Here is a 124,906-nt window from a genome sequence, read left to right as displayed (position 1 = left end):
CGGTACTGGCAGTTGTGTTGGACAGCGCTCATACAGAACATATCCACTACAGTTAAGTTCTATGGGGGCAGTGCTGTACTAGAGCTTGTGTCTAAGCTCTTGGGAATGATGTGATAGAAAGGGAGACAGGCAACCCTTGTAAAGAAAAATCAGACGGGCTCCAAGGGGCAAATGGAGGCCTTAGATGACCTAAAAATTTTTTAGGAGACAGGGGTGCCTGTGTGGCCCAGTTGGTTAAGCTCTTGGTTTTGGCTCAGGTTGGTGGGGAGTATGCTTGAGATTCTCTCCTCTCTCTTTGCCCCCCCCCATGCATACACTTTCTCTCTCTCTTTCTCTATCTCATTGGAGGGACGCCTGGGTGGCTCAGTTGGTTAAGCAGCTGCCTTCGGCTCAGGTCATGATCCCAGCGTCCTGGGATCGAGTCCCACATCGGGCTCCTTGCTCCGCAGGGAGCCTGCTTCTCCATCTGACTCTGTCTTCCACTCTGTCTGCCTGTGCTCGCTCTCTCTCTGACAAATAAATAAATAAAATCTTAAAAAAAAAATAAATAAAGTGCTCATTGGAGTAAGTCACTGAGTAACCAGTGAGTAACCAACTCATATGAAAATAATTCACTACTTTAACCACCAATACTGGTCTTGCTAATTGAGTGTTGGTTACACATCAGCCTTGCCTTATAGAATCTTCATAATGCTGTGACATTAGTACTGTCATTTTGCAGGTGAAGAAACAGCCAGAAAATGAAAGTATTTTGTTCAAGACCGTATAGGCAGTAGATAACAATGTCGAATTCAAACTTGGTGTATACGGCTTTAAATCTGCATTCTTTCTAACAATACAGACTCCTTATATGATAAAAAGTGCCATATTGGGGCACCTGGTGGCTCAGTGGGTTAAAGCCTCTGCCGTTAGGCTCGGGTCATGATCTCAGGGTCTTGGATTGAGCCCCACATCCGGCTCTCTGCTCAGCGGGGAGCCTGCTTCCTCCTCTCTCTCTGCCTCTCCGCCTGCTTGTGATCTGTCTGTCAAATAAATAAATAAAATCTTTAAAAAAAAGTGCCATATTCACAAAAGCCCTTCAAAGTTAGTTCTATTACAGATGAAAAGACTGATCTCATAAAGACATATAACAAGTGCTATCCTCGAAACGCACTCCTACCCATATGTGTTTATTTATCATTTAAGTATCTTAGGTCTTTGGGGCATATATTCAGTGTATGCATATTATCTCCAGGATATAGCTATGTTCCTAGTGAACTCTATAGGAGCTTAAAAAATAGAGCCTTGTCACCACTTATCTGTCCTATTTATCATAATTGCCCTTTAGAGATAGATCAGCTGTTCCCATTCTTTCATTTTCCCATTCTTGACCGACCAGACATACCTCTGCTGGTATGTGCCATTCATTTTTCAGGATTCCGCTCAGATTTTACCTCCTTCAGTAAGCTCTCTCTAAATTCCCAAGACTGGGTTAGATGCCCCTTTTTTGTTCTTCTACACATATCACTACCACCCATACACACTTACTCCTTCCCTCCTTTACTTCTGTTGTCTTACTGTGGTATGTTGTGTATCTCCACACTGGATTTAAAACTTCTGGAAGGAAGACATTATGTCTGATTACTTTTTGTACAGCATGATTCACTCTCTTAAAGGTACTCCAAGGTCCTTGGAAGATTTAGACTACTTTGGTTGCTGCCACTCAAGTTTTTCTTATGTTGGTTTTTGGTGGCTACATCTCTGCAATTACAAAAACACCTTTCTTGAGTATACTTAGGAACCAGTTTCTAGGCTTAGTCTGGGTGATGAAGCAAAGACATGGCATGTGGTAGCATTGGAAGGGGGCGGGGGCGGCAGGTCATACCCTTTGCATTCGGGCCTTTGTAGCCATCTATTATATTGTGATCTATTTCCTGGAAGGATGCTTGGTGCATTACATCACCTGATGCTTAATAGAGTTTCTAAAATGAAGATTCCTGTTACTTAGATTTGCATATTTGCATATTAGATCTCCTCTTTTATCAAAGAACCTCTTATCAAAGATTCTGAGAACATTTGTTAAAGGAAACATGGTCTTTAAAAGAACTGATATAGGGTGCCTGGGTGGCTCAGTTGGCTGGGCATCTGCCTTTGGCTCTGGTGGTGACCCCCGGGTCCTGGGATGGAGCCCTGCTTCGGGCTCCCTGCTTCTGTGGAAAGCCTGCTCTCCCTCTCCCACTTCCCCCTGCCTGTGTTCCCTCTCTCTCGCTGTATCTCTCTTTGTCAAACAAATAAATAAAATCTAAAAAAGAAAAAAAAAAAGAGCTGATAGGGTAAATCTGACAACAGGCAATATGCCTAACCTTTTGGGAGTGTGTCAGCTGAGTTCATTCAGGTCTATACTGCAGAACAGCAGGCTGAACAGTGAAGGGAGATTGTCTTTGACAGGTCTTACAGTGTGTTTGCTTATTAACTCTGCAAACATGGGTAGAATGGTTAGACCTATAATTTCCTCGCCTGCAAAATCAAGATGATGTTACATCAACTCAGGTAAGCAAATACTTGTAGAGAATTTACCTATGTGTCTTATTTTGTCATTCCTGTCTTCATTCCAAACAATTGAAGCTTTTTAAAAAATAAGTAAAATAAGGGGCATCTGGCTGGTTCAGTGGGCAGAGCATGTGATATGACTCTTGATCTTGAGGTCATTAGTTTGAGCCCTGCAATGGGTGTAGAGATTACAAAAAAAGAAAAAAAAAAGGTAAAATAAGTTGACACATCAATTGTTGTATTTACCTCTCCCAAGCAGATTAAGAGTCTCAAAGGAATTTTACCCAAATTGACAGCTTAACAACCCCCCTAAACGATATGATATTTCTTAAAAGCAAACCTACGGTTGTTTTTAAAGAGCAGCAGGCTAGCTGAGCTCAGAAGTGTAAACAGAGAAAGGGAAAATTGGTATTTGGAGAAATTGAGTAACAAAGCTCAGAACTAATTCCAACTTCCCTGTTCCTGGTAATAACAATATCTCTTTAATTCCTTCAGCCAGGCTACTAGCAGGCGTGCTAGGATTTATGACATCAAACATTTATCCAGGTTAATCATAAAGACTATGTCATGTGGACAGGAACTGAAAGGGAATAAGGAAAAATGAGAACAACTGATGTGTTAAGATGTAGAATTTGGGGTGAACGTTTCTCTTTACAATTTTTTTCTTGTTATAGCATTGAGCAACAAACGTGCATTTTTTTCCTCAAAGATTTATTTATTTATTTTACAGAGAGAGACACAGGGAGAGAGTGAACACAAGCAGGGAGAGTGGGAGAGGGAGAAGCAGGCCTCCTGCTGAGCTGGGAGCCCTATGCAGGCTCTATCCCAGGACCCTGGGATCATGACCTGGGCCGAAGGCAGATGATTAATGACTGAGCTACCCAGGTGCCCCAAACTTGTGCATTTTTTAAAAGTATGCCATACTAGAAACAACCCTTTGTGAAGCAAATTAAAGCACTTGCAAAATTGAAAAGTATGGCTGGTCGCTTTTCTTTGTAGGGACCCATAACCAGAGCAATTCCAAAATGTCCTGAAATGATATAAATTTTAGAAAATGGGGATCAGGGGTGCCTGGGTGGCTCAGTGGGTTAAAGCCTCTGTCTTCGGCTCAGGTCATGATCTCAGGGTCCTGGGATTGAGCCCCGCATCGGGCTCTCTGCTCAGCAGAGAGTGGGCTTCCTCCTCTCTCTTTGCCTGCCTGCCTGCCTGTCAGCCTACTTGTGATCTATCTCTCTCTGTGTGTCAAAAAAATAAATAAAATATTTAAAAAAAAAGAAAATGGGGATCAAAGAAGAGATAAAAAGAATAGTATTTGTTCAGTCTATTTAAATTGCCTGCAATCTAAAAATAATTCATATTTGCTTTGGATAATTACCTCTTGTTATCCCACTTTTAAAACTGTGCCTTCCTTATTCTGTTTGTCAGATCCTTTCAGTTCCCTGTGCCATCAAGCCAAGGCTTAGTGTGCAGTAGGTCCTTGGTATAGCATTTGTAGATTTTATTTCACTAAGCCTATTCACTGATTTAACAAATCAATTCCCTTAATCTCTATGAATGTGTTGGTCATTTATTAACACTGTCAATTGTCAATACACCTGGACAAATAATAATATATGGGTACTCTTTTAATTAAGTTTAATTAACTTTCACGTTCATTAACTCTTTTCTGTAATAACGTGCAATAGGCAAATGAGGAAAGTCAATCTTAGAGAAATAAATGGCAGGGTTGAGGCCAGCTCCTCAAAGCCAGTGCTTGTTACATTATAACATAATTCAAAAAGTGTTCTCAATATCTCGAGAACTAGGCCCTTTAGACACCTCTAAGCTGTTCTAACTATGAGGCTGAGTCATTCCAATCCTAAAATGAAGTCAGTAATTACCTTTCTGTTCATTTAATTCAAATATATCTGATTTATGCATATCATTAAGTGTATATTCTGCTTAGGAATCCAGTGGTAATAAGATGTTTAATTGGAGACTTATTGGCGTCTGTCTTATTAGGCATCTGTCTTCAGCTCATGACATGATCCTGGGGTCCTGGGATCGAGCCCCACCTGGGCTTCCTGCTTGGTGGGGAGCCTGCCTCTCCCTCTCCCACTCCTCCTGCTTGTGTTCCATGTCTCGCTGTATCTCTCTCTGTCAATAAAAAAATAAAATCTTTAACAAACAAAATTGGAGTCTTACCTATATTCGAGTTCTTATTAAGCAAAAAGAAGACATCTTATTTTATTCTTGTTGCTTAAAAAGTTAGCATATGTTTCAACTCTCCTCCTCCCCCTTCCTTTTTTTTTAAGTAGACTTTATTTTTAGAACAGTTCTAGATTTATAGAAAAATTAAGAACTTAGTACAGAGTTCTCATATACCCCCCCCACAGAGTTTCCCCTTATTATTAACATCTTATATTTAGTATGGTACATTTGTTACAATTAATTAACCAATATTGGTACATTATTATTAATTAAAGTCCATAGTTTATTTAGTTTTCTTAGTTTGTTGTTTTTGTTTTTGTTTTGTTTATTTTGAGAGAGAGAGAGCACATGCGCATGAGGTTGGGGAGGAGGAGAAGAGGGAAAGGGTGAGAGAGAATCTTAAACAAGCTCCACTGTCACAGAGCTTGATCTCATGACCCTGAGATCATGACCCGAGCTGAAATCAATAGTTGGACCTTTGACTGAGCCACCAAGGCGGCCCTAGATTTTCTTAGTTTTTAACCTAGTGTCATTTTTCTGTTCCATTATTACATCCATAATGCTACATTTCGTTGTCATCTCTCTTTAGGCTCCTCCCAGCTAGTTTCTCAGACTTGCCTTGTTTCTGATAACCTTGGCTATTTTTTGAGGTCAGGTATTTTATAGGATTCCCACTATTAGAATTTATCCAGTGTTTTTCTCAGGATAAGACTTGGTCTTTAGTTTACTGAAAGGAAGACCACAAAGGTAAAGTGCCGTTTTTATTTTTATTTATTTATTTTTTAAAGGATTTTATTTATTTATTTGACAGAGAGATAGAGGGAACACAAGCAGAGGGAGTGGAAGAGGCAAAAGCAGGCGCCTCGCTGAGTAGGCAGCCCGATGCGGGGCTCGATCCCAGGATCCTGGGATCATGACCTGAGCTAAAGGCAGATGCTTAACGACTGAGCCACCCAGGCGCCCCTAAAGTGCCATTTTTAACACAGCATGTCCAATGTACATACTATCAACATCACTTATGACTATTTAATGTTGGCCTTGATCACTTGGCTGAAGTAGCTTTGGTCAAGTTTCTCCAGTGTATAGTTACTCTTTCCTCTCCTCCTTTCCATGCTGTACACTATTGCTTACCCAACAGGGATAGGGAGTTATATGTTATGTTCATCCTTTCCTTTTTGTCTAATATCATCTTACATCTTTCTTTCAGATATCTTAAAGAGGTTCTAAAGAAAACTATAAATCATGAGGGTCCCACCCAAAGTCCCTTTCTTTTACATCCTAAATTCAATTTCTAATCAAATCATGTTTACTTTACCTTCCAAGTCTATCTAGAATCCAACCACCTCTCACCACGTCCTTTGCTACCACTCTGGTTTAAACCACCATCAGTGTCTAGGTCATTACAATAGCTTGCAGTAGCTTTCTAACTGGTCTCCTTTCTTCTCCTTTCCCCTACAGTTTATTCTCAAGGTAGCAACCACAATAAACCTTCTAAAACCTAACGTCAGATCATGTTAGCCCCCTGTTTAAAATATTCCTGTGGTTGGGGCACCTGGCTGGCTTAGTTGATAGAGCCTGTGACCCTTAATCTCAGGGTTTTTAGTTCAAGCCCCACATTGGGCAGGGAGCTTACTTGAAAAATAAATTAATTTAAAAATAAAATAAAATATTCTGATGGCTTCCTATCTAACTCAAAAGAGCAGTCAAATCCTTATCATGGCCTCTAAGGCCCTGTATGGTCTACCAACAACATTTCCCTCTTCAACCCTTAATATTCTCCTCACTCTGCTAAGGACATACTGGGTTCCTTGGTCTTCCTTGAAGATGTCAGGGAGTTCCCTCCCCAGAGCCTTTGCACTTAATGCAACTCATGACATCCATTGACATGTGTCACTTGGATCTTTCTCCAGAAAGATCATGCCAGTCAGCTGCAAAGCACACACTTCGCTAACAGTCTCTTGCTGTTGCCTTTAGGATCTACCTTAGCTTGGTTCTTGCTTTTTCTGAGAAGCCCCAGGCAATGGCTAAGCACAGCAGAGATTCTACCCATTTCTACCTGATGTGGGACTCTTCTAATGGGCAATCGTTGTTCCAGAGCCCCCTCTTGGGTTGGCCAACACTTGTCAGACATGCATCACTGTCTGAGGCTCTTTGTACATGCACACCAGAGCCGAGGAACTCACCATCATTTCTCTTAAAAATGTGTGCTTTACATTCTAATAATTTTTTCAGGAAAGCAGAGAATTACATTCTATAGGACATATCTCTCTTGGCTAGGTTTTTTTGTTTTTGTTTTTAAAGATTTATGTGTTTATTTTCAAGAGAAATAGAAAGCACTTGCGCACCACTGGAGCAGGTGAAGAGGGAGAGGGAGGAGAAAAATCTGAAGCAGACCCCCTGCTGAGTGCGAAGCCCCCCCCCCCCCCCCCCCCCGCCTGGGATGATTTTAGGACCCCAGATCATTATCTGAGCTGAAATCTGGAGTCGATTGCTCAACCAATTGAACCACCCAGACGCCCTTCTCTTGGCTAGTTTTATACATTTTTCAGGATAGTGTTTTAGGGACACCTGGGTGGCTTGGTCCACTAAACGTCTGCCTTTGGCCAAGGTCTTGATCCCAGCGCCCTGGGATCCAGTCTCCCAGTGGGGCTCCTTGTTCAGTGGGGAGCCTGCTTCTTCTTTGCCTGCTGCTGTGCTTGCGCGCTCTGACAAATCTTTTTTTTAAAAGTATTTTAACTCCCTCAAAAGAGTGGACGCTTATTCAGAACAATACAACCTGTAGATGCATCTCACACTTTGACGCTCCCATATTGCTCAGGAAACTAACATAAGTTAAATATAGTGGAAAGGTAGGTGCCATTTCAAATCATCACTCTGCACTAACTAGCTGTGTGATTTCTAACATTTCCTCCCTTGTTGAATAGGGATAATAATACCCACTTTGGCTGTTGGAGGACAATCATATAAAATAATGGTGGAGAAAGCTCAATTACTAACATTAGTTGTAGAAACTAAGAATAAATTATTTATAAATTTAAATCACGTTTCTTTTTTACTCAACGGTAAGGAACTAAAACTTTTTGTTGTTATTGAGAGGAGAGGAGTCTTCTTCGTTAAGAAACTAGAAGGAATCGAACTTCCCTCCCTTTTGTCCATTTAAGTAGAAAGTTTTGTCCGCTTTTAATCGCCCGGCGACAATCTGGAAAAGAGCACTTCCGACTTCCTCTGGCACCCCACCATCCACCAGCTTGGGCTTGTCATTGCGCGTGCGCAAGGTCCACCCCACCCCGGAACTTAACCGTTGACCAAAATGTAGTGTTTAAATCCTCCGGTATTGATCCCGGAGAACGGGTGGCGCACTCTTTTCTCCAATGAGGCTTGGCATTGGCCAAGCGCCGGATTGGTGCGGAGAGCTGATTGGCTGGTGTAGCATCACGTCGGCGGCGACCGTGCGTGTTGCTTCTGGCACCGCCCCTGCCCCTGACGGGTCGGATTTCTGACCAGTCAGTAGGCGCGGCGCGGGCTTCGGTTTCGCGAGGCTGTTTGCCGCCTCGGTTCCCGCGACCCCAACGTCCCGGAGGCGGGGCGGAGGCGGCGGAGGCGCTCCTTGGAGGCGACCGCTGTTCCGGCCCAACAAACAGACCCGGCTGGGCGGAGGAAGCAGTGAGTGGGGCTTTGTGTTCTGGATTCTCTCGAAGGGCGGCAGCGGAACTAGGAGGACGGTGGGAACTTTCAGGGCCCTTTGGTGGATTCAGCCCTCCTGGAGCCTGGGGCCGATGACGTGAAGGGAAACTAGTGGGAGAAATCAGTCAAGCGGACCACGAATTCCCTAGGAACGATTCCTAAGGAATCGTTAGGTATGTGAAAGAGGTTTGCCGTCGATAACGTGGCGTTTAAAGGTGAAAGTTTGACAGCCGACGTGTGCTCGTTCCTGCATTCCTCACTTTCCGCTCATGTGGCTACGTAGTGAAGGGGTCAGTTCAAGTTTGAAGTCCGTGGTCTCCTGGGAATAGTGTGTCAACAATACAGTGTGAAAATGCTATGTGTGGACGCAGGCAGTGGTCACATCACTATGGTGTCCAGGAGATGGTTTTTACAGAGCAAAGGACATTCGATTGGGATTGTGAAGGATGATGATTTGTCAGGGCATTCCAAGTCAGGGCAACAGGCTGTGCAAAGGTGCTCAAACTGGGGGAACTGTAAGTAGTTCAATTTGGTTGGAATGTGGGATAAAGGGGGGGGGGGGTAATAAGGTGGACCAGACTGTGAAGGTGCTTTCTTCTGTATATAAAGAAGAGCCATCAGCGCAGTTTTGTTTGTTTGTTTGTTTTGTTTTGTTTTGTTTTTAGGATTTTATTATTGGATAAAGACATGGAGACAGGGAACACACACAGGGGAGTGGGAGAGGGGGAGGCAGGCGCCCTGCTGAGCAGGCAGCCCGATTTTGGGGCTCCATCCCAGGACCCTGAGACCACGACCTGAGCTGAAGGCAGACGCCTAACGACTGAGCCACCCAGGCGCCCTGAGCCATCAGCTTTTTCAGAAGGGAAAATAATGTCAGATATGCACAAATACCCTTCTGGGAACACTCTGGGACCTTTCAGTAAATCTGGTGAGTCAGGAAATAAGGTCCTAGAGATGTTAAAACAGAATATATATCGGGAAACAGGGAGAAAGGGGAGGTAAGGATAACTTGAGGGTTTCCATCTTGATAAAGGATGATGCCATTATCTGAGGAGGGTATGTTTTGCTAGGTATAGGTGTTATGTGGTTTTAGTTTCACTGACTTTAATTGCTTGCGTGATGCTGTCAGAATAAACTCATGTATTCTTTTAAAATGAGAAATAGATCAACATCATCTTTTTATCCTCATACATAAAGGAAGAAGAGACAAATTTGGAGCTTTAAGACTCTTTCATTTATTGAAGTAAAATGGCATTTTATATACTTCTTGGAGTTACAGTTATTGATCTGAATACTATTATGCGTGACAACCAAATGACATAGAAAGGCTTTCAAGATTAAAGCCTTCATTCCATAGATGATGCATGAAGTCCAGATATCTCCAAGAGAGACTTTTTAGTCAACCTTACAAGAGCACTTTAAACAAGATTTTCTTCTAGTCAATAATTTCAGCCTCTGGCTTTATCTGAAAAATCTCTTCTGCACATGCATTAATAACTCTTTCCTCCCTTATCTTGCTTCAGACAGTTCCTTCTTGCTAGAATTGAAGGGCCTAAAGAAGGCTAAGACCTAATAAAATAGTAAAGGAAATACTGAACAGTAAAGAAAAGACTATGAGCTCTGTATTTTCCTTTGATAATATTTAGATGGAGCTATCCAGTGGGCACTTTAAAATACAGGTTTGAAACTGAGAAGAGAGGTGAAAACTGAGTTTGCTTTGTACAGTATAATGGGAATGGATGAGAAGTACCCAGAGAGGGCATGTGAGACCAAAAAAGGACCACCAATTCTGTAGGGAAACAAGTCTGTTTGTAGGGATTCAGTATTTGTCTTCCATGTCCAGAAGATTTAAGGTTTGTTAACTACATTACAGATTCAATAAATATCTAGTTTGTTGTTCCTATGTACTGTTCTGCAGTTTTCTAAATATTATGAGGCTTTCGGCCAAAATTTCATATATTAAAAACTGTGCTGCCCAGATTAATATTAACATTAGTTTATAGGCAGAATGACTATAAAGTATGAAAATGATCAGAATCCACAACCATTTTCTCTTACTAATCTATAGATGAAGGTACTTCATACAAGTAACCATTTTTTTTTTTACAAGTAACCTAATTTTGTCTGTACTGTTAATATGTGGTTAAATCAGGTTTCTTCTTATTTTTTTTAATCATTCATTAGTAACATTCTCTTTACTTTTTTAGGATTCTGAGTATTTGAAATCGAATACATAATTCACCAACTGTCATGGAGCCTACATCTTCTCTTGCAGGGCCCCAGATGAATACCAGGTATAGAAGCATTTTTACAAAATGTTTTTTTCACTGCTTCTCATAACTTGGGAAGATAGGTTGGAATAGAAACAAAACAAAATAAAACTTTCAAATCAGGAAAATCCGGATCCACATCCCATCTGTACCACTTGGTAGGTGGGTGACCTTGATCAGGTTAATTAACTTCTGTAAGCCTCAGTTTTCTCATCTGTAAATGGGAGATAGTAATCTCTATGTAACAGAAATTATTGTGAAGGATTAAGTAAGATGACTAAGGTAAAGGATCTGGCACACAGTAAGCGCTTGGTAATGTTAGTTTTATTCCTACCTTCCCTTTTCTGGTTTCACAGAGCATCTTTATTAATGGGAAATAGAACCTGAGCTCTTGAGGCTAAAAATCATATACATATTTATTTACCTCCTAGACAAATGAGAAAGTGGTTGGGTTCCTTCCCTTGTCTAAACCCTAATCCTCGATGGAAGATTTCACACTGGATATACCAAGTTTCTTTAAATGTCCCTAAGCTTTTCCCCACTCATGTAGAATGGGAAGGAGGAGCTTGCCACCTGTCCTCTAATTTTCTCAGTCTGTCAGTACTGTAGGGATAAGGCAGATTGGCTTGTGTTATTTAGCTGTTTGGATCATTTATCGTTTCTTTCTTTTCCCTCGAGAAAGGGACAATTATTGCTGACATGTGAATTTTTTTTCTTCTAAGCTATAATTATATCCGTGAGTTTCCTTCATTCTCTGTACTTTTCTTTTGTACCAGATGTTTTTGATGAAGACAATGGGAAACGTGACCCAAAGAGGCTATCATATTTCTTTTGCTTAATTTTAGCCCTTCTGTTTTATCCTATTAGTACTTCTTATTCTTTGAAAATTTGTCAACTTCTTTTCTTTGAAGGAACTTGTTGCATTTGCAACAAGTCAATTACATTATCTTTTCTATTTTATTTTTGGGTCAAATTCATTCCTTACATTCTAGGGAGGATAATATACTCATGTAATTTAAATTGATTATTTCTGATATATCCAACTTAGTTTTTTTACTTATTTAATGATTTTTGGTTTTCTTTTTTTTTTTTTTTTAAAGTGAGAGAGAGAGAGAAAGCACAAGGAGGAAAGAGGGAGAGGGAGAAACAGACTCCCCACTGAGGGGGGAGCCTGACCTGGGGCTTGATCCCAGGATCATGACCTAAGCATGACGCAGACCGTTAACTGACCATCGTTAACTTAGTTAACTGACCGTTAACTAAGCCACCCAGGTGCCCCGACCTCTGGTTTTCAAAAATCTCTGGGCTGAGAGCAACAGTTCTGAATAACTTAGGGGTTGCAGACCACTTTGAATATCTGAAAGCATGAATCCCCCTTTTATATGATAAAATTTTTGCCACATTTCAAGATGTTTCTATTTCCCCTGCCTCTAAAGTCTACTGTGTACCTTAGTTTAAGAAAACGACTAATAACAACATTTATTGTTCATGTGTCAGGTGCTGTGCTAAGCACATTATGTGCATTATTCTTATTTAATCCTTATAACAAACCTATGAGGTATAGGTACTATTATTATCTTCATCCCCCTGCCTTTTTTTTTTTTTAATGAAGAAACTGACATAGAGAGATTAACCAATTCAAAATTATATGGTTGGTAAGTGATACGGGGCAGGATTTAAACCTGATGTGACTTCTACTTTAAACCCTTTACATATATGGACTCATTTAATATTCAGTGTAACTGCCTGGAGATACAGATACAAGTATTACTTGTTTAACAGATGAGGAAACTGAGGCACAGAGACATTTAATAATGTGAGAAAGGTCACAGAGCTAGCAGATTTTGAAGCGAGTTTTCAGACCTAAGCAACTGATTTCCAGACATTTTGCCTTCCCCACCTCATTATGCTGCCTCTCACCAACTGTTAAGTGATAAATATATTAAATATAGAAACAGATAAACTCACAAGTTTTGTGACCTTGAACAGATTTCTCAATCTCAGACTATGTCCTCATTTCAAAAAAGGGAGATTAAAGAACCTTCTTATAGATATTATGAGCTCAGATCAGACATGGGATCAGACATGGATTTGAAAGCACACAGCTAGGAGTAGTGGAGTCAGAAATAGAACCCAGGTTTTAAATCTCTATACCATTCAGCTTCTGGAAGTATAAGTTTTGAAATCAGCCACACTTAGATTTAGAGCCCACCTTTGCTACTTTAATTATTGTATAAAGTTAGGAAAGTTACTGCTTGCTATCTATAAAATGGATAATAAAGTGGTTCTGGAGGAGTTTTAGTGAGAAATTTTGTGTATGTAAAGTGCCTGCTGGGATGCCTGGTACATAGTAGGTGACCAGTAAACAGTCTAGTTTTATAGTTGAGAAGCTTCATTAGATGATATAAGAAAGTAAGATTTAGAATGAGATATTCTTAAAACATGATATGATAAATAATCTTTCAGTTCAGCTTTTGTGAATAGTCTACTACCATGCAAATATATTGGTGTAGTTAACTCCCTGTCAGAGCTTTCTTGCTTTAATTACATGGGACTTTGGCTGATATCTTTTCCTCAGTTCTTTCTCTCCATTGTTTCTTATGGTTTTCTCATGTTGCTCACTTACGTAAAATAAAAACTTTATGATTGTGTTCTGTATGACTTAACATTGAAACCTTGCTTTACGCTGTATCTAGGATGTTTGCTTAAGGAATTACTTATTATGCTGTCCTTTTGATGCTTCGGTAACAATTAAACTGAAGTGATAGGTCCCAAGTTTAGAAACACTGAAAAATTAAGACTATATTAAGTTCTTGTGCTTTTCATAATTTTATTGGATATTATCTAGGAATTAGTTCAGAAGGATAGAATTTTAAATTTAAATTTTAATGTCATTTCATGGTTTATACTTTTTCTCTGTTACTTAATGAAGATATTATAGGATTGATTCTTATCTTTTTTTTTTTTTTGAAGATTTTATTTATTTATTTGACAGATCACAAGTAGGCAGAGAGGCAGGCAGAGAGAGAGGAGGAAGCAGGCTCCCTGCTGAGCAGAGAGCCCGATGTGGGACTCGATCCCAGGACCCTGAGATCATGAAGGCAGCGGCTTAACCCACTGAGCCACCCAGGAGCCCCGATTCTTATCTATTTATTTACTTATGTATTCATTCATTCATTCATTCGTCTATTGTCTTTTTTTTTTTAAAGGTCAATCCTGAATTAGCTATATAACCCCCAAAATGAAGTTTTTATTTATTTATTTTTTATTTTTTTATTTTTAAGATTTTGTTTATTTGACAGAGAGAGATCACAAGTAGACAGAGAGGCAGGCAGAGAGAGGAAGGGAAGCAGGTTCCCTGCTGAGCACAGAGCCCGATGCGGGGCTCGGTCCCAGGACCCCGAGATCATGACCTGAGCCAAAGGCAGCGGCCTAACCCACTGAGCCACCCAGGCACCCCCATCTATTGTCTTTTTATTTTAAGTAGCTTCCATGCCCAATATGGGGCTTGAATTCACAACTGTGAGATCAGGGGTCACGTGCTCTACCAACTGAGCCAGCTAGGTGCCTTTTCCCACTCTTTTTAAGAAACGTGTGTATGTAAATTTATGTAAGCATAGGGAAAAAAAAAAAGGACAGGAAAAAGCTATACCTAAATTTTGAGTGCTTCTTTTCTTTACTTTCTCTTTTTTTTGTTTTTTTTTTAAAGATTATTTATTTATTTATTTGACAGACAGAGATCACAAGTAGGCAGAGAGAGGAAGGGAAGCAGGCTCCCTGCTGAGCAGAGAGCCCAATACGGGGCTCGATCATGGATAGATCAGGATCATGACCTGAGCTGAAGGCAGAGGCTTTAACCTAACACTGATCCACCCAGGCACCCCGAGTGCTTATTTTCTTAATAGTATATTTACAAGGATTTTTCTTTTCTTTCTTTCTTTTTTTTTTTAACTTCCTAAAAATATTTTTAAGTTTAAAAAAAACTAACATAAGTAGTTTGAAAAGCTTCATCATTTAATGTTAAACTGCTTCTTATAAAATTTCTGCTAAGTTTGCTTTTCATTGTGTTTTGATTTAAACATTTTTTTGTTTAAGGTTTCCTTCAAGCAGGATGGTGCCTTTCTACTTTCCTCCATCAAAATATGCACTTTGGAACCCAATACCAATTGGAGATTTCATCTACTTACACCTCAATTACTACAGGTATGTTTCTCTTTTCAAATCAAACCAGTAGAAACAGGAATCAAAAGGATGTGTAAGCTTTGAAAATATGGAGCTACAACCTATATAAAACCATCATCATACTAATAGAATAAAGTACAATAATGATGTACAGATGAAAGAATGGGTTTTAGAAAATATATTAATATTTTTGCATTTTTGATCACCACATTAAATTATTTGAAATATTTAAAAAAAAAAAGGATGTGTAAGGCAAAGTTGATTACTATAACTAATTCCTTTTTTTTAAAACTTTTCCATTCAGAAACTCTGCTCAAACTATCTCTTACTGCTTCTTAGATCTATTTCTTGTGCTTTTGAGAAGTAATCTTAATTTCACTGTTAAAATGGTCTGCAAGTCTAAATTTCTAAGTATTATAGAAATTCAAGAGACAAACTATAATAAAAACTGGAAGGGTTTTTGATCGTGCTTTAGCATGCTGTCTTTGTAAAACATTGAGAAGACTGAACTTACTTTAAGTGAATAGATCATGTTAGAAAGAATATAAATCATGGTTAGGGCAGGATCTTGAAAGAAAGATATAAAAACTTAAGCTTAAAGAAATAGAAAATAGAGATCCACTATGATTTTGTGTATAAGGGAGTTATTTGTTGAAAGCAGAATTCTAAGAAGGATAAGTCATAATGGGGAAAACCTGGAGTTAACTTAGCTGTGAGATGGTTTTCTGTAATCTAAGCAACATCGATTTATGCCCTAGTGGTTTGTTTAAAGTGCTGTAACTGGAGTCAAACTGCCTGGAGGGTCAAATCCTGATTCTATCACTTCTTATTTATGCAACTTCAGTAAAGTAGGCAGGGATCAGTTTCTTTATTTAGAAAATGGAATAATGATACCTGTTTCGTAGCACTCTTGTTGGGATTAAATGAGACAGGCTCTGTAAAGAAGCAGTTGGCATGGTGCCTGGAACATAGGAAGCATTCAATAAATGGTTGCTATTATCAGGGTTTGGAGCAATGTAGCAGTATTAAGATCAAAAGGAAAGAATGAAACAAGGCTTTTTAAAGAAATAGCTTATAGTATTCGATGATGGATTCAGTGGAACTAAAGGAGAGATACAAGTCAAAACATACTGAAGTTCTAAACCAGTTGGCAGAGAAGGATAGTATCACTGATTAAAAAAAAAAAACAAAATAGTCTTGTGGGAGTGCATGGGTGGCTCAGTTCGTTAAGCATCTTCGGCTCTGGTCACGGTTTCAGGGTCCTGGGATGGAACCACACACATCAGGCTTTCTGCCCAGCAGGGAGTCTCCTCCCTTTCTCTGCTCACACTCTGTCTCTCTCAAATAAATAAATAAAATCTTTTTTTTTTTTTTTAAGATTTTACATATTTATTTGACAGAGATGCAGCGACTGAGGGAACACGAGCAGGGGGAGTGGGAGAGGGAGAAGCAGGCTTCCCGCTGAGCAGGGAGCCCAATGTGGGGCTCATTCCCAGGAGCCTGGGATCATGACCTGAGCCTAAGGCAGACACTTAACAAGTGAGCCACCCAGGGGCCCCAATAAATAAATCTTTTTTTTTTTTTAAGATTTTATTTATTTACCTGAGAGAGAGAGTGAGAGATAGAGCATGACAAAAGGAGAGAGTCAGAGGGGGAAGCAGACTCCCCACTGAGCAGGGATCCCGATGAGGGAAATGATCCTGGGACTCCAGGATCATGACCTGAGCTGAAGGCAGTGGCTTAACCAACTGAGCCACCCAGGCGCCCCCAATAAATAAAATCTTAAAAAAAAAAAAAAAAACAAAACCAATAGTCTTGTGGAAGTTTAATTAAATATTTCTTAGACTTGTTCATTCTTTTCTTGATGTCTCTTGACCTTTTACATTTTCTATTGTTATCTTTCTGAGCTACAATGTGGGTGATTTTTTTCTTCAACTCTACTAATTTTCTCTTTAGGTGTACTTAGCCATCTAACCTGTATGTTTGGGTTTTTTTACATGTTGGAAGTATTCCATATATATCAAAGATTGTTTATAATATATATGCAGAATTTATAGGATAATAAAAATTCATGTACCTATCCCCTGTTCATTATATTGATTTTTAAATTGATTATATTTTTATTTCTGCAAGTTCTTTGTGGTTCTTTTTCAAATTTGCCTCATCTTTTTTTTTTTTTTTTTTTTTTAAGATTTTATTTATTTATTTGCCAGAGAGAGAGAGAGCGCGCGCACAGGCAGGCCGAGTGGCAGCAGAGGCAGAGGGAGAAGCAGGCTCCCTGCCAAGCAAGGAGCCCGATGCGGGACTCGATCCCAGGATGCTGGGATCATGACCTGAGCCGAAAGCAGCTGCTCAACCAACTGAGCCATCCAGGCATCCCTGCCTCAACTTTTTTGATAGTATCTAGTTCCTTGCTCATATATTGGAGTCCCTTTTATATATCTTTACACCTTCTTTTTCTTTTATTTAAAGATTTTATTTATTTATTTGACAGAGATCACAAGTAGGCAGAGAGTCAGGCAGAGAGAGGAAGGGAAGCAGGTTGCCCGCTGAGCAGAGAGCCCGATGCAGGGCTCGATCCCAGGACCCTGAGATCATGACCTGTGTAGAAGGCAGAGGCTTTAACCCACTGAGCCACCCAGGTGCTCTACACATTTTAATCATAGTTTTATATATTCTACATTCAATAATATTAGAATCCAAAGTCCATAGACCATATGTAAACAAACAGATGTGGTATTGCAACCAAATCTTATAGAAACAGGAGGTTAGCCTCATAGTTTCTTAAACCTTGCTCTGGTTTGTGAAGTTAAGCAAAAGCTCAGAGAACGACTATAACTTCAGTGTCTGCTTAACTTCAGTTCTGGTTTCCAGGCAGCTCTCCCTACACACCCCGAACTCCTGCCCATCTTTGACCCTAGGATTTCTCAACAGTGATTTTTCTGTACATATTAAAAAATGTGTGTTATATTTTAGGCAGCATTTCATGGCAGGAGGGTTTTTTAGGATATCAGACCTACCATATTCATAAAAGGCTTTTGTTATTTTTCAGAAATCCAAAGCTTGTAGTAACTGAAAAGACCGTCCGACTTGCTTGTCGTCATGCTAAGCAGAATAAAAAAAGCCTGCCATGCTTTTTACTTGGTTCTCTCATAGTAGATGAAGGTAATATACTTTAAAAAAATATTTTTGTAACTATAATAGAATTTGTGTTTCAAATTCAGCCGATTGTTATAATGTTCTTTATACTAATTTTCTTTGCAATAGACCAAGTTTATAAAGGTAAGTAAAACTTCATACTATCTATCACAGACTTCACTGGTCAGGTAGAAGAATATGTATGGGAGCCATTTTTTAAAATAAGAGCTTAGTGTACTATTAGTATGAACAAAATACTTTGTTATAATAGTAGGCTTACTTGGTTGATTTCAAATTTTTATTGTCATGTCATAATTTTTATTTATAATAACTGCTGTTTTGTTCTTCAGATGAAGAAAGTGTGACATTGACAGTAGATCGTTTTGATCCTGGTAGAGAAGTACCTGAATGCTTAGAGAGAACCCCTACTGCTTCTCTTCCTGGGGACTTTGTGATTCCATGCAAAATTCATACTCATGGACTTTGTTCAAAAGAATTAATAGTCCATGATGCAGATGACTTCAGTTCAGCTTTTAAGGTGAGATACACTGATAACTTGATTATTCTTAACTGAACCCAAGTATCAAATTATGGGTATTATGTTGTATTTCAATAAACCCATATTTAACAAGTATTTTTAATTAATTTCTGATTGAATGATTGTTGCTAAAATATGATTAAATATGGTTTCTGAAAGCAAGAATTCTAGGGAGGTAATATGTATGGGTAGTTTTCCAGAAGGGAAGGTAATATGATCAAGATAACAAAATGCAAGATGTGCTCAAGGTAATATTAAGGGTATAGATTTTTGCTGCATTTGTGGATAATCAGACTGGACTATTAGTTTGGCCAGATTGTAGAGCCTTGTCTGCCAGGCTAAGGAATTTGAACTTTGTTATATGGGCTATGTAGAGTTATTGAAAGTTTCTGAAAGAGAAAATGCTATTAAATCAAGGATAGTTAATCGATAGGGCAGCCTGACTGAAGTTAGAGTAGGTAGGCCAAGTCTGTAGTCAAACGTGTGTTCGAGAATGTGTATTAGCCTGGAGTAGAGTGGTAGCAGAATGTCTAGGAAGGACACAGTGGGCCTGAGCAACTATGCAGGAAGAACTGACTTGACAATTTGTGGAAATAAGAAAATAATTAAAGAAGAATGGACTTTAGATTTTCTTAGTTGAGTTGGAGTTAGTTTACATCTGTTTTTTTCATGTGATGAATGTTTGCTGAAAGTGACATTCTCTAATAAGAATTTTAAATGCTGCTGGGACATCTAAGTTGGCAATATGTAATGGAACTTGGTATATTAAATCTTACTTCGTTTGACATAATTATTCATGTAACTTTTTGGTCACATGGAAAAAAATCAGAATTGAAATGTTACAAATCAGAAATTGTTTAATTTTATTAGATCAAGATGTATATATGTTGTACCAGTATGAAGCAGAACATTCAGAGATACGGACAAATTTCAAAGTTTTAAAGTAATTATATAATATTGATTCCTCAGGCTCTGCAGCACCATGTATGTAGCAAAGATTCCTTGGATTGTGGTAAACTGCTTTCCCTAAGAGCTCATATCACTTCCAGGGAAAGTTTGGACATTGTGGATTTGGATTTGCATTGGGCAGCAGTAACTCTGGCAAACACCTTTAAGTGCACACCTATAAAGCCCATCCCCATTATTCCAACAGCTCTGGCAAGAAACTTGAGTAGTAATCTGAATATTTCTCAAGTTCAAGGTACCTATAAATCTGGGTAAGTAAGAGATAAATTAATTTTAAATATTGGTTAAATTAGTATGTTTTCATGGTATTCACATCATATGAAATATTTGTGCATTCAGTTTATATGCCAAAGATCTGTGGTGGCTAGATAAATATCCAAGGAAAATGAAAAAAGAAGTTGTTCAGTTTATTTGAATATAGTTCAGAGTTGTGGGCTTATCATCCCCGGAAAAATAAATGGTAAAATTTATATTTAAAATTGATTGTATTTTGTGATTTGAAATTAGGAGGCATTATCCTCTGTGTCATTTTGCCCTTTGTATTTTGCCTACGTTTGGGTTGTTGTCTGTCTTTTTTTTTTTTTTTTAAAGACTATGAGCCTACAGAGGCTGAAAATTTTTTTATTACTTGCTTGTTTTATTACTTGTTTTAATTGTGAATAATGAGCATGGCAGAGAGAGAAAGGAGATAGCTAAATAAAATTCGTAGTACTCTTGCTTAGCAAATTGTCAACCACTTGAGGGTGGAGTTCCCCCACACAGCTGGAGCAGCATCCTCTCCAGCTTTCTGTCACCACTCTTAGTTTCTTAGGACGTGGAAGCCAAATTGCATGCTTTCTGACCCTCAGCAGGGCTGCTTCCCTGAATCCTCATCCACTTTCTTTATCTATTGTCTACTGAGCTAGATTAACAATGGAAGCACCCTCCGCTTTAAAGTCTAAGCAACTCACTTCTGGTTTCCTTTCCCACTGACTCCACCCTAGTTCCTGTTAGGTCTCTAGAGCTGAAAATGTTTGCCAAGATACACTCAACTGCAAGTCCAGTCCTCTAAAAATGTCTCTTCAAAAGAGGAAAAGAAAAAGAGAGGGTTTTCTTTTCAGAGGGTCCCTGGAATAGCAAGAAAAGTCCTATTTTTGAGTCCTGCATGCTGACCAGAGCAACGTTCTGGTTGGAGTGGTACAAAGGGAAAAGTGTGTATGTTCCAATATCATGGCCTGGTCAAAGGTATTATTGATCAAGTGTTTGAATTAAGTGAAACATTTAATTCTCTAGGAGTAATAAGTGCTATTCAGTTGGGACATGGGAATTTTTTTAAAAAATTAACCAAAAAATTAGTTTTTCTTAGTACCCATGCCCATCTACTAGTGAAGTATGAATTTATCCTTCTTTAAATTTTCCTTCTGTGACCCCTTGGCGTGTTAGCAGTAACCCAAGATGTTCAATATTCTATCTAATTACCTGTCTTCCTTGCCCCTTCTTACCTAGAATTATCTAATTTGTGACATTGTCCTTTTCCTTGACCACTTTCATTCATTTACCTTGACAGTTTTTAGGATCCATTATAGAAGAGGTATTGTGTTAGACACTGGAATTAAATAGATAAAAACTATATTTGTTGTCCATAAAGTATATTAATATATAAACATGATGCAGATAAATATAATGGGAGTTTTTATACAGTGCAGGGAAAGCGGGAAGGTGTGTCCAAACTTCCTGGGAAAGTCATGGAAAGCTTGAGCTAGTTCTTTTAAAGAATAGGAATTTATCAGATGGTCAAGGCAGAAGAGCTTTCAGAGCAGGTTTTTTGGTTTTTTTTTCTTAAGTAATCTCCACACCCAATGAGGGACTCTAATAACTCAACCTTGAGATCAAGAGTCAGGTGCTCTTCTGACTGGGCCAGCCAGGTGCCCCAGATGTCATTTTTTTTTTTCTAAGATATTATTTTTAAGGAATCTTTACACACAACATGGTCTTGAACCCACAACCCCAAAATTAAGAGTTGTATGCTCTATCAACTAAACCAGATAGGTGGCCCTAAGTATCATTATTGATCCATAAATCTCCCTGCCAACTCAGGCTTAATCATCTTGTCACATGGTCTGATACATTCTTTATCTTTGTGTTTTAGGGTTATTATAGCAATAAAATATATCCTCAGTGGTACTATTAAGACTGTATATCACTAATAGCATCATTTTGAAGTACAAGTATTTGTGCATCATTGAAGCACAAGTATTGGAACTAGCAAACTTTCTAACCTTTTCATTTTTGTGTTTTAAAGCCATAATGATGAAATTAACCTTTTTTTTTTTTTTGAGAGAGTGAGTGAGATACGGGGGTTGGTGTGTGGGAGTGTGAGGGGCAGAGGAAGAGGGAGGGATAGAGGAGAGAATCGTAAGCAGGTTCCATGCCTACGTGGAGCCTGGAGCCTGATGCAGGGCTCAATCTCACAGCCCTGAGATCATGACCTGAGCTGGTATCTAGAGTCCCAACACTTAAGTGACTGAGCCATTGAGGCACCCAAACTCTTGACAATTCTATAGTTTTTCATATTCTTAAAACTTATTGTCAATAATAGGGGCAACTAGCTGGCTCAGTTGGTGGAGTATATGACTCTTGATCTTGGGGTCTTGAGTTCAAACCTCACACTGAGTGTGGCGATTACTTAAAAAATTAACTTTAAGCTACTGTCAATAATAAATGTAATAACAAAGTTTAAATGTGATATAATGTCCTTTTAGGAAAAAGTGAATTTTGGCGTCTCTCATAATGGTTCCAACGTTCTTTGATAGTGGTTGGAAGAGTATAGTGCATGGAAAATTGAATATATCTCACATAATTTAGCTTTGTTAGTGAGAAGTCACATCTGTTGCAGTCTTTTCAAGTCACCGAGATGCTTGAACACTTCTAGTAACAGGAAATTCACTTCTCCCTGGGAAACCTATTTGAATATGAAATTGCCTTGATTTTAATATTCCTGATTAAAATAAGTGGATACCTTTTTTTTTTAAAGATTTTATTTATTTATTTGACAGACAGAGATCACAAGTAGGCAGAGAGGCAGGCAGAGAGAGAGAGAGAGAGGAGTAAACAGATTCACTGCAGAGTAGAGAGCCTGATGTGGGGCTTGATCCCAGGACCCTGGGATCATGACCTGAGCTGAAGGCAGAGGCTTTAACACACTGAGCCACCCAGGTGCCCCAATAAGTGGATACTTTTAGAGCAAAACTTTTTTAAAAAAGGTGTATGGTCGTCAATTACTGTTTTAGTAGAAATTTTAAGATATTAAATCTCTTCAATCTCTTCCTCTTACTGGATTCTTTTTTTACATTTTGACCTATTTTCTCTGTGTGTGTGTGTGTGTGTGTGTGTGTGTGAAAACATTCATTTGAATCATTCCCTGCCTAAAATATGCTTCTCCAAGCCCTCAGATTATCTCTTTTAGGTAAAAAGTACATACTCTTAATTGTTTTTTTACATGAATATCTTCTGTTTAGGTATCTCACCATGGATGAAACACGCAAATTGTTACTTTTGCTGGAATCAGATCCCAAGGTTTGTTCTCTACCATTAGTGGGAATGTAAGTATTATATATGAAAACTTTTCCAGCCACATATGTATTCAAATGTATATAATAAGCATGTTAATTAGTTTTACTATGAATAAATACTTAATATTTAGGTCAGCTTATAAAGCTACAAAGGCCAGTGATTTTTAAGCTTTCTTATTCTCATAGAAGAATCAGTTAAAACCAGATTTTGCTCAATCTTAGGAAGAACTCCAGTAAATAAAACATATAAAGTTGAATTCTTCTGATTGAAGTTGAAACCTTAGAACCCTGTTTCTTTAATCTTCATCACTATCCCCTGTCCTTAAAACACCTTGAAGAACACAGGGCTCAGAATAACACTTCAAAATATACTTCCAGGCAGTTTTGTGGTAATTCCCTTTGGTGTTAATGGCTTTCTCTTTAGAGTTCATGGTTAATGACATTTAGACAGATTATTCAGTCAGAAATTTATGTTCTTTGAGTATTTATTGAGTGCTTACACTGTGCATAGCACTATATTTGGTACTGTGTTAGGATTTAAAGCTCTCCAAGAAATTTATAATCAAGGTGGAGCAACCAAATATATGTATATTCACAAGTAGGAAAATAATAAGGAAGTATATGATTTATTATAAAATGAGCAATATAGACAGTGAGCATTATTAGTATTCATTAGAGGGATTATAAGGGACATTTCCTTAAAAAAAGCAAACTTGAGGGCGCCTGGGTGGCTCAGTGGGTTAAGCTGCTGCCTTCGGCTCAGGTCATGATCTTAGGGTCCTGGGATCGAGTCCCGCGTCGCCCCCGTCGGGCTCTCTGCTCAACAGGGAGCCTGCTTCCCTCTCTCTCTCTCTCTCTCTGCCTGCCTCTCTGTCTACTTGTGATCTCTGTCTGTCAAATAAATAAATAAAATCTTAAAGAAGAAGAAAGAAAAAAAAAAAGCAAACTTGAGCTGGACCTTAAAGATTTTTGGATCATAGGAGGGAGGGGTCTGGTGGTATGTGCAGTTAAACAATGAGAATGTACAAATTTTCTGCAGACAACAAAGTCTTACAGTCTTTTTCCTATGGTCCTTGTATTGGCTATGAGTTATACCAAGTGAAGAGCCTTGGGTGTTTGGGGCTACATATGTATGTTACAGCATTTAATCCTCTCAATAACGCTATAGTTTTAAGGCTGCGTTAGCATTCTCCTCTAATTTAGCCCATTCTTCTAGTTCAGACTAGTTTATTCTAATTGATTTTTGGTTTCATCTTTGTTATTAACCATTTTGTCTCCCACCATTTTCTTGTCCTCTCAAGTGGAAGAGGGCAGAGAGAAATATCTCTCTGTCTATATCTATATCTATATTCCTTTTAATTATTAGCATGGTCTAGTGTCCATAGATTTCTTATTTATGAGCTGTTTAATGTGTTGCTGGTGAATACCAAGACACTGTTATATCACCTTGAGAAGAATGTAATCTAACACACAGTAAGTATTAATTTGTAAGTGACTATACCTTTTAATTTGTATTTTTTCTTTTAGTTGGCTATCTGGAATTATACATATCTATAGTCCTCAGGTATGGGCTTGCTGCTTACGATACATGTTTAGTTCTTCTATTCAAGAAAGGCAAGTGATATTTTATATTTTATTTTGATCTTCTCCCTTTCATGTTTTATTGGTCTTGTTTAAAATTCATGCAGTGCCTTAACCTTTTATAATACTTACAGAATGGTAGAATAAGCACACTAAGAAAAACAAATCTTACATTAAATGGGAATAAAATCAGACAGAAAAGAAAAGGTTGCAGTATACATGGAAATGTGAAGAAATTCACTTGTCTAATCATAGTACTATAAGACAGAAGATACACTTTTCAGGTGTGGCGGGGTGGGGGGGTACCTAGAAATCATCTACTATAGCATCCTATTTTATAAATAAAGAGATTAATTTTTAGTGAAGTGATTGAAAATGAGTTTGAATTTGTTGCCTTATATGTGTTTTATTAAGTTACACAGTGCTAATACTAGTACCATAAGAAATATTTGAGAAGAGATATTTAATTTTCTTTCCGGAAGTGAAGCACAATTATTGGAACTAGCAAAGAAATTTTCTAACTTCAACTCCTCATTTAATCTTATTATTTTGTATGTGATACCACCGTTTGCCTCTTAGCTTTTCATCTATTAAAATTTCCAGGCCTGTTTGTATCTACCTTGGGTAGCTATAATACCCATTTTTTTTGTTTGTTTGCTTTTTTTTTTTTTAAGATTTTATTTATTAATTTGATAGAGAGAAATCACAAGTAGATGGAGAGGCAGCCAGAGAGAGAGAGATAGGGAAGCAGGCTCCCTGCCGAGCAGAGAGCCCGATGCGGGACTCGATCCCAGGACCCTGAGATCATGACCTGAGCCGAAGGCAGCGGCTTAACCCACTGAGCCACCCAGGCGCCCTACCCGTTTTTTTGTTTTGTTTTTTAAAGATTTTATGTATTTATTTGACACAAAGGGAGAGAGCACATGCATGCACAAGCAGGGGGAGAGGCAGGCAGAGGGAGAGGGAGAAGCAGGCTCCCTGACTGAGTCACCCAGGTGCCTCTATAATATACTTAAAAAAAAAACAACTTTTTTTTTTTCAACTTTTTGAAAAGGTGGTACAAGTCTATGGCAATAAATCAAATATATGTAAAGATACTTAAGTTTCTCTTCTTCCCCCATATCTGCAGACCCTATTCCCAGAGACAGTCAGTATTAAATGTTAAATAGTGTCTTGTGCTTCTTTCCTAAAATATCAGTGTGTAGACAGATATCACACTCTCCTATCACAAATAGGAGCATAGTGTTCTTTTCTGTATGTTGCTTTTTTTCTTTCTATCATTATACCTTAGAGGTCATTACATCTTGGCACATACAAATTTAGTCATATTATTTGACAGTTGAATAGAAAGTAAGATGTATTGGGATGCCTGGGTGACTCGGTCTGTTAAGCATCTGCCTTTGGCTCAGGCTATGATCCCAGGGTCCTCGGATCAAGTCCCACATTGGACTCCTTGCTCAGCAGGGAGCCTGCTTTCCCTCTGTTGGATGCTCCCTCTGCTTGTGCTTTCTTTTTCTGTCTCTCTGACAAATAAATAAATAAATAAATCTTTAAAAAAAATAAAGACTATGTAATATCTTAAAAACTAGTCCTTTTGCCTTTGCAGCAATTTTGTATATACATCTTTGTATACATATACATACACATATGTACATATATTAGCATATTTGTAGAATAAATTCCTAAAAGTGGTTTTTCTATGTCAAAAAATATGTAATTAAAATTTTTTTTCTTTTGGGGGCGCCTGGGTGGCCCAGTGGGTTAAACCTCTGCCTTCGGCTCAGGTCATGATCTCAGGGTCCTGGGATCGAGCCCCACATCGGGCTCTCTGCTCAGCAGGGAGCCTGCTTTCTCCTCTCTCTCTCTCTCTCTCTCTGCCTATCTCTCCACCTACTTGTGATCTCTCTCTGTCAAATAAATAAACAAAATCTTTGAAAAAAAATTTTTTTTTGTAATTTAAATTTTTATAGATATTGGCCTTCAAAGACTGCCAGTTTATAATCATTCCAACATTGTTTGAGAGTGCCTGTTTTCTCCATCCCCTCACTAGCACTGTTGGACAAAATATTTATTGAGCACCTACTGTATACCAAGCACTGTTCATGATATTGGGGATAAGCAGTAAACAAAGACCCTGCAAAGATAGGCAGTAAACAGAATAAGTAAAATAAGTAGTATTTTATAAGGTGATGAGTGCTGTGTAGAAAAATAAGCAGAGGAGGTAGATGTTGTGTGTCTGGATGGTAGTGATAGGTAAAGAGTTGAAATTTTGTTTTATTTATTTATTTTTTAAAGATTTAAAAAAAATTTTTTTTAAGTAATCTTTACACCCAAATTGGGGCTAGAACTTACAACCCCGAGATGAAGTGTCACATGCTCTACCGAAAAGAGTTGGTATTTTATTTTATTTGTTTTTTTAAAGACTTTATTTATCTACTTGACAGACAAGAGATCACAAGTAGGCAAAGAGGCAGGCAAAGAGAGCGAGGAGGAAGCCGGCTCCCCGCGGAGCAGAGAGCCCGATGTGGGGCTTGATCCCAGGACCCTGAGATCATGACCTGAGCCGAAGGCAGAGGCCTTAACCCACTGAGCCACCCAGGCACCCCAAGAGTTGATATTTTAAATAAGGTGATCAGGGAAGCAAAGGTTTGAGGGGAGGAGGTAAGCCATGTGGCCATCTGCAACAGTGTCCCAGTCAGAGGATACATTAAGTGCAAAGACTGTGGGTGAAAGATCACTTTGCATCTTCAAGAGACAGCAAGGAGGTTATGTCTGAGAGGAAGAAGGGGAGGGGAAAGTAGCAAACCTCAGAGAGGTAACTTTTGATCTTTACAAACCTGGTAAATGGGAAATCGTCTTTTCTGATTTTTATAACCTCTTCTGGGATCTTTACATTCATGTCTCTGGCCATTCTATTGGATTATGCATCTTTTTCACATTGCTTTGTAGTAGCTCTATTTCTCTTTCTCATTCTCTATATACATATATAGTATGTAAAGCACAGAAATGTACATTTATAAAAATGGGTGTGTGTATGTATGGTAGAGGTTATATAAATACAAAAATTTATGTGTATATGTATATGGCAAAGATTTTTTCCCCCAGACTGCCATTTTATTTAATTTTGGTTAACGATATTTTCCCAAACTTAACTTCTAAGTCAGATTATCGGTCTTCTTTTTCAGTCTTAGAAAGTAATTGCCCACTCAGGAATATTTATTGAAATAAAAAATCTCTTGTGTTTTCTTCAGGTACTTTTTGAAGTTCTACTTTTTATATTTTGTTTCACCTTTTCAAGATAATTAGTTTTATTTGCAATAAAACAAATATTCATTTTAGTATATTAGTACAACTGAGTTTTATTATCAGTGACTGGTCTTACTTTTAACTATTGACAGTAAATGCTAGATAAAATTAGTTTTGAAACTCTGTTAGTCTGTGTTCAGTCTGAAGCATTAGGCAATTTCTTTGATACCTGAACTCTTTAATTACTGCCAACTCTGTGAACCAAAGTGAAGTCAGCACTGCTCAGCATAGCTTAGGTTGGTGCTTTGCAACATTCTGAACAGTGGGCTTGTATGACCCAAAAGAGGAGCTGAGCAGAACAGACATTCTGCCTCTACGACCCTCATTGCCCTGTTTTATTAATGTTGTAACGTATCCCCAAATTATCTTTCATTCGGTGTTTTACAAAGGAGAGACAACTCTTAAAAGGGTTTTATTTATTTTAAGGTTTTACTTGTTTGTTAGAGAGTACATGCAAGTGCGTGTATTGGGGGGAAGGGGAGAGGGAGAGAGACTCTCAAGCAGGCTCCGTGCTGAGCCCTTAGCCCAAAGCAGGGCTCCATCTCACAACCCAAAGATCACGATCTGAACCGAAATCAAGAGTCAGATGCTCAGCGAGCTGAGCCACCAGGTGCTCCTTTATTTATTTAAAAAAATTTTTTTTCTTAAAGTATTTTTAAATACAGTTTCCTTCCCCCACCCCATCTGAAAGAACAGAGCGCTCCTATGAAATCTTTTGTAAGCCGAAATGACAAAGCCAAGAACCAACTACCATTAATTTATATGGAAAATTTTTTCATTGTTCTTAGACTGAGAAAATAGCCTCTCAGGCTTTTCTGACATCTTAGGACATGTCTTACTAATGGATGCACAAAATAAATTGAGGTAAAACATAGTACTCACAGACACAGTTCAGAGCTATGGCTGCTTGATGCTGAGATGCTGAGTGTAGTTCCTGAAGAAGGAGCCCGGCAGGGCTACTCTTGGTTTTGATGCATGCTACCCCTATAATGGCTCATGGAGCACAAATGCTGAACATTATTTTCAATTTTGCCTTTTTTTTTTTAATAAAAGCAAAAATCCTCTTTGGATTTCTCAGTTAGTGAAAGCTGGTTTTAATGTAGGTCTATAAAAGTGAAGTGGCCTAATGTGAACTTTTGAAAAGAGGATATCTCTTGTTGGTTTTAGTATGCATTTTAAGGATTCTTGATGACTTTACAAATATTTGTTGAGCCATTCATTGAATAATAAAATGAATGTTTTTATCCATGCTTATAATAATGAAATATTATAAATAATTAAAATACCCACTTTTAGAAGTCTAGGTGAATAATGGCACATCTGTAAATTATAATACTTAGTAGTCACTAAAAAAGAATAAAGAGGTAGTAACATGGGAAGAAATCCAAGACAGTCAACTGAAAATAGCAATTACTAATACAGTTGACCTTTGAACAATGCAGGTGGTGGGATACTCGGTCAGAAATATAGGGGTACCTGACTGGTTCAGTCGGGCAAGCATGTGACTCTTGATCTCTGGGTCATGAGTTTAAGCCCCACATTGGACGTAACATTCACTTAAAAAAAAAAAAAAAAAACATACTTGCATACAACTCGATTCCCCCAAAACTTACATTAATAGCCTATTGACTAGAAGCCTTATAGATAACCTGGTTAACACATATTTTGTATGTTATATGTATTATATACTTTAAATATTCTTGCAATATTACAAGTATTCTTCAATAAAGCAAGCTGGAGAAAAAATGTTATTAAAATCATAAGGAAGAGTAAATACACTTACAGTACTGTGCTGTATTTATTGACAAAAATTTACATATGCTGCACCTTGGTGGCTCAGTTGTTAAGCATCTGCCTTCGACTCAGGTCATGATCCTGTGGTCTTGGGATTGAGGCCCACATCGGGCTCCCTACTCAGTGGGGAGCCTGCTTCTCCCTCTCCCACTCACCCTGGTTGTGTTCCCTGACTTGCTGTATCTCTGTCAAATAAATAAATAAAATCTTAAAAAAAAAAAAATTCACGTGTAAGTAGACTTGCATAGTTCAAACCCATGTTGTTCAAGGGTCAACTGTAGTATATATGGTACAGCCTCATTTTTGTTAGATTGTATAAAATGTTTTTGTATGCCAAGGAGAAAATTATGGAGTTGTATATACTAAACCAGAGAGTGAGGTGGTTTTCATTTTGTTTTACATATCCCTGTCTTGCTTGAAGTTTTTATAAGGAATATGTATTTCAACATAAAATGTATTTTATTTTATTTTTTTAAGATTTTATTTACTAATTTGACAGAAATCACAAGTAGACGGAGAGGCAGCCAGAGACAGAGAGAGATAGGGAAGCTGGCTCCCTGCTGAGCAGAGAGCCTGATACAGGACTCGATCCCAGGACCCTGAGATCATGACCTGAGCCGAAGGCAATGGCTTAACCCGCTGAGCCACCCAGGTGCCCCTAAAATGTTTTTTAAAAAATAAAAATCAGTAACACTAAAAAGTAAGCACATTTGCTCCCTAGTTTTTTCTTTTCTTTTTTTTTTTTTAAGACTTTATTTGAGAGAGGAAGAGAGTGCCTGGGACGTGGGGAGGAGAGGGAGAAGGAGAGGGACAAGCAACCCCCCGCCAAGCACGGAGCTGGATACAGGCCTGATCCCCAGACCCTGAGATCACAGCCGGAGCCAAAGTCTGTTGTTCAACTGACTGAGCCACCCAATCATCCTGCTCCCTGGTTTTCTTCCCAAAATTAGACTGCTTAAGTAGTTTATTAACTAGGTTGACAGATTTATATAGAGTTGTTAGAATATACTCTTAGTATCCTCAGTAAATTTTAATTAAATGGCTTTTTTTGTCCAGGGTTTTTTCTGAATCTGGAAATTTCATTATAGTTCTATATTCTGTGACACATAAGGATCCTGAATTTTATGAATGCCTCCCGTGTGATGGCAGGTCATCTGACCTTCAGTTCCAGCTACTAACCAGCAAGGAAACATTACGTCTTTTCAAAGTAAGTGATTTGATTAAGTAGCGTTTTTTTTTTTTTTTTTAAGATTTTATTTATTTGACAGAGATCACAAGTAGAGAGAGAGAGGAGGAAGCAGGCTCCCTGCCTAGCAGAGATCCTGATGTGGGACTTGATCCCAGGACCCCAAGATCATGACCTGAGCTGAAGGTAGAGGCTTAACCCACTGAGCCACCCAGGCAGCCTGATTAAGTAGCATATTAATTACTGTTTAGGGTTGCATGTTGGCAGTTTAAACCCAATGGTCTTTTCCCTTTAAAACAGTAACTCAAACTCTTAGGTTTTGTTTATAATTATTATTGAATATTAACTTTATTCATTTGTGGTTAGTGTCATTTTATAAATGTTAGATCATATCTCTAGGACCAAATTATAATACAGGATCAGAGCTTTTCCACAAAATAACTTACTCATGTTCTAAAGCCTTTGAAGAATATTAAGAATTTATATGTTTGTATCATTTTATGATATTGAGAGTTAATTTGTGATCTTAGTATTTGTTTTCCCTGTTGTTTTTTATTATTTATTTATTTGTTGAAAGATTTTGTTTTTATTTATTTTGATAGAGATCACAAGTAAGCTGATAGCCAAGCAGGGGAAGCAGGCTCCTCGATGAGCAGAGAGCTCAATGCAGGGCACATCCCAGAATCCTGGGATCATGACCTGAGCCAAAGGCAGAGGCTTTAATCCACTGAGCCACCCAGGCGCCCCTCCCTGTTGATTTTTTAAAAGTAGATACAACAAATGGTTTCTCACATTTGAAAGTTTTTATGTCTAATCCTAGGAATCAGAATAGATTGTTCTGTATCTCATAAAATACATAAAAAATACGTAGGTGATGGTCACAGAAAAAGTAGATATTTGAAACCGTAAGTGTAGTTATGTGAAAACATTCAGAGACTACTTTTCAGTAAAATGATTGATCGTCCTGTGTCTCAGACTAATAATTAAAAAATTCTCAAGGTGCCTGGCTGGCTCATTTGAGTGTGTGACTCTTGATTTCCAGGTCATGAGCTGAAGCCTCATGCTGGGTACAGAGCTTACTTACAGAAATAAAACTTTTTTTAAAATTCTGTATTTTAATTATAAATATAATTATCTTAATTGAGGTCTAATAATTTATTTCCATTTTAGAGACATATATCACTTATTTTTAGATCATGTTCTCAGTTCATAGTTCTTATTTTCACCGAATCCCTGGTAATTGAGTGAGTTACATAATGCAGGTAATTAAGTTTTCACTTTTGTTTATGTGGTAGGGAAATGGACAGTTTAAAAAAGGTTATATAGGGCACCTGGGTGGCTCAGTTGGTTAAGCAACTGCCTTCAGCTCAGGTCATGATCCTGGAGTCCCGGGATCGAGTCCCACATTGGGTTCCCTGCTTGTCAGGGAGTCGCTTCTCCCTCTGACCCTCCCCCTTCTCATGCTCTCCCTCTCCTTCTCTCTCTCTCATAAATAAATAAATAAATAAATAAATAAATAAATAAATAAAAGTCTTTTTAAAAAAAGGTTATATAAAAATAGAACTAACGTATGTTTAAGCAGTTCCACTTCTGGATATTTATCTAAAGGAAACAAAAACACAGACTTCAAAAGATATTTGTACCTCCATGTTGATTGCAGCACTGTTTACAATAGCCAAGACATGGAAGCAACCTAAGTATCCATTGATGGGTGAATGGGTAAAGAAAATGTGGTATATGTATAAAATGTGGTGTGTGTGTGTGTGTGTGTTTATACACATATATACACATACATATATGTATGTGTGTGTGTATATATATATGTATATGTATATATAGTAGAATGTTATTCAGTCATTAAAAAAAGAAGAAATCTGTCATTTGTGACAACATGAATGGACCTTAAGGGCTAAAGAAGTCAGAGAAGGCCAAATACCTTATGATCTTACTTATGGGTGAAATCTAAAAAACCCAATCAAACTGAACTCATAGATAAAGAACACAGACTGGTGGAGCATTGGGGGAGGGCAGGAGGGTGAAGGGAGTCTAAAGGTACAAACTGTCAGTTATAAGACCTGAGGATGTAATGTATAGTATAGCATGGTGACTATAATTAATAATATCTTTATGAGTTGCTAAGACAATATTTTCTCAACACAAGGGGAAAGAATTATAAGTCTGTATGTATGGTAATGGATGTTAACTAGACTTATTGTGATGAGCATTTTGCAGTATACGCAAATATTGCATCACTATGTCGCACACCTGAAACTAATGTAATATGAGATGTCCGTTATATCTCAATTTTAAAAATGATTTTTTAAGAAAGGTTATAGTAGTAGAAATGTCTCCCTCCTCTCAGTGTTTCAGAGCCACTTTTCATCTACATAGAATTTTAAGTCAGCTCTCAAAGTACAACCTACTTTATTTCAGAATGTTGAACCTTCTGACAAGAACTCACTCCATTTTGAGCTGACTGCTGAAAGCCAAAATGCAGAAACAGAGTTTTTCAACAAGGTTTCCAAGCATCTTTCAACTGAAAGGTAAAAGATGTTTTTGTTATCATGTATACTTTTAAAATTATATTTACTAGTTTTTGATGAGTAATAAAGTAACTCCCCAATCTGATGAAGCTAATTACGTATCTTAGATACCATAAGATGTCCTTGCTTTAAATGTATTACTTCATACTCAGCATACTCAGATGTTGGATGATAATTTTTTTTTTTTTTTTTTAATTTCGTCAGAGAGAGAGAGATACAGAGCACAAGCAAGGGGAGCTGCAGGCAGTGGGACTCCATCCCAGGACCCTGGGATCAATGCCCTGAGCCAAAGGCAGCCGCTTAACCAACTGAGCCACCCAGGCATGCCGTTAGATGATAATTTTAATGAGGTGACAACTTTAATATGGTTGTCATTTGAGTTGCTTTATTACATTGGAAGAAAAAGTGTCAAGAAATTATCTTGCTTAGGAAGAAGCATCTTGTTTTTGTTTAGTTTGCCTTCTATTCTTTTTCTTGTAGTTTTAAACCTGAGCTTATCAAAGAGACTACTGTAAAATATAACTTCTTTACCTAAAAAGGAAGATGCACTTGGGGAATAGTAATTAAATAATGACTGGCTTTTTGGGTCTGTATATACCTCTTCTGGTAAAAAAGATATTCCTTCATAGTAGGGTTCTCTAGAGAAACAGAAACAGCAAGATGGAGAGAAAGATTTATCTTATGGAATTGGCTCATGCAATTCAGTGAAGGCTGAGAAGAGTTGTAGTTAGAGAGTTAGAGTCCTAAGGTGATCTGCTAGCAGAAGTGCTTCTTCTTCTTTTTTTTTTTAATTAAAGATTTTATTTATTTATTTGACAGAGAGAGACACACTGAGAGGATACACAAGCTGGGGGAGTGGGAGAGAGAAGCAGGCTTCCCGCTGAGCAGGGAGCCTGATTCAGGGCTTGATCCCAGGACCCTGGGATCATGACTAGAGCCGAGGGCAGATGCTTAACCACTGAGCCACCCAGGCACACCCTGAAGTCCTTGGGGGTGGTAATGCTTTGTTCTATTAAGGGCTTCAGCTGACTGGATGAGACCTGTCCTTATTGTGGAGGATAATTTGATTTACTCAGAGTCTACTGATTTTAATATTAATCTTATCTAAAAATACCTTCACAAAGAGGCATCTAGGTGGCTTAGTCAGTTATGCATCTGACTCTTGATTTGGCTCTGGTCCTGGTCTCAGGCTTGTGAGATTGAGCGCAGCAGCATCAAGCTCCACACAGGGCATGGAGCCTGCTTAAGATTCTCTCTCTCTTTCACTCTGCCCCATTCTCCTCCTTCTCCTCCAGCCCCCAAAAAATATCTCCACAGAAACATCTAGAATAATAATTGACCAAATATCTGGTTACCATGGCCTAGCCAAGTTGACACATTAAATTAACCCTTCAGATCCGTATTCCATCTTTCTCATTTGTTCTACGATATGCCAAAGGCTGGGGATATGGTGGTATTAAAAACAGTTGTAGACATGTTTTCTTCCCTCATGGAATTTACAGTCCACTGATGAAGTGTGTTCAGTGTTCTCCGTATTATTGGAGAGGTCCACTAATGTAAGTTAGTAATTTGCCAAATGTTTAATAACCTCATTTTAAAGTTACTTTGGGGTGCTGGTTTATTCTTGATGCTGTGGGTCTGAAACTATTGTTTTTTATTTTTTAGTAAACTCTGCACCCAATGTAGGGCTCTAACTCAGGCCTCTGAGATCAAAAGTTGTTTGCTCAACTAACTGAGCCAGCCATGGGGCCCCCAAAACTATTGTTATTTTAACTAGCCCTAGCAGTTAATTTGTCCTTTTCTCAACTTTTTGACTATGGCCTTAACTTGTCTAAGGACTGCTTTAATACTGTCTGTTTAATGTCTCGCATGAGGAATAGGAGGTATAAGGTTCATTGTAGTTTATTGCAATTATTGAGAAAATGGCCTGACTTTTTTTATAGCATTCATTCATCTGTCCTTAACACTTGATTCTGTAGGGAGAAATTAACTGTGGTACAATTTTAAAATAAATGCCAACTATATGAACTGTTTATAGTGGGCACAACGTAATAGTTGTGAGCTCAATTTGGTATAAGATATCTGCATTCAAGTTCTGGTTCTAAACATCATTATTCCATCTGTAAAATGGGAGTTATGATTGAATCTGTATTAGTTTCTGGTTGTTGCTCTGACAAATTACCACAAACTTGTTGACTTAAAAACAATAAAATTTATTGTCTTCTAGCTTTGGACATCAGAAGTCTAAAATGGTCTTTGAGGTTAAAGTCAAAGTGATGATAAGGCTGCATTCCTTCCAGAAACTTTAGAATCCATTTTATTCTCTTTTCCAGCTTCTGGAGGCCATGTGCATTCCTTTTCTGGTCGCCCCTCACTCTTTCTTCAAAGCTAGCTTCTGACTTCTGCTGCTAATCCTCACATCTCCTTCTCTGACTCTGACCTTTTTGCCTCCATTTTATAAAGACCCTTATGATTACATTGAGCCTACCTGGGTAATCGAGGATAATCTCTACATCACAGGTTCCTTAACTTAATCACATCTGCACACTCCTTTTTACCAAGTGCAGTAAACATAGTCACAGTTTCTGAGGTTTAGAAAATTATCTAAAGTATACTGTCTCCATCTTTGGACATTTTAAGTTATCCTTGATATAGATTAGATCACCAGAAAACTATGTTCTTACAGCTTTTCAGGAACACCTTCACTGTCTTTTTAAGTATTTATTCAACGTTTTATTAAATATTTATGGAAGAAAAGACTAGATTAAGGAACATAATCTCTTTAACATTATTTTTGAAAATTTTGCCAATATTCAATTCTGATCAAAGCTTTAGTAACCATCAGTCACTTTTTAATTTTTATTTATTTTATTTTATTTTTTTAAAGATTTTATTTATTTAACAGAGTGAGAGAGATCACAAGTAGGCAGAGCAACAGGCAGAAAGAGAAGGGGAAGCAGGCTCCCTGCTGAGCAGAGAGCCCGGATGTGGGGCTTAATCTCAGGACCCTAAGATCATGTTCTGGGCCAAAGGCAGAGACTTAACTCACCAAGCCACCCAGGCGCCCCCACTTTTAGATTTTTAGTAAAATGTTTGTCTCACCTAAAGAACTGATGTTATAATTATACAACATAAGGTTTTTTTCTTTTTGCCTTGGCTGCTATAAAAGCTCATAAATGCATCTTACTGCTCGATGTCAGAAATTTTATGTGTGTTTTTATATATGTTTGTGTTATCATAAGTAAGCATATAGCAAATTTTAATTCCTGGGGCTCCTGGGTGGCTCAGTTGGTTCAGCGTTTGCCTTCAGCTCAGGTCATGATCCCAGGGTCCTGGGATAGAGCCCTGCATCAGGCTCCCTGCTCAGTGGAGAGTCTGCTTCTCCCTCTGCTTTTGTTCTCTCCCTCTCAAATAACTAAATAAAATCTTTAAAAAATATATTAATTCCTGCCACAAACGGGTTAAAAAAAACGTAACTTTTTTTCTTTTTAAAAGTAATTGAACTTGATTTATAATTTGACTGCCCAGTTGTTATAGAAACCAAATTTCAGTCAGTTCAAGATCTGCTTATCTTCTTTTCTGTGAGGTTATATACAATTTGGAAAACTTAATGCTGTGCCAGTTGTGATGATGTGGGAGGGCATGATTATGATCCAGCCATGCTGCCATCTGCTCAGGTGTTTTCATTTGCATCTGGTCTTTGGCAGTAGATTTGTGTGGGCCTCTGCTATGACCTCCTTACTCTAGTCATGTCACTGGCTGTCTGTCACGTCCATGCTACAGTACAGGGGGTATAATAATATTCTCCATGTCACTCTTGGGTGCTGGGGGAGAACTCTGTGGGGCCGAGTGCAGACCCTGATGCTTAAACACACCGTGCAGACATCCTGATTATTTCTTTGCAGCCCCTTGACTCAGAAGGACCTCTGTGTTTGCTTCTCAGACCCATCAGGGTCTAGGACAAAGGTCTCTCAGACCTTCCAAATCCACCTGGGGGTTTCTTTTGTGCTCGCTGCCAGGGTGACAGGATGTGGGACCCTTTCTTAGGGATTCTGTTAATGTCTACACTCTTTTAGCTTCCTTCTGGCTCTTCTTTTCTCTTCCCTGAACTCATCCTCCTGAGACTTTATCTAGGATGCAAAAAAACCCAGTGCATATCATCTTCCAAATTTTAATCTTAAACTCTCAGCTTTTGAAACTCTGTACCAGAACTCAAAATTGGTCTCTGTTCTATTAGAGCAGGCTGCTGTGACACAATGATGACAATTGATTCAGTAGGAAGAAGCACCTCAGTTAATGTCTCAGTTTCCCATCACAGATATAAGTGTTAAGGAAAATGGAGTAGTTCCTTATCGAGTTCTCTTTTTAACAGTGTTTAATGAGTGTTGAATGCAGTGAGTGTACAGCTTTATCACCAGTTTATAATTTTTTTATGGCAAGCACTGTGCCTTATTTATGACTGTGTTCCTCAAAGTGGTTAATCAGAAGATGCTCAGTAACTGTTGATATTTTGTGACTTTAAGAATAACTAGGTTAAACTTCCCATGATCAGGCAAAGGGAGGTATTTTATTAAGCATGAATCTGACTGGACCAGCTTTTCTAGGCAGCTAACACTGGCCTGAAAAACAAAATAATCTGTGATTTTCAGATACCAAATTAAATGATCCAGATACTACTGGGACTTATTAAAGGGTTTTTTTCAGTTTCAAAAAGAAAGAACAAATAAACAGATTACTGAAGACTTTTCCTTACTCTCCTGTATCCTTTAGGTCCTCCCAAAAGTTATCTCCAGGAAAAATGCCAATAAATGATCGTGATTCTGGTGTTGAAGATGAAGATTTTTCTCCAAGACCAATTCCTAGTCCTCACCCTGTGAGTCAGAAGGTATCACTGATCTTATAAAGAACCCACCTATGTGTTTAGAAACCTAAAATCTCTTCATGTTAAAGCATTCAGTAGTATTACTGAAACTTATTCAAGTTTTATTCAAAGATATATCTAGGTATATATCTAATGGCTATATCTGTATATACAGATACAGATGTTTTTCATGTAACTATTATATGTTATATATATGATGATACATATGTATATATGTGTACATATTATATTATATCGCTTCCAGAGAAAACTGAGGCACAGATTAGTTAAGTTGCCTGCCCAGTTTGTACTAGTAAGAGAAGAGTAGAATTCAGGAGGTTTGAAATTCAGTAAACCTAGTAATTCAGAAGGTTTGGTTTCAGAACTTGGTGCCTTTAACCCATATAGACTCAACATTCTTAACCTTCTCTAGAACTTGACGTTGTTATTACCAAATCTGAGAAAACACGGTACTTGCTTTTGGAGATTGCTAAATCTCTAATCTGTTATATAATTTTTTGATTATACAGGTAACCAGTGGGATATTGTGGAGTTGTTGTGCCTTAATTGGACCAATTACTTACTAGAAAAAAAAGGAATAGGAAAGATTTTTAAAAATTAATATCAAATTATAACCAAATTCACAACAGCAAATATTTAGTTTATTTTTTCCTGCTCTCTTCCAACTTTTAGTTGGTATTGGCAGTGAATAATTTCACTTAATAGAAAAATATTCTGAAATACTTATCAGAAGATCTTTTGTTACTGAAGAGGCAGAAACATTATTTGCTATAAGATCTATTGAAACATTTTGCCAATGACACGTTTTTTGCAGAGAGAGGGTAAAAAAGTATTATAAAACAGTTTCCTATATTGTGATTTAAGCAACATAAATCAGTATTCCAATAAAGGGAGTTCCATTGTTAAGTAATGTTTGTGAAGGCAAAGACCTTGTTTATTTTACTACAGTTGTATTCCTAGTGCTAGCACATAGAAGATGCCCAGAAAATATGTGTCAACTGTCTAAAGAATAAACACTTTTAAATAAGTAATTGGATATAGTTTGGAAACTATTAGTCTAAAGAAAATGGAACATCCAAAAATACTTTTCCTCTTTCATTTCTTTCCCATTTATAGGTTTCTAAGATCCAGCCATCAGTTCCTGAACTTTCCCTTGTTTTGGATGGCAATTTCATAGAATCAAATCCTTTGCCTAAGCCATTGGAAATGGTAAATAATGAAAATCCTTCTTTGTTGATTAACCACTCTGAACACTTGGAGCCATTGCAACCCCAGGTTTACGATGACAAAAGCAGCCTGGAAGCTGAAGCTGGAGAGCTTTCCTTGAAAGGGTCACCAAATCAATTAACCCAGAGCACTGTTCCTTTGAGACACAGCAAAGTAAGACAGCCATCTACCTGTAAGAATGGGAACACCCATATCAAGAACAGTATTAAAGCATCTTCTCTTAATAGACCACCTTCTGATTCAAATGTACACAAAGAAGAATATCCTGTAAGATCCTCCACATTAAATTCCAAGCAGTCTTCTCTTGCCTCAGGGTCTCACCCACACAATTTGGTTTTTTCATCCCATAATTCAGGAAGACCAATGGAACTTCACATACCTACTCTACCACCGTCTTACTGTCCTATGAATGTTTGCAGTTGTTGTCAACATCATGCCCACGTGCAGTATAGTCCAATAAATTCTTGGCAAGGAGTGAATACAGTAGGGTCTGTTCAAGACCTCCAGTCTGAAGCCATTCACAAGCATTCATTAGTTCACCTAGGTGGATGTCCAGCTCTGTACCCTAATGCATTCTGTTCTTCAAGTAGTCCTGTAGCCTTGAGACCTCAGGGAAACATGGGTGGTTGCTCTCCCCACAACAATGTAGAACCATCGCCTGTGGCAAGACAGCCTTCATATGTGGACTCCTGTAACCCACCGCCTTGTGCAGTATGCATGCACACACCCAGGACTGGCTCAGATAATGGAATGATGGGACTGTCTCCAGATGCATATAGGTTCCTCACAGAACAAGACAGACAGCTAAGACTGCTTCAGGCACAGGTTTGTGAGCTTTCTTAGTTCTTTTAAATTGATGGTATTAATATGGTTGCTTACAAATAACTGGCAGTTCTTCAATAACTACATTTTATGGAATAAAATTGTAGAATATCAAAACTAGAAAAAACCTTGGAAAATGAATTCTGGTTTCTTTTGTTTTACTGATAAGTAAAAAGAGGATTAGAGAGAGAAAATAATTTACCCAATGACACATTGCCAGTTAGGAGTAGAACTGGGACTAGAAAGTAAACCTTCCTTCTCTGCCTTGTGCATATCCTAATCTACAACATAACTACATTTTTCTTCCATTTGTTGCCTCTAACAGAAAAGACTGTATAGTTTAGTAAACCTTGGTATATAACTAGATATAAAACATGCAGAATAGATTCTGATGCAGCTCTTATTTGTCAAAACCATGTAGTATATTTAGTACTTTTAGCCAGTGTGCCTTTAGAGAATATTTCTAGAACCTCTTCTGTGTATCTGTACTAGATATGTTTCACTCATTTTATTATGAAATGCTTCCTTTCTTTAGGCCTTTATGGCAGTTTTTAGTATTTTAGTTATATCCTTACACCATTCAGTCTTGTACCTTTTTTTTTTCCTTTTCTTATTGGTACCCTTCTTCCACATACCTACCACAAATCCCCTACCTATGGCATGAATGAAAACAACCTGAAATGCATTCTTCAATATTTTGCCCATGATCCTATAACTATGCAAATATATGTGAAATGGACATTATATACATGTACAATTAAAAAAAAAACACTTTGTTTTATAAAACTGGAGTCATAGTGTTTGCATTTTGCAAAAACACAAAAAGACAATTTAAAACTTCTGCTTAGGAGCACCTGGGTAGCTCAGTCAGTTAAGCTGTGTTTGCCTTTAGCTTGGGTATGATCCCAGGGTCCTGAGTTCAAGCCCTATGGCTGCTCCCTATTTAGCAGAGGATCTGCTTCTCCCTTTCCCTCTGCCCTTGCTTGCACACTCATGTTCTCTGTCTCTGTCCCTCTCCCAAATAAATAAAAAATCTTAAAAAAAAAAAAAAACAACCCAAAACTTTAAAAAACCCCTTCTGCTTTAAAATGCTATAGATAGGACACCTGAGAAGAATATAGTTTCGCTGTTTTTTAGACCTAGTAAATTCTTTGAAGTTGTAAAATACAAGTTTGATTTTTACAAATCCTTACAAATATTAGACACTCGTTTTAATGTAGCTAAATATTTCACATTGAAAAGAAATAGTTCTAAAAAAAAGAAAAGAAATAGTTCTTATATATTTCTTGTTTTGTTTTTTAAAAAAGGCAGGCTAAAAAGATCTTTTAAACAGAAATCTTAGTTACTTGGGATTAAAATAGACTAGTGAGCACATTATCTGAATCATATTTGGAGAATACCAAAAAATGATGTAGAAAATGCTTTTATGATAAATACACACACTTTTATTTTGCTCATGTGAATTTTTTTGGGAAGATTTTATTTATTTATTTATTTGGCAGAGAGAGAGAGAACACAAGAAGGGGAGCAGCAGAGAGGGAGAGGCAGGCTTTCCGCTGAGCTGAGAGGCAGATGCAGGGCTTGACTCCAGGACCTTGGGATCATGACCCGAGCAGAAGGCAGGCGCCTAATCAACTGAGCTACCCAGGCGCCCCAACTCGTGTGAATTTTTTTAGACTTTGTTTTAGGTACCATTTTATTTACATGTAAAAACTATCTTAACACATTTTCTGTATAAGAATATATAGAACTATCTTATTCTGTATAGGATTTTGTTAAAGTAATGTACAACAAATTTTCTAATTAGTCTCCTGTTCCACAGTTTGAAGTTTCTGCTATTGCAAACAGTGCAGCAGTCAGTATCCCTGTGCTTGGCATTGCCCTGCATGTGTGCACATATCTCTGTAGCATAGATCCCTAGAAGTAAAAGTATGAAGTTGAAGGGAACACACATTTTAAGTGTTCAAAGATAGCCAGACTTGTTCCAGTTCTAATGGAGACTTGTTTCAAGTCTCATTTTGGTATAGTAGTGAAGGGATGGCACCAGCCTCCTTGGGTTCTGGTCCAGTTTCAGTGTAAAATAAAGTAATGCAATCTTGGGCAAATTACTTCACCTCTCAAACTTCGGTTTTCTCATTCACAAAATAAGAATGTACCTAAGTGTATGGAGTTCTAAGGACTGAATGAGTTACTAGAGAGAATTGGCTTAGAATAGTGCCTGGCATATAGTTAGTGCTCAGTACCTGTTAACTATTACTGTTATCATTATTAGTTCAGTTAATGACATCACTTCTCATCCTGTTGCTCAGGCAAAAATCCTGGGTATCAGAAACCCAGGTTTTACTTTCTAGGTGTATCTTGAACTTAACTGTTTCTTAACCATCTTTCCTGCCACCTCCCTAATTGAAACCATCTTCTTTTCTTATCCAACCATGCTACTTCCAGTACTGTCCCCAATTTTCCTTGGAAACAATAGAAACATGACAGCCATCTTTTTTTTTTTTTTTTGAGTTTAAAGGTTTTATTTATTTATTTCATAGATTGAGATCACAAGTAGGCAGAGAGGCTGGCAGAGAGAGAGAGGAGGAAGCAGGCTCCCTGCTGAGCAGAGAGCCCGATGTGGGGTCCATCCCAGAACCGTTGGAATCATGACCCAAGCCGAAGGCAGAGGCTTTAACCCTCTGAGCCACCCAGGCGCCCGACACCCATCTTCTTAAAGCTCAAGTCAGATCATAGGGCTTTGCTCTCAGTGGTTTTCATTTGCAGTTAGAAAATCCAGATTCCTTACTCTGACCCTTGAAACCTTGTCATTTGGCTCTGTGTGCCTCCTCTTCTAGCTCATCTCTTGCTACCATCTTCTGTATTCACTACACTTGAGTTGCAGGATGTGCTTTTTGTTCTTCAAAAACATGAACTTGTTTGTTTCTACTTTAGATTCTTGAGCTTGCCCCTCTGCCTATACCTTCTAATGGCTCACTCCTTCTTAAGGGTCAGGCCTTAATTATGAGTTTTTGGGTTTTGTCTCTAGGGAGCTGTAGGGAGGGAGCTTACAAGATTCATCACTGTATTTTTTTAAAAAGCACCTTGAGTAGTACTTTACTTATAATAGTTACTTAATACATACTTTGTAACTTGAATGAGAATGGCCACCCAAAAACATTGTGCCAGTTTAATACTCCAAAGTTGTTTTTCCACATCTCCAGTATTGTGCATATAAAACTAGTAAAATTAGTATCAGTCTTACAAAAAGACACTGTTTTAATTTGCATTGTATTATCATAATCCAGATTGATCATTTTATTATTTATTGGCCGTTTATATTTTCTTCGTGTAAAGTCCATCATTTATCCATTTTAGGTCCTTTTCTAATTAATTTGTAAGAGCTCATTGTAAATTAGGAGATGGTTTTTATCATATATATGTGGTAAGCGTTCTTATAGTTTGTCTTAAATGTTTTTTGTTTTAACCATTTGTTTTGTGCAGAATATTCCAATTTAAATATAATTAGGTTTATTGGTGATTTTCTTTCTGCATGTTAATTATGTTTAGAAAAGCCTTCTTCAAGATGATAAAAAAAATCTATTCTTAGGGCACCTACGTGGCTCAGTGGGTTAAGCCTCTGCCTTTAGTTCAGGTCATGATCTTAGGGTCCTGGGATCAAGCCCCACATTTGACTCTCTGCTCAGCAGGGAGCCTGCTCCCCATCCCCCTACCCCTGCCTGCCTACTTGTGATCTCTCTCTCTCTCTCTTTCAAATAAATAAATAAAATCTTTAAAAAAAAATCTATTCTTCATCTTCCCTCCCCCTTCAGGGTTATTTTGTTATAAATGAGATAAGAGGTTTTTCCATTTTAATCCTCAGATAACTGGCCTCATACATTTATTGAAATATATCTTTTTAATGATTTGGAAATACTTTTTTTATGGTATAATGGAAGTATCATGTGTTTGTATCTACTTCTATACTATATTCTCCATTGATTTGCTTGTCTGTTCTAACACCAGTACCATTCGATTAATCACTATAGCTTTATTGAGTGCTTCCTGTGTGATCGCTAAACCTCACTCTTCTCATCTGTAAATTAGGAGCAGTGATTGGTATTATATGTAGATTGGATGGTTTAATGAGTTTATGTGTATGTGTGTGTGTCTATATGTATATGTATATATAAAGTGGTTAGTGTAGGTCCTGGCTATAGTAAACATACAAAAAGTTACAATTCTTTTGTCTCTCTCTCTTTTTTTTTTTTTTTTAAGAGATTTTATTTATTTATTTGACAGAGATCACAAGCAGGCAGAGAGGCAAGTGGGGGCAGGGTGGGGGGTGCGGCGTGGTGAAGCAGGCTCCCTGCTGAGCAGAGAGCCCGATGTGGGTCTTGATCCCCGGACCCTGAGATCATGACCCTAGCCAAAGGCAGAGGCCCAACCCACTGATCCACCCAGGCACCTCAATTTTGTCTCTTAATCCTTACAACTACTTTAATTTTAAGTGATACTGAGGCTCATTGTGGTTAAATAGCTCATCCTAAAAGGTAGTAGAGTGGGATTTAAACTTATATCCTCATGATACCAGAGTCCACACTGTAAACCACTATAAATACATATGCCATTTTGTATTATTAGTGCAAGTTTTATTTCTACTGATCTTAATAATTTATTGATAATTTATATTTTCCTGTATTAGTAAAGGTAATTTGCTCAAATTAATGAGACAAATTGAACACAATGGTATAATTTTTTTTTAAGATTTTATTTGTCAGAGAGAGAGAGTGTGTGTGCGCTTACAAGTAGGGGGAGTGGCAGGCAGAAGGAGAAGCAGACTCCCTGCTGTGCATTGAGCCGGATGAGAGACTTGATCCCAGGACACTAAGATATGATCTTAGCCAAAGGCTAAGCCACCCACCTGAGCCACCCAAGCATCCCCACAATTGTATAATTTATAGGGAAATAGAAAATCACAGTTTAAAAAGGGAGGCTCTTCTATTCCTAAGTATATACCCAAGAGAAATGAAAAAATATGCTCACATAAAAACTTGTACATAAATGTTCATAGCAACATTATCTATGATAGCCAAAAGTGAAAACAGTCCAATGTCCATCAGCTCATGAATGGGTAGATACAATGTGACATATCTGTACAATGGGTTATTATTCAACCATAAAGTGCTGATAGGTACAACAAGGATGAACTTTGAAAATGTTATGCTGAGTGAAAGAAGCAAGATACAAGGCCACATACTGTGTGGTTTCATTTATGTAAAGTGTCCAGAATAGGCAAATCTGTAGAGACAGAAAGCAGATTAGTGGTTGCCAGAGGCTGGGTGTGGGCAATGGAAAGTGACCACTAGTGGGTATAGGTTTTTTCAGGGGATTAATGAAAATGTTCTAGAATTAGATGGCTGTGGTCGTTGCAAACTTTGTGGTGAATTTGCTAAAAACCACTGACTTGTATACTATAAAGGGATGAATTTAATGGTTTGTGAGTTATATTTCTGTTTTAAAAGCACGGGAAACTTGGTGTTTGAACCTCAGCTTTGCTACTGGTTAGTAGCAAATAATGTTGATTTCTCAACTTTTCTTATCTGTAAAGTGTGTTTAATAGTAGTACACTTCTGGGGTGCCTGAGTGGCTCAGTGGGTTAAGCCTCTGCCTTCGGCTTGGGTCATGATCTCAGGGTCCTGGGATCAAGTCCCGCATCGGGCTCTCTGCTCGGCGGGGAATCTGCTTCCCTCTCTCTCTGCCTGCCTCTCTGCTTACTTGTGATCTCTGTCTGTCAAATACATAAATAAAATCTAAAAAAAAAAAAAAAACTATTAAAAAATAGTAGTACATTCCTAATGGGTTGGATTATAATAATCATACATAGAAGCTCTCACCATAGTGTCTTATAAAACAGGACGCACTCAGTAATTGTTTGCTACTGTTATTAATAATTCCAGTTTTAGCATGGCCAAACATGGACTATTCTGATTACCTTTTATAAGAAGAACCTTGTGCAGAAATGTTCACTATCTGGTAAGGAGTTAGATTATAGCTCTTACCTTGATTTTGATTTGTAAGTGGAAGAGGAATGAAATACTGATTTGAAGTGTTAACATTCAGGCTTTTTTACACAAGTGTCAATTTATAAATGCCAGTTTAAATGCCTTTATGTTTTTACTTTTAAACTTACACTTAGCTATGGGACACCTGGCTGGCTCAGTCAGTAGAACACGCAACTCTTGATCTCAGGGTTCTAAAAGCCCCACATAAGGCATAGACTTTACTTTTTTTTCCCTTAAAGATTATTTACTTGACAGAGAGAGACACAACAAGAGAGGGAACACAAGCATGGGGAGTGGGAAAGGGAGAAGCAGGCTTCCAGCTGAGAAGGGATCCCTGTACGGGGCTCGATTCCAGGACCCTGGGATCATGACCTGAGCGAAGGCAGATGCTTAACGACTGAGTCACCCAGGTGCCCCTAGAGTTTACTTTAAAAAAAATAAAATAAAATTTGCACTTAGCCTACTTAAGTGCTTCTTAATAATGAAAGATAGTGATTTCTGCATTGAATAAGTTTTATGGTATGATCTAACTGAATTGTGAGAGAATAGAGTTAAAAGTATGATTGGGGCACTTTGTAATTCATTTTTAAACTCTACCGCCAATTTGGTTGATTACTTCACTGCCAGTTTAAAATGTGTTTTTAACTGATACAGATTCAGCGTTTGTTGGAAGCACAGTCTCTACAGCCCTGTTCCCCTAAGACAACCTCTGCTGAAGACATGGTGCAAGCTGCAAGACAGATGGAGCTGGTTTCCATGGAAGCACAGTCTTCCCCTGGCTTGCACATGAGAAAAAGTGTAAGCATTGCTGTGAGCACAGGTAATTTCCTTCTCTTTTAATTTGTAAGGAATTAAAAAAAATTCTTTTCATATCACTTTTAAATTTTTTGCTTTGAAATTGGTGCATGGTACAAACAGAACCAAAACCAAGGTGGAGAGAGTATCACTTATTTAAGTCTTTGTGTAATTTTACTCTTTATGATAAAGAACTATATCAGAAAACAAATGGGAGACCACATGACATGATACTTTGTTTTTGCTTCTTTTCTAGACTGGACCCAGTTCTTTTTTTTTAAAGAGTTTATTTATTTATTTGACAGACACAGTGAGAGAGGGAACACAAGCAGGGGTAGTGGGAGAGGGAGAAGCAGGTTCCTGCTGAGCAGGGAGCCCGACTCAGGGCTCAATCCCAAAACCCTGGTATTGTAACCCGAGCCAGAGGCAGATGCTTAATGACTGAGCCACCCAAGTGTCCCTGGACACAGTTCTTATAAGAATAGTCATCTGTGGTTTGAGGGATCAGGGAAGGTTTGTTTTATCTATTGCAGTGGTATTGATTCTGGGCCTTGAAGGATGTGTAGGGTTTTAGGAGGTAGAATGGAGAGATGGCAGGATAGGATGGGTAGGGAAAACAGTAGGGGCACAGGGAGAAAACACAGAGCTCTGAATTGTCTAGTAACAAAGGAGAGCCTTTATTACATCTTTCAAAAAGGAATGTCTGCTTTATTCGGTAAGCAACATTAAAGGCCTTTAAAAAATCAATTAATAATGTAATGGCCTATATTTGTTCACATGTTTGATCACCACCAGACCATGAGATCTTCAGGAATGTCCCCAAGATCTAGCAAGATGCCTAGTACATAGGGTGATGGTGGTAAGAATGAAGAAAAAGAGTTGTGTAGGGTGTTGGTAAGATTTGGTTAACTAGTTGGATGTGGCAGTTGGAATAGGTAGGATTCTGAAGTTACTTGTTTAGATCCTGGAACAGAAAAAAGGACATTAGTGAAAAAAATCAGTGAAATCCAAATAAAGTCTGGAGATTTAGTTAATTGTAATGCACCAATATTAGTTTCTTGATTTTGAAAAATGTGCCATGGTAATGTAAGATATTAATGTCAGATGAAACTGGTTAGGAGTATATAGGAACTCTTTCTTATCTTCTCTATAAATCTAGAATTATTCTAACATTAAAAGTTTATTAAAAATAAAAATAAAAGTTATCCAGGATTTTCAGCTTAGAGGACCTAGGGAAGGAAAGTTAGAGAAAAAGCAAAAGAGAGAGGATGAGTTCCGTCTAAATATCTATTGCATTTGAGCTTCTTTGGGAAATGAAGATGGTGAAACCCAAACATTTGAGGAGTGGAGATGGGATGATGACCTAAGACTTGTAGAAGTAACAGATGAAGATTTGAACCTAGAGAATAAATATTTGAGAGGGAGAAAAGGAAAGAAGGCAGATTTCTATGTTCTATCTCTGAACCCATTTGTTAACTGCCCATGAAGAGGGGAACAAGGAAGGAGAGAAGGAAGAACCCCTTGTACATTTATAAGTCAGATATTACTGAGTATTAGTCAAGATTCTTTGGCTGCAAGTAATGTAAACCACTTTGAAATAATTTAAGTAAGGAAGGGGAATTTACTGGAAGGATATGAAGTTGTTTCATGAGAACCAAGGCCAAGAGTGGGGCTGACTTCAGGAAAAAACTAGAACTAAAGACTAGAATACCATTAGGGCTATCCAACTATATGGCTGTTTTACTCAGTTTTTCTACTCAGTTTTTGTAGCTCACCCAAAGCTCCAAAGTGTATGTGTCACACAGTTTTAGCCATGTAAACAAACCAAGTTACTCTCCTTCCGTCTTGTTTCAAATTGCAGAGAACCTGAAGGGTCTTGTTTGGATTAGGGTTTAATCCCTGGTTCAGTGGTGATGGGGTTGAGAAGCATGTAAAGGGACATATCTGCTGGAGTCTCACCTTTGTTAATTGCGGGGGTGACAGTCTCCAGGGGAAGTTTGTGTATGTTGTAGAGGGGTGGCAGACAAGGAGCTGTGGGTATTATGAGCTAACCAAACATACCAAAAAAGTGCAGTTTCCTCCTATAAACTGTGCTTTTATTATATTATAGTTGCTTCTCATCTGTATCTGTTCCTAGACTACAAGCTTTTAGGATGTTGAACATTGCCTTATTCCACAATTGTATGTCATTAGCTAACATGATGCCTTAATCATAATGTGTGCTGAATAAAAAATAATTGAATAAAGTCATTTACATGTTTAAGCTGATATTCTGAAATTATTTTGAAACCTCATAGATTCATATTCAGTTATTCAACTTGGATGACCTGGGGTAGTTATTACTTATATGCAGAAAAAAGCATTATTAATAACTGTTAGAACTAAATGGCTTTTAAAACACGTTTATTCTACAATGTTACTTAATTTCCTGAGGGTATGTATTGGTAAATATTCCAGAAGAGTAGCAGCACTTACATAACTTTGTCATAATTGTCCTTTCTTTTTCTTTCTTTCTTTTTTTTTTTTTAAGATTTTAAAAATTTATTTGAGAGAGAGAGCACATGTGCATGTGAGTTTTGGGGGTGTGGTGGAGGGAGAGGGAGAGAGAGTCTCAAGCAGGCTTTTCACTGAGTACTGTCAGTCATGGGACTCCATCTCATGACCTGAGCCAAAACCAAGAGTTGGATGCTTAATTGACTGTGCCAACCAGAGCACCCAACATTTGATTTTTAAATAATTGCTGATATTACATATGTCCGATATATCCCTGAATATTCTCATAAATATTGTATTTAAAGATAGAAATCAGAGAGCCTAGGGACTCATTATTTTTTATGTTTTCCCTTGTTTTTCAGAAGAGCAATTTTCTGTACACACATAAACCTAAATCGTATTCAGAACCTTTATATAAGAAACACATCATTTGAGAGCCACACCTCTTGAAGAGACAGAGCCCAGAATGTCCCCTATTCCATTTGTCCCAAGTTGTTTTTTGTTTTTTTTTTGTTGTTTATTCTTTTTCAAGTAGGCTCCGCGCCCAGTATAGAGCGCGATATCCTTGAGCTCCTGACCCTGATCTCATGATCTGAGCTGAAACCAAGAGTCAGACAGTTAGCCAGCTGAGCCACTGAGGCTCCACCTTGTACACCAGTCCTCTGGCTTTTCACCTTACCTCTTTATGGCATTTCTGAGAAGAGATAATCTGCAAACATTTCTAGGTAATTGTGTTAATATAGTTAGTCTTACTTAGAGGTTTGTCGGAGGATTATTTTTATAGTAGGATATTTGTTTCAGTATGTGCTTAATCATTTAACTTCCAGGTGCCAGCTTGTTTTGGAATGCAGCAGGCGATGATCGAGAGCCTGAATCTCAGCTGAGGCAAGATGATACCAAGATTTCCAGTGAGGACATGAATTTTTCTGTTGATATTAATAATGAAGTTACAAGTCCACCAGGTAGCGTGTCTTCATTGAAAGCAGTTGATATTCCCAGCTTTGAAGAAAGCAACATTGCTGTGGAAGAATTTAATCAACCACTTTCTGTATCCAAGTAAGGTGTCTTTGATTCCGCATTCATCCTCCTTTTTTTCTTTTTAGGTTCTAATATTCTTTTGGTGTTTTAACTCAGAAACTGTTTGTTTTGTAAATGGTATTTTCAGTAGTGTCTTTCCTGATATAGTTTTTACATAACTGACAATTGTGGTTCTCCTAGAACTGTTCCCAAATGTCAGTCATTGGTTTGTTACAGTCTAGCTGAATCAGAGCATCTGAAGAAAATTTTGGATATACATATGCTTACCTGACTGTAGAGATTCTGAAACTAGGCCCTAGATGGAGATGGGGCCCTGAATTTTGTAAATTTTTAAAGATTCTCCAAATTGCAATTATACATATATAAGAATTTATTTCTGAGATTTACTTCAAAGTAACCCGGTGAGAAAAAAAATAGCTGGTGGGAGATGAAATGACTAGAGGTGTAATTGGAGTAAGACTGATTATAAGTAGGTAATTTTTATTTTAAAGATTTCCTCATTTATTTTAGAGCAAGAATGCGTGTGAGGAGGGTGGGGTCGGGGGAGGCTTGGGGCAGAGAGAGAGAGAGAAAGAGAGAGAAAGAGAACCCCAAGGTGATTCCATGCTAAGTGCAGAGTCCTACATGGGGCTTGATTCCAGGACGCTGAGATCATGACCTGAGCCAAAGTCAAGAATCGGCTGCTCAACTGACTGAGCTACCCAGGTACCCAATTTAAAAATTAGGTAATTTTTAAAACTGTGTATAATGGTTTGTTACACTGTTTTTGCCTGTGTTTGAAATTTTTCCTGAAGATTATTTATTTATTTATATTTTTTTATTTTTTAAGGTTTTTTTTTTTTTTAAGATTTTATTTATTTATTTGACAGACAGAGATCACAAGTAGGCAGAGAGGCAGAGAAAGAGGAGGAAGCAGGCTCCCTGCTGAGCAGAGAGCCTGATGCGGGGCTTGATCCCAGGACCCCGGGATCATGACCTGAGCCGAAGGCAGAGGCTTTAACCCACTGAGCCACCCAGGTGCCCCAAGGTTTTTTTTTATTAAACAAGGATTTCAAAGTAATTTAGATCTTCAAGAAATAAGGAAAGAAATTCAAATATCTTTGAGCTTCTAATAAAAGCTGCCACAGAATTAGGCCCTAGAGATTGAGTAGTAGGTTAGAAAAAGCTGCTAACTTCATGAAATTTCCATGACTTGTTCCCATGACAAATAATAACCATATAAATAACAAATAATTTAATTTTATGTAATGACAGCTGCTCTGAAGAAAATAAACCAGGGTGATCAAATGGAGTCTAACCAGTTGGTAGCATGGGAGTGAAGGATATATTAAGTAGAGGATGGTAAAGGAAGACTTCCCTGAGCTGGTAACATTTGAGCAGTGACTAGAATGATGAGAAGGAGGCAGTTCTGAGAAAATCTGAAGAGTGTTCCTGGTAGAAGAAATGGCATGTATAGACCCTAAGTTGTGCAGAAGTGTGACAGTTCAGGAAACAATTAGGAAAGCCATTGTGGCTAGAAACAGTGACAGAGAGGGAGGCGGGGGTTGGGGGAGTGCGGGTTGGAGAGAGAGAAAGTGCTCAAGAGAGCATGCTTATAGGAGATGGGGTCAGGGATATAGGCAGAAGCCAAATTATGTGGGAGCTTTGTAGGATGTAGAAAGGAGCTTTGAATTTATTCTATGCTCATTAAATCTAGGGAGAATTTTAGAAAAAAGAGTGATGTAATCTGATTTTTCATTTTTTAAATAGCTGTTCTGTGGCAAATGAACGGAAGGAGTTTAGAGTGGAAGTAGGGAAACTGGTTAGTATAGGAAAAGCCAACCCAAGTGAGATGAAGGAGCTTGGACTTGTAGAAGTGCTAAAAGGAATCAGGTGCAGAATAAATAGAATAAATTTGAAGGTAGAGGAATGATGTAGTGTAAAACACCATAGGTAACAGTTAAAAGACGTGAATTTGGTGGTGGGGTGGCATGGGCCAGACAACTGATTTTTTTTTTTTTTATAAAACTTGTGATAATATTTGACTCTTTTTTTTTTGCCTGATACTTTATAGGTGCATTTTATTTTTATTTATTTTTTTAATGTAAAGTTTAGGTAGTTAACATTCAATGCAATATTGATTTCTGGAGAAGAATTCAGTGATTCATCGCTTATATACAACACCCAGTGCTCATCACAGCAAGTGTCCTCCTTAATACGCATCACCCATCTAGCCCATCCCCCACCTACACACCTCCATCAGCCCTCACTTTGTTCTCTGTTGTTAAGAGTCTCTCAGGGCTCATTTCCCTCTCTCCTTTTTTCTTTTCATCCTTCCCATATATTCATCTGCTTTCTTTCTTCCTTCCTTCCTTTCTTTCTTTCTTTTTTTAAGATTTTATTTATTTGACAGAGACACAGCAAGAGAGGGAACAGAAGCAAGAGTAAGTGGAGAGGGAGAAGCAGGCTTCCTGCTGAGCAGGGAGCGCAATGCGGGGCTCGATCCTAGGACCCTGGGATCATAACCCAAGCTGAAGGCAGCCGCCTAAAGACTGAGCCACGCAGGTGCCCCTCATCTGTTTTCTTTCTTAAATCCCACATATGAGTAAGATCATATAGTATTTGTCTTTCTCTGGCTGAATTATTTCACGTACCATAATACACTCTAGATCCATCTATGTCACTGCAAATGGCAAGATTTCATTCTTTTTGATGGCTGAATAATGTGTGTGTGTGTACCACATTTTTATCCATTCATCAGTCAATCTCTATAGTTTGGCTGTTGTTGATAATGCTGCCGTAAACATTGGGGTGCATATACCCCTTCAAATCTGTATTTTTTTATCCTTTGGGTGAATACCTGGTAATGCTATTTCTTGATCATAGGGTAGTTCTATTTTTTTTTTAAAGATTTTATTTGTTTATTTGACAGACAGAGATCACAAGTAGGCAGAGGGTCAGGCAGAGTGAGAGCGGGAAGCAGGTTCCACAGGACTCTGAGATTATGACCTGAGCCAAAGGCAGAGGCTTAACCCACTGAGCCACCCAGGCGCTTCAGGGTAGTTCTGTTTTTAACATTTTGAAGAGCCTTCATACTGTTCTCCAGAGGGGTGGCACCAGTTTGCATTCCCACCAACAGTGCAAGAGGGTTCCCCTTTCTCCACATCCTTGCCAACACCTATTATTTCTTGTGTTATTAATTTTAGCCATTCTGACAGGTGTGAGGTGGTATCCTGGTTTTGATTTGTCTTTCCCCATGATAGGTATTATTATCGAGCATCCTTTCATGTGTTTTAGCTATCTGGATGTCTTTTTTGGAAAAGTGTCTGTTCATATCTTCTGTCCATTTCTTAACTTGGTTATTTTGTTTTTTGGGTGTTGAGTTTGATAAATTCTTTGTATATTTTGGATGCTAACCTTTATCTGATATGTCATCTGCAAATATCTTCTCCCATTCCATAGGCTGCCTTTTAGTTTCGTTGATTGTTTCCTTTGCTGTGCAGAAGCTATTTATCTTGATGAACTCTGAATGGTTCATTTTTGCTTTTATTTCCTTGCCTGTGGTGATGTGTCTAGGAAGAAGTTGCTATGGCCGAGGTCAAAAAAGTTTTTGCCTGTGTTCTCCTCTAGGATTTTGATCGCTTCCTGTCTTAGATTTAGGTCTTTCATTCATCTTGAATTTCTTTTTGTGTCTGGTGTAAGAAAGTGGTCCAATTTCATTCTTCTGCATGTTGCCATCCTGTTTTCCCAATACCATTTGTTGAAGAGACTGTCTTTTCCATCTATGATAGTCTTTCCTGCTTTCTCAAAGATTAGTTTACTATATAGTTGTGGGTCTATTTCTGGGCTCTCTATTCTGTTCCATTGATATATGTGTCTGTTTTTGTGCCAGTACTATGCTGTCTTGATGACTGCTGCTAGCTTGAAATCCAAAATCACGATGCCTCCAGTTTTGTTTTTCTTTTTCAGAATTTCTTTGGCTATTCAGGATCTGTTGTAGTTCCATACAGATTTTAGGGTTATTTGGTCTAGCTCTGTGAGAATTACTGGTGGTATATTGACAGGGATCGCATTAAATGTGTAGATTACTCTGAGTAGTATGGACATTTTAACAATGTTTGTTCTCCCAATCCATGAGCATGAACTACTTTTCTATTTCTTTGTGCCTCTAATATTTGTCATTTTTAATTATTCTGTTTACCATAGTGATTAAAACAATAAACATGTTCCTTCAGAAAACTAGAAACATTTATCCCCTTTGCTCAGTATAGTATATGTTTTAATCATATAATTCTCATAGTATGTACCACAATGTATTAAAAAAGTTATGTAAATATGTCTCCCCCATTAAATTGGATTCCTATAGGACAGGGATCTTATTCGTTTCTGTATCTTTAGAATGCGACCCAGGGTAGGGTCCCATGTTACCTATTTCATATGAGTTCAATGCAAGGAAGAGCAATTTAAGGTGAGCCCCAGGATAAGTCCATATTTTATTTGGAATAATTTTAGAAACTGAGAAAGAGTGCCTGGCTGGCTCGGTCAGAAGAACATGTTACTGTTGATCTTGGAGTTGTGAATTTGAGCCCCACACTGAGTGTAGAGATTACTTAAATAAATTTTTAAAAATTTAAAAAATAGTAGAGAACAAAGAGGAACTAACTATGGTTATTCTTATTTATCCTTCTTGACTTCTGTAAACTGTAGACTTCTTTCTAGAATTATGGGGGTTTCCCCCTGAAATAGTTTCTAAGTGAGAACTTAAACATCTCCAGTCCATTGTGGTTTTTAATTGAGAAACCTGAGTTAATTGGTAGAATGTAGTTGATTGCTTTTTCGGGGCACCTAGCTCTATTGATCCCAACACATAACTAGTTGTAAATCTGATCTTCAGCATAATGTACTGATTTGGACTAAATACCGTCTTCATTGTTGTCTACAGTGTTTTTAGGGCTTCTATAGGATTCTTCCCAAATATGTGATTTTTAAAAATTAATATATAATGTATTATTTGCCCAGGGATACAGGTCTGTGAATTATTAGGTTACACATTTCACAGCACTCACCATAGCACATACACTCCCCAATGTCTGGCAAGCTAGGCACCCGCGCATCTGACAATGTGATCTGACTCATGCTGTGCCTCCCACTGCTGAGTGTTTATACATGGCACCTAGCCACCTGGGTTCCCTGTCTCCCTTGGATAGTCTTCCTGAATCTTCTTTCTGATGTTAAAGCAGTCTGTGAGGAATAAATTCATTTGCCTCAAAGCATAATTGGTAACTGAAAACTTTTTCCCAGTGAAGAGCAGTGGTATGTGGTATTTATAGAGACTTGAATTTGAAAAAAATCCCATTTTTCTTTGGAAGTCATACTTTGGACCTACCTACTAATACTTGTCATATTAGAATCATCTTTTAAAATTTTATTTTAGGGTGCCTGGCCAGCTCATTTAGTATAGCATGTGACTCTTGATCTTTTGTAAGTTGTAAGTTCAAGCCCCACATTGGATGTAGAGATTACTTAAGAATAAGATCTTTAGGGTACCTGGGTGGCTCAGTAGGTTAAGCCTCTGCCTTCAGCTCAGGTCATGATCTCAGGATCCTGAGATCGAGCCCTGCATCCCCCTCATTCTCTGCCTGCTGCTCTGCCTACTTGTGATCTCTCTGTCAAATAAATAAATAAAATCTTTAAAAAATAAAAAAAAATTTTTAAATCTTTTAAAAGGATATAAATAAAATGAGATTTTGTTTTAACCTTGAATGTTTTGAGGTTAAAATCTTTAATGTTTTGGTTCTTTTATTTTTCTTTTGTTTTGCTTACTAGGTTAAGCACCAAAACAGATATTTTAAAATTCTTGAAAATGTAGTATAGCTGAAGGGTTATGATTAAAATGATGAGTTCTGGTGCCAGATTGCCTGGATTTGAATCACAGCACTGTGACCATAGGCAGGTTTCATAATTTATGGATGACTTGGTTTTCTCATGTATAAATGGAGACAATAAAAGCACCTATCTCAGGATTATTGTAAGGGTTAAATAAGTTAAAATATGTAAAGCACTTAGTACATAATTACTTTCACCTTTTAGCTAAAGATGATGGAGTAAGGCAAACTCAGTAACTGACCCACACTCCTTAAAAACAAAGTGCTTTGCAAATGTTTCGTTGATAAAAATCCTGCTCAGTACAAGTAATTTCCCAAAAAGCCATAAAATCTCTATTAAAACCCAGATTTCTTCTTCTCCATTTGAGAGTTTTGGTGTTTTCATTAAAGTGAAATTAGTTAACATGGTTGAAGATAAAGGTTCAGTTTGATGTTTGGAGAACAAGGGGAAAGAGATGGGGAACAAGGGGAAAGCAACAAGAGATGAAGAGAACTAACAATAATTATGATTCACCCAGAACTGACAGTAATTATGATTCACCTACTACGTGTGTCTGGTACTATGCTAGGCATTTTGTATCTTCTTTAATTCTATCACATTTTTTTCAACCCAGGGAAGTGGATATCATTTTTCCCTTTTCGTGGCTGAGGAAATTAAGGCCCAAAGAGATTACAAAATTTGGCCAAAACATGATGAGCACACAGATAACTGTATTATAAATGAGAATATATGTGATATAAGAGAAAATACTTGGGATGCCTGGGTGGTTCAGTTACAGGTCTGCTTCAGCTCAGGTCATGATCTCAGGGTCCTGGGATCAGGTCTTGCATCGGGCTCACTTTCAGTGGGGAGCCTGCTTCTCCCTCTTACTCTGCTTTTCCCCCTGCTTGTGCTCTGTCTCCCTGTCAAATAAATAAATAAAATCTTAAAAAAGAAGTTTTAATCTTGGTTATACCTGAAACTGATTAACATTGTAGGTCAACTATACTAAATATATATATATATATTTAAGATTTGATTCTTGGTATTTAATTAAGTATACCAAATTTGGATACTAGAGGAAATTATACAATATAATTTCACTGAAGTTCTTTCGAGTTTAGGATAAATTCACTGGGGTCCTGGTTTAAGTGCAGTTTCATTTTAAGGAAGGGATGAACTGGGTGTCTTAGAGAGCTCCTTTCTGATTTTAAGAACAGTATGTCTTTATGTCTGAGATATTAAATGGTGATTATAATAATCTCTATCTATTTATAAATTTATTGTTTGTTAAAATATTTGTGCGTTATATTTTTGTTGTTTTTCCTTCTTCAGGATCTCAGACCTTTTTTTTTTTTTTTTTAAAGATTTTATGTATTTATTAGAGAGAGCACAGATGGGGCAGAGGGAGAAGCAGGCTCCCCCCCACCCCAGCCTGGAATCTGATGTGGGGCTCAGTCCCAGGATCCTGGGATCACAGCCTGAGCTGAAGGCAGATGCTTAACCAACTGAGCTATCTAGGCACTCCAATCTCAAACTTCTTAATCACATTTTATTTGAGAAAAAGAAACTAAATGTAGAATTACATCTTGCTTTAAGCATTTTTATTTTGAAATTTTAGGTTTACAGAGAAGTTAGGAAAATAGTAGAGCTCACCCAGGTTTCCCTAATGTTAACACCTTATATAATCATAGTAAAATGATCTAACCCAGGAAATGAACATTGTTACATTAGTATACTAAACTGCAAATTCTGGTTGTACCAGTTTCTCCAATAATGTACTCTTTTGTTCCAGGAACCAATATAGGATTTCACGTTGGTTTATTAGTTTTGTCTTATTAGTCCAAATCCATGACAGAGCCTCATTATTTTCTTGTCTTTCATGACTTTTACACTTTTGATGAGTCAGTTATTTTGTAGAATATCTCTTAATTTTGGTTTGTCTGCTACTTTCTCATGATTAAATTGAAGTTTTGCGTTTTGGCAAGATTACCACAAAGTGGTGTTACTGCCCTGCCCTAACAGTGGGTTACATGATGTCACATTATTAACTTTGAACACTCAGTTAACGTGACATCTGCTTGTTTCTGTCACTATAAAGTTAAAAATTTTCCCTTTGTAGCTGAATAAATACCTTGAGGCAGATACTTGAGACTCTATAAATATTCTTTTTGAACTTTCTCCCTTTGACTTAAGCATCCGTCTATAGATATACCTGTCACGGTTATTACCATAGTTTGACTACTGATGATTTTGTATTTTCCTTATTCCTTCCACATTTGTAAGTCATATTTTTTCTGTAAGGGAAAGCTGTTTTCCTTCTCTGCTTATGTATTCATTTATTTATGTCTGTGCAGACTCCAGACATTTCTTTTATTCTATGAATTATAGTTCAAACTATTATTTATTTTATTTGCTTAAATTGTTTCAGTTTTTTGTCTTTGGGAGCTCTTTTAGATTGGCTTCTGTTTCTTTTAGAAAAGCCCTCATCCTTTTTCAAGCACGTTCTTGGTTTTTGGCACCACAATATGTTCCAGGCTCATCTTGTATTTTCCAATCCTGGAATCAACTGCAGAAACCCGGAGCAATGGTATCAGAGAATGTATTTGGAAACCAAGATCTGAGCCGTAGGTGTAGCATTGCTACTTCGCATCTGTGCTCCTAGGTCCTCTTAGGATACGCGCGCACACACCCTTATTTATGTCTACACTTCTCTGTCTATATTTCAAAATCCTTGACCTCATACCAATCCTGTGGTTCCAATCCAACACCTCCCTTTTTCTTATTTATACCTTCTTTCCCCAACAGGGAGAAACCTGGCTTTCATGTACACTATAGTTAATTATTTGTTCTAGTGTACACATCGAGTAATTTCAGAATTGCTTAGAATTCTAAAATGGATTTACCTAGAGTATGTGCGTTTGTTTACAGTTCTTTTTATCTTTAGCCTTACAGAATCCAATGAAAATACCTTTTTCCATGGTTATTTAGGTAGGTTATTTTCTTTCATGTTGCCTTGTGTGGTTATATTATTTGTTTGTAATACATTAGGTTGATTTGTTACTATTTGTATTCCACTTGAGGGTTGCTTCAAATTCTGGTTGACTTTATTTGTTCTTTAGGTATCTGAAACATGACTGTGGCTTTAACATGTCTCTATTTTCTTGACATTTCTTTCTTATATGAAGTGTAGAAAGGTAGCATGCTATAGGTATTTTTTTTAACATTTCTCTTTTCCCTTAACAATATGTACTGGAAATACTCCAGATCAGTGCTAGAGATCTTTCCTTATATAGCTATATAGTATTCCACTATGTGGATGTGCCATAGTTTAGCAAATGCTCTCCTACTTATGAGTATTTAGACTGTTCCCAGGGGACACCTGGGTGGCTCAGTTGGTTAAGCATCTGCCTTCAGCTCAGGTCATGATCCCAGGATCCTGAGATTGAGTTTCTCCTTCCCCCTTTTCCTCTCCCGTTTGCTTGTGCATGTTCTCTCTGTGTCTCTTGATAAATAAAATCTTAAAAAATGGGCTTTCTTTTTAGTATTTGTGAACTACAAGCATTGCTATAGTGATTACCTGGTGGCATGTGTATTTTTGAATTGTTTTTTTTTTTAAGATTTTATTTATTTATTTGAGAGAGAGAGAAAAAGTGAGAGAGAGCATGAGATGGGAGAAGGTCAGAGGGAGAAGCAGACTCCCCATAGAGCTGGGAGCCCGATGTGGGACTCGATCCCGGTACTTCAGGATCATGACCTGAGCTGAAGGCAGTCGCTCAACCAACTGAGCCACCCAGGCGCCCTTGAATTGTTTTAGAAGTGGGATTTTTACATCCAAAGTTAAGTGTATATGTAATTTTGTTAATTATTACCAAGTTTCCCTACAGAAGATTGCAGTTTTTGTTCTCAGCAGCAGTGAATGAAATTACCTGTTTTCCCACAGCTGTGCCAACAAAATATGAGGCCATATTTAAAAATTTTTTTACCAGTTTAATAGGTGATAAATGGTATTGGTAGTGTTTTAATTTTCATTTTAAAAATTATGCATAAGTTGGATTATTTCTTCATGTTGCGAGTTATTTCCCTATTTTTATGAATTGTCAGTTTATGTCTCTCACCATTTTTCTACCAGTTTTAGGTCCTTTGCCCTCCAATTTTTAAGTGTTCTTCTATATTAGAGATGTTAGGTGTTTGTAGTGTATGTTCTAGTTTGTCAGTTGTCTTTTGACTTTGATGTTTTTTGCCACATAAAAATTTTTTACTTTATGTGGTCAGAGTTATTGATTTTTTTCCCTTATAATTATATCTTAACTGGTATTTTACAAATACTTATTTCAGCTAATATTTACTGACCTTATAATATACCAATGAATACTGGATACTTCATATGAAGTTAAAATTAAGCAGTATGGGGGACACGTGGGTGGTTCAAGTTGTCTAAGCGTCCAACTCCTGATTTCAGCTCAGATCTTGATCTCAGGGTTGTGAGATAGAGTGCCACATCAGGTTCCACACTGGGCGTGGAGCCTGCATAAGATCCTCTCCCTGCCCCTGGCCTCCTCTCTAAAAAAAATACTAAGCAATATGGAAAAATTGGAAATAAACTGAGTTTTAAAAAAGAGATGTACAGTTAGAAAAATTATACTTGTAAAATGAAATACTATGTAATAGTTAAAACTTGTTTTAAGAATATTTAGTGAAATGAAAAGATACTTATGATAGAATATTGGTTTTAAAAAGCAGCCTCCAAAACTACCTTTGGTATGGTATAGCTTTTCAGAGAAAATAACTACCTATTAAAAAAAAAGGGTATAGATGAAAATATTCTAAAATGTTAATAGTGGTTTTCTCTAGGTATTAAACTATGTACGAGGGGTTCCTGGGTGGCTCAGTCGGGTAAGCGTCTGCTTTCAGCTCAGGTCATGATCTCAGGGTCCTGGGATTGAGCGCCATATTGGGCTCCCTGCTTAGTGGGAAGTCTGCTTCTTTCTCTCGCTCCCTCCTAACCCTGTTCTTGCTATCTCTTTCTTTCTCAAATAAATAAATAAAATCTTTTAAAAAAACAAACTATTTTTTTCATGTTTAGTATAACTTTGAGCGGTTAGCTAACCTCTCTGTGCCTCATGACCTCATCTGTCAAATAGGCACAATATGTAGTATCTTACAGGTCTTTTTGGTAAGGATTTTGTAAGAGGATGCACTTAAAACAATGCCTAGCCTGTAATAAGCTTTCTGCTAGCTAATATTTATTATTACCTTTCTCTACAATAGCCACATTATTGTTCTTGTAAGAAATGTCTTTTAATATTGCTTTTCATAGTAAATTTAGAAATATGTATTTATATGCTAAGTTTAAAAGTAATAAATGCTTATTGTATTAAATTTGAAAAATAAATAAAAGCATAAAGAAGGAAAGAAATATTACCAAATATATAATGTGATTATAAATGGCAGCTTATGAACTCTTATTTGCCAGGAAGCTTTTTTTTTTTTTTTTAAGATTTTATTTATCCACTTGGCAGAGAGCAAGCACGAGAATACAAGCAAGGGGAGCAACAGGAAGAAGGGAAAGGGAGAGGCAGGCTCCTTAGCAGGGAGCCTGATGTCAGGCTCGATCCCAGGATGCTGGGATCATGACCTGAGCTAAATGCAAAAGCTTAACCAACTGAGCCAATCCAGCACCCCTTGCCAGGGATCTTAACTATATTTTAAAACTTAAAGTAAACAAAAAATATATTTAAAAATTTTTATACTTGCATCAAGTTCAGGAGAAATCAACGGGTTGTTTGCCAGGTCTCGAAAAAAAAGTCTGACTATGAATAACATGACTTGAAAAGGTGTTATGATCTGGTTTATGTGCAGCCTATCAAGATGAGAGCTGAAAATACAAACCAAAATGCTGTTGAATCTTATCCCTTTATTTCAAAGTTACTACACTTCGAATAAATGTATCTTGAAAGTATCTTGATAACTAACACATTATTTATATCCTTCCAAGCAGCTCTTCTCCAGGTGTGAGAAAAGAACCTGATGTGCCTGTGTTCTTTCCGAATTCCATGCTGGCAGAAAATGTAAGCATGTGCTTACAGAGTGGACCAACAGAGGGTGCCAGTAACCACTCTGTAACATCAGGGGAACCAAAAATTGAGCAAGTAATGCAACCCTTGCCTCATCAACCTACAGATAATCAGAAAATATACCAGGATTTATTGGTAAGAAACAGTAATACATTTCATCTTTTCTGAGATGATTACTTTTGGGTAGACTAGTTAAGCCTCTCCTTTCTTTAAACTGATTGGGACCTTGATATAAAAAGATTTTCTCTAAATTAATGACACATAATTATTTCTTTTAGCTCTTCGTGATTATGATAACCTAAATTCAGTAAATTTGTATAAGCATCCCAGTCATTGGGGGTTAGATAGCCGGGGGAAATCATAAAACAAAACAACAACAACAACAAAAACAGAGTAAAGTTAGTACTAGAAAAAATAAGGAAAAATTTGCAGGAAGTTTGAAAGTTGGAAAGTAGGAGAATATCTATGGTAATATTGCATTCAGGTAAAGAGATTCTTATTGAATACTTAGTCTAAGAAAGTGAACTAAGTAAAAAGTAAAGTAAGTGAACTAAGTAAAAAGGAGTATCTGGGGGGCTCAATCCGTTAAGTCCAACTTGGTTTCAGCTCCATTCATGATCTCATGGGTCATGAGATTGAGCCCTGCAGTAGGCTCTGCACTCAGGAGTCTGCTTGAGGATTCACTCCCTTTGCCTCCCTCCCAACACCCCCTTTTCTTTCTCTTTCTCAAGTAAAATCTTATTTTTTAAAAAAGTGAATAATATAAAGGTAAGTATGATAGTCTCTGCTCTTGAGAAGCAAGGGGAAATAACACATGGATACCAGTAGCAAACAATTATAGGACAGGCTGAGAAGTGCTGTAAACAAGGCAACGTGGAATAAAAAGGATAATTCTGGTTGGAGGAAATGGTCATCTAGTCATCTTGGAAAAATTAGAATGTAAACTAAGACTTGAAGCTTAAATGACCCTGGCTGTCACTTCCATCCGAAGTGTAGACTAAGGAACATTCGATTTCTCCATACTTCGTAGGGCTCTAAGTATTCATCAGTGAATACATACTTGCTGTTTGCCTGCTGGGTCTTTTACTGGCGCTAGCAGCTGTGTGCTCAGGGAATGAAATGCGCTCTAATATCAGGAAGGCAGAGGTAGTATCATAGGTCATTCACATTCTGAGGGAGAAAAGAGAGAAACCAAATTCTGAAAGGAATCTGAAGATCTAATATATAACTCTGAAACATTACCATTTTTCAAATGAAAGCGTGATTTAAAACTTTTGTTTATAGTTCCTATAAACCCTTGAAAACACTTGAAATATTATTCAAATGCCTCTAAAGCTGTTAGCTTTAAAATGAACAAGTTCTGAGCATTCTGAACTTCCTCTAGGGTCTGATAAAATCATTCATTGAGATGGGCTCCCTTTATAAAAAACCCAAAATATAAAAAATTTCCAAATGTACTTGATTCTTTGTAGAATTTGGCTAGTCATTATTTTGCTTTTCCCTGGCCTTACTTATGCTGCTACTTACAGTTTTGTTTCCTAAGATTGCTAATAGTGGTTTTTCAAATACATCTTTATTCTTTTCATCAGAGTCAAGTGAACCACAGACTGAATAACTCCTCCAAAGAGACTGAGCAGCCATCGACCAAAGCAGTAATTATCAGCCATGAGTGCACCAGAACACAAAATCTTTACCATACAAAGAAAAAAAAACGTGATTCAGGTCTGGTAGACAAAGATTGTGTTCTTAATGCAACCCTTAAACAACTAAGAAGCCTTGGGGTAAAAATTGATTCTCCCACTAAAGTGAATAAAAATGCACATAAAGTGGATCACGCCAGGTAACTTTCAAATTTGTTTTACTTCTTTATTTATTTTCATAATTTTATTTAAATTGTAGTTAATAAGCATACAATGCTACAATATAGGTTTCTGGAGTAGAATTCAGTGATTATCACTTATAAATGATACTTAGTGCTTGTCACAACAAATGTGCTCCTGAATACCCTCACCCACCTCCCTCCATTAACCCTGTTTCCTATCTATCTTTAAGAATCTCTTATGGTTTGGGGCACCTGGGTGGCTCAGTGGATTAAGCCGCTGCCTTCGGCTCAGGTCATGATCTCAGTGTCCTGGGATCGAGCCCCCCATCGGGCTCTCTGCTCAGCGGGGAGCCTGCTTCCCTTCTATCTCTGCCTAGCTCTCTGCCTACTTGTGATCTCTTTCTGTCAAATAAATAAATAAAATCTTTAAAAAAAAAAAAAAGAATCTCTTATGGTTTATTTTCCTCTTTTTTTCTTTTTCCTTCTGTGTTCGTTTATTTATTTCTTAAATTCCACGTATGAGTGAAATCATATGGTATTTGTCTTTCTCTCACTTATTTCACTTAGCATACATTTTAGCTCCATCCACATCATTGCAAATGGCAATGATGGCTGAGTAATGTTCCATTTTATATATATATCACATCATCTTTATGTATTTATCGGTCAGTGGACCTTTTGGTTCTCCATAGTTTGGCTATTGCTGATAATAATGCTATAAGCATCAGGATGCATGTACCCCTTCGAATCTGTATTTTTGTATCTGTTACGTAAATACCTTGTAAAGCAATTACTGGATCATAGAGTAGTTTTATTTTATTTATTTATTTATTTTAAGATTTTATTTATCCATTTGACAGACAGAGATCACAAATAGGCAGAGAGAGAGGAGGAAGCAGGCTTCCTGCTGATCAGAGAGCCCGATGTGGGACTGGATTCCAGGGCCCTGAGATCATGACTTGAGCTGAAGGCAGAGGCTTTAACCTACTGAGCCATCCAGGCGCCCCAAGTAGTTTTATTTTTAACATTTGGAAAAACCTCCATACTGTTCTCCAGAGGGGCTGCACCAGTGGCCACACCATTTTGCTTTCCCACCAACAGTACATCTTTTGTTTCTTGTGTTGTTAATTTTAGCCATTCTGACAGGGGTGAGGTGGTATCTCATCCTGGTTTTGATTTGTCTTTCCCCGATAATGGGTATTATTATTGAGCATCCTTTCATATGTCTTTAGCCATCTGGATGTCTTTTTTGGGAAAGTGTCTATTATGTCTTCTGCCTATTTCTTAACTTGGTTATTTTGTTTTTTGGATGTTGAGTTTGATAAATTCTTTGTAGATTTTGGTTGCTAAACTTTATCAGATATGTCATCTGCAAATATCTTCTCCCATCCATAGGCTGCCTTTTAGTTTTGTTGATTGTTTCCTTTGCTGTGCAGAAGCTTTTATCTTGATGAGGTCCCAATAGTTCGTTTTTGCTTTTGTTTCCTTGCCTATGGTGATGTGTCTAGGAAGAAGTTGCTATGGCCGAGGTCAAAGAGGTTTCTGCCTGTGTTCTTTAGGATTTTGATGGCTTCCTGTCTCACCTTTAGGTCTTTCGTCCATCTTGAATTTCTTTTTGTGTCTGGTGTAAGAAAGTAGTCCGATTTCATTCTTCTGCATGTTGCCATCCAGTTTTCCCAACACCATTAGACTGTCTTTTCCATCTATGAATGGTCTTTCCTGCTTTATTGAGGATTAGTTGCATCATATAGTTGTGTAAAACTCATTTTAAAAGATGAAAAAATTGGGGCACCTGGGTGGCTCAGTTGGTTAAGCAACTGCCTTCAGCTCAGGTCATGATCCTGGAGTTCCAGGATCGAGTCCCACATCAGGCTCCCTGCTGTGTGGGAAGTCTGCTTCTCCCTCTGACCCTCCCCCTCTCTCATGCTCTGTCTCTCTCATTCTCTCTCTCAAATGATAAATCAATTAAATCTTAAAAAAAAAAAAAGTGGAAAAAATTGTAGGGGGCGCCTGGGTAACTCAGTCTGTTTAGTGTCTGTCTTCAGCTCAGGTCATGATCTCAGGGTCCTGGGATTAAGCCCTGCATTGGGCTTCTTGCTCAGGGAACCCTCTTCTCCCTCTGCCTGTTGCTCCCCATGCTTGTGCATGCCCTCTCTTTCACTCTGGCAAATAAATAACATTTTTTAAAAAACATGAAAAATATTTAGATGTATTATAGCAATATCATGAGAAAAGGTATAAGCTTTCCACTCGATTCAGTTACTTCATAATTTATTCAGGGCCTAGTAGGTGTGTGATAACAAAGAGACCATCTCTACCCTATAGTAGGAGAGTGGGTTTTACATACATAAGAGATACTGTCGGATGTCTCCTAGGTAAAGATGCCAATAAAATGCTCTGGGACTCTTGAAAAAAGAAATGAATCTTATTCATTTCTCGTGTTTGGAAGGTCTTCCTGGAGATGATAGGTCTTTGTCAGCTATTGGATATTCAGTTACACAGTTGTGCCATCTAAAAGGCAAAAAACATTCCTTTCCTTAGGAATGTGTTTTGAACAGTATAGTCATACAAAGCTTACTCATTGCTTACCAGTTACAGTTGACCATGTTCTTCTGTTCAGATTCCTCTTTATCAAAGATGACTTAGCACATATTGGTTTTTCAAACCTGAAAGTTATATAATTAAGACTAGCATGTTTTCTGTTAATTACTTTTATTGTTTTCTAGTTGCAAAAGTAATATGGTTTCATGATTTAAGAAAGTATTAAATAGCACACAAGAATATCAGGTAAAATGTAAAAGCTCCCACTCCCCGAATTCCTCAATCTGAACCCCCTGCCAAGGTTACTTAACTGTTTTTTTTTTGTATTCTGTAGAAATGTTCCATGCATGTTCAAGTGTATATGGATGTGAAGAATATTGCAATTTTGTTTTGTTTTGTTTTGTTTACTTAACATTATGTCTTAGATACTTTTCTTTATAGGTATATGCAGTTCTTTTGCATGCATTTAAACAGCTGCATGATATTCTCTTGTATCCATGTATGATAAGATAATGAACCTGTCCTCTGTTAATGGACTTTTACGCTGCATCTCTTATTTCTTATCTCAAACAATGCTAAGTAAGCATCATGCTATAGGAGCTTGTACAAGTATATTTGTTGGATAAACTCTTAGAAGTAGGCAGGATCAAAGGATATGTGCATTTAAAGTTTTAGTAGTTGCTGCCATTGCTCACCAAAATAGTCGTACCAATTTACATTCCTACCAACAGTGTAATAGAGTAAGGCTAGCATTTTTAAAGGTTTTAGCTCAATACTGTGAGATAGAGGCCACATAATGTATGTTAGAATATACAAATTACCCTGCTATCTGCGTGGAACACTGTATTTTGATGCGGTGCTGGGGGCTGTGGGGGTTAAATAATTATTTCTTAAGATTGGTTACCTAGTTTTAATGTCTTTATAGTGACACATTGGAAATCATAAATTTCCAGCATATAATGAACCTGATTGGTATTTTAGATGCTTTAGAATGAAATGGAAAGTAAAGTCTTTTTGATTTATCAATGGGGATAGTCATTGTTTTCATCAGGTTTATTCTGTTCTCCATTTAAATAATCTACATTATAAATTTATACTATGAAAAGTATACATGCTCAGAGTTGCTGTTTTAGAAAATGAAGAAAATGTCATCTGAACTTATAATAACATCTGAAAAAAATTAGCTTTTTAAGAAACAATTGCAGTTTACTATATATACATTAAAATTTTTAAGTATTTTAATATTGTGGCCTATACCCATTTTTAAAATTTGATTATGTGAGTTGAAAAACACATGGATATATTTTCATAGATGGAATTTTAACTTCATATAAGATAATTTTCTCAAGGAGGTGAAAACCAATATGAAGAAAATTGTTTTCAGTTCAAAGCAATATGTTAAATTAAGTATTTCCATAGAGGAGTAGGCTGGCAAAAACCTAACAGTAACATAGCTATATCTTAATATGAAAAAAAATTTTAAGTTTTATTATACGGTATAAGTTGTATAAAATATTGTAGAGCTTTGGACATAGAGTTTGCTATTTGTTTTGTTTTCATTGTCAAGGTAATATAAACTTACTTTGTGAAATGTAGGGAAAAAACCATATTCATACCAAACTCATTTATTATTAAAGCTTTACTTTTTCTTTTTTATTCCTTTTCTAAAACAATTTTATTTTGTTTTTATTTACTAGAGAGAGAGAGAGCATGAGTGAGGGGAGAGGCAGAGAGAGAAGTAGACTCCCCATTGAGCAGGGAGCCCAATGTGAGGCTTGATCCTAGGACTCTAGGATCATGACCTGAGCCAAAGTCAGGCCTTAACTGTTTCCTTTGTTGTACAAAAGTTTTTTGTCTTGATGCGATCCCAATAATTTGTTTTTGCCTTTGCCTCCCCTTGCCTGTGGTAACATGTAGTGTAAGAAGCTGCTTCAGCCAAGGTCAAAAAAGTTTCTGCCTGTTTTCCTCTAGGATTTTGATGGCTTCCTGATTCATATTTAGGTCTTTCATCCATTTTTAATTTCTTTTTGTGTATGGTATAAAAAAATGGTCTACAATATCATTTTTCTGTGTGTTGCTATCCAGTTTTCCCAACGCCATTTGTTGAAAGAGACTGTCTTTCCACCTATGGAGAGTCTTTCCTGCTTTTTTCTTTTTCTTTATTTTTAAAAATTTTTTAAAAGATTTTATTTATTTGAGAGAGAGAGGGGGAGAAGCAGGCTCTCCACTGAGCAGGAAGCCTGATGCAGGGCTCCATCCCAGGATTCTGGGATCACAACCTGAGCCGAAGGCACATGCTCAACTGACTGAGCCACTCAGGTGCCCCTCTTTCCTGCTTTTTCAAAGATTTAGTTGACCATATAGTTGTGGGTCCATTTCTGGGTTCTCTCTTCTGTTCCACTGATCTATGTGTCTGTTTTTTTGCTAGTACCATACTGCCTTGATGATGACAGCGTTGTATAGAGCTTGAAGTCCAGAATTAGGATGTCACTAGTTTTGGTTTTCTTTATCAACTTTTCAGTGGCTATTCAGGGTCTTTCTGGTTCCATACAAATTTTAGGATTATTTGTTTCAGCTCTCTGAAAAAAGTTGATGATATTTTGATAGGGATTGCCTTAAATGTGTAGATTGCTCTAGGTAGCATAGATATTTTAGCAATATTTGCTTTTCTAATCCATGAGCATGGAATGTTTTTTTTATTTCATTTTGTCATCCTCAGTTTCTTTCCTGAGTATTCTGTAGTTTTCTGAGTACAGATCCTTTGCCCCTTTGGTTAGGTTTATTCCTGGGTATCTTATGGTTTTAGGCAATTGTAAATGGGATCAACTCCTTTTTTTTCCTTTCTTCTATCTCATTGTTGGTGTACAGAAATGCAGTTGAGCTCTGGGTATTGATTTTATATCCTACCACTTTGCTGAATTCCTGTATGAGTTCTAGCAATTTTGGGGGGAAGTCTTGGGTTTTCCACATACGGTATCATGTCATCTGTAAAGAGTGAGAGTTTGACTTCTTTGCTGATTGAAATACCTTTTGTTTCTTTTTGTTGTCTGATTGCTGATGCTAGGACTCCTAGTACAGTTTTGAACAGCATTGGTGATAAGGGGCATCCCTGCTATGTTCCTGATCTTAGGGGGAAAGCTCTGTTTTTCCCCACTGAGAATGATGTTCGCTGTGGGCTTTTCATAGATGGCTTTTATGATATTGAGGTATGTTCCCCTATCCCTACACTGAGAGTTTTAACAAAGAAAGGATGCTGTACTTAGTCAAATGCTTTTTCTGCATCTGTTGAAAGGATCATAGGGTTCTTGTCCTTTTATTTATATATTGTATCACATTGATTGTTTTGCTAATGTTGAACCATCCTTGCAGCCCAGGTATAGATCCCACTTCTTAGTGACTAATCCTTTAATGTACTGTTGTATCCTGTTAGCTAGTATTTTGGTGAGAATTTTTGCATCCATGTTCATTAGGGATATTGGTCTGTAATTCTCCTTTTTGGTAAGGTCTTTGTCTGGTTTTGGGACCAAGATAATGTTGGTCTCATAGAAAGAGTTTGGAAGTTTTTCTTCCATTTCTTTCTTTTTTTTCTTTTTTAATTTTTTTTTTTTTTAATTTGTTTGAGAGAAAGAGAGATCACATAGGTGGAGAGGCAGGCAGAGAGAGAGAGGAGGAAGCAGGCTTCCCGCTGAGCAGAGAGCCCGATGCATGGCTTGATCCCAAGACCCTGAGATCATGACCTGAGCCGAAGGCAGAGGCTTTAATCCACTGAGCCACCCAGGTGCCCCTCATTTCTATTTTTTGAAACAGCTTCAGAAGAATAAGTATTAATTCTTCTTTAAATGTTTGTTAGAATAGCCCTGGGAAGCCATTTGGCCCTGGACTCTTATTTGTTGGGAGATTTTTGATTACCGCTTACGTTTCCTTGCTGGTTATGGGTCTGTTCAGGTTTTCTATTTATTCCTGGTTCAGTTTTGGTAGTTTATAAAAGTCTCTAGGAATGCATCCATTTCTTCCAGATTGTCCAATTTGCTGGCATGTAGTTGCTCATAATATGTTCTTATAATTGTTTGTATTTCTTTGATGTAGCTTAAGATTCCCCCCCTTTCATTCATGATTTTATTTATTTGGATCCATTCTCTTTTCTTTTTGGTAAATCTGTCCAGTGGTTTATCTATCTTATTAATTATTTGAAAGAACCAGCTTCTAGTTTCCTTGATCTATTCTACTGTTCTTTTGGTTTCTATTTCATTGATTTCTGCTCTAATCTTTCTCAGTTTTCTTCTTTTGCTGTTCTTTCTCTAGCTCCTTTAGGTGTAAGGTTAGGGTGTGTATTTGAGACCTTTCTTGTTTCTTGAGAAAAGTTTGTATACTTGTATTGTTACATACTTCCCTCCTAGGACCATCTTTGCTGCCTCCAAAGGTTTTGAATAGTTGTGTTTTCATTTTCATTTGTTTCCACGACTTTTTAAAAAAATTCTTCTTAATTTCCTGGTTAACCCATTCTTTAGTAGGATGCTCTTTAGCCTCCATGTATTTGAGGTCTTTCCAAATTTCATCTTGTGATTGAGTTCCAGTTTGAAAGCACTATGGTCTGAAAATATGCAGTAAATGATCCCAATCTTTTGGTACCAGTTGAGACCTGATGTGACCCTGTATGTCATCTCTTCTGGAGACTGTTTCATGTGCATTTGAGAAGAATGTGTATTCTTTTGCTTTAGGATGGAATGCTCTGAATACATCTGTGAAATCCATCTGGCCCAGTGTGTCATTCAAGCCCCTTGTTTCCTTGTTGATCTTCTGCTTAGGTGATCTGTCCATTGCTGTGAGTGGGGTGGTAAAGTCCCTTACTATTTATTATTGTATTATTATCAATGTGTTTGTCTAATTTTGTTATTAATAGTCTTATATAATTGACTGCTCCCATGTTAGGGTCATAAACATTTATAATTGTTGGATCTTCCTGTTCCTTTAATTATGGTATAGTGTCCTTCCTCATCTCTGACTACAGTCTTTGGTTTAAGATCTAATTTGTCTGCTGTAAGGATTGCTACCCTACCCTACCCTTCTTTTGATATCCATTAGCATGATAAATGGTTTTCCACCCCCTCACTTTCACTCTGGAGGTGTTTTTGAGTCTAAAACAAATCTCTTGCTGACAGCATATCTATGGGTCTTACTTTGTTATCCAATCCAATACCCCGTGTCTTTTGATTGGGGCAATTAGCCCCAGTTTGCATTCAGAGTAGCTATTGAAAGAATTGGATTTAGTGCTATTGTATTACCTATAAAGTTGCTGTTTTGTGTGTTGTTTCTGTTTCTTTCTGGTCTGTGTTACTTTTGGGTTCTCTCTTCCCTTAAAGGATCCCCTTTAACTTGCAAACTGGTTTAGTGATCACAAATTCTTTTAGTTTCCATTTGTCCTGGAGGGTTTTTATCTCTCCTATCTTGAATGATATCCTTACTGGATAAACTATTCTTGACTGCATGTTTTCTCATTTAGCACCCTGAATATATCATGCCTATCCTTTCTGGACTTCTAGGTCTCTGTGAATAGGCCTACTGCCAGTCTAATGTTTCTATCCTTGTAGGTTATGGACCTCTTATCATGAGCAGCTTTCAAGATTTTTTCTCTGTCTCCAAGATTTTCAAGTTTCACTATTATATGTCAAGATATTGACTATTTTTATTGATCTTGAGGGAGGTTATCTGTACCTCCTGAACTTCAGTTCCTGTTTTCTTCCCTAGATTAGGGAAGTTCTCGGCTATAATTTGCTCCAGTATACCTTCTGTTCCCCCTTTCCTCTTCTTCTGGGATTCCAATTGTTCTAATATTGTTTTGCTCTTTGGTATCACTTACCTCTCAAATTCATCACTTGTGATCCAGTAGTTGTTTCTCTCTCTTTTCTGCAGCTTCTTTATTCTCCAGTAGTTGTTTATCTCTATTTTTTCTCAGCTTCTTTATTTTCTATCATTTTGTCTTCTATATCACTAATTCCTCTTCTGCTTCATTTATTCTAGCAGTTAGAGCCTCCATTTTTTATTGCATCTCATAGCCTTTTAAATTTCAGCTTGATTAGATTCTAGTTCTTTTATTTTTCCAGAAAGAGATTTTGTAGTGTCTTCTATGCTTTATTTTAAGCCCAGCTAGTTGTCATCTTGAGACTGTGCTGTTCCACCTAGGATTCCACCCTGTTTAGCCACCTGAGCACCTTTCAGGCCCCAATGTCTGTCACTGGAGCAGAGTTACAAAAGTTTTGATTTTTGTGCTCCACTGCTCTGTCACTTGCAGGTAGCCAGCTGGTAGAGGCCTCCTCTCCTCAGCAGTTTATCCTCCCATATACTGTGTCATATTCACTTCTCTGCACCTCCTACCTTACAGAAAGTGGTTGCTTTTCTATTTGTAGAGTTGCAGCTATTCTCTTAGATCCCTGGTTGAATTCGTAGATGTTCAGAATGATTTGATGGCTATCTAGCTGAATTCCTGGGACCAGATGAGACTAAGGTCTCCTGCTCCTCCACCATCTTGGACTATCTCCTATGCAGTATTTTTAATTTAATCCTTAACACAGATAGATAGGTAGACACTATTACTTCTGTTTTATAGATAAGGAAATTAAGTATCAATTTGCTCAAGTCCCCATATCTGTGATTTTAGACCTACTCTTCTCTAATTCCAATGTCCATAGTTTGTTTTTTGTTTTGTTTTGTTACTGTTTTGCTCTATTGCTTACTGCTTATTTAATTTTGTTGGGGTCTCATGGCGATACAGTGTTTGCTGCTTTGTGTTTTGACCATCCTGTGTCTGCCCAAAAAAAAAAAAAAAAAAAAGATTTATTTATTTATTTTTTGCTCCACACTAGTAAATAATGTTTCCAAGTTGTTGTAACCCTTTCTAAACATCAACTTTAATAGGGATATAATAATCCATTAAGTGGGACATAGCATTGTTTACCTTACCCTTCCCCTCTTGTCATAACTGAGAAGAACTTGTGAAGCTAGTTACAATTTCTTACTTAAATTACTTTTTTTTAAAGATTTTTTTAAAAGATTTTATTTATTTACTTTAAAGAGAAAGAGTGAGAGAGAGAGCATGAGAGGGGAAAGTGTCAGAGGGAGAAGCAGATTCCCTACCGAGCAGGGAGCCTAATGTGGGACTCCATCCTGGGACTCCAGGATCATGACCTGAACTAAAGGCAGTCGCTCAAACAACTGAGCCCACCAAGGTGCCCTTTAAATTATTTATTTATTTATTTATTTATTTTTAAAAGATTTTCATTTTTGAGTAATCTCAACACCCAGCACAGAGCTCGAACTTACAACCCCGAAATCAAGAGTCACATGCTGTACTGTGTGAGCTAGCCAGGCATCCCAGTTTCTTCCCCTTTTTTTGAAGTGGGCTCCATGCCTAGCTTGAACTCACAACCCTGAAATTAACACCTGAGCTGAGATCAAGAGTCGGAATCTTAACTGACCAAGACAGTCAGGTGCCCCAATTTCTTACTGTTTTAAATGTTATGATGAACATCTTTTTCCAAAGATTACATTTTTGTTTAGTTTTAGGATTATTTCCTTAGAGACTCAGAAATGGGAAGACTAAGTCAAAAAGGTCAGAAAATGTTAAAGCTGTTGCTACATCGCTTTCTGAAAGAGTAAAGTTTTACAGTCTTAGCAACTGTATATCTTTCACCAGTACTTTCACTTATTTTACTTTAATAAATATATATTGAACTTTTATTTTGAGCCAGCCCTGAGAGATATCATGGCATACAAGTTGAAGACATCTTTGCCCTCACAGAGCTTATAGTGTAGTGGAGAAGACACTAAGATAGTCAACTATAATGTATTCTGTTGCCTCCTATGAAAAGGATAGATACAGTTTGTTATAGAAGCACATAGGAGAGATAACTAAAATTGCCCTTTTAAAAGATATGTGCTGGGTGCCTGGGTGGCTCAGTGGGTTAAAGCCTCTGCCTTCGGCTCGGGTCATGATCCCAGGGTCCTGGGATCGAGCCCCGCATCGGGCTCTCTGCTCAGCAGGGAGCCTGCTTCCTCCTCTCTCTCTGCCTGCCTCTCTGCCTACTTGTGATCTCTGTCTGTTAAGTAAATAAATTAAAAAATCTTTAAAAGATATGTGCTAATTTAGACCAAATATATCTTAACCCATTCTTAGTTAATTAATTTATTTCTTAGTCTGTTCTTAATTTATATTTTATTGATTATTAATGAGTTCTACAAACTATTATGATTAAAAATGAAACTGGGACACCTGGGTGGCACAGTTGGGTAAGTGTCTGACTCTTGGTTTTGGCTCAGGTTGGGATCTCAGGGGCATGAGATCAAGCTCTCCATCAGGCACCATATCAGTGTGGAGTCTTGAGACTCTCTCCCTCTGCTCCCCCCAATCAATCAATCAGTCAATCAACAAACAAACCTTAGAAACTTAGAAAACAAAGGTTTTAAAATGAAACTTACACTGAAACTGTTTCTAACACCTAGAAGTCAGATTTTGTCTGTCATTAGTCCTTAGACTGAGAGAATACTCCAAACATAAGACCATCTAAAGCGTACCTGTTTAATTTACATTGTTTCACAATTTGTCTTAAACTTATTTTTTTAGTATAAACTGTCACTCTCTACCCAATTTCCAGCTTACTCAGCATTGGATATGCAAGGTTCCTTGCTTTACTTCTATGTGGAATACTTTTTCTCCTTTCTGCCTGCCAGATCCTCTTATATGTCCTCCAAAGCTGAACTCAGATGACACCTCCTTAGTCAAGGTTTCCTGGACCCCTCATCCGAATATTGATGTTTTTACTCAGAATACCTTGTTCCCAACAGATTATAGCATGTTCTTGTGATAGTCTTTCCAGCAAGATCGGGAATTTTATATATCTCTGAATCCTCTTTTCTCTTCTGCTTTTTTTTTTTAAGATTTTATTTATTTGACAGATAGAGATCACAAATAAGCAGGGGCAGGCAGGGTGGGGGAGGTTGGAAAGCAGGCTCCCCGCTGAGCAGAGAGCCCGATGCGGGGCTCGATCCCAGGACCCTGAGATCATGACCTGGGCCGAAGGCAGAGGCTTTTACCCACTGAGCCACCCCGGCACCCCTGAATCCTCTTTTCTTCTACCACATTTGGTAGGCCTCCTATGAGTCATTTGCTAAATTAGTGAAATCCCACTATTTGGGTCATCACTGAAGCTTACAGTAAATGCTTTATGTTTAGCACCTCTGTAGTATTTATTGTCAGTATTTATGGTCTTATTATCTTTTAACACATATGAGTATATAACTGGTATGCTTAAAGTTCATAAGACAGTTATGTAGAATTTAAGGTACATTGTGCTTTAGAAATAGTGTTTTAAATTAGTTTAGTATTCTAAGAAAGTACTATTTAATTCTTACAATCTGCACCATTCTCCCTAGTTCTCTATACCACCTATTCTTTGTCATTATACCTATGTGAAAACTTAATTCATGTTCCAGTTCTGGACTTCAGGAGCAGCCCTACCACCAGATGAGTAGCTGAAACAAGGGAAGGAGGATTTCCTTTCTTTTCTTTTTTTTTTTGTTTTAAGATTTTATTTATTTGAGAGAGGGAGCATACATAAGCGGGGTGGGGGGGCAAGGAGGAGGGAGAAGACGACTCCTCGCTGAGCGGGGAGCCCCAATGCTGGCCTTATTCCAGGACCCTGGGATCATGACCTGAGCTAAAGGCAGACGCTTAACAACTGAGCCACCCAGGTGCCCCAGAGATTTCCTTTCTGCTTTCCTGTTCCAGAATACTGCAAAGATTAGACAGCAGGGCAATGAAAGAAAGTCTTAGACAACCCTAGAAATTGTGGGGAAGATGGAGATTGTGGTTTTGGTGTCTGGCAACAGCCTTTATAGGTAGATTTCCAATTCCTTTCAAATTCGAAACAGATCTTAAGCTGTCTCTTAGTTGCTTCCTTCCTTTCTACTTATTAGTTGAAAATTCCATGTAGGATAAGTAGGAGGTGACTAATTGGGATTCAAACAGGACAATAAAGTCAAGGTTAGTTTTCATCTTGAAGAAAGTTGGAATGATTTTTGAGCTTCCCTTAATTGTCAGGCTGTGACTCTAATATACAAACATCAATGGATTCTCATCATCCTTTTGTGACTGCCTATATAATGAGATTCTACCATAGTATATTTGTGCGCAAGGCTGTGAGGATTTGTTTAGTGGAATTGGCCTCCTTTTGCTTCTCATCTTTAATTATCCTGGTGTTTATATGCACTGGTTCTGAGGATTATTGATTTGTTTTCTTTTCAAAGTAATAATGTTTCCCCAACCCCAAATTGAAATTAACGAGCTGTGTTGCCCAATGAAACTTAAAGAAACTTCTAAACTGATATTGACTGATTTACAGATTTATATAGATTCTTTAGTTATTCTATCAAAGAAAATCTAATTCAAATTAGACCTTCTTTTTCTAAATCATTTAACATTTTGAACTAGAAGTTTTTGTCTATTCAAATTATTTAAATTAATATTATCTCTAGAGCTATTATACCTATATATATTTTTTAATGGGTACAGGTCTCCTGGTTCAGTATGCTGATTGCTTATAATTTTGAAGAAATAGGCAAAAAAAGTAGAAAAAGATTTTATAGTCAGAAGATAATGCCACTATGAATATTTCATAAAAGAATAATGTCTAGGGGCACCTGGGTGACTCAGTCAGTTAAGTGTCTGCCTTCAGCTCAGGTCATGATCCCAGAGTCCTGGGATCGAGTCCCAAGTTGGGCTCCCCTGCTTCTTTCTCTCCCTCTGCTGCCCTCGCTGCTTGTGCTCTCTCACTTGCTTTGAAATAAACAAAATCTTAAAAAAAAAGAAGAAGAATGTCTAGATAAATTGGTATCACTTACATCGTATTAAGACAGTCTCCAAAGCAGAAAGTACCAAGAAGCTTAAGGAAAAATTACAAGGTGGTTAAAAACCAATATTATTGAGCATATAGTTCCATTTTTTGGTGATGACATCACTGGTTTCAGGAATATTAATGGTTGGAAATAGCTTCTTCAGAATTTCAGATGCTTCTCAGCATCTGAAATACCTTGTCATTATTTGGGTTTTAGAGAGTTGGTCATATAGACAGTGGCTGGCATATATAAAACAGCTTCATTGGCGAATAGGGAAAGTCATATCATAGTTTTTGACTGGAATATAATGTTTACCACAACAAATGGTACACAAAAGATTCTAACTTTTAGGGAACTGAAGAACTGATAGCAAAATACAAGTTGCTGAATATAGTATAGTGAAACAGTGGTTGTAGAGCCCCAGAGAATAAGACAGACCTGGGCCTAGCTCTCCAATTCCTAGCTGTTCAGTTAGGAAAAGCAGTTAAAAATCTCTATTCCTTAGTTTTTTCAACTGTAAAATCAAGATAATGGTACCTATTTCTTGTATTTGTGTAATAAATATTTAATGAGTGCCTATTAAGTACCAGATAGTGTTTATAGCCACCAAGGATATTGATTGGGGTGGGTGTGGGGTGTTAAAAATCCCTGCCCTTATGGGGTTTCATGAACAAGTTAGATGATGAATAAGAAGTGTGAGTTAAGAGGTTCCTGGGTGGCTCAGTGGGTTAAGCCTCTGCCTTCATGATCTCAGGGTCCTGGGATCAAGCCCCGCATCTGGCCCTCTGCTCAGGGGGAAGCCTGCTTTTCCCTCTCTCTCTGCCTGTCTCTCTGTCTACTTGGGATCTCTCTGTCTGTGACATAAATAAATAAAATCTTCAAAAAAAGAAAAAAGAAATGTGAGTTAAATATATGGACTGCCAGTAAATGATACAAATGTGAAGTGTTGGAGAGTGGAGAATGAGAATGAAAGGGAAGATATCTCTGAGAAAGGTTTCTGTGAGGATTAAATGAGATACTGAATGTTTAGCAGAGTGCTTAGCATATAATAAGGCATCAGTAAAAATTAGAAGCTATTATTGTATTTATGGTATTTAAAAAAAAGGCAAGTAGAATTGGTTAATATTACTGAGATAACACCAATCAAAAGAGAGTTGAAGATTATATCTAATGAAAGAAAATTAGTGTATACAGAGATACACACACACTAGTCCATATCCAGAGACCGGTTGATATTTTTTATTCAAATGGAATCTCTTCGGGACGCCTGGGCAGCTCAGCTTTTAAGCATCTGCCTTCGGCTCCAGCCATGATCCCAAGGTCCTGGGATTGAGCCTCACATCGGGCTCCCTGCTCAGCAGGGAGTCAGCTTCTCCCTTTCCCACTCCCCCTGCTTGTGTTGCTGCTCTCACTATCTCTCTCTCTCTCTCTCTATCAAATAAATAAATAAATAAAATCTTTTAAAAAGAAAAACAAGCAAACAAATGGAATCTCTTCAACCGTGAACAATATAGTATTCTGAGCTACTCACAAAGCTTGTAAATTGGTACATCATCAGATGTTTTTTCTGTTTGACTTTATTTTTGTTTTATTTTACCAAAATTAAATGACTTTTCATTTTGGAGTGTTGTATTTCTTGAAACCATGATGTATGTATAAATTTGGAAAAACTAGTTTGCATTCCACTTTCAGTCTTTGAGTCGGGGATTATCTTCTAGTTTATCATGTTTATCTTTTGAATGTATCTAGATCATTAAGACTTAGATGTTCAAGCACTCAGCTAAAAAAGCACCATGAAGCCTAAAGCTGAAGATCTTTTGTTACTTTCATAGAGTGGAATACATTTAGAATAACACAATTTTGGTACTCAAAATAAGATAAATGATGGCCTACTCCTTTGTGTCTTTCAGTGTGTTGGCATGCATCAGCCCTGAAGCAGTGATTTCTGGATTAAACTACATGTCATTAGCTAATGTTGGCATGAGTGGCTTAAGCCCCAGCGGTGTGGATTTGAGCATGGAGGCAAATGCTATAGCTCTGAAGTACTTAAATGAAAATCAGCTGTCACAGCTCTCTCTCACTCGATCAAACCAAAATAACTGTGATTCATCTTTTAGCCTTCTGCATATTAATACAGACAGAAGCACTGTGGGGCTTAGTTTAATTTCACCAAACAACATGTCATTTGCAACCAAAAAATATATGAAGAGATATGGACTCATACAAAGCAGTGACAACAGCGAAGATGAAGAAGAGCCTCCAAACAATACTGAGAGCAAGAGTGAACATTTATTGACTCAGAACCTTACATCCACACCTGAACAACTTGACTGTCAGAAAGAGCCTTCTAGGAATGCCCGTGAAATCATTAATCGTTATGACTGTGAAGCCGGGAGCACCCACACAGACACGCCAGTATTGAGAAATATTACAAATGATGTTGTTCAGCCAAAAGCAACGCAGCAATTGGATGAAAACCCAGCTTTCTTATTAAAAAACAATAAACCAAGTCCTGCAATGAACCTCCGAACCGGAAAAGCAGTGTTTACCCAACATCCTGAGAAAGAAAATGAAAGGGACACCCCAATTCTTCCCAAAGGTTTGAAACCTGAAACTTTAAAGCAAATGAGTAGTATGAGTTCAGTAGGCACCTTCTTAGATATAAAGCGGCTCAGACAGTTGCCAAAATTATTTTAAACCTTAAACTTGCCACCCTCCTGTTTCAAGGATGGGGGTCTCTCTTGAAGAGGCTTAGGGAATCCGGAGCCTTTGGTAGTTTGGGGGATACCCTCAGCATTCTAGGGGCCAGTCTGTTTCTTGGTAGCAGCTGATTGCAAAGAGCTGAACAGGTGACCCGATGGTCGGTGAGATGGTGCGAGCGTAGAGGAGGGAGAAGTGCTCTGTTCACGGAGAACCATTCAGCATCCCTGCAGCCGTTGTTAAAACAAATCCTGAGATCACTTATTTGGACAGATATAGGTAAACCAGTACTATCCAACTCTGAATCTGAACTGCTGTTTTATACTGTAAATTGTGAGAAGTAACTCCATTTTCCTAGTGTGTTGCATCTCTCCATCTGCCCAGTTTCACCTGAAATAACGTAAAATAAACTTATCATGACCCTGGCTAAATTAGCTAAATCAGCCCTTATTGAATTTAAGGGGAAGGTTTTATTTTTAAAAATAACTTTAAGATCTTTTATACAATGAGTATATATTTTCTCAATTAAGATCATATTTGTTAAAATCTGTGGAGGTGGATCTTTTACAGTCTGGTGGTTTGATGTTAATGTAACATTTTCAGCTTATAGCACTAGCTATCACAAAATAAGAAAATTATTGAACATAAGTTGTTTTATAAACTTTGAGTATTTCAAGTGTTTTCATATTTTTTAATAGAACTTAATAAAAATGTCTAGATTTACTCTTTTCCTCTATAGCATATCCGTCTCCCCTTGTTATTAAAAAACTGATTTGACTCCCCAAAACTTAAAAAATAATAACACAGTTTAGGTATACCCTTTACCCAGTGACCCCACAATTACGGTATCTTACATAACTGTAGCAAATGATCAAAACCAAGAAATTGACATTGGATGTGATATTAGTAACTAAACCACAGGCCTTGCAGGTTTCACAGGTTTCTACATGCACTCATTTATTTACTTTTTGGTGTATAAGTGTGTGAAATTTTGTCACTTATTACAGACTTGTATACCCTCCACCGCAATCAGCATACAGAACTGTTCCATCACCACAAAGAAACTCCCTAGTGCTGCACCTTTAGAATACAATCCACCCCCCAGCCCTAATCCCTGACAACCAATGGTCTGTTCTCCATCACTAGAATGTTGTCATTTTGAGGACATCAATATAAATGGCAGCACAGTGTACAACTTTTAGAAATTGGTTTTTACTAAGCATGAGGTCCTTCAGATCTATCCAAGATGTTAGTGTTGCTTCCTTTTTTCTCCCACCTTCTTAAAAATAAAGTTTTTAATTTTTATTTCTAAATATAAATGGAAAAAGCCCTCATTGACTTGAGAAATAAAGCTCTTCTGCTGAAGTTAATTTAAGCTGTGATTGCCTTGTACCCAACTTTGACATGTAAGCTGGAAAGAAGGGGACTTTGGATCTCTAAATACTTTCCAACTCATCTGGGCCTTCTGAGCTAATAATCTGATAGAACAGCCCATAGTTTGTAAGCCAAAGTGTAGTGACCTGGTGGCTTTCTGCTGGTCCCCTCTGGAGCCCTGACCAGTTGCTGCCTGTTGCCCTGCAATGTTGCTCTTTCCAGTGAAAAGTAAGACATGGAAATAGCAAGGAAAAGAAATCTGTGTCTTCCCTTTGTTTCCTTAGGTAGGCATCATTTGGCACATTAGTTATTTTATTAAAGAGCATAAAAACCCACTTAAAAGCTTCACTAGAGTCAACTTTTAAGAAACGGAATTGTCAACGCCACTTCACATGTGCTATACTTAACGTTAGCCCCCAATACCTCACCCAAGAAGCCAGTGTGGGCACAATTTATACTGCACGTGATTAAAAAACCTGAGAGAATTCTAGTAAATTAACTGACAGCCTCATTAACTCTACCATTATCACTGGGAACCCTGTCATTTTCACAGCAAATAAGCTCTCTGTCTGAACAATAAAAACTGAACTTGAGGCTTTTTAGGCAAAATCTAATTCCATCCCTTCTGTTAACCACATCTGATTTAAGGCCTATGATAAGACACTTAAGCAGTTTTGGAGACTGAATTTAGACTGCAGACAAATTCAATGAAACATGTCTCTTTCTACTACATGCATGTTTAGAGAAGAGGTGACCATCACTGAAGCCTCCTTTAGAAAGTTTTCTAAGAATGTTTTACTCTGGGAGCAACTGGGTGGCTCAGTCAGTTGAGTATCAGACTCTTGATTTCAGCTCGGGTTGTAATCTTAGGCTCGTGAAGTCGAGCCCTGTGTGGGGCCTCGTGCTGGGTGTGGAGTCTGCTTGAGGTTCTCTCTCCTCCCTCTGCCTCCACGCCACTGCCCACATGCCCTCACGCTCACACTTTCTCTCTCTCTCAAAAAAAAAAAAAGTTTACTGTGTGAAGTTATTTGGTAAATTCATTGCTATGGTAGCTTTCAGGTATCTTTGAGCAAAGCATGAGTACTGGAAAAATTGGATTAAAAGACTGGATTTGATTGCCTCTCAAGTGATATCTGTCTGAATATTTTTCTTTCATTCAGTCCTGTAGCATACCATTTATAGATACATGGGTGCTATTTCAAATGAAATAAGGAAATGATGGAGCTTCCATTCCTCAGCTTCTGGAAAGCAAACCCACTCATCTAAGTCCTGGCCAACTGGCCTCTCTGCTTTCACCAAACATCCCCTCTCTGAACCTCTGAACCCTTTGCTGCCTCATAACTCTATGCTCACTTATCCTCTGCCTTACTCTTCCCGTGCTAACCTGCACAGAAGTAGATACAGACATATTAGACATAAACCTTGCCTTTTGCCAGCTGTGAAGACTAAGGAAAAGAGATACACCCCAGAAAGAGTCATACCACATATGAGACCGGTGAAACGCTGAAAGGAGTGATGGAGACTGGAAGGATCACAGAAGCGTAATCATGACAGCTTCCATCTTTTTAGGGCCCCTGTGTTCACTGGGTGCTGTGCAGAGTACTCCACATGCATTGATCGATTCATTTAAGTGTCCTTGCTGACCCCAACTGATGACTGTTATTCTCACAGTTAAGGGAATAGCCTGAAGGAGATAATTGACCTAAGTAAGTTGCTAGCAGAGATGCAAGCTCAAGGACAATCCCAGAGCCCAAGCTCTTACTAAGCCACTGAGAAATACAACTTCTCTGAGGCCTGAGGAATTCCAGAAGAGCTTCCTACAAGAAACATGTTGAGCTGAATGAATGATTCCAAATGCTGCAGTCAATGCTGTTTTGGGTATGTGCTATCCTCCAAGCTGCCCTGCCTCATTTGGCCCCAAGAAGGAGTCCTCTGGCCCTTAAGCCAAGACCAAAAATTACTATTTTCTACTCAACAGTCCTGAAGTAGAAAACCCCAGCTCTGTCAATGTTAGAGTTCACGTCAATGATTTTACATCATGGTAGTCGACTGAGTCTACTCTATGAGCTCCAGAAAATTAGAGGAACAAAAGAATTTTCTGTGCTTTTATTTTCTAGATGTTATGAGGCCAGAACCTTTTCTACTTCCCTAGATTAACTGAGAGGGCTTTGTGCCTGTGAAATAAATTTAATAGTAGTGTCTTGGGTTTGTAGACTGCTTTGGATTTTTCAACGTGCTTTCTGACATACTTCCTCATACAATCCTCACATCCAAAACCAGATTGAATCATGGATGGAAGGCATCATTAGCCCCTTTTTACACATAATGAGAAAGACACAGATAAGGTACAACTGGGTCAAAGTCATACATATAGTTAACGAGAACATCAGCCTTGTCTTCTTCCATAGCATCCAGACCAGCAACAGCTTCTTCCTCCATTCTTCCTCTCCCCACCAGCACCTGTTTTACTCCTAATCATTCAACAGGTATCCAGCGTTGATTCTGCTGGGCACTCAACTAGATGCTGAGCACAAGGTGATTAACAGGACAAACTTGCCCATGTAGGATCTCAGTCTAACCGGGGAGAGTCCTGCAAATATTAGCAATACAGTGAGGTCAGCACTCATTTAAAAAAAAAAAAAAAAAAAAAAAAAACTCTATGATGTGTGAGGGTGTATGAAGAGGAGCTGGGAGGTGGGGTAATTCTGAGAATGTTCTAGATTTTTCCAGAAACTTGTAGGAAGAATAGGGAAGAAAAGAGAAAGAAATATTATTTCTGATAGAAAGAACAGCTTGTTGGGAAGCATGGAGATACGAAGAGGCACAGCATTGGAGGAAGGAATTGGGGTCAGGAAACCAAAGGAGAAAACATGCAAGTAGGAAGAATACGTCACTGAGTCAGCAACAGTTGAGTTTCTCTTGTTACTCTGCCCTAAATTCTATGATTTTGGGCAAGTCACCTCTTATCACTAGGCTTCTGTTTCCCAATTTTTGAGGTGAAGGGTTAGTCTATCTATCTGGCATTCTGTGATTATGAAACAATGATGCAGAAATACAAGGTGTGAGGAGCGGTTTGCAAGTCCAGAGGAGGGAGAGGCTTCTGCAAGAGACAACATTGGAGTTAGGCCTTGAAGGATTTTGAAGGATTTCCACAGTCACAGATAAGGAAAAGGAAATTTCCCTACTTTTTATAATGCTTAATATATTTCACAATTTAAAATGAAAAAGAAAATTTCATTTTCTCCACAAAAATGTTGAGTGATACCTGTTGTAAGGGGTATCAACATGTCTTTCTCCAGCTCTGAATTATGTAGTCCCTGCATTTAAGGAGTTCAAAGTCCAGCATGGAAGGAAACCTCAAACCCATAAAAAGGGGCTTTATGGTTTGGAAGCATGGGTGAAATTCCCTATCTCCTCCCCATCCCCCAAACCGAACTGTCTGGGTCACAGAGAACATCCTCAGAGGAAATCCTGTTTTCCACTTCCTGGTCAGAGGCTGAACTCCAGGAAAAGGATGGATTTGGGGAGAGCTCTGTGTCCTGCCTCTTCATGGGTGGTCTGAGGCTAGGAGGATGAGAGGGACTAATTAAAGAAACAATGGAAAAGATGATGTCAGGTATCTGAGTGTGTCATAGCTGCAGGGCCCTCAGAAATCATTTGGTCTTCCTTGTACAAATGAGGACATTGGGGTCCTGAAAAGGGACTTGCTCAAGATCACACACTTAGTAAGCACAGAGCTGGGACCAAAATTCAGGACTCCGGACCATACTACCATATGCCATGGTATCTGAATCGGTAAGTTTGGTATCAAGCAGCAACCTAGGCCCTTCCTACTTTTCCTTTATACCATAAAGGGAAAAAAAAGGCAGCGTCTGTACACATAAACACACACACACACACACACACACACACACACACACTTCCCAGCCTGCTTGGTTTGCTCACATGGCTTCCTTAGCCCAAACCCTCCATGGGTTCAAAGCCCTGTGTATATCCTTCAAAACACAGCCTAAAAACTACCCTGCCCCACATGCCCTCCTCATCCTACAGGAAACCTTCCCAAAATCCTGTTGTGGACCTGAAATTTTACTCCTTTGACTTTACATAATTAATTCTCTCTCTGATCCTCTCTTTGTCCTCTTACAGATCTATTACAACCAACAAGTATGTTGGCTATGTGTCCCCATGACTGGGAGCTCCTCAAGGTCAGGGACCACATATGATCCCCTTGTCCAGTGAAGAGTCACAGGGACAGTGTCTACTGACCATCCCTGCTATATCTGGGGCCTTGTGCTAGACCCCGGGGAGCATAACCAAGGAAGCAAAGACCCTGTTAGAAGACTCTGCTGTTGTACAAATGCATTTTTGCGTGCCTAGACACACACGTGCAAATCTTATTCATATCTATCCAAGTCCTACTCAGAACCTCATTTAGACCTCACGATAATCCTGCGAAGTGACGGGAGCAAATGTGTAGTTTCACCTGCAGACACACATCGTCCTCAGTGAAGTAACAACAGTTTACTGAACGCACTTGCTCTGTTCTAAGCCCTCTACATTTGTTAACTGAGTCCTCAGGACAAATGTTAAGAGGCAGATACTTTTACTATTCCTTATGTTATGGGCTAGAAATTAGGAACAGAGAGGTTAAGTAACTTTCCCCCAAGGTCACACAGTCAACAGGAAGAACAAGGATTCAAATCTGGCAGTCTGGCTCCAGAGCCATTGCTCTTAACCTGAGCACTGTGTCAGGATTCTCCCTGAGAGGAAGTGGAGACTCAGTGGTAAAATGATGTGCGCAAGGTTGCACAAGTGAAGTTGGTATTTGAACTCAGACCTGTCTAGCTTCAGAGCCCATGTTATCCTTCCCTTCCCCTTTTTCTCCTCCTCTTCATCCTTTGGCAACAGCAGGCACTTGAAGGAAGCACGACTTTCAGTTCCCTATAGCACATGTTCCTACCTTGATAAGATGATGCAAGGTCATAGATGCTTCTTTGAAGGAAGCAGGTACATGGACCATAGCTGAGTCACTCCTGATGAGGGGTTTGCTCCAAACCCCCAGAATCATGCTGAAGAGGCCTGCGCTGTGACACTCAAAACCCCCTCCCCACCTGTGCTCCCTCCCCACTGAGCACAGAGAGTACACGCAGAGACCAGAGACCAGGCGTTCAGTAGCCCCATCCACATGAAGGCTCGCATTTCCTCGGCTTCCCCAGGAAGGGGCTGTGACTCACAGCTTGCGTCCTTGTAGAGTCATTTCTCTCTCCTGGTAAGGACCATACAGGACACATTTGCACATTCTCTGTGACTGGTTTCTAGGGCCGGGGGTGCTGGCCAGCTGGGCTTCCTCTAAGTTCATGGCCTAAGTTCCTGCTGGGTGGTGTCCTTCTCCCTCAATTTCTTTCTCCAGTTGTGCTACTCTTCATCCTTCAACATACAGTTGCAGGCTGCTACTCTGTCTCTATGATACGTTGGGGCATAGACAAATCAGACCTGGTCCCTGTCTCCAAGGGGCTCATTGGGGGTACAGAATCCCCTTGCTATAGGTGTTTGGCACTGTATTAGAGGGATGTTTAAGGGACATGGGGGAAAAAGCTAGAGGCAGGAACTTCTGCTCTCCAGGAAGTCCCAGGGCAGCCAAAGTCCTTGGCTCCCTCAGTCTGCCTAAGGAGATCTCCTTGGTGTCACCTTGTCCCTCTCCCTCTGCCACCCAGTGTCGCAGGACCCCAGTGTACAGTCCTGGGGAAACAAGACCAGGGTGGAACTGACCCGGGAAAACCAAAATACCCCGCCTTGTGCTGAAGGCCTGAGATCATGGATAAGATTCCAGTTGGCTCTTTTCCATTCTCCCGAACCTCATTGACATAAGCCTCAGCTCCTGGCAGGTAGCCCAGGTGGACTCTGGGTCCTCTCATATCCTTGGCAGTCCCCACAGGGCCCAAAATTACTGTTCAAAAGTGTTTGTTTAAAATGAACAAATAAGCAGGAGCCATGCCCACTATACAGATGAGGAAACAGTTCCAGAGAGGGTGGAGAGTTGCTCTCCCACCACAGCTTTCAGTAATCGAATGAGAAGGAAGCCAGACTTCTTAACCTAGCGCAGAGCATGCTATCCAAGAAAGGGAATAGGTTTCCGGGCACTTACGATGTTGTCTGGCACAAACTAGACACTTTGCAAATGTGGACTAAAGGAATGAATGAAGCTGGGCAGGCATGCATTTTGGATAGCCCTGGCCCGCTGTTCTTGCCTTATCGACCACAAAGCCCCTTTGTATAACTTGAGGGACAATCATACTGCGCTTCTCACTGTCCCCATAAGTACCCTTTCTCTTCCCACCACTGGGCCTTTGCACCTACTAATGTACTTCCCCTCATCTGACTGGGCTACTCACAGTCCAAGATAGATGACACCAGTTTTGCAGAGTCTAGCCTGATCATTCCCAGTGAGAGCATCCAACACGCACGTGCAGACAGACACACACACACACACACACACACACACACACACACACACACAGTCTCTCCTGGGTTCCCAAAGCATCTTGCATACCCCTCTCTGGAAGAACATGTGTGAAGCTGCACTGTGATACTTGCTTCTGTGTCTTTCTCTCCCGTCTTAGTATCTGTAGGTCTGAACCCAGGGCCTTGTGTGGAGTAGAGGCTCACAACAAAAACTGTAGCTTCTATTTATTAAATTGTGCTCAGCTATGTGCTAAGCTCTTTATATATGTCTCATAGTGTTTCCAACAACCTTGTGAGTCATGCGTTACTTTTACCCCCATTTTGTTTTATTTCTATTTTATTTTATTTATTTTTTAGAGAGAGCACAAGCCAGGAGAGGAGCAGAGGCAGAGGCAGAGAGAGAAGCAGGCCCCGCCAGCTGAGCAGGGAGTCCAACTCGGGACTCAATCCCAGAACCCTGAGATCATGATCTGAGCCGAAGGGAGATGCTTAACTGACTGAGCCTCCCAGTTGTCCCCTTACCCCCATTTTAGAGATGAGGAAACAGAGATAGGGAAAAGTGCAGTGACTTTCTTAGGGCCACCAGCGACTAAGTAGTTGAGGAGGAGCTTGAGCCCCATGCGGTTGACCTTCAATCACATATTCTTATCCAAGCCATCAGGCTCAGTCCTGTGAGTAGGTTCCAGGCTGGACACACACAATGCAGGCCACACAGGGCCACGCAGGTGACAGGGCTTCCTGCCACGGCTTTTCCTGGGGACTCAGAGCTGTGTAAGAGAGCCGGGTAGGCCTGTGTGTCTCCTTAATGGTATCTTTTAAAAAACGCTCCCCTTCCCTTCACATCCTTGTCGTCACCCCCGTGCTGTTGCCCCAGTTGCTGGCCGACCGACTGTGACGCTACGGGTCTGATTTGCTAGGGTGGGAGATGGGGAAGCAGGTTCCTTGTGGGGGCACTGGAGTTGTCACTGAGAGCCTGAGTGGAGACCCAGAAAGAGGAAGGAGGCGAAGATGAGAACCAGATTAAAGGCAGAGACAGAAAGAAGAGCAGACCCAAAGAGTGAGAGTTTGAGATAGAGACAGCAGAGTGAAAGAGATGATAAGAGATAAAAGGGAGGGAGTTCTTGTGGTCCCCTCGCCCCCCTATTAGAGATGGGGAAACTGAGGGTCAGAGGAAGTGACCTTACTTCCTGGCAGATGTGTCTGTCACTTTTGCAAACACCATCAATTCAGTTCCTCTCCTGTCCTCAGATATCTACCCTGCTCCGGGGTCTGGCCCTAAGCAACAAGTGTCAGGCTGTCAGGCTGTGCCGGAGTGCTCTGGGGCACGCTAACGAGGACAGCAAGAGGGGGTGTCAGCACAGGATGGATCAGGGACGGCGTCCCGGACAGGATAAGACTGAAGCCTTAAAATGTTTGTAATCAACTTTACGGAGGCATGATTTATATACAATGAAATGCACCCATTTGAAGTGTACAGATTTTTTTGACTTTTGACACACATAGGCTTGTAAAAGCAGCACCATGAAAAAAGGTATAGAATATTTTCATTCCCCAGAGAGCTCCCCTCTGCCTCTTTGCTGTCATCCCTCCTGTCACCCCTGATCTGAACTCTGTCCTTACAGATTAGCTTTGCCTTTTCTTGAGTTCTCTATAAATGGAATCGGATGCAAGTATACTTTTGGGGCCCGTCCTCTTGCACTGAGCATAATGTTTTGGGGACGATTTCATATTCTTGCGTGTATCAGTACTTTGGTTTTTGTAACTGCTGAGTTGTGTTCTATTGCATGACTGCACCACACTTGATCCATTCACCTATTCATGGGCATTTGGAATGTTTCTGGTTTTTAGCTGTTACGACTAAAGCGTCTATGAGAATTGGGTCCTACAGTTCTTGGGGACATATACTTCTCAATTGTCCCAAGTAAGTATATGTCTATAAACTGTATATTTATAAGGAACTGCCAAAGAGTTCTTCAAAGTGGGTGAGTGATTTTTGCACATTTCCCTTCAACATATGAGAACTCCAGTTGCTCTGCCTCCTCGCCATTCCTTGCTATTATCAGTCTTTTACTTTTAAAAAATATTTTATTTATTTGGGGAGAGGCAGAGGGACAGAGAGAATCCCATGTTGAGCATGGGACCCATCATGGGGCTTGATCTCACGACCTGAGATCACGACATAAGCAGAGATCAAGAGTCAGACACTTAAACAACCGAGCAACCCGGGCAGCGCTATTGTCAGTCTTTTAAATTTTAAATTGTCTTTTAAATTGTTTTAGCTATTTGTTTTTAATATTTAGGGTCACAAAGGATTTAAAGTGGGTCATTATCACAGTGCTATCCCCTGTCCTCGTTTATGAAGTAGTTCTCTCAGTAGCAAATACATCATTATAGCTAGCAGGAATGACAAGGCCATCGGGTCCAAGCCAAGATGGGTGCCAACCAGCTGAGTGACCTTGGGTGAGCTGCTCCTGCTTCCTCATCTCTAAAGCTGGAGTCACACTGGCAGCCTGGCAGGGCAGAGGGGAGGCAGAAGCAGGGAGTGGTGCAGGCAAACATAGCAGGTGCTCAGGACCTAGAGCCCTTTCCAGCAGCCCAAGGGGCCCACCCGCAGATATGTACGCATACCCTAAGTCCTGGGCCTGGGTCAGTGACCACCAGCCACTATTTGCTAGCGAGAGGGCTGGCGGGGGCAGGGGAGGGCGGGGGCGCAGCACACACACTCTATCCTTTTCCGATGGCTCTAGGAGCAAACCTGTGGATGGCAGAGCTGACTGGGCAACTCTGCTTGTGAGGACAGAGTTAAGACACTAACCCATTGCCTCTGGAGAGCACCCCTTCTCTTCTGAATGCTCCTGTAAGGGCTGTGGGTCAGGGAGAGGGATATGGCTTCAAAGCATTAGGAAGCACAGTGTTTTCAAGGGTCTTCTGGTGGCCCTTCCTGCAGGCGACAGCAGCAAACCAGAGCAATGGTTCTCAAAGTTGGGGTAGCATGCGAATTACCTGGATGGCCTGTTGAAATGCAGACTTCAGGGTCCAGAGTCTCCCATGTATCAGATCTGGGGCGGGGCCTGGGAATTTGCATTTCTAGCAAGTTCCCAGGTGTTGCTGATGGTCTACTTTGAGAAATGTGGAATTAGAGGGAAGCCCTTTATGTCCCAGGGAGCCGTGGCAGCTGTGCTGGGATTTGGTAGCAGAGAGGTCTCTCCCCACCTTTCAGCTTGGAATTCCGTTTCAGGCCTGCTTGCGGGCAGGGCGAGGTATCTCTCAGAGCAAGGAACGAAGGGAGACCGCAGGGAACTGGGAGGGGGAAACCATGACACCTCCTCCAGTCCCTCTTAACCTTGAACATGTGGCTCGCAAAGTTGCTCGGCCTCTGTGCCTCAGTTGGCTACCTACAAAATGGAGGTCATGGCAGCTCCTATTTCTCTGGGTTGTTGTAGGATCATCTGAGTTAACACTTTTGAAGTGCTTAGACCAGTATCTGCTACATGGCACCACCACCTGTATGTCTTGGAAGGAAACCAGGCTGCCCACCAGCACGCACACCTCCAGCCTTCCCTCCGGAAAACAAGCTCGGGGGCGGGGGCGGGGGCGGGGGAAAAGCTCAGAGATCCGCTAGAACCCAGAACCCGGTAGGAGGAAACACTTGAAAAAAATTAAAGCTTCAAATTTGGGGTTTAGGAAGAACCCAGCCTTTGGTAGGGGTATGGAGGGAGGTGAGGGACAGAACGGGGAGTGGCCACCAGAGCCGCAGGCACCAAACCCCGCTGTTCCCTCCAGGCTGCTCCCCTCCAGGACCAGACTCCAGACTGACCTGTCTGGGTCCCAACCTCCCCTCCTCCCTTCACCCCGCCCCCCCCAGCCCAGGCGCTCTGGGTTTCCTGCCGGCCCAAGGCCCCTGCTTGGGGCCGGCGGAGGAGGGGTGGCATTTCCTGGCGGGGCCATGGGCCACGTCACTCGCTCCTGGACGCTCGGACAGCGCGCTGACCGACAGGCACCAGATGCTATTTCGGGCGGCGCCCCGCTCAGTGCGCAGTTTCCGTTTTTCCACCGACCTTCGGAAACAGGGCTTGGGGGGAGGGTGTACACGTCACGAGCCCCCAGCTCCAGGCCGGGGTGGGGGTGGGGGACAGGTCCGGGATGGTTGCCAGACTGTCACAATCTGGAGCTTTACGAACAGAGGTGGGTGGTGAGCGTCACCTCCCCAACCGACCGATGCCTGGGCACATTCTCTGCCATGGGGCTGGCTCACAAGAGCTTTGCCTCTGTCCGTTGTTCCTTCCCTACAACCTGGTAGAGTCATTTAATGCCCCATAAGAGAATCCGAGAGCCTGTAGATGCCTCCAACACCTTCAAAACCAAATGCAGATTCTCTCCCTCTGTCCCTTTTACTCCAGGCCCCCATCTCCAGGAATGACACCAACATCTAGGCAAAGGAAAGCCAGAAAGCCAGAGGGTTCCTGGGTTTCTCCTTCTCCCTCCTCTCCTAAATCATATTCTTAAAAATTCAGTTTTGTATCCTAAATACATGCCATCTTCATCAGCTTCAGTCTACCACCCTCCAGTTGGACCACTGTATGTCAGAACTAGTCTTCCCACTTTCTACCCACCCACATCCCTTCTCCACCTTGCAGCCAAAGAGCTTTCCAGAAATGCAAATCTGATCTTATGTAGGACTATGCCCACTCTCAAACCAAATAAACAAAACGCCTCCCCCCAATCCTTTAAAATGACCACAGGCTTGCTCCAACCAGACTAAACTCTTCTGTTCCTTGCATGAACTTAAGGCTCTTCTGCTTCAGCCCTTGTCCCACGTGGAAGGCTCTAGATGTTCACTCTTCTACCCACCCTCAGATTGCATGCTTATTTTTTAAATTTTCTATAAGATTTTTTTTTTTTAAGATTTTATTTGCAGCACCTGGGTGGCTCAGTTGTAAGCGTCTGCCTTTGGCTCAGGTCATGATCCCAGAGTCCTGGGATCATGTCCCATATCGGGCTCCTTGCTCAGCAGGAAGCCTGCTTCTCCCTCTCCCATTCCCTCTGCTTGTGTTCCCTCTCTAGCTGTGTCTCTCTCTGTCAAATAAATACATAAATCTTTTTTAAAAATAAAGATTTTATTTGACAGAGAGAGAGCGAGAGAGAGCACACACACGCACAGGCAGAGAGAGGGAGAAGCAGGCTCCCTTCCATTCAAGGCTCAATCCCAGAAAGCCAGTTTCCTAGAATCATGACCAGAGCGGGAAGGCAGCTGCTTCACTGGCTGAGCCACCCAGGTGCTCCTGGATCCCACTCTTAGATCTCAGTCCAGGCATCATTTTCTCAGGGAAGTGCTCCCTGGCTGGGCTTTCTGATGGGAATAGCCAGCACCTATTTGCAAGGGCTCAAAGGTGTACTGACTTGCTCAAGGAGGACAGCACTGGGCTTGGAACTCCAAATTACATGACTCCCACACTTTCAGTTAAGTGATACTGCCAACAAAAGCAAAGGGGACCAGAAGAGGGAGAGAGGGAAGCCAACCCCACTGCAGGGAGGCTTCAGGGCCATTAAGGGAGAAGGAGCAGCGGTAGCTAGGGCATGAGGGAGGGCTCGATTTAATACCAGTGGGTGAGGCAGGGCCGGGGCCATGGGGAGAGAGCAAGAGATGGGGCTTAATAGACCCAGGGACCCCTCCTCAAGGTCCCTGCCGAAGGGGTGTGGCTGAGCCAGGGGATGACTTGTGGCAAGTCCAGGAATTAAACTCTTTTCTGCAGACCAAGGATGGCCCTTCTCCCATGAGATTCTGTAGATGTTACCTGGATCCACAGGACACCCTGACTTCCACCAAAGAGCACAAAAGGAACTGAAGGGACAGCCTGCGCTGAATCAACCATATCTTCACACAGAGTCATCCTGATGGCAAGAAGGGGCCAGGACTCAGACTGTGACCACACTCTGGGCTCCATCCTTGACTGGGACTCAGTCTGGGGCCAGGTGAGGGGCTTTTCCCTAGTTCTCAGGCACCAGACCAGAGCTCTGGAAGGACCAAGCATCCTGGCATGTTGGGTAGACTTGTGGACTGGGAACTGGATACTTGAGTTTGGCTCTCAGCTTTTCCTCCAGTCACTGTGAACTTTGGCCAAATCCTATCTCTCTGTGCCTTAATTTCCTTCCGTATAACAAGAACCAGAATTCCAATGCCATGTGCATATGGTGTCGTGCTGGGCTCTGGGCTGGGTGAGCTTCCATAGATTCTTATTCTAACCCCTTATTCTACCCCCTACCTTTTTGTGTAAGATTTATTTATTTATTTGAGAGAGAGAAAGAAAGAGAGTGAGAGGAGCAGAAGGAGAGGGAGATGGAATCTCAAGCTGACTCCACACTGAGCGTACAGCCTGACATGGGGCTCCATCTCACCACCCGTGCTGAAATTGAGTCCCTCACTCAACAGACTTCACCACCCAAGCCCCTCACCACTGACCTTTTTTTTTTTTTTAATTATAGTATCAGGTAGGTATTATCTCCTCATTTTACAGACAAGTAAATGGAGGTTAAGAGCCAAGTGACTTGCAAGATTTGGGCTTGTGCTGTTTCCACTTCACCATAAAAGAATGAAAGCAGGTGCTTTCCCTGGGCTAAGTCCCAGTTGCCCACTCGTCACTGAACCCAGATTTCTACTCCACAGTAAGATCTTGGTCCTTCTAAGGAGTTGAGTCCAGATCTCTCCTCCCAGCCTAGACTTTAGCTGCCCTTTTTCGTCACCTGGGCTCCTGAGAGGACTCTGAGGCCAAATTTGTTTCAAACCCAGGCTCCACCGAGTACTAGGTCTGTCACCTGGGTTGAGTTTCTTTGACTGTCCTTGCCACAATTTCTTCATCTCTAAATGGAGGATAATAATAACACCTGCCTTTTAGGATTGTTTATGAGAAGGAAAGGAATCTGTGTTTGTAGAGTGCTTAGAATGGTGCTCCCATAGCAAGATTAAAATGTTTAAAATATAATGGGGGGTTGGGACGTTCCCAGGTTCCGGGCTTAGCCTGGAACTCCGCAGAAGGGACATTTAAATCGCTCCGTTGACAACAGTTGTCCCTCCCCAGAGCCCGTGGATGTGAGTTCAGTTTATGGTCCTAGAGGGAAGCACGTTCCATTTTAGCGCAGAATAGAGCCAGGGCTGAGGAGGGCGAGGGGGGTAGGGAGAAGCGGGGAGCTTTCTGGGTTGAGGAACTGCCCTTTGAAATGCGGGTGTCTAGGACACTGGAGAATGAATGCCAGGGAAAGGTTGGGGAGTGATGGTTTGGGTGTCAAAGGCAGGGACGGGGTTCTGGGATGAAAGCCGCCTTAGAAAGGTGTCTGGAAGGCCCAGGGACTGAGGTTGCGGTGCCCGGTTCCCGAGAGGCTTCGGGATCAGAAATGGGGCTGGACTCGCCGAGTCCTAGACTGCGCGCCTAACTGTCTCCGTGGCGCATTCCGGAGCCGGCCCCAGCGCCGCACAACCAGTCTCCACTCCCTCCGGTAAAATTGCCAAATTAAAATGAATCATTTGGCCCATAATGGCCGAGGCGCTTATCGGGGGCGAGCGGACCCGCGGCAGTGCCTTATCTCGGCGGCGCACACGGCCCCGGCGCGCCTCGGCCCATGCTAACGAGGCCCAGAACGTGAGCGGGATTAGCGCGCGTCGCTGGAGGAGCCCGGGCGCGCGGGCGGGGGACTGGGACGGGGACGGGGGCGGGGGCGGGCCTCCGCTCCAAGGACCAGGCCTCAAAATGGCCACACGCATCCCCCCGTAGCAGCAAAACGTGAGCATTCCGGCCTTTTTCTAGGGGAAAGCAACCTGCGGCCCCCCGCGGAACTCCCCATCAGTTCTTCTCTTCTATTCCCCGCTCGCAGAAGAGGGCTTCGCTCCTTTTCCCTGTGTTTCTTTCGATGGGGGGCATTTTCCACGGACGCCCTCCGCTCGCCGCCGCCGCCCCTCCCGCCTCGGAGACTCTCTTCCTTCCTTCCCCTTTTTCCTTACGCAATATACAGAAATGCGCGAGGCGGTGGTTGGTTTTCATTTCTTCTTGGTGGTTGTGTGCATGCGGTGGGATTGTGAGTGCGTGTGCGAGCCGTCGGCAATGCTGACTTCTTCCGAGTGTGGTCTTCCAGGCGAAGGGCTGTGTGTCTGAGTGTGATGGTGTCCGCGGTCTTTGGGCTGTTGATTTGGATTCTTCGAGCCCTCCTGCGTTTTCATCGCTGTATACGATTATGCTCGTTTTTCCTTCTCGACAAGAGTCTGGCTCTGCGTGTTGGGGTGTGTGGCCTTTGCGACTGTGTTTGGGTGGTTTCGTTGTTGTGTCGGACATATGTGATCCTGATTACGTTAGATGTGTGTCCACGAGCGATTGCGTTCTGATTTCGTTGTATCGTGTTGGCCAGTGTGCGGGCCTGACCATGTCGGCTTGGAGGGCAGCGCTGGGTTGTGTTTACTTTGCTTCCCTTCTGTGGGGCTGGACCGTGTGTGGTCCTGTCCGTGCTGGGTTGTGTGCTTGTGTGCTTGTGTCCTTTAGAAGTGTATTTGCCGATCGGTGGGGGGTGGAGGGGAGGGCGAGCTGGAGATGGAACCGCAAGTCGAGGAGGCGGCAAGGGGGCGGGGAGAGGGATTTCACATTTTATTCCAAATTATGATGTATTCGGAATCCAGTGTTGGCTTGGATGGGCCGATGGAGCGCTATCCGCGGCTGCTCTGTCCAGAGGCCGGTCGGTGCCTCCGTGTTTGAGGGGTTTGTTAGCGAGTGGGAGGTTCTTCCAGGCTCGAAGCTGAGCAGCGCTCGCCGAGGCCCGCGCCTTCACGCCGGTAGCCGCTGGCTTCGGTTTCCGCCGCACCCAGGCTTCATCCATTTCTGGTCAGTTTCGCAGGTACCTCCGCGGGGTCTGCGGGAGAGGCCTGGAGCAGACAATGGGCGCATTCTCCGGGTTTCGCTCCTGGGGTGGGGCCCCTCGGGTTAATCTAAAAGGACACTTTTCCATCCCTTCCCCGGGTGAGCGACATTGCGGTGTGGGTCAGGTATCCGTCGCATGGGTGGTGACCAGAGTCAGGCTTTGTGGAGGGATGGATCAGTGCTGCCCTCGCTGTATAAAAATGGATTTTGTTTTGCCAGTTATTGTGGTTATTAATGTCATCATCATCATCATCATCATCATCGTTCTATTTAATTAAAGTAATCGTCGAGTAGCGAAGTGGCTTGTCCAACCATTTAGCTTCTTAGGAGCGATAACAAAGCAACCCGGTCCCCCACAGCCAGCTCTATTTTTTTAAGTTACTGGGTTTGAAGTAGGGAGAGAAAATGGAGAGAGGAACGGGGCACAGAGACGCTGTCATAAAGCAAAAATTAACCCGAACCTAAGACACAGGAATGAGTGGATTCCCCCCTCCCCCACCATCTAGATTGGAAGAGGAGAAAGAAAATCTCCCGCATTGGACTGAAACCCCAGGGAAGAATTATTCCTATATTTCCACCAAAGCCAGAGCAAAAAGGAGTCCTTTGGAATTAATCCAGGATTTCGATGTGTAATCATAAACTAGACAATTTAGGCAAAACAAATTAAATAAAACCCTTTGGAGAAGAAAAAAATGCAACCTAGATCCCCCTGTCTTACACACTGGGGAGCAGTATTGGACTTTATCCTTCTTGCCTTTGCCTTGTTTATTGCTGCAAGGAATTATTAGAATTCTCCTGTACTCTGAACACTGAAAAAATTAAAATCATTGTGTGGAGATGGTTGAAAGGAAGGTGGCGGCAGGCTTTTCTTTTCTTTCTTTTTTCTTTCTTTCTCTCATTGGTAGGAAGAAAAGAGGGGACCTAGATAGATCAGATATTTGCCACCCCCATCCTCTTGGATCCGTGCTGTTCTGACTCCATTCCTGTGGGAAAGGAGCCTTTCGAATCGGGTTCTGGTTTCGTTTTGCACTAAAGGTGGGCATGGAGAGAATGGGGACCTTGGACGTTCTGCCCTACAGATCAGGGTCTGAAAACCGGATTCCCCTTTTCCAACACACATTTACCCACCCAGTGGCGCTAGGCGTTTCGGCCGCTGATCCGGCCTGACTCGGGTTCCCAAGCCAACCGCATAGACCCGTCGGTGCTTAGAAAACAAACTCGGCCACACTGAGCCAGACAACCCCGTCGGAGGGCCCGAAATTGTTCCCGTGGTCGGTGTAGACCTTAAGCTCCTTGTTGTTGTTGGAGTAAATAGTTATTCCTGATTGGTCAAGTGTAGGATTCTTTTTTAAGGGGCCTGGGGGGAATCTTCAAACACCTGCAGGGTGGGGGCAGAAAGGCATTTGCAATTCCCTGGGCTGCTTGGTGAGGACAGGAGGTAATTCCCAGCCATTGACCCCCATTTCTCTCTCTTCCTCCCTCTCGCCCTCCCTCTTTCTCTCCACCCCCATCTTTCCTGGAAACTGGCTTTGGGCGCGGCAGACTGCTCTGGACCACACCGTGGCCTAACTGCTGGTCTCTCAGCGAGAGAGGGGAAAAGCAAAGATCCCCGTCCGCAGCTTGGACCTTGGCTCCCGCCCCTCTCCGGCGGCGGCGGAGTGGAGATCCTATTCAGAGGGGCCGGTTTCTCTAAATATGCCCCAGGTGAGTTTTGGGGAACAGTATTAGTGGAAACAGTGTCCAGGAAGACCTTGGGTTCCGGCCTGGGGTGGGGGAAGCTTAGGACAGAGGACAGTCCAGTCTACAACTGGGGGAGGGGATGAACCCAGAGCTGGGAATCTGGTATCTGTGTCTCTGTGACTTCTAAAGCCCTTTTCATTTTGATCCTGGGTAAAAACACCTAGCCGAACCTAGTTCCCCAGGCCGCTCCCATCAGTCCTGGTTCTGTGGGTGTTTCACAAGGCTCCTAACTTTGGCGCGGCTATATCCGGATGGTGCAGGCTGTGTGTGCCTGGGTCGCTGGCAGGAAGAAGGCCCAGCCACCCCGGCTAGCTAGCGCAGTCCCAACTCCGGTGGGCCTTGACTGGGGCCTAAGGCCTAGGGTGGGGCTGTGCTGGAGCACCCCTCCGCTCTCTCACTCTCTCGCTGTCTCCTAGTGGCTGGAAAGGTGGCTCTCTTCACTGGTGCTTTTGGTTCTCCAGCAGGCTTGGGGCTCCCCCAGGGGGTCATTCGGGTGTGGGTGCATTATGAAGGACAGGAAGCCAGCTAGCTCTTAACTCATACCAGGAGAGGCTGTTTTCATAGGAGAAATTTTCCCTGCCGGGCATTGGGAGCTGCCCGAAACCTAGTGCCTGCCCCCCAGGAGCTCCTGGGATCCCCGTCTTGCTCAGACACAAGCGGAAATGTTGTGGCCATCTGGCAACAGGAGATGAGGATCCGGTGTTGGGGGCTTTGAGCTGGTTCTGGGTGACACAAAGACAGAGGACTTGTACTGGTCAAATAGTCTAGTGTCATTCTGTTCAAAAGCTTCTCCCCACTCTCTCATCTTCCCCAAATAAAAACAAATGAACAAACAAAAATCACTCAGGCTTTCCTTCCAGTAATCTTAACGAAGCCAAGTGATGGGGTTTAGTCCCCTACAACCAAAGGTACTTATGAGTGCTCTGTTGGCTTTTTCTGGAGCATGGACCCCTCCCCTGGGTGATCCTGGTTGCTGAACAGCCCACCAGGTTTTCCTAAGGTCCGGGGATGGGTGGGGAGAGGTCGGCCACAGACCCTAGGAACCAATCATATAGGTTTATCACAGGAAACCTGTGAGATATAGATATTTATAGGTGGCTGGGGAGGGCATTTGGGGCCAGGGTCAACTCATTTGGAATATGTGATCCTCTTGCCCCCCGGGATCCGTGCCTACATGAAGACTTGGAATTAATCAGAGGGTATAAATGTGTCATAAGGAGAGCTTGCCGCATGCACAGTTTGTTTGTTACTGAGTTAGAAGCTGTGGCTGAAGCACGTGTCACTGGGTACACAATGGTGTGTGAGGACAGTAAGGTAGGGTGCCAGGACCTTGGGGCTTGTCGCTTTGACCACATTGGTCAAAGGATAGTATATTATATTATATATATATTATAGTATATTATATTTGACCACATGGTAGTATATTACTGGTGCATTTCCCTGCTGCAGGGGAGCCAGGAAGACTGGACTAGTAAACCTCTGGTGCAGTGTCTTGGCAGTCCCATTCTGTGGATACGGATCTATTGTTTCCGCCATAGTCGTAAACTCACTTCCAGTGAAGCCTTGAGGACCCACTGCCTTTGTGGCTCTTTTCACCAGGTCTTGGAGAATTCTCTTATTTCCTGGTGAGCCCATGGAGTTGGCAGACCCAGGGCAAAAGCGCAATCCAAATGGCAATTCTCTGTCAGCTTGTGTGTGGCAATTTTGCTGAGCTCTGAAGGAGGTTTCAGAAGGTCAGGTCTCTCTTCTGGGGTGGGAGGACGTTTCTCAGGCCAGCCCCGGTCCAGAGTGGTGCAGTGGCAGCGCAGCTGCCGTGAATGATTAGACGGAATCTGCTTGGGCTTGATTTTCGTGTATTTTCTGCTATGAAATATCCCAATCATCTAATTTTGAGACGAGAAACCCCATTTTCAACATCTTACAAAGCCTATTGATTTGATTATATATGTGTATATCTGTGTCTGTGTATGTGTGTGTGTTTATTTTATTAAAACAACTCAAAAGCACTCCCAGACTCCAGACCCAGAGTCTCCTGTTTTTTTGGTTTTTATTCTTTTGGGGCCCGGCTCCATGGGCATCCAAGCTGGGTGATGGAAGCCTCCACCCCTCTACAAGCAAGTGTTAGTGGAGAGTAGAGCCTCTTTGGTCACCCTGGAGTATGGTTTTGGAGAAAAGGAGTGTCCTCAGCCCCAGCAATATACTTAGGAGGGTGTATACAGGAGGATAATGTAGACAGAGTGAGATCGTAGTTCTGGTCTTGCTCTGTGGCTCTGTGGCAAATAGGTTCACGTGACCTTGGGCAAGGCAGTCCCCTCGCTGGCTGGGTCTCCTTGCCAATAATAATGTTTACTTGAGCATTTGAACGGTGCTTTTAAATGCATTAATGAGGATTGCTCCCATTTCCCAGACTAGACCAGAGGCAGGAGAGGGTGATGGAAGAATTCAAGGGCCTTCATGATATCTCTTCCCACTCAAGGGTGGGAGCTGAGACCCCCAGTGGCCTGGGGGCACTCTGAATGCCTGGGTTCCACATCCACTTAGCCAAGCTTCTTTCCACACCGCACCTCATTTCTGAGTCCAGCTGAGCTCAAAGAGGTGGAATGTGGAGGGGGAGGGGGATTAGGGCTAGGATCATCTCTCCCACGAGTCTCATCTCTGGTATGGTGGGGAGTAAAGGGCCACTGGGGTTTCCAGCAGCTGTGTAGAATACCCGGTGTATTTGCTTAGTGCAGACGGACACTCCCTGCGGGGGGGGGGGGCGTGAATATGTGTTGAAAAGGAGGGCAGGAGTTTCTGCCAGCTGTGGCACAGAGGACCCGGGGCCCTGCAGCCTCCATTCCCTGAGGTCTCTACTTGTTGAGAGGCAAGGGAGGTTCGAAAAGCACCCCACCTCCGCGACAGTTTCCCCGCCAAAACCAAAAGGGGGGGCGGGAGGAACACGGTCAGGGGATTTGTTCCCTCCTCTTCCCTTGCGGCCTGAGCAGGGGGACACGATGTTAGTTCTTTCTCGCCTCTTTCTACATTTCCTTCCTCCTTTTCCCCCCTTCTGTTTTCTTTCGCTGGCTGTATTCCTTTTCTTCCAGTGCCTGTCGTCTTTTTTCATCTCCTGGGTCTCTGTGTCTCCCAGACACCCTCTCTCTTCTCCCAAACCATAGTCCCTCTTCCCCTCCTGCCTTCAGGCCCCGGGGTGGGGCAGGGGGGGGGCGTGTGTCCATGTGGCACTAAGTCCGCCTCTTCCCACGTCTCGGTGCGCGAATTTCTCTCTGCCCTTCACCCACCCCTCGGTGGGCTGGGGGCGGTTGTAATAGCGGGCGTCCGCTTGTCTGTCTGTCTGCCCGCAGGATGACGGAGCGGCCGCCCAGCGAGGCGGCCCACAGTGACCCCCCGCTCGAGGGACGGGACGCGGCCGCGGCCGAGGCCCGCATGGCCCCCCCGCACCTGGTCCTGCTGAACGGCGTCGCCAAGGAGACGAGCCGCGCGGCCCCCGCGGAGCCCCCGGTCATCGAGCTGGGCGCGCGCAGCGGTCCGGGGGGCGGCCCCGCTGGTGGGGGCGGCGCCGCGCGGGACTTAAAGGGCCGCGACGCGGCTGCGGCGGCCGAAGCGCGCCATCGGGTGCCCACCACCGAGCTGTGCAGACCTCCGGGGCCCGCGCCCGCCTCGGCCCCCGCGGAGCTGCCCGGCGACGGCCGCATGGTGCAGCTGAGCCCGCCCGCGCTGGCGGCCCCCGCCGCCCCCGGCCGCGCGCTGCTCTACAGCCTCAGCCAGCCGCTGGCCTCGCTCGGCAGGTCAGCGCCGCGGCGGGACCGGCGGGACGGGAGGGACTGGCGGGACGGGCGGGCGGGGTTGGGGGGGGGGAGCCCTCGGCCCAGGCGTCCCTCCTGCCCCTCGGAGCCACCGCCTTCCTCCCGACGGCGCGGAGCGGCGGGAGCGCAGGAAGAGAGGGGGTGCTATGAACCCGAGGGCGGAAAAGCCCGCGCGCCCGAGTCCGAGCGCCAGCGACTGGGGGTCCTCTGCGGGCGTGTGCGTGTGCGTGTGCGCGGGGCCGGCTGGGGGGTGCAGAGTGCATGGGTGTGCGGAAGCCCGAGAGTGGGTCCACGCCTTCGGGAGTGCGGGCTGTGGCTGCCACTGAGCAGAAGCACGCTGGCCGCGCTGTATGGGGTGTGTGTGTGTGTGTGTGTCTGTGTGTGTGTGTGTGTGCGCGCGCGCGCGTGCTGGGGTGTCGTGTGGACCAAGTGTGAGCAAGAATGCTTGAGTGTGAGCAAGAATGTGTCTGAATGCACTCACCGTGCAATTCTTCTGGAAGCTGCCGTCTTCGGTGGACAGGTAAGAGATAGGGATCTGAGGTTGCAAGAGGGCTCCCTCCCCTGAAACCGCTACAGGGCCGATGTGGGGAGCGGATTCCTTCCTCCCCTTCTGAGCCCCTATGCCCTTAGCTTCCGTCTCCGGCTGGGGTCTGTACCCCACTCCTGTTAAGGTGTCCGTTCCCCTGCTGGGGCCACTGAGATGGTGGGGAGATGGAGGAAGGTTTGGGGTATAGACAGGAAGATGAAGCAGGGGTTGACAATGTGGGGCAGTTAGTGAGTCTATGGGAGACCTTGAGGAGGAAGCTGTTGAGATCCCAGAGTGGTGGTGGTGGTGGTGGGGGTGTAAGCAGTGGTCAGTGGAGGGAGGTTTTCTTTCTGTTGTCTGTGCACAGGCCCCCTGGGGGCCAGGGCAAAGGTGGGGGTGATTTGTGGGAAAAGGGACCCCGTGCCCTGTGAGGTGCAAATTGCCCACCATCAGGTGTGAATGCGACTCCCTGCCTGTGTGGGTACCTGTTTGGGAGGGTAGGTGTCTGTGGATTGTGTGCTCACTTCTGGGAAGGGGCGTATGTCTGCCGGTGGGGTGTGTGTATTCAATTTTGCGTATGCTCCATGTGTTCACTTCTGACTGTGTGTGTGTGTGGGGGGAGGGGTGTGTGGGTGTGTGGCCCCTTCTTCCCTTGTTTGTCTCACCGAGGAGAGAGAGTAGCAGCATTCTGTGGGTGTGTTTGGGTGTCTGTGTGTGATGTTCCTTGCATCACAAACCCAGGTATGAAGGGAGCAGGGTTACCCTTGTTTTCTAGGGGGAGAGGGCTAAGGAACCTGTGGGGAGCATCCCTCAGGAGGCTTTCTCCCCTCCACCTACATGTGATCTTGTGATCTGCCTGCTCCCTCCCACAGTGGGTTCTTTGGGGAGCCAGATGCCTTCCCTATGTTCACCACCAACAATCGAGTGAAGAGGAGACCCTCCCCTTATGAGATGGAGATTACTGATGGTGAGTCTACCTGCCTCTCCCTTTGTACTCACCCCTCGTGCTGGTTAGAGCCCCAAAGGTGGGATCTTCAGGGACTATACACCACAGGTGTCTCACGTAGATGGGTTGGCTGCCTTGGAAGGAGAGTCTTTGCCCTGAAACTGACCTGGGTCAAGGGGAAGTCATGGGTGGGGCTGGAGGGGTGCCATCCTCATGCTCCTGGGAAGAGGGCACATGGCAGTGAGGACACACTGCAGCATTTAGCCCAAATCTCTAGGGTCAGTTGCAGTCCCCACTGTAGCTCCATTTCCACATTTGGCAAGAATCCCAGGGGGAGGGCAGAAGACCCTCCGGGATTTCTTGCACCTCCTCCCAAGTCCTTTTTGGAATCTGGAGTCTGCTCTCTGCCTGGAATTGGACAGCTAAGGCCCTTGTCCTAGGTCCCATTATTGTGGGGCCCTCTTGTCCCCTGTTCCATACCCAGGGCTGAGACCTGGAGTTCCCGTCCCGACATCACAGAATCTACCCTGCCCTCCCCGCATCCTCTAGAAGGTCCCCAGCACTACTATTGTGAACTACCTGAATAGTCTTTCGTGCTGAACTTGGGAAAGGGGTTGGATGAATGGGAAATTTGGAGTATCCTGGCCCTCTTCCTATGTAGTAGATGAGACCCAACACCAGGTGGCGGGAGAGCAGGCCCTTCAGAGCCCGGAACTTGGAGCAAATCCCTGGAGCTACTGCCCATGTGTCAGCTCCACTGAGGCCTGGGACCCCTGTAGGAAGGACACCTGAGGATTTGAAGCCGGACTGGGATTTATTCAAGGAGCCAGCAGGAGGGATATGTATAAAGCTGGAGCTTCTGGAGAGGAGTCCTCTGTGGTGTTCTGGAGGGGAGAGGGCCTAGAGTCTGGACAAGGAACAGACCTTATAGGACCTAACTAGCCAGGGACTTGAGGCCTGTAGGTCCAAGAGGGAAGGGTGGTGGGTTGTCAGTGCTGCTGGGTTAGAGAGGGGAGGGAGGTATATCAAAAGGAGAGTAGGCAGGACCAGCCACAAAGTTCCCCAGGGAAGAGAGGGCAGAAGATAGGAGAATCAGGCACAGAGAAGAGGAAGGAGGAGAAGGGGACAGGAGTTGAGGTTTTGGGGGGAGTGCAGAACTACAGGGAAGCCATTACTAATAAATGTCACCAATATTTACTGAGCACCTACTCAGTGCCTGGCCACAGAGAGGCGGAGGACACAGAGGGATGGACAGACTTGGGGAAGAGGAAGGTGTAGAGAGGTGGGGAGTTCTCTGGGAAGCTGCCAGAGAGGAATAGACAGAAATGGAGGTGAAGAGGAAGGTGTGTGTGTGTGGGGGGGGTGCGGTACAGAGTAGGTCCATGAGACTTTGGAATCAGAGATTTCACCAAAAAGAATCCATAGAGGTGGAACTAATGGAAGGGCTGAAGTTGGGACTTGGTGTGGATTCCTTCTGCTGAACTTTCCTGATTCTCTGTTTCCTCGTTTGGAAAGTGGGGAGAGTAGTAGCTTCCTCACAGCTTGCTGAGAGAGTACAGTGGGGTAAAGTGTTTTTAGGGCCTGGCTGGGGGTAGGTGCTCCTTTCGGAGTTCTGTCTCGCTACAGCCGTGACAGCAATTGTCATGTCTCTTCCCCAACTAGTTGCTCCCTCCAGGTCAGCCAGCATTAGCCGTGGAGCAGGGATGGACCTCCTCATGTCACAGTTGAGGGATGGCCCTCTGTCTGGCCCGGAGGCCAGAGAACAGAGAGTTATTTCCTCTGCGGCAGGCAGCCCAGGGGAGGCCGGCCGGCAGGTGTCTGTTTTTTCCCAGTCTGGGGTTGGTCTTTGGCAAAGAGTCAGCTGGGCCCTGGGCCTGTTGGGGTTTGGAAAATCAGCTTGCAGACGCTATCAGGCAGGGGGTACGTTGTCCTCCCTGAGAGGTGGTGTGTGTGTATATGTGTGTATATGTATATGTATATGTATATGTATATGTATATGTATATGTATATGTATATACATGCATGTGTGCATCTGTGTGTATGTGTGTCCATGCCAGTGTCCGTGCCTGGGTGAGCCATCCTTGTCTCTCCTTAGCAGTGAAGCAAGCTGTAGGACCAAGGGGAGGCCTTGACCCCTTCTCTCCTGTTTTCCCCTACCCCCTTTCTGAGGTTGAAGAGGGCGAACAAATATCCCCAGCCTAGGAATTCTTTCAGTGCATGGAGCTTCCTGGTGACCACTGGGAGCCCGGCGCTGGGAGGGGAGCGGCCACCTCAGCCCAGGAGCTCAGGAGCATCAGGAGGGCCCTCTTCTGTTTTCTCTGGCTTTGGGAATGCCAGGTCGGACTGGGACATTGAGTGCAGTGCTTTGAATGCCATAGGTGCTCAAAACATGCACACTGGGGTCTGTTACTGCTTCACAAGGCTCAGGACATGAATATAGTCTGAATTTCGGTCTAGTCTGTCATCAGTAGACATGGAGAGACTAAGGCAGCCCTCAGACACCTGTTTCGAGCCTTGTGTGGCCCATCTCTCCATTTCTTTTCTTGGGGAGAGAGCCCACAGGGTAGGTTGTTTTCCCTCTTGTCTTTGCTCTCTACTCCATTCCCCCTCCCCCCCCCCCCATCCCCGCCAGCATGATCAGCCAAGCCTGTTTTCCATCACTCTTAGAATAGAGTTCCCCCACACTTACTGCAGAGGCCCGTGGGGCCTGGAACCAGTCTACTCTGATCACACCCACACTGATTAGCCAGGTTGGCTTGGGCCATTTTCCAGCTCAGGGCCTTTGCCCATGGTAGTCTGTCTTCCCTACCTGGGCTTGGCTGGCTCTTCTTCAGCTCAAGTTCTTACCTTATAGATGTCTCCTTCTCCAATATGCCAACCCCAACCACCTCAGCTAAACGTAGTAGCTCCTTTCCATCTGTTACTACATTCAGCCTTCTGGTTTCTTTATTTGTTTGCTACTTGTTCATCATCTGTCATCACCATTAAAAGGTATGCTCCATGAGGACAGGGACCCTATTCCCCTTAGTGCCTGGCACGGTGTCCGGCACGGTACCCAGTTATTAGTATGTAACTGATGGATGGGTGACGATAGCTGCCATTTACTGAATGTTTAATCTGAGGCAGGTTTGTATTAAGGACTTTACCTGTGGTAGCTGTTCAATCCATGTGACAGTCTCATGATTTCAGTTACTCTTGTATTATCTCCGTTTTACAGATGACTAAGCTAAAGCACAGAGAGTTTAAGTAACCTGTGCCGAGTAACTGTCTAGTGAGTCCTAGTCAGGGATTCAGTCCAGAAAGTCTGGCTCCAGAGTTTGTCTTTCTCACTAGGGCTGCATGGCCTCTTGGCACAATGAATGAATAACATAAGGTCCCTGTCCTCAAATGCCTCACAGCCCCAAGAGGGAGACATGCATAGACACTAATGGTCAAAAGTCCCAGAAGGGTGCCTGGGTGGCTCAGTCAGTTAAGTGTCTGATTCTTGGTTTCTGCTCAGGTCGTGATCTCCGGGTTGTGAGATTGAGCCCCTCATCAGGCTCCACACTCAGCACAGGACTGTTCAAAAGACTCTCTCTCTTTCTTCCTCTGCCCCACCCCTTCCTCCCCAGTCGGATCTGTGCACACGTGTGTGTACATGCTGTCTTTCTCTCTCTCAAATAAGTAAATAAATATTAAAAAAAAAAGATGATGGAGATCAGGGAGTTGTAGGGCCATGGTTATTGGTGAGGTCTGGCCCGACAAGTTGAGGGAAATCCCCCGAGTGGAGGAAACAGATGAATGGGGGTTTGAAGGCTGAGTAGGAGTTTTCTTTCTTTTGGTAAAGATTTTATTTATTTATTTGACAGAGAGGGACAATGCGAGAGGGAGCACAAGCAGAGGTCGTGGGAGAGGGAGAAGGCAGGCTTCCCATTGAGCAGGGAGCCCAGTGCGGGGGTCGATCCCAGGGCCCTGGGATCATGACCTGAGCTGAAGGCAGATGCTTAATGACTGAGCCACCCAGGCGCCCCGGGAGTTTTCTTTCTTTCTTTCTTTTTTTTTAAAAGATTTTATTTATTTATTTGACAGAGAGAGATCACAAGTAGGCAGAGAGGCAGGCAGAGAGAGAGAGGAGGAAGCAGGCTCCCTGCTGAGCAGAGAGCCCGATGCGGGACTCGATCCCAGCACCCTGAGATCATGACCTGAGCGGTAGCAGCGGCTCAACCCACTGAGCCACCCAGGTGCCGCAGGAGTTTTCTAAGTAAAAAGCAAGAAGGCATTCTAGGTTTCCCAAGTTTTCCAAAGGATAGTTTCTCTTCTTCTGTACAGGAAAAGGTGCCTTGGGGGACATTCATCTCTTTTTTTTAAACTCTTGTCCTCCTACCTCCAGGTCCCCACACCAAAGTAGTGCGACGCATCTTCACCAACAGCCGAGAACGATGGCGGCAGCAGAATGTGAATGGGGCCTTTGCTGAGCTCCGCAAGCTGATCCCCACACATCCCCCAGACAAGAAGCTTAGCAAGAACGAGATCCTCCGCTTGGCCATGAAGTACATCAACTTCCTGGCCAAGCTGCTCAATGACCAGGAGGAGGAGGGTACCCAGCGGGCCAAGCCTGGCAAGGACCCCGTGGTGGGGGCTGGTGGTGGAGGAGGTGGGGGAGGGGGCGGTGCACCTCCTGATGACCTCCTGCAGGACGTGCTGTCCCCGAACTCCAGCTGCGGCAGCTCACTGGATGGGGCGGCCAGCCCGGACAGCTACACGGAAGAGCCGGCCCCCAAGCACACAGCCCGCAGCCTCCATCCCGCCATGCTGCCAGCCGCTGATGGAGCAGGTCCTCGGTGATGGGGCCGGGACCGTTCAGGACCAGCCGGGAGGGCACCCTCAGGCCGCTGGGCCTGTGGGCTTCAGGGCAGGTGGGGTGAGGATTGGGCAGCTCTGAAGCAGGGCAATGGACTCGATGAGCTTTCCTTGGTGTCTGAACTTGGCAGAGCCCTAACTGCCCCCGGGGCAGCTTCCCTGACTCCTGCCTCAGTGGGAGAACAGAAAAATGGAGCAAAGTGGTAGGTACTTTTTATGAAGACGGCACAGTCTTCTCCCTTCCCCCAATCCCTAAGACTTCTCCAGTAAGAAGCTGGACTGACACTGCTTTTGTCCTGGAGCTTAGGGGCCCTGTCTTTGCCAAGACCTGGGGTTGTCAGCTCTCCCCGGCAACATCCAGCAGCCTCTGCCTTGCCTTTAACCCCTCCCAAGCTGGCTGGTGTGGCCTGTGTGGCCACTCTGTCCAAATACATAGGTACCCAGTCGCCGCCCATTTCTGGGTGAGCCCCATCTTCACCCAGGCCCATGTCGGTCCACCCAGCTTGCCAGCTGCCGTAGACAGTCACAAGCCTCGAGGTGCCTTCTATAGGGCCTGGTTGAAGAAGATGGCCAGTGGACAGCTTGCTCTCAACTAGCTGGGCCAGAGGGTCAGAAAACCCAGTAGCCCTTACTGCTTGCCCCGGGGATCAAAGCTCTGCTTTCTCCCCACTGAGACTTGCCTTCCTAATCCTTTTGGGGACTGAGTCTGTAGCTGAGAGCCTGCCTTGGCAGGCCTCATGAAGGCAGGGAGAGGGAGAATGGTGAGTGTGAAATTGAACCAGAGCTCTTTGGGCTTTGGGTTCGAATCCTGGCAGTGTCTCAGAGCAGCCTGCCTGTACTCTCCACTCCCCGCCGCTGTTCTGGTGGCAAGCCAATGGCTGTGTGCTGATGGCCATGTGCCGATGGCCATGCACCACTGCTTAGCGTGGATGTGCAGCCCCGTCTGTGGGTCCTCTGATGCTCTTCTCCAGGGTGTGTGTCTGCTGATGGCTTGGTCTGAACCCAGCTGAGCACAAACCCTGTCCTGCAAATTCCTGGCATTTGGGATTTTTGCTTGACTTTAGTTATTGGTGGGATCTTTAGGTCTTGATAAGACCCAGGCTGTAGCCCCACTTGGAGGGCAGGGGGAAAACCAATCAGAGACCTGGCTGAGACCCAGACAAGTGCACATTCACGCAGCAGAATCTCCAGCACCCCTGCATTCTACAACTCCGAGTCATCTAGGGTGTGTTTGGAAGGTTGGCTTACCGCCACAGGAGCACCCCGCTCTGAGAGCTGTACATGAAATTTTTGTAAATCGAACCCTCATCCTTCATCTTTTAAAGAAATACTACCGCAAGTCCTTTTGTAAAGTGAAGAATTTTTTTGTAGAGTGAACCACTGCCCCTTTTTGATCTCTTGTGTCAATCCAGGTGGTGGGACATGGTTTTCTTAAGGCCAGGCCTGCCTGTGACATGCGTTCCATACCCATGGAACAAACCCCGCACAAGCCCTATACACGTGTCATTGTACCCTCAAGTCACCGCAGCCACCTCCCACCAGATTCTGTCTTTGAGGTTAGAGGGAAGACAGTCCCACCCAGTGAAGGGCCTTGGGCACAGCCCTGTGCTCACAGGGCACAAACCTGGCTCTGTCCCCTCCCTCTTAAGTTGTGAGGTCTAGTTTGTGAGTAGGGGAGCAACGTGGTAATCCTTTAGCACTCAGACTCTCTGTCCATTTCAGATCCCCAGCATCCTATTTTGCTGAACATTAGGCTTGTTTTCTTTCCAATGCTTGGAATCTCCTGTGAGGAATCCCATCTGTGTAACGAGGGAGCTCCTATCCTCGGTCCTAAAGCTGCGTTTGTTTCCCGGTGGATTAATTTGACCTGGGAGTGAACAGTGGCCACAGTATGGATGGATGGAGAGGTTTTAGGAGACGGATCGCTCGTTCTATCAGGAACTCAGGCTTCTGGCTTCCTCTTCTCTCAGACTTGCAGAATGACGTGGATAAGTTATCCCTCTCTCAGTGTCCGTTTCTCATAAAATACCCTGGCTTGGCCTGTCCACTAGGGCTGTGGATTCCATTCCAAGTGAATTCATGAAATTAGAAGCATTTTGAGACCAGAAAGAACTCTTTCAACCTCAGCATCATTCCTGCAACGGGGTTTCCTGTCCTGAGTCCAGGGCCTGGGCAGTGGGCCAGTCTGCCTGACTGCACAGGATCTGGGTAATTTAGGTTCCAAACCACTTTTACCCGAGTTATCCGGATTGTCCTCATTTCTCCAGATTGACCTCACTTGTATCTCCTTCCAAGGAGAGGTCGAGGAGTGAGAATGGAAAAAGATATGGGCAGAGAATATGTAAGACATAACACAGCTTCCCGCCACGGGCCTGGGTAGGGATGGGCAAAGCCTCGTGTTTTTGTAAGACTGACTGAAGATCCACAATTTTAATGTTCATCTGCACCCCCCTCGCCCCACCCACCACACCCTCCTCCTTCCTCTGCCTCGTCACCTATGAAGAAATGGCAACCTTCCAAGAATAATACCTGTGCCAAGGGAAAAGATATAAAAGGGGAAAAAAATCGAGAACAGAGATGATTGTAAGAACTGGAGGGATTCGCATCTTTTCAGGAAAATTCTTATGCTTTTATTGGCGGTGACAAACGACAAGATGGTACAACCTTTCTTCTTTTCCAAAAACAGAGCAAAGGGCCCAGCATCTGTAGTCAGCCGACAACTATCTCGGCCTTTGGGGATGGTCTGGTCGTACTTGTGATTCCGATGGTACGTGACCCCTCCCCCGCCGAAGGCTCGCCCCTGCCCCTGTACATAGAGCGTTGTTCCTGTGGGCGGGCCCAGCACTTTCCGTCTCTGTTGTACTGTACGTGATGGGTTGTGTTGGTCTCTGCATTTTTCTGCAGAAGAGGAGTAACCACTCCAGGTACCTTGACCTTTGTACAGCCCGGAGGCCAACACTGTGGGCGTGACTCTTTAGCAACACAACCCTTGTGGTGATGATGTGTGTATATATATAAGGATATATTGGGAAGATTTCTAAATAAAAGTTTTACAGACGGGCTTGGACTCTGTCCTTGCAGCTTATACCCCCCACGCCTGGGAGTTGGGACATTACAAGGAAGGGGCCTGGTAAGAGTCTGTCTCTCCCGAAATGGAGGGAACTCCAGAGCTCAGCTGTCCTCTCGGGGTGGGATCCCACTCACCACCCACCACCCGGAGGCTCCTCCTATGAAGGTTCCATTCTTTTCGCTCTGCCAGACCTCAGAGTGGGGGACTCTTCTTAGCATCGTGTACCCACACTTTTGGCTCGGGGCCACCCCACAGATGGTCCCCTGTACGTGTTGGGTTCAGGCTCCATGGCTGGGCTGGTTGCTTTTATCATTGGTTCAGGACAGACTAAGTTCTCAGCAGAGCAGGATCCCAGGGGCCCTCATGACTCAAAGGGAGGCTGCCTCTATTATGCCTGGCTCTTTAGGGTCTGGGGGTGCAGGACTCACATGGGGCTCGGGGATAGGCTGAGGCTTTCGGGTTAGTGATCAGTGAATGGAGGCTCAGGAATGGGAAGGCCCGTACAGGCAGGGACTCCGGGTTCCGGGCAAGGAGGGGAGGTGAGGGGGAGGGTGGAAGAGTTAGGGTGGGGTCCCGCAAATGGACCGTTGGAACTTCAGGGAGCTCAGTAGGTCAGAATTTCCAATGGAGAGCCAATCTTTTTATTTAACAATATTTTTTGAGCCCCTCCAATGGGCCAGGTGTTATTCTAGGTACTGGAGATCCAGCAGTGAAGAAAACCAACATCCCTGTTCTTGTGTTGCTTGAATTCTAGCAGGGAGACAGACGGTAAACACACAGATCAGATACCTGTGAACATATGAAATACATTGATTATGGGATTGATGTAGTAAAGATACAGCACATTAGAAGCTGATTAGTATTAGGGAAAAAAGATGAGTTCAGAGGGGAACTCAAAGGGCCCATGGATAACCCGGGCTCCTTTGGGGTCAGCCTTGCTTATCTCACCAGGCTTGGATCTTGGTGGCCCCTGTCCTAGGAAGCTTCCACCTGTAGCTAGGAGGGCCAGGGCTTGGCAGAGCTTGGGATCATGCCCTGGCCCAGAGAGAAGTTTCTGGGCTTTTGGAAGACTCCAAGTGTGCTTCTCCCTGGCCTGGGGCAAGGAGGCCCTTGTGGGGACGGGATGATGAGACTTAGTCCTAGGGGGAAAGGCAGGCAGGGTGGCAGGGAGAGAGAGAGTATGTGCACAAGACAGTAATTTCAGAGCCTATGATAAAAGGGGGTTTGGAGTTGAGGAAGTGGTTAGCCCAAGCCCAACACAGTGGTCACTGATGCTCTGGCCAGAAGAGCATCAGGGGAGGAGAATGAGAAGGGAGGAACACCCATTTCCGGAAGGACCTTTCCCAGGAGAAGGCAAGGCAGTCCACCTCCAGAGAGGTCAGGAGGAGCTGACTCTGTGACCACCAGGCAGAGGCTGTGAGGCTATTGACTGCCCAGGTGGGCCAGGCCCTTGGGGATCCTTTGGGCTAATGTCTCCATCTCCAGGTGGGAAGACTGAGGCCCAAAGAGGAAGGGAGTCTTCCCAGGGCCACACATCCCTGGAATGGTGACAACAGTGGCAAGCAGGGCAGGACTAGGCTTCCTGCCTCCCAGGGCATCCTGTGCCCACCTCAGGGAAGGGACCGTGTTCTTGCCCTTCTGCCCTTTGTTTTCTCTGCTCCTGCTGGACTCTCCTTTCTGTCCCGTTGCCTTTTTTTTTTTTTTTTTTAAACAACCAGTTTTGCACTTTTTGTTGCTATTATCTGTGTCCATCTTCCATTCATCTGGCTAACTTGTCTCCAGCATCCAGAAGACTGCCCTGACATGGTGGGGCCTTCCTTCCCTCTGTGCTGGCTCATGTTTGCCCCGTTGTCTGCTTCCCCACTCAAACATGAGCCCCTCAAGGGTCATGTGTCTCTAGGCCTCCTGAGGGCCCTGGAAGACCGAGCGTGGGACCCATTCAATATTTTCAATTATTTTATTTTATATTTATTTATTTATATAATTATTTATTATTTTAATTATTTTATTTCAATTATTTTATTTTTCAAATTATTTAATATTTACTGTATGAAGAGGTTCTTTTTTTTTTTTTTTAAAGATTTTATTTATTTATTTGACAGAGAGAGATCACAAGTAGGCATAGAGGCAGGCAGAGAGAGAGAGAGGAGGAAGCAGGCCCCCTGCTGAGCAGAGAGCCCGATGTGGGACTCGATCCCAGCACCCTGAGATCATGACCTGAGCCGAAGGCAGCGGCTTAACCCACTGAGCCACCCAGGCGCCCTATGAAGAGGTTCTAATGTATGGAATGTCCTAGCTCAGTGTTGAGGCCAGCATGGAAGAGAGGGGGGTTGGGATGGATGGGTGGGAGGCTGGGTCATCCCTACAAACATCCCTACAAACACCCCTCCTGCAATGTTCCTCAACCCCCACCTAATACCACAGTCCTGGGTTGGTTAGGGACAAATGGACAGCTCTGTCCCTTCGGTTGCTTCTGTTGGTGGGGAGGTAGGGTGTGCGGTTTCTCTGGCTGGGCCCCAGCAGCTGGTGAAGATCAGGAAGCAGTTTATCCAAGTCCTCATGGCAACCTTGCCTCCTTATGTTGCCCACTGCCCCTTCTCTACTTGCAAAAAACTGAAGGTGCCCCCTCTGGTCCCACAGCCCCACGCAAGTCCAGTAAGTGCCTCTGTCCAGCGTACTGAGGACGTGCCATGGGGCTGCACATAGCGTCCAGCAGCGGCCATCATGAGTCACAATAAGGAACCAAGTAAATCAGGATCCCCCGGACATTCTCTCTGTTGTCCAGAGAAGGAAATGAGGCCTAGAGAGGGGCTGGGGTTTCACATAGCTTTTGCAGGATTTGAAGTGAGGTCTGAGTCCAGAGCCAGTGCTCACTGATGTTCAAGAGCGGAAGAAGAAACAGCCAATAAGTAGTTGGCGTTTGGCGAGCAGATAGGCCTGGGTTGTGCTGCAGGGAAGCTAACAGCTCAGCTTGTCCAGCAATCTGCCCAGGACCATGGGCAACGAGTGTGGGCACAGGGGAGCTTGCCCAGACCAATGGGCTCGGCTTGAGGATAGGCCATGAGGGCAGTCAACGTGGTGTTGGTTCAGGAAGGGCGAGACTAGGACGTGGGTGGGATAAACCAGGAAATGCAGCTGGGCTGCCAAAAAAACCCTGGCTTTTGGGGTCAGACTTACCTGGCTTGAAGTTCCAAGACTGCTACAGATTGTGGGGATGGCAGAAGATAGAAAGAGGGCCCTGTCTGATTCCTGGCGGGCTGGTCAGGAGTACGGCCCCCAGGAGGGAGGACCAGCATCACTGGAGCAACTCACATCCGCCACTGAGAGGAGATGCCCGGGGCTTGAGACAGGCTGAGCCTCCCTGCAAAGGCACCTGGATTACAGGATATGGCATTCTTCAAGAAACATGCCCAGCCTCCACCTCAGGTTCTTTCCAATTCAGCAAACATGTACTCTGGGCCTCCAGGGTCTCCCCTGGCCCCTGGATTCCTCTCTCCCAACACTTTCTTCTGGGGTTGTAGGGCTCTGTACCTGTTCCGCTCCATACACTCTCCACCCAACCTCCGAGCCCCTGAGCCCCTGGGCTCCTGACAGGGACAGGGTAAGCTCCTTGCCAGCATGCTGCAAGTCCAGAGGAATAATTAATGTTTCCACTCCCCCCACCTCTACCCTCTTTCTCTCTTCTGCCAATTCCAAGCTGGAGCTAGAACCCAGGTATAACCCTATCCCAACCCCATTTCTAGCAATAATAACAGCTCTTTCTATAACACACAAGCACTCAATGTAGATTCTTTTGAAATCCCATGCCAGCCCTGGGAGGTGAGAATTAGTAGCTTCACTTTGCAGATGACAAAACTGAAGCTCAGAAAGGGTAGGTGATTTACCCAAGATCCACAGCAGTACAATCTGTGTCAGTCTTGGAACTTCAAGCCAGGTAAGTGTGACTCCAAAGGTCAGGCTCTTTTTGTGGCCCAGCTGCCTTTCCTGGTTTATCCCACCCATGTCCAGGCCTCTCCCTCCCTGAACCTACACCAGGCAATCAGGGTAACCTGATGCCCACTGTGACATTCCCTCCATCTCCTCTTTTCCCTCCACACTCACTTAGTCGGAACCCTGCCTCCCTCCCCAGCCCCTGGCCTTCTCTGTCCACACAATAACAGGATGTGATCCGTTCAAGAGAGGAAGTGGGGAGGACGGGCAGTGCTGATAGCGCATTTCTGACTCTCCACTCTGTGCCTCCCCTCCCCTTTGGGCTGCCTTCCATGAGGCTGCGTCCTCCCCGTGGCCCTGCCTGCTTCAGGAGGGATGAGTTCGGGGTCTGCCAGCTTCTCAGGCCCGCATAAGTCTATGGAAAGATACTCTTTGGTCCTCAGTGAGGCCTGCCCCCTGGCTCCAGCTTTGGTGACCTGGAGACAAAGGTCTGAGGTGCTGAGACTCAGGGAGGCTCACCTGACAAACTTTAGACTCCAGGGAGTATTATCTGGAGCTGCTGGAGCCTGGGGCTGGGCAGGTGGGTCCCTCAGCCTCCCCATCAGCCATCCACATACTCACCTGTTTCCAGAGGAGCCTGATCCAAGGCAGTGAGGCAATAGAATCAATCGAAAGGTCCTCATCAAACACTGACCGTGCTCTGCCTTGCTCAGAGTGTGGGATAGGCTGTACAGATGGAGAAACTGAGGCTCCGAGAGGAAAAGGGACTTGTTTAAGCAGCCTGAACCAATTCCAAGCTGGAGCTAGAACCCAGATCTCCTAACTCCTAACCTGGAGCTGTCTCCTGCCTTGAGTCCAGTGCTGCCCAGTTGAGCTTTCTGGAATGGTGGACGTGTTCTATGTCTGCCCTGTCCAGTGCGGTAGCCACTAAGCCCCCGTGTCTCTCAAGCTCTTAAAATGTGGCTAGTGCAACAGAGTACCTGAATTCTAAGTTTGTTTAATTTGAATTAACTTAAATTTAGACTTGTTATGATGCTAAACTCCCAGGGAAGAGCAGATTTTCACAGACAGAGAATGAGGGACCTCACCCCCAGATCTGGGAAGCTTGGGAAGAGGACGCGGGTCACTGAAGGTTAGCCTCCCCTGTGTTCACCGTCCAGTTTACATAAAAGGGCTGGGCTTTCGACTCTGCTGTCTCACTGACTCCTCCTGACAACCCCCTGCAGCAGGACAGTCACTCTTATTTTACAGATGACGTCAGACAGGTTGAATGATTTGCTCGAGGTCAAGTAGCTGAGAGAGAAGCCCAGCTGCGATTCTCCCCCAGGCTGTTCAGGGAGCCAGTTTGCTCACCCCAATGTAGGTGAACCCCTAAATGCTGCTGGGATCGCTGCAGAGAGGCTCGGCTCAGTTCTGGGCCATCAGGATGGGACTACCCTGCGGGGAAATCAGGGGCTCCCCCACACCTTGTGGGAGGGGAGGTTGGGTCATATGCTATTCTGTGAGTTCCCTGATATGGGGGATACACAATTTCCCCTGACTCAGCCTCACTGATGCAGATGGTGGTTTGAAGATAACGTCCCTTCTCCCTAGGCAGCTCCCACCCCCTCATCCCATAACTAGGTCCCGCGACAGACCCTTGCCTTTCTGAGACCCTGTGGACCTCCGGGACCAGGGTGGAAAACTCTTTCCCACCCCATGCCCAGTGACAGCTCAGCCAGCTGAGACCTGGGAGCCCAGGGTCCTCAGCCCTTCCCAGCTCACTGCCTGCAGCCTGGGACCTGTGGTGCTCCTGGGTCCCAGGCTCTGAAGGATCCCGGGAGGCTGGGCCTTCTGCCCTCTGGCCGTTCCCACACAGGCTAGCCACGGTTCCTTCTCTCGGGCTCCGCCCCTCTCTGCAGCAGTCTCCCGGGAGCTGCGTGTTCAATGGGCTATCAGGCCTCCCCATCACTCTCACGCCCCTCTCCATTACCCCTGAATAGGTGGGACCCAGACAGACACAGGCACTCCCAGCCCTAAGCCCCCAGGCAATCTCACCCAGGCCCACCTGGGACCTCAGAGCTCTGGAGCCAGTACCTGCCTGGCCAGTCTGGAGACTTAAGTCCTGGGAAGCCGTGACTCTGTGGTCTGGCGGTGGCACATTCTAAAGCAGCTGTCTAAACTAGGGACTGGTAGGCTCTGACCGCCATGGTCTGCGGGGCTAGGATTTGAGCCTGCATCTAATGACAGGTACAAGTTGAGGTCTCTAAGACCCTAGGCGTCACTGTGCAGGGTTCCGCCGCTGCATTTGGCTTTCTGGCAGCCTCCACAGATTCCGGGGGCGGTGCAGTGGGGCGGGCAGGACAGGGAGGTGGTTGCCTGGTGTGTTTAGTTTTTTTTTGGGGGGGGGGGACAGGGTGGCCCACAGGGCCCTTCAGGGTCCACATCTGCTTGGTTGGGGCCCAGCCAAAGCCAGGGCTGGCCTGTCCAGTTGCCGGGAGCGGCTGGCAGGGTTTCTGTATGATGCTAATGAGGGCAGTGGCAGGCGAGGGGGGGTAGGCTTGGCTTTTGTCCCGCACTTGTCCTTGCTGGAGGGTCCTCAGAGAGAGGCAAGGGGCCTCCTCAGACCCAAGTGGCTGTGATTAGCCTGCTGTCACTCACTCTGATGGCTCCCAGTGCTCTGGGGGTGTGGCCAGAATTTCAGGGAGGGAAGGTGGGTGGGTAAAATGCGTGGAGCAGGGAACGTCCTAAAAAATCATGCTAGCTCTAGATGGGAATGAGAAGAAACTCTGGGGCATTCTCTGCCTTCCATCCACCCTTAAGGGCCTTTGGGCTCCCCAGGTATCCCACGTGTAATCGTGCATCTGCATCGTCTCTCACTTCCCACCTCTGAGCTTTTCCGTGGCTGAGGTGCCCTCCCCGAATGCCTCAAGGCAGGTGTACTTTTGTGTGTTCAACTTTTCCCCAGAGGCTCAGATGCTGCACCTGCTGGATCCCCTATCCCCCAGGGATGGGTGTCTCCCCTACTTCTGAACTCAGAGCTCCTTGAACTGTATCTGGGTGCTGCTCGCCATCAGCCCATATTTGAGTCAGGGCCTCATCTCCGTAACTGTGAGTAAGTCAGTGCTGTGACAGTGTGTCCCTGGTCACGGGGGGCTCTGTCACGCCCAGAGTGTGTGGGCTCACATAGGTACTCAATAAATATTTACTGAATTATTTCATCAGATCCTCATGGTGAGTGGGCACAAAGGGATCATTACCTTCATTCTATTAAGGGCATTTCCAAATCTATATGAAAATGAAGAGCATAATATAATAAATGGCATGAATCCATCGCCAACTTCAACAATCACCCACATGGGCAATCTTGTTTTGTCTACGCTTCCATCCCTCCCCACACACCCTGTCTACAAAATGGATTATTATGAAGCAAATCCCAAACATTGTGTTATTTCATCTGTAAATTCAGATAAAAATCTTTACTAGTTCTTATAATTAAAAATATCCACTGAATATCCACCCTGTCAGATTGGATATTATTGGATATGGGTAAATTCCTACCCATCCTTCAGAGCTCAACTCAAATGACACCTCTTCCTGGAAGACTTCCCTGATCTTTTCTTCCCCCTGGGGAGTTTAATGGCTGCTTCTCTGAGGTTCCAATTGTATACTTCCTTCATGGTACTCACTGCTTTTTAGTCATTGATTTTTTTTTTTTTAAATGTAAGGAGGAAGTTTAATGTAATACTCGAGTGCATCAAATAAGTGTGAATTCAAAATCTGGATACAATTACTGAGTTTAATTTCTCTGAACCTCTGGCTTCTTGTTGCTAATGGGGATTGCACTCACCTCACATGGTAAGGATTAAGTTAAGTCGTGTCCCAGCACCTATCCCAGTGCCTGGCACATGGTAAGCATTCCTTCAAGAAGTGGTAGCACTGCCAATGTTACATATCTTTCTGGACTGAGCAGGAGGGCAGGTCCCAATGCTTCCTATGTGTGTCCCAGCACCTGGGAGTCCTTTCTAGAAGAGCACGAGGGGGACAGGCTCCCATTCGCCAGAAAATAGGCAGACTGTGCTCTGCCGTAGAGTCCGAGTGCTCCTGCCTGGCCGGAGACAGATTCTTTGGCGGAGAGAGGCTCAGGGTTAACTTCAGGCTATTTAAGAGCCCTGCTTAAAAATCAGAAACGTGACTTGCTTTTGCTTTTTTTTTTTTTTTTTAAAGATTTTATTTATTTATCAGAGAGAGAGAGAGGGGGAGAGAGCGAGCATAGGCAGACAGAATGGCAGGCAGAGGCAGAGGGAGAAGCAGGCTCCCCGCTGAGCAAGGAGCCCGATGCGGGACTCGATCCCAGGACGCTGGGATCATGACCCGAGCCGAAGGCAGCTGCTTAACCAACTGAGCCACCCAGGCGTCCCTTGATTTTGCTTTTTAAAGCATATTTATTTTGTTTGTTTTTAAACTATAAGTTGTTTTTTTCTCCTCTTCCAACAAATATTTTTTGTTGTTGTTGTTATAGCAACTCTGGAAAGAGCAGAAAGAGAAGCAAACAAAATAAAACAAAACAAGGGGCGCCTGGGTGGCTCAGTGGGTTAAAGCCTCTGCCTTCGGTTCAGGTCATGATCCCAGGGTCCTGGGATCGAGCCCCACATCGGGCTCTCTGCTCCACAGAAAGCCTGCTTCCTCCTCTCTCTGCCTGCCTCCCTGCCTACTTGTGATCTCTCTCTGTCAAATAAATAAATAAAATCTTAAAAAAAAATAAAACAAAACAAAAACCACAAACTGAGCTCAGATCACCAATGAATATTTTGTTGTATTTCCTCCCTTTAAAAAATAAAATCTAGGGGCGCCTGGGTGGCTCAGTGGGTTAAAGCCTCTGCCTTCAGCTCAGGTCATGATCCCAGCTTGCTTCCCCCTCTCTCTCTCCTGCCTGCCTCTCTGCCTGCTTGTGATCTCTGTCAAATAAATAAAATCTTAAAAACAAAACAAAACCAAAATCTATTTTGTGGGGTGCCTGGCTGGCTCAATCAGAAGAATGTGCGACTCTTGATCTCAGGGTTATGAGTTTGAGCCCCATGTTGGGTGTAGAGATTACTGAAAAATAAAATCTTTTAAAAAATCTGTTTTTTCCAATTATGATTGATTTAACTTTTGCATGCAGCTCCAAACTTTTTTTTAAAGATTTTATTTATTTATTTATCAGAGAGAGAGAGAGAGAGAGTCAGCACAAGCAGCAGGAGTGGCAGGCAGAGCACACAGAGGGAGAAGTAGGCTCCCTGCTTGATCCCAAGACCCTGAGATCATGACCTGAACCAAAGTCAAAAGCTTAGCCAACTGAACCACCCAGGCGTCCCAGAGCTCTAGACTTTAAAAGACCTTTCATGTTGAAGGTCTAAGTCTGACTCCGACAAAAGCTCCAAACAGGAGATGTTCAGACGGCTTGGGTGTGGCTTGCTCTACACTGAGTTAGAGATGGTGACCATGTGGCCAGCAGAATGTGCCCATAATGTCTCTCACTGCCCTGCTGAGGTCTCCGTTCTGAAAAAGGCCTGGTTTGGGACAGGGCCTCAAACACTGGGTGCTGTGTTTAGATCTGGGTGCTCCCAACATTTATCCAACATCTACTGCTACTAGGGGTCAATGCTTTACCCTCCAGCCAATCCTGTGCAGCATTGCTGGGACACAGAGGCTCAGGGAAGGAGTCTTGCTCAGGTCTCACAAATAGTGGTGGGTGAAGGTCTTGACCCCCAGCTCATTCCTCCTGGGCCCCAGAGACTTCAGCATTGAGCCCATTCACCGCCTCCCCCCACCCCGTCCCATTCCTGTGCGCTAACTGTCTCTGCAAGCTCGCAGCTCCAACTTGTATACCTCTAGTGATGTGGAGCTCATACCCTTTCAGGCTCTTCTTTGCTATCACTAGATACTCTTCAAGATAGGCTTTCTCTCAGTGAACTAAACGCAGTCTCTCTGTGACTCTTCTCATCCCCCAGCTCTGTGCTTAGAGGAAACAGAGCACAATTTTTCTCTGGTCTAGGGCAGCCCTGCAGATATTTAGAGACAGAGACTCATTTTCAGGCTGAAAATCTCATCTTCTCTAAATATGTAATAGACTAATGGCAAAATTAGTATCAAGGGAAGAAAACAGGTTTTTTTTTTTTTTTTTTTAAAGATTTATTTATTTATTTATTTGATAGACAGAGATCACAAGTAGGCAGAGAGGCAGGCAGAGAGAGAGGGGGCGGGGTAAGCAGGCTTCCTGCTGAGCAGAGAGCCCGATGCGGGGCTCGATTCCAGGACCTTGGGATCATGACCTGAGCCAAAGGCAGAGGCTTTAACCGACTGAGCCACCCAGTTGCCCCAAGAAAACAGTTTTATTCAGGGTGAAATAAAATCAGTTATATGACTCCAAAGGCCCTGAAATATGGGACATGCCTGATGCTGGTACTTTGATGATAAGAAGTGTGAAGGGGATGTATTCCTTCTTTATTTTCCTTTCGGGATGGAGACCTACTCTCTGTGCATTTACCTAGGCATTTCTTAGGGCTGGGTCCTAGCCTTCCAGCTCATCCTTCCCTATCCCAGCCACATTAGCCCCTCTAAGCCACTACTTCCTGCTCAGATCTCTCCCACACCCCAAGCTGCCTCCGGAGATGTTCCATGGCTGCTGGGAACTCAGCCCGCCCACACTAGGGCCCAGGATTAGGCTCATTGTTCTTTACTTGTCTCAGAGTCTCGTTAAATGAATGAATAGTCTCCCCTCACCCCCAACCTGCTGTGTTATCTGAGAGGGAGGACTAGGTGCTCCTTGGACACCACCCTTCCCAATCCCTCCCTCCTCACATCCAGCAAGGCACCTCAGTCTGCTAGTTGTACCCTTAAATTGCTCTTCTGTCTTCCCCCTTTTCTCCACATGATGCTCTAACCCAGCCAGGCCTCCTGTCTTCTGGCTCCCCCTGACCCCCACCCCCAGCTTGCTCACTGCTCCCTGCTTTGTCTACCCAACACCCCCAAGCTGTGGTTGGAGAGACCTACCTGAAACGCAAGACGGTCCATGCCATGTCCTTGCCTAAAACACTATAATGGTGTGTAAGGGATAGACCAAACCTCTTAATAGCTCCTACAAGGCCATCAAGACCATTTTCCCCATCACCCCCCTGCTCTCCGGATGGGCTGATTCCCCAATAGCTCCTCCTATCTGCACGCTTTCCCATCAGCTCTTCCCTGGATGACTGGTACTTCCGATCTTCTCTCCCCATGTCCTGGGGGAGCCCCACGCCCTGCCCCCGTCACTGCCTGACAGCTCCCAGATACACATCTCTAGCCCGAACCACACCTCTGAACTCCTGACTCAGGTACTCCTCTCCGGACAAAACACATGAATCCTGCCTCTGCCGGACCTTCCCCATCTGTCTATTGTAGCTGAGCAGACTCAAAACCTTGAAACCATCCTTGGCTTCTCTTTTCCCCTCCTATTCCATATCATGTTGGCTGTCCCCTAGATTCAAATCCTGCATCCCTAGTTCCCCAGCTGCTCCCTTGACCCAAGCCACCTCACCCGTGGTCCTGTGGTGGCTTCCCAACCCGTCTCCCTGCTCCTGCTCTTCTTGTTTTCCAAGGTCTTCTCTCAACACAGCGGCCGCATCTCGTCTTCTGTGCTCAGAGCCTATAGCTTCTTGGCTCTGATTCAGAGCTGGAGTCCGTACAGTCTGAAGTCCTTGCAAGGGTCCAGATGCGTGGCTCTCCAGCGGCCTTTCTTTTTCAAAAAGATTTATTTATTTATTTATTTGACACAGGGAGAGAGAGAGAGGGAGAAAGAGAGAGGGAATACTAGCAGGGAGAGTGGAGAGGGAGAAGCAGGCTTGCTGTGGAGCAGGGACCCCGATGCGGGGCTCAGTCCCAGGACCCTGGGATCATGACATGAGCCAAAGGCAGAGGCTTAACCAACTGAGCCACCCAGGCGCCCTTCCAGTGGTCTTTCAAACCTCCTCTCCTGCCATCACTTCTTGATTGGCCATGCTCACACTGTCCTCATGCCCCTTCCTCCAGACCTCTGCCCTGGCTGTCAGCTCTCCATGCCTTCAATGGGCTCCTCTCTGACAGCTGGACGTCTGGCTTCCTCACCTCAGCTCTCTGCTCAAGTGTTGACTCTTAGAGGAGTCTTCCTTGATGAGTCTATGTGACCTAGCCCAGCCCTCTCTGCCAGCACCCCATTCTCCTGATCCTGTTGTGTCTTTCCCCTCCTGCCCTATGACCTTTTTTTTTATCAATTTATTTGTTTCCTGGGTAACCCCTCTAAAATATAAGTACGCTTTGTGAGAAGTCAGATCTTGACTTTCTTTTGTTCATTGCTGTATCCTTGCATCTCAGAGAGGGACTGGTCCATGGGAGACATTCAATAAATGTTGGTTGAACAAACCAACAAATGAATGAATGAACTTTAGACTTAATGTTAATATTAATACTATCTTTTCTTGATTTCCTACAGTGGAGGGGGTCCTCTTGGCCCTCTTCCATCTCCTTTAACAAGTCTGGTACAATTAGATTACAGCTTACCCTTGAACAACATGGGGGATAGGGACACTGACCACCCCTACCCGGGCATGGCCAGAAATCCACATGTAACTTTTGACTCCCCCAAAACTTAACTACTCATATCCTACTGTTGACCAGAAGCCTTACTGATAACATGAGCAGTTGATACACAGCT

The 124,906-nt window shown here is 42.3% G+C and overlaps 2 protein-coding genes across 9 annotated transcripts; both read left to right on the top strand.

The window, feature by feature from the left end:
- Positions 1-8,008: 8,008 nt before the first annotated feature.
- On the top strand, positions 8,009-82,000 carry STIL (STIL centriolar assembly protein). Of its 5 annotated transcripts, none has more exons than XM_082687916.1 (17): positions 8,009-8,382; positions 10,611-10,697; positions 14,769-14,876; positions 17,908-18,020; positions 18,344-18,531; positions 19,501-19,748; positions 22,995-23,078; positions 24,576-24,662; positions 30,786-30,936; positions 33,349-33,458; positions 38,229-38,343; positions 39,457-40,392; positions 47,088-47,253; positions 50,549-50,777; positions 62,605-62,815; positions 64,270-64,520; positions 79,841-82,000. In XM_082687916.1, exons 2-17 carry the CDS (start codon positions 10,654-10,656, stop codon positions 80,625-80,627), a joined length of 3,828 nt encoding a protein of 1,275 aa, XP_082544042.1. In that variant the 5' UTR covers positions 8,009-8,382; positions 10,611-10,653; the 3' UTR covers positions 80,628-82,000. The 5 variants fall into 5 exon arrangements, with proteins under 5 accessions (XP_082544042.1, XP_082544045.1, XP_082544046.1 ...); XM_082687919.1 differs by having other exon boundaries at positions 8,144-8,382; positions 38,229-38,331; XM_082687920.1 differs by having other exon boundaries at positions 8,144-8,576; positions 38,229-38,331.
- Positions 82,001-96,088: 14,088 nt separating this feature from the next.
- Positions 96,089-112,278, top strand: TAL1 (TAL bHLH transcription factor 1, erythroid differentiation factor). Of its 4 annotated transcripts, none has more exons than XM_082688095.1 (5): positions 96,118-96,241; positions 98,906-99,067; positions 102,445-102,888; positions 104,305-104,399; positions 108,748-112,278. In XM_082688095.1, the coding sequence occupies exons 3-5, from the start codon at positions 102,446-102,448 to the stop codon at positions 109,200-109,202; spliced, it is 993 nt and encodes a 330-aa protein (XP_082544221.1). In that variant the 5' UTR covers positions 96,118-96,241; positions 98,906-99,067; position 102,445; the 3' UTR covers positions 109,203-112,278. The 4 variants fall into 4 exon arrangements, with proteins under 4 accessions (XP_082544223.1, XP_082544221.1, XP_082544222.1 ...); XM_082688096.1 differs by lacking the exon at positions 96,118-96,241 and adding an exon at positions 96,259-96,487; XM_082688097.1 differs by lacking the exon at positions 98,906-99,067 and having other exon boundaries at positions 96,089-96,241.
- Positions 112,279-124,906: the final 12,628 nt, after the last annotated feature.

Source organism: Mustela nivalis (genome assembly GCF_964662115.1).
Source record: "Mustela nivalis genome assembly, chromosome: 10".
Classification (NCBI taxonomy): domain Eukaryota; kingdom Metazoa; phylum Chordata; class Mammalia; order Carnivora; family Mustelidae; genus Mustela; species Mustela nivalis.
The sequence above is the reverse complement of the archived record's forward strand: the minus strand, read 5'-3'. Positions and strand labels throughout refer to the sequence as shown.

What these genes read in the sequence shown, in the direction of transcription:
- STIL (XM_082687916.1), top strand. Translation starts at nt 10,654, where the DNA reads ATGGAGCCTACATCTTCTCTTGCAGGGCCCCAGATGAATACCAG. An exon ending in GGGCCCCAGATGAATACCAG is followed by an intron (nt 10,698 to 14,768) that starts GTATAGAAGCAT and finishes TTTTTGTTTAAG; the next exon opens with GTTTCCTTCAAGCAGGATGG. An exon ending in AAACATTACGTCTTTTCAAA is followed by an intron (nt 30,937 to 33,348) that starts GTAAGTGATTTG and finishes ACTTTATTTCAG; the next exon opens with AATGTTGAACCTTCTGACAA.
- TAL1 (XM_082688097.1), top strand. Translation starts at nt 102,446, where the DNA reads ATGACGGAGCGGCCGCCCAGCGAGGCGGCCCACAGTGACCCCCCGCTC. An exon ending in CCGCTGGCCTCGCTCGGCAG is followed by an intron (nt 102,889 to 104,304) that starts GTCAGCGCCGCG and finishes TCCCTCCCACAG; the next exon opens with TGGGTTCTTTGGGGAGCCAG. An exon ending in TGAGATGGAGATTACTGATG is followed by an intron (nt 104,400 to 108,747) that starts GTGAGTCTACCT and finishes TCCTACCTCCAG; the next exon opens with GTCCCCACACCAAAGTAGTG.